The sequence below is a fragment of the Meriones unguiculatus genome, chromosome 2 (genome assembly GCF_030254825.1).
Source record: "Meriones unguiculatus strain TT.TT164.6M chromosome 2, Bangor_MerUng_6.1, whole genome shotgun sequence".
Taxonomy (NCBI): Eukaryota; Metazoa; Chordata; class Mammalia; order Rodentia; family Muridae; genus Meriones; species Meriones unguiculatus.
Genome location: NC_083350.1, coordinates 93,024,901 through 93,169,079, shown reverse-complemented (window position 1 = coordinate 93,169,079; position 144,179 = coordinate 93,024,901). Strand labels below are relative to the sequence as shown.

Sequence of the window (144,179 nt, the reverse complement as noted above, 5' to 3'; positions counted from 1 at the left end):
AGGCAAAAAAAAAAAAAGAAGAAGAAAGAAAGAAAGAAAGAAAGAAAGAAAGAAAGAAAGAAAGAAAGAAAGAAAGAAAGAAAGAAAGGAAAAAAAAGAGCTGGGATTTGAACACAGATCTGGCCAATTCCAACAGTCAGACACCTCCAGAAATCTTAACTTCTTATCTATTATTCCTTGGATTCTTGTTCTTAACCAATAAATTTTGTTTTTGTTTTTTTTAAGTTTTCATTTTATTTTTATGTATGTGTACAGTGTATATATGCATGTGTGTGTACATATGTGTGAATGTGTGTGTTGTGTGTGTGTGGGTGTGTGTATGTATAGGCCACAGGTAAATATTAGGTTCTTCCTCAGTTGCTTTCCATCTTATTTTGTGAATATATGTATATAATACATGTTCATGTACATGTTTGTGTTCGCGTGTGCAGGCATACGCATGCCGCACTGTGCATGTGGGGTCAGAGGACAGCTCACCCTCCACTTGTTCCAGACAGGATGTCTCTGTTCACAGCAGTGGTCACGAGGCTGGCAGGCCCATGTTACCGCGGGGATCCTCTCGTCTCTACCTCTTATCTCAGCACCGAGATTACAGACTGACGTGATCATGCCTGGCTTTTTATGGCTTTTGCACATTCAAACTCAGGTCTTCCTGCTTACCAGACAAGCACTGTAGCCACAGAGCCATGCCCTCAGCACCCTGGGTAAACCCACACTCCTGTTTTAACTTAGCTCTTCCACTCTGCTCCTATAAAGGCCGGAGGCTCTACCCTCAGGAAGAGTGTTAGGACAACACAAACTGCTGCCTTGGAAGGAGTGATTGTGGAGGAAGCCTGCCTCGTGCTTGTTTCTGCAGCCGCGTCTGGAAGGAGCCCACAAGGACTTGTAGAAAAGGCATTGCTGGGAGCTGCTGCTCCTCTGGAACATACTCAGCGAGCAAGGCCGTGAAGGAGGGGTGTCCTTCAGTAAGGAGAAGGATGGCTTTATCAAGCAGACTCATTTGAAATCATCAGAACAACCGTTATGCAACAGAAAGATAAGTAAACACAGGCACAGAGAGAGCAGCACAGATGCTAAACAGAGTGCCCTTTGGCGTGTAAGTTTACATCCCTGTTGGAATTATGTTACAAAACTTAGAAAAACCAGTCAGGAAATGAATAATTCAGAGATGGCTCTAGGTGTTTCCCAGAAATAATCATGTGGCACTATTATCATTAGCATCAACATTGTCAGAGTGGGGCTTACACATTACCAGAGCTAGCAAGTGCTCCAGGGGAGAATGTAAGTAATTGGGAATGATTATAATGACTCCTACCATCTGCAGGGGTTGATGCTGTGCAGTACTTTTGTTAAAAATATCTCTGCCAGGACAATGCAGCCACTTTTGATGTGAACTGATGGACTAAGATCAGAAAGGAGAGGAGAACCTCCCCTATCAGTGGACTTGGGGAGTGGCATGCAAGCAGAGGGAGGGGGGAGGGTGGGATTGGGAGGGGAGGAGGGAGGGGCTTATGGGGGGATGCAGAATGAATAAAGTGTAATTGATGAAAAATTTAAAAAAAAAGGGAAAAGATAATTTAAGAACCTTAAATGACTTTCAAAAGTGGAGGAAAACATGGAGTTAGTCAATTTACATGGAGCACGTCTCACCCCTGGGGGCAATGGTCTCCTGAACCTACTCAGACCTTGGACACCACCACTGCTAGTTCTAGAACTGATGCAGGATGTTCCAACGAGGGGGTTAAGGCTTCTCATAATATTTCCTATAAGTCCACACCTGTTTGTTTATATCCCCCATTTTTATTCATTATTAGCCAGATAGAGCCAAGTAATTGTGGTAATGATACTTGCTTTTTTGCCCAATGCTGGAATGCTAGTAAATTTACTAGCTGGTTACTCGCATGCCTCGCTGGGTGCCTGTGCCCATTGATGCCCCTCACGCTATGACTCTCTTCAGACAGAAAAGGGATCTTGGAATTACAGCCACCATTGTTACTGCCATCTCATTGGCGGCTGTTGGAGCTACCACCGCGGCATTAGCCAGGAGTCATACTGTGCAGACTGCTCAGACCCTGAATAACCTTTTAGCCAATGTAGCTCATGCCTTAGATGTACAAAAAGGAATTAATGCTCAACTAAAAGGAGGCTTGATGGTGTTCAATCAGAGGATTGACCTCGTGCAGGAGCAAATTGATAGCCTATGGCAAATCACTCAACTTGGCTGTCAATGAAAGTATGCTGGACTTTGAGTCACTAGCATACAACATGAGAATTTTCCCTGTGCTGCAAATCTGTCTAAACAATTGTCTAGCTATATTTTAGGTAATTGGACTGGAGAATTCGATACTACGATGGAGCAGCTGAGAGTGGCCATTGTCACGGTAAATTCTACCAGAGTGGACGCAGGACTAGCCACAGGATTATCATCATGGATTGCTGCAGCCATGAATCATCTGAAGGAATGGGCGGGCATGGGAGTGTTAGCAGGCCTTCTGGTGTTGGTCTCCTTGGTTTGCCTGTGGTATATATGCAAGATTAGAGTCTCACAACAGTGTAATGCAGCCATGATCATTCAGGCCTTTACAGCCATTGAAGCAGGACAGTCTCCCCAAGCATGGTTGGCTACCATAAAAAGCTAAAATGTTACGCTCAGGATGCGAGGCTAAGCACTGCACTCAGGGTCAGCCACTTTGGACCCAGAGAAGAGCATGTCTGATTGCATGCGGATTGATGCCCCAGGTCCCGCCTCTGAGAAAAAGGTATCAGACGGGTCTGATGCTCTTTGGGTGGATGACACCTAAATGAACATCAGTACAAAGTCCCAATTTATTTCTAATATCAGAGATCAGACCTCTACTCTTGCCTGATGCATCTAAAACAAAAAGGGGGAACTGTAGAGAGCTGCGTAATGTCGGCGCCTTAAAGATAGAGCTGGTTTCCGCCTTCCACCTTCCCGATGGTGAGTGCTCTCTGTCACGAACAACTCCACATTTGGCTAAGGCTGAGGATCTGGCTTGCTTCCATGTATGTGGACCTATCTGCATTGCCCACGTGGCACGCTGGGGTTGGCTACCCAGAGGCTATTTAAGCTGTGGGCTGGCTTTCCCCAGGGTCAGATGATTGTTCAAGGTTCCTGAATAAACTGCATTGAAAAAAAACAAAACAAAAAGCAAAACAAAAAAAATATCTCTGCCACAACTCACAGAGATCCACAGGATGTCCAGTTAGAGATAAGAAAAGTAACGTTCAGAGTCTAGACTCTATGAGTTCAATCTAGTGTATAACCCATTACTCTTAAATGAATGTTACAACAATAGTGGGACTCAAGGAGATGGCCTGTTCTCCCCTTCTCTATCTTGCCTAGGCTACAGCTCATGTTTTAACTACTTAAATCTTAGCAAGCACAATAGAAAAGTGGCTAGATGGTTGTGCTTCCTCTGTCTGGATGGTGAAGATGGATGATGTCACAGAACTGCCAGTTGAAAGAGCAAGCAACTTTTGATTCATCTGACACAAGGATCAGGGCTTTGCTGGCACTTAGAAATCCTTCACGCAAATTACAGAAGTGTGTCTCTTCTGAGCTGATGCAATCCCAGGCAAAGACACTGCTAAGCCAAAGATCAGCAAAACCCTGTCTGTGTTCTGGGTCTCATTCACAACCCTCAGACTAAATACCTAAAGTTCAGACTGTATGATCAGAGAGCACTTTGAGGGTGCTATCACCTGTGAGCTTTCACAGGGTGACCACGATCATGAAAGGAGTTGGAGAAAGGCACTCCAACAGAACAGCCAAGAAGGGCCACTCATTTATAATTACAATTTTTGTTAAACTTATTTTTAATGTACATGTGTGGAGTTTTGCTTGAATGTGTGTACATGTGCCACTTGCATGCCTAGTACATGTAGAATTTCAAAGAAGGCATCAGATCTTCTGACACTGGAGTTACAAAGGGTTGTGAGCCACCATTTTGTTCTGGGAACCAAACCTGGGTACCTTGGAAGAGCAGCCAATAGTGTTGACCACTGAGCCATCTCTCCAGACCCAAATTTTACTTTTATTAACACACATTGTATGTTCTTTGTGCAGTGATCGGGACCAGAGGTGATTCTGATTTTGAATTTTTTAAATTTTGGAATACATACATATATATGTGTGTGTGTATGAATATATTATATATACATACATGTGCGTATATATAATAAGATCTTGAGAGATGGAACCCAAGTGTAAACAACATAACACACCTTACACACACACCTGAAGGTTATTTTGTATGCTATTTATAGCGTGCTTGTATTTTGATGATGTCATAAGGTCATGTGTGGGATTTTCCACGTTGAGCGTCATCCTGTGGGTTTTGGAGCATTTCAGGGTTTGGGTTTTCTTCTTAGGTGTGCTCAATCTTACTTGGGTTCGAGAACACTCAGTTTGTGGTGTCTTTTCCCCTGAACCAACCAAGAGATGAAATTTGGAGAGAAGCTGATGTTGGGCAAGGTGACTTTGGATCTCTCAACATCCTAAACCAGCTGGTCAACTGCAGACAGCGTTTGACCATCACCAGCTCCACATCGGTTTACGTAGAAGCTCTGTAGAATGGGTGCTTCCAGAAAGTGGATGAAATACCAGAGAGAAAGGGGGGCGGTAATCCTTTGTTCCCAATTCTCTTCCCCAAATTCAGTCAAAAATGGACTCTCCCTCACCTGTGGGGGACAAGGAAGGAAGATGTTCGATAAGGGATCCCCTCCAACACAGAAAGAAACGCCCCCACAGGGGCGGCGACAGCCACTCCTGCCTCCTGTCGGACCACTTCCCCAGTGATGGAAACCCAGGCGGACTCTACAGGTTGCATAGATATAAACGTGGGCATGAAGGCATGTTGAAAGACTCCTTCAGGTCAGAGCCAGGAACCGGGTCGCTGGATCATACAGTGGTTCCGTATTTAGGCTCTTTGAGGAGTCTGCACCTTCATCTCCACACTGGCTGCCCAGTCTACGTTCCCAGCAGCAGTGAATGAGAGTTCCTTTCCACCTTCACTCTATCCAGAGTCAGCTATGTTGTTTTACTGTTTACTTGATGATAGACCATTCTGACTGGGCAAAGTGGATCTTTTGTGTATTTTTGCCTTTCCCTAGTGATTAAGGATTTTGAATGCTCTTTCCTGTATTTATAGGCCACTTGAACTTAATTTAATTTTTATTTTATTATGAGGTGGGCATGCATGTGGGAGTCAAAAGACAGCTGATTCTCTCCTCTCACCATTACATGGCTTCTGAGGATCAAACTTTGGTTGCTAAGTTTGCTCCACAAGCCTCTCTAACTGCTGAGACACCTCTGCTGCTCCCCCTCCCCCCGCTTTACATCATTTTAAAAGTGTCTAGTCACTTCATTTAACTATTGACTAATTGATTGAATGATAGGAATTTTCAGTGCTTTCCCTTTTAGTTTTCAATATATTCTAGATTAATACATTCTAGATCAATAGTTGGCAAGAATTTTGCCTATTCTGTAGGCTATCCCATCATTCATAATTGTCTCTTTTGCTAGACAAAGATTTTTAATTTGATGAAACCCCACTTACCTGTGGTCGTTTTAAGTTACCATAGTGTAGACTTCATTCCAATGACATGGCTGATTTTTATGGAGAACATGGTGACAAAACACCAGAATCAGACAGATGCAGACAGCAAGCAACACTTCTGTGTTTTCTGGTTTGTGTGACTTGTGCTAGTTAGCCTCTTACTAATCTACTCGCTGACTGAAGCCAGAACAAGATTTTTAAATGCAATTAGATCCCAGTAAGAGCCTGGATTGCATAGGGAGCCACTCAGTCCATGAAGTTCTTGTCACCCAAGCATGAGGGCCCAAGGTCAATCTCCAGAACTCACATTGAAAAAGTCAGATGCGGTAGTACACTTCTGCAACCCCAGTGCTAAGGAGACAGAGACAGGCAGATCCCTAGAACTCACTGGCCAGCCAGCCTAGCCTTATCAGTAAGCTCCAGGCCAGTGAGAGGCCCTGCCTCAAAAAAGAAGGTTGACTGAGAGGGGAATGACATCCAAGCTTACACTTCAGCATGCACACGCACCCGTGCACACACAGAGGGAGGGAAAAAGGAGGAGGAAAAGGAGGAGGGAGGAGGAGGAGAACCTTAACCACAATAGCCCCCTCCCAACTGTGGGTACGCTTTGAATCATTTCTGCTACCTGTCATTATCACAGTCCAGAAATACTAAGTAGGAAGCATCAGAAATAAGCAGTTCATAAGCAGTTCATACTTTTAAGTTTGTATCATTCTGAGTAATTTGATGAAATGTTGCCCTATTCCATTCATGCTGAGACATGAATTACCCTCTAACCAGTGTATTCATGCTGTATAAACTACCTGCCTTCTCATCAATTGATACCCATCTTAGTTACAGGATCTACTTTTATGGTATCATGGTGCTTAAATTCAAGTAACATTTATTTTAGTTAATAATAGTTCCCAAAGCTCAAGAGTGGCAATACTGGCAATTTAATTATAGAATATCATATTTTTCATTATACATTATCATTATTACTCTGCAGCTGCCCACGCTCCAAATCTCTACAGTCCATAGAGAGCCCAGCTCTGCCCACTCTTCCTGTACACTCAAAGACCACCCAGCCCCACTCCTCTCCAATGCTCAAACAACTGTGTTCTAGTCGTTAGACTGATACAAGGTCTATTTCTTTATGATTAAGAAGATGTTTGTAAGTGAAAAAGTCGATAAGCGGTTTCCTAGCAACTCTGTGTGTAACTTCTGTGAGACAATATTCTCTCTCTGGCTCTGCCTTTTTTCCTCTCTTTTTCAGCTCCTCTCCCTGACCCTCAAGGATCTTTTGTTTCTGTTTTAAGTAACAGAACATTCTGAAGTCTTGATCAAAGCTGAGAATTCCTCCTTCAGAAAATATATGTAAACATATACATGTTTTGTCTCAGTCCTGCTTATACAGCTCAAGGAGTTCACTGAATCCCCCCAAACCTGGTTCACAAAAGCTGTCCTAACACAAGAAATCTGTCCCTAACTTCATATCTTCATCCAGGCTGGGATGAGGGTTAGGGCATGATTTCTAATATTAGTCAAAAGTTGACTACTTTGGAGTGTAATTCTTATTATCAAAAGAAAAGTTAACTATAAAACAGGCCAAATCAAGCCCTGAAATGGGTACTCTAGGAAAAGACTGTTTTCATGGAAGGGGACAGTACCATGTCCCTGAAAGCCTTCCAATGGGATGAGACGTGGACAGAAGGCAGTGCCACTAGACCCTGTGTGTGTGAGAGAGACAGAGACAGAAACAGAGAAAGAGAGACACAGAGAAACATAGACACAGAGAGACAGAGACAGAAACAGAGAGACAGAGACACAGAGACAGAGGCAGAAAGACAAAGAGAATTGTGGGTACGCTTCTATGTGTTGTGGGCATATGTGTGCCATGGCATGCAAGCAAAAGACAGAGAACAGCCTTAGGTGTGGTCCTTATCTTCTGTCTTGCTTGAGACAGGATCCCTTGTGCTAGGCCAGCTAGCCTATGAGCTTCCTTGGATTCTCCTTCTCCCTGCAGAGCACTTCTAGGGGTTCAAATTCAGGTCCTCACACTTGAGTGGCAAGTCCTGAGTTGTCTCCCATCTCTGTCTTTGTTTTTAACAAAAACAAGATTGAAAGAAAAAAGAAAACAAATGGAGATGTAAATAGGCTTCAATCCACAGGCTTGGTTTCTAATAAACAACATCACCTCAATTTGTGTCATTTTACCCCACAATATTCACACACAGCCACAAGCCATGTATTGCAAAACAAAAACAAAAACAAAAAAAAAACTAAACAAAACAAAGTACTTGTCATTAAAGGACACATACTGTTCAAGAAAACATTGGATAAACCCAAACTGGAATCTAGCCTGAAAAAAAAACACTGTCACATATTCTGGAAAAATGTCAAGGTCATGACCACAAAGTCTGAGGACAGTTCCATATGGAAAGAAACAGGAGAGATGTCACAGTAAGTCCAACATATGATCCTGGACACAACTAGAACCCATAGGAAGCTTTCTTACTCATGTTTGTTAAACTACTGTCAATTTTTTACTTTTATCTGTGAGCTAGATAATTTATACTGGCATAAATCACCTAATTTTGATTATTATAAGAAATCGCACCATTCTTGGGGAAGTGTTCACTGAAGTATCCATTTGTGTGTATCCGTCTGTGTGTTTCTGTGTGTGTGTATGAGAGTGGGTGTGTATGTGTGTGTTTGAGTGTGTGTGTGTATATCTGTATGTGTATGTGTGTGTATGTGTGTGAGTGTGTGTGTATATCTGTGTGTATGTGTGTGTGTGTGTGTATATCTGTGTTCTTGTGTGTGAGTGTGTGTGTATATCTGTGTGTATGTGTGTGAGTGTGTGTGTATATCTGTGTGTATGTGTGTGAGTGTGTGTGTATATCTGTGTGTATGTGTGTGAGTGTGTGTGTATATCTGTGTGTATGTGTGTGTTTGAGTGTGTGTGTATATCTGTGTTCTTGTGTGTGAGTGTGTGTGTATATCTGTGTGTATGTGTGTGTGAGTGTGTGTGTATATCTGTGTTCTTGTGTGTGAGTGTGTGTGTATCTGTGTGTATGTGTGTGTGAGTGTGTGTGTATATCTGTGTTCTTGTGTGTGAGTGTGTGTGTATCTGTGTGTATGTGTGTGTGAGTGTGTGTGTATATCTGTGTGTATGTGTGTGAGTGTGTGTGTATATCTGTGTGTATGTGTGTGTGAGTGTGTGTGTATATCTGTGTGTATGTGTGTGTTTGAGTGTGTGTGTATATCTGTGTTCTTGTGTGTGAGTGTGTGTGTGAGAGAGAGTGTGCTCATTTGTGCTGCACATCCTTTTGGGGCAAGGGACCTTCAGGGAAACCTGGAGCTCACTGGTTAGGATAGGCAAGCCATCCAGCAAGCTGTGGAGAGCAAGTTGTTTCTGCCTCCCCAGGACTGGGATTACAAGCTCACACCACCACACCCAACTTTTTACCTGGATTCTGGGGGTCAAACTCAAGTCTTTAGACTTTCAAAACAAACACTTTAGCAACTGAACATGTCCTCTGCTTCTGCATTGCAGTGTTTAGTGGCAAGGGCGCAGAAAGACAGGATGCTGCAGACAGAGAAAGGGAAGGGGGTACAACCAAGGGCTGCGGAGAGGTAGCTGGAGGAGACTCCGAAAATCTTTGCGTTCTATGAGATCTTTTCTACAGATTTACAACAACTGCAAAATAAACATGTCTTGAAAAGAGGTACACAAAAGGCTCAGCCTTCTTACTGTCCAGAAATCCTCTGAGCCTGTGAGGCATAGGCCTCAGTTCCTCTCGGACAGCAGTGTCAACCTGTGGGTCATAACATAGCCTGCATATTAAATATTTACATTCTCATTCATAACAGTAGCAAAATTACAGTTATGAAGAAACAACAACAATCTCATGGCTGGGGTCACCACAGCATGAGTAACTATGTTACAGGGTCACAGCATTGGGAAGGCTGAGAGCCACTGCTCTAAGGTTTCACCTACAAGACGCTGCTTCTTTTCAGGGGCAGCTCTGGTGTTCGTGTCAACACAGTGGAACTTTCTATTCCAAGAGAGAAAATCCTCCCAGACAATCAATTATGCCTTTCATAGGAAAAGAGAAATACTCCAAAATTGGAAGACTCTTCTCTTGTCCAAGCAGACACAGCCACCCCTCACCTCTTTCCTCTCTTAAAAACAAAAGTCCATCCACGGCTACAGTCATCATCCAACATCCACTCATAGACTCTTTTTTGTCTACTGGAGTTTCACAGGCTCCTAAAGAATGTGGTGAATGTGCTGTTTCTGAATGTGGTTCATTTGCACAAAATTCTTCACCTCCTGTTTCCTTCCATGTTTCCATCATCTGTGCCCTTTTCTCTAATAGGCTGTTTAACAGCATAAATGGAGAGTGAGGGAAGGAATGGAAAGGGTTGGCAGGGTCCCGGAAAGGGAGGGGAGGGGTCCCTGCAGCCTTTCTCACCAGTAAGAATTTAGTTAGTTAACACCTACTATGTACCAGTCAACAGGACCAGAGAACCAGAAGGGAAAGAGGCAAACCCAGTCGTTCCCTCACAGTGTGCACGGAGGAAGACAGGCAGAACATGCCAACAAAGCCTGGAAATCATGACAGGGGTGGTGCAGCCATGTCCATGGGAAGCCAGTTTACTCTGTAGGGGTTAAGGAAAATCTTAACTTGGATGACGTTCTCAATGTTGGTTAGGTCAAAGGAAGTCAGAGAGGAAGAAGAAAAGAGAATTCTTTTTGCTCATTAAAACAAACATCCTTGTTTTCTTTTGAAAAACAGCAAAACAGCTCTGTCGGTGGGATTGCAAAATGGTACACCAGCTATGGAAACAGTATGAACATTCTTCAGAAAACTAAAAATAGAACTGCCATAGGATCCAGCAGGTCCACTCCTGGATAGCAGCAGAAAAATTAAGAGCAGGCTTTCGGAGGAGTTTTCATACCCATGTCTGTAGCAGCATGAATCACGGCAGCAAAAGGTAGACACTACCCAGATATCTGTGACAGATGACTAGGTGGACAAAAAGTGAAACCTGTAAGCAACAGCATACTGTCAGCCATGTAGAGTGGAACTCCACCAAATGCTGCATCATGGATAAACTCTGAGGACATCATGCTGCATGAAGTGAGGTAGTCCCCAAAAGACTAGCATTGCATAGAGTCTGCTTCCATGAGGCACCTAGGAGAATCAAATTCACAGGAAATGAAGTACAGCCATGGCTGTAGGGGCTGGAGATAGGAGGAAACTGCAAGTATGACCTAACAGATAAAGACCTTCAGTTCTGCAAGGTAGAAAAGCTCTGGGAATCTCATGGTTTGGGGGTGTAGATGATGCTCAGCGCCCCACTGTACGTAGAATGGCTGCTAGGCTGAGACTATGTCCTCTAAGTCCATGTGCTGGAACTTAACCCTGGCACAGCAGTGTTGAGAGATGGTGACTTCAAGAGAAAGGACTCTGCCTCACAGCAGTATAGATAAGCTACAACATTACTAACCCAGACCTTTAAAAGTAGGTGAGGAGGGCACACAGACAAATCCTCCCCCGACCCCACCCCACCTCCCACGAAAAGTTCTCAGGAAAAGTTCCCAGGTTCCCACAGGCGCCCAGCCACCAGTGCAGAACAACTCACCATACCAGACTGAACTGTGAACCCCAAAACAACATAGACTGGGACTCCCTGTAGGGTGGGGGAAACATCAGGTCCAACCTCAGGACACCCAGATCCAGAAAAGTTTCTGGGCTCCTGCAGGGTCCAGACTCTAGCCTCCTGCTGCATGCAGGACTGCTGTGCTCATCTCCCAGTGATTACCACTTGGGTACCAGGGCACAGAGCTCCAACCTCAGACCTACTGAAGCCTGGGATCCACAGGTTCAGCCCCAGACACTACACGAAGGCACAACCTGTCTCCCTAGCTAAACTGACCAAACCACAGGGCTCCCTGCCTCTTCAAGAGGACTGTGTCCAGCAAACACAATGTAAGAGCAGCAGCAGCAGCCCACTAAATTCAGAGCAAGTAACCCAGCAGCAGGGCAGCTGTCTCCAGGACTTCTCCTGGTGAGAGGAGAGCCACCCTGACTACCAATGACCACAGTTACCTCACAGATGCAAAGGCCTGAGGTGAGCTGTAGCAATTCCTGAGAAGCACCAGCCATTTGGTGACCATATCCAAAAAGCTGAGGAGGTTTCCTTCAGGAACAACCATCTTCTCACCAAGAGGATTCTTCCCACCCCAGGGAGAGTGGGAAGACAGTTTTCCAAGCAAATGGACTCACAAAGCAAACAGGAATAGCCTTCAAATATCTATTAAAATAGATTATCAACCAAAATTGATAAAAGAGATGGGGAAGGACACTTCATACTCATCAAAGGAAACATCCACCAAGAAGACATCACAATTCTGAACATCTATGCCCCAAATAGGAGGGCACCGACAATTGCAAAAGAAACATTAATAAAATTTAAACAACATGTAGATCCCCACACATTAACAGTGGGAGACTTCAACACCCCACTCTCAACAAAGGACAGGTCAACAAAACAGAAATTAAACAAAGAAACAATTATTCTAACAGAGGTCATGAATCAAATGGACCTAACAGAGTCTATAGAACCCAAACATAAAATAATTTACCTTCTTCTCAGCACCACATGGAACCTTCTTCAAAATAGAGCGTACTGTTGGTCACAAAGCAAGCCTCAACAGATATAAGAAGATTGAAATAATCCCTTATATCCTATCTGACCACCATGGACCAAAGCTGGATCTCAACAACAACAGAAATAGCAAAAAGCCTACACACACATGGAAACTGAACAACTCACTACTCACAGCTGGGTCAGGGAAGAAATAAAGAAAGAAATTAAAGACTTCCTGGAATTCAATGAAAATGAAGGCACAACATACCAAAACTTATGGGACACAATGAAAGCAGTGCCAAGAGGAAAGTTCATAGCATCAAGTGTCTTCAAGAAGAAATTCGAAACATCTCATACAAGTAACTTAATGGCTCACCTGAAAGCCCTAGGAAAAAAGAAGCAGACACACCCAAGAGGAGTACATGGCTGGAAATAACCACTCAGGGCTGAAATCAATAAATTAGAAACAAATACAACAATTCAAAGGATCAATGAGACCAAGAGCTGGTTCTTTGAGAAAATCAACAAAATAGACAAATCCTTAGCCAAACTAACTAAAAGGCAGAGAGAAACTATCTAAATAAGCAAAATCAGAAATGAAAAGGGGGACATAATGACAGACACTGAGGAAATCAAAACAATCATTAGGTCTTACTTCAAAAGTTTATAAACCACAAAATTTGAAAATCTAAATGAAATGGACAGTTTTCTGGATTAATTCCACTTACCAAAGCTGAAGCAAGACCAGGTAAATAGATTAAATGATCCTATATCCCCTAAGGAAATAGAAGCTGTCACCAAAAGTCTCCCATAAAAAAAAAAAAAAAAAAAAAAAAAAAAAGGCCAGGGCCAGGTAGTTTGAGCACAGAATTCTACCAGACCTTTAAAGAAGAGCTAATGCCAATACTCCTCAAACTATTCCACAAAATAGAAACAGAAGGAACATTACCAAACTCATTCTATGAAGCCATAGTCTATGAAGCCTTGGTACCTAAACCTCACAAAGACCCAACAAAGAAAGAGCATTTCAGGCCACTCTCCCTTAAATGCAAAAATACTCAATAAAATACTCACAAGCCAAATCCAAGAACACATCAAAGATATTGTCCACTATGACCAAATAGGCTTCATCCCAGGTATGCAAGGGTGGTTAAATATACAAAAATCCATCAATGTATTTCACCATACAAACAAACTGGAAGAAAAAAAAATACACGATAATCTCCTTAGATGCTGAAAAAGCATTTGACAAAATCCAACACCTATATTCATGTTTAAAGTCCTGGAGAGATCAGGGATGCAAGGCATGTACCTAAACATAGTAAAGGCAATAAACAGCAAGCCTATAGCCAACATCAAATTAAATGGAGAGAAATTTAAATCAATCCCACTTAAATCAGGGACAAGGCAAGGCTGCCTATATCTCTTCAACATAGTTCTTGAAGCCCTTGCTAGAGCAATAAGACAAATAAAGGAGATCAAGGGGATTCAGTTTGGAAAGGAAGAGGTCAAAGTATCACTATTTGCAAATGATGTGATAGTATACATGAGTGACCCCAAAAATTCTACCAGGGAACTCCTACAGCTGATAAACATCTTCAGCAAAGTGGCTGGATACAAAATTAACACACAAAAAAAATCAGTAGCCCTCCTGTATACACAAGACAAATGAGCTGAGAAAGGAATTAGGGAAACAACACCCTTCACAATAGCCACAAAGGACATAAAGTACCTTGGTGTAACTCTAACCAAGCAAGTCAAAGACTTATATGAAAAAAAGAAAAAAAAAAAAAACCTTTCAGTCTCTGAAGAAAGAAATCGAAGAAGATATCAGAAGATGGAAAGATCTCCCATGCTCATGGCAGGATTAACATATAAAAATGGCCATGCTCATGGCATGAAGAAAGAAATCGAAGAAGATATCAGAACATATAAAAATCTCCCATGCTCATGGCAGGATTAACATATAAAAATGGCCATCTTACCAAAAGCAATCCACAGAGTCAATGCAAGTCCCATCAAATTACCAACACAATTCTTTACAGACCTGGAAAGAAAAATTCCCAACTTCATATGGAATAACAAGAAACCCAGAATCACTAAAACAATCCTCTACAATGAAAGATCTTCTGGAGGTATCTCCATCCCTGATCTCAAGCTGTACTGTAGAGCAACAGTAGTAAAAACGGTACAGTACTGGCATAGAAACTGACTGGTGGATCAATGGAACCGAACAGAAGACCCAAAATTAAACCCACACACTTACGGACACCTGATTTTTGACATAGATGCCAAAACCATACAATGAAAAAAAGATGCCATCTTCAATAAATGGTGCTGGTCTAACTGGATATCTACATGTTGAAAAATGCAAATAGATCCATACTTATCACCTTGCACAAACTAAAATCCAAGTAGATCTAAGACCTCAACATAAAACTAGATACACTAAACCTGTTAGAAGAAAAAGTGGGGGAAAGCCTTGAGCTCATTGGCACAGGAGACAACTTCCTGAACAGAACACCAACAGCACAGGCTCTAAGATCAACAATCAATAAATGGGATCTCATGAAAGTGAAAAGTTTCTGTAAAGCAAAGGACACTGTCGTCCGAACAAAATGACAGCTTACAGATTGGGAAAGGATCTTCACCATCCCTATATCTGACAGAGGGCTAATATCCAGAATATATAAAGAACTCAAGAAGTTAAACAGCAATAAGTCAAGTAATCCAATTAAAATATAGGGTACAGAGCTAAACAGAGAATTCTCAATAGAGGAATATCAAACTCAAATGGCAGAGAAACACTTAAAGATTGCTCAACATCCTTACTCATTAGGGAAATGCAAATCAAAACAACCCTGAGATTTCACCTTACACCCATCAGAATGGCTAAGATCAAGAACTCAAGTGACAACACATGCTGGAGAGGATGTGGAGAAAGGGGAACCTTCCTCCATTTCTGGTGGGAATGTAAACTTGTACAACCACTTTGGAAATCTATCTGGCACTTTCTCAGACAATTAGGAATAGTGCTACCTCAAGATCCAGCTATACCACTCCCAGGCATATATCTAAAATATACTCAAGTATACAACAAGGATGTTTGCCCAACCATGTTTGTAGCAGCTTTATTCATAATAGCCAGAACCTAGAAACAACCCAGATGTCCCTCAATTGAGGAATGGGTGCAGAAATTGTGGTACATCTACACAAGAGAATACTACTAAGCAATTAAAAACAAGGAAATCATGAAATTTGCAGGCAAATGGTGGGAAATCATGAAATTTGCAGGCAAATGGTGAGAATTAGAAAAGATCATCCTGAGTGAGCTACCCCAGAAGCAGAAAGACACACATGGTATATACTCACTTATAAGTGGATATTAGACTATAATATCCACTAATCATACTAAAATCTGTTCACCTAAAGGAGCTAATGAAGAAGGAGGATGCTAGGTAAGATCCTCAATCTTCATTCAGAAAGGAAAACCAGATAGCCATTTGGAAGAATGTGAAAATAAGGAACAAGACAGGAGCCTACCACAGAGGGCCTCTGCAAGACTCTACCCAGCAGGGTATTAAAGCAGATGCTGAGACTCATAGGCAAACTTTGGGCAGAGTGCAAGGAATCTTATGAAAGAAGGGGAAGATAGAAAGACCTGGAAGGGTCTAGATCTCCACAAGGAGAACAACAGAACCAAAAAATCTGGGCCTAGGCGTCTTCTCCAGCCATGGAGATAACCTAGAACCCCTGCACAAAGGTCGCCCATGGCAGCTCAGTGTCTAAGTGGGTTCCCTAGTAAGGGGAACAGGGGCTGTCTCTGACATGAACTCAGTGGCTGGCTCTTTGATCACCTCTGCCTGAGGGAGGAGCAGCCTTACCAGGCCACTGAGGAAATCAATGCAGTGAGTCCTGTTGAGACCTGATAGGCTAGGGTCAGATGGAAGAGGAGGAGGACCTCCTCTATCAGTGGATTGGGGAAGGGGTATGGGAGGAGATGAGAGAGGGAGTTAGGGCTGGATTGGGAGGAACTGAGGGTAGGGCTACAGCTGGGATACAAAGTGAATAAATAAAAAATTATATTTAAAAAAAGTAGGTGAGAAGTGAATGGTAGGGATGGATCAATGTCTAGGAGCACTTGCTGTTCTTCTAGGCGACCTGCATTTGGATCTCAGCCCCCATGTTGGGTGGCTCATACCTGCCTCTAATTCTAGCAGCAGCAGATTAAATGCCATCTTGTCACCTCCTCAGGCACCCACACACATGGTACCCCTCCCCACACACACACAGTTTTTAAGAAGTGATTGAAATGGTAAACTTTATACTATGTAAGTTGTTTCATTTTGTTTTGTTCTATTTTTATAATAGCTTTTTTTCCCCAGTGAACATTGAGTTCCTAACCCATAGCTAAGCAATCCATGTCAGGTAAAACAGCAAGTATCTGATGGGGATGGTGCTCATTATGGTTTCATAATTAAATGGAATTTAATTATGCCCTGTGCCTGACTTGGTTCCAAGAAAAATAACTTCAGCAATAAAGAACCAAGATACATGTGTGTGAGTAGTTCACTACAAACATGCTTCGTTCATAGATATAAAGCATACCAACATGTTTGTGTGCTAAGCTCAAACCACAGTTTTTTGGATAGGGTCTTTCTATGTAGTCTTGGCTGTCCTGGAACTCACTGTGTAGACCAGGCTAGCCTTAAACTTACAGAGATCCACCTGCTAAAAATACATGTAGTCTTTCAAAATGTCCCCAACAGTTTGCTGCTTCTAAGCCCCAAACCGTGATGATAACAGACTCACCCTCTGAAGCTGTAACCCTCAATTAAATGCTTTCTTTTGTAAGAGTTGCCTTTGCTATGGCATCTCTTCACAGCAGTAGAACAGTAATGAAGACAAAGCTCGTTCCTGATTTCCAGGCCCCTCCCTGATGCCCAATTCAGCCTCACCCAGGCTAGGCAGCTCCATGTGCAGGGAACAAAGGGTATCTTTCCACCCTTTGCCCCAGCCTCTGTCACTTCCTCAGTTTGGTTTTGGTCCCTCCAGAGCAGGGGCAGAGAGAGTTTGTATTCAGCTGGCACCACTGGACCTTGCATTGATGGATGGAGCCACTCTGGTGGTTGTTAGACTCTCTGTGGTTACTATGCTGTGGCAAAGGCAATACACCAGCAGCAGACATTACTTCCCTGCTCCTCAGAGCTCATTGGCCCAATGGCTTGTTCAAGATAACCTGGCATGAGTCTTCCATCCCTCCCTTCTGCTGCAGCCCTCACTCTGCTCCTGACATGCCTTTCCAGCCAGCTGCCCATCTTTATACTTCCCCAGGCCAGAGTCTCCAACTACCCCTTGGAACTTCTAAGATATCCAGGCACCCCACAGGTCTGCTCCAAGTATGGTGAGAGACAACCCACTGAAGGCCTGAAGCCATGAGCTTGCACAGTGTGGACTGCATGGGTACTGAGAAACCCTGTGTGCCTCTTCATCTTACCCTGAGAAAAAGGACACGAGGTGGCTTGGGATTATTTACACAGAACAGTAGTCCTCAAACAAGGACAATATTGCCTCTTTCTCCCTTCTTAGGGTCACTTGGCAATGTCAGGAGACAATTTTCATTGTCACACCAGGAAATCTAGGTAGATGAAGGGCAAGGTTATTTCTAAATATCCTACAACACACAGCACAGCTGCTGTGGTTTTAATATTCATCTCCAAACCCACATTCTGGAAGATCAGTTCCTAATACAACTGAATCTTTAGAGGTGAAGGCCATGAGGGCTCCACTAATGTTCATGAGTGAGTGTGGCTCTCTGGAAGGTGAATTAATTCTCTTTAGAGTGGGATTTGCCCCAGGGTTTCTTGTCCCTCTGTCCTACTGCCCTTCCACCTTCCGCCACAGGACAGTGTACCTGAAAGACCTTTTCAAGGTACTAGTTCCTTGACATTTGACTTAACAGTCTCCAGAATAATGACAAAAACAGTTCTGTTCCTCTGAAGTTGCCAGCTTACCATATCCTGTTATAGACTAAGATGACTGTCCTTCCTGGAAAAGAACTATTGAGTCTGAAACTTCAACAGGGACAATGTGAGAAACTTGGTCTATGGATTCTGTGAATACAGAGATGTGAGGAAGGGATAGGGGCATGAGACCATCAGGCCTCAGCCAAGAACAGAAAATGGTTCATCAGAAAGTCTGCGTTACTGCACATTAAGAGGTTCTAAGAGAAGCAACCCCAAGTGGAATCACCAGCAGTTTCAGGCATCATCAGGAAGTCGTGGCTGTCCTCACTGTGCTGCCTAGCTGTGGTGGCTGGCTTCCTTCACGTCCCCAGGCTGGCTGTTCCAATACATCTGCTCCTACGCAGGACATAGGACAGAAAAGGGAAGGATTCAATTTCATCTCTCATTGTTGTTGTGTATGTACATGCATATAATACCTGTGCTTGAATGTTCTCATGTACGTAAGCACACGTGTATGTGTTGATACACATGAGTATACAGTACATGCATACGGAGACCTGAGGTTGATACTGGGTGTCTTCCTCAATTGCTCTCCATATTATAGATTGAGGCAGGTTCTCTCCCTGAACCTACAGATAGTCTTCTTGCTTAGTCTGGCTATCCAGCCTGGCCCAGAGACACCACGTCTCCCTCCAGGCTGCTAGGTTCATGCCTTCCACCAACACTGATCACTGGTCCCATCTGAACTTGCATGTGGCAAATAACATGACTGTGGTATGATAAGAAATTATATGTGTGCACATACGAACCACTATACCCAGTTCCTGGCATATTAAACTCTTGGAATTTTCTGAGTGATGACTATCTTCGTGTGCTGAGGATGGGGCTCCTGGCAGTTTCTGTCATTGTTCTATGTCTAGAGCTTGACATCAGAAAATCCACCACCTGTCAAGTAATTAGGGGGCTGGACCTTTGGTATCCTCTCCCTTGACCTGAGGACAGGACAGGGGCAGAGAGACTGGACCCAATCACAGGCTGGTGAGTCAGTCAATCATGCCTCTGCCGTGAAACCTCAGCTAAAGCTTTCAGTAGTGCAGCTGGTGGGGCTTCCTGGTTGGTGAACATATACCCTGGCTCCACAGGCCAGAGGCTTCTGAGATTAGGAGCCCTCTAGACTTTGCATTATATTATGATATAGAATATAACAATAATTAATATATAAGCTAATGTTAATATATAAAATAATAATAAAATGATCACTAAACTGCCACAGCTTCTAAGTGCTGTGACCTTCTTTGGCTAATGACTGAACCTCAAGGGAGCAGATCTGCTGGGAGCCCGTGCACGCATTTGCACCAAAGTTGCATTTGCACCACAAGTAGGCTGGCGACCCTGATTGCAGCCCAGGGCAGCCCCATTGAAGATGCTGTCCTTCATTGTGGAGTCTGAGGCCCATCCCAGATTGCTGTTACCTGACTCCAAGCATTTATAGCTGGTGTCTCTGTTATTCATGTTCATGTGTCTGTGACCAAAAATACCCAGCTGGGGGGAGAAAATCCAAACTCAAGTGAGGACAGACTTACCTGGGCTCACAGTATAGAAGGGCTGCAGTCCGCACAGAAGGAAGGTGGGGTGGTGGGGACTTGGTGGTGACTCGTGAAGCAGATGGGACACCAGACTGCACTGTCTGCCTAAGATCTCTAGGATTTACCCCTAGAGTTCCTGTCTTTAAGCCAGGCCCTACCTCCAAAAAAAGGTTCCATAGCATTCCCAAACAGAAGATAAGCATTCGAAACATGAGCCTTTGGGGAACTTTTTTTTTTTTATTAAGACCAAAACATTCCGTTCTGTAAAGGCTCATCAGTGTTTCCTAATGCAAAATGCATTCTGTCAAACTTCAAGAGTTCTCATCGTCTTAAGAGCCTAAAGTTCAAAGTGTCTCTTGAGACTCAAGGCGAATGCTTAACTGTGAGCCCCAGTAAAATCCAATGTTCAATTGGAATGTAAGGCAACGTGTAAAGGCACATTCCAAAACGGAGAAGAAAAAACAGAAGCTGGAGAATCACAAGGAAAGACTGGATCTAGAGGGGAAAACATCGACTATTGTGGCTCCTCATCCAGCGTTTGGGGCACATAGTGTCATGGCGTGAGCTCCGACAGGCTTGGCACCCCATCCTACAGCCTTGCCGCCTGTGGCCCACGTGCTCTTCCTTTGAGGCTGACCCCGCTTTCTCCTGCAGACATTCCATAAGCCTGGCATCTCCAAAAGTGTGGCGTTTCCATGGCAATTCAGGTTACACACCCAGTTGACATAGGTCCTATTCATGGGACCCTCTCCCAGCAATCCAATCCTGCTACAACATTTCCTGATCTCACGGACTCCCCCCCCCCCCCCAAATCTTGATGGTAACTTGCATGACTGCAATGCCTGAGAAACCAGCACCATATGATGGCTTCACGTTTTGCTGCCTGTTTGGAAAGTAGCTAGGCAACTTTGGAGCATGGCAGGCTCTGAAAGCCTGTGTGGCTGAACCTGGAAAGCAGTCCCCTAAGCATCCTTATTCACACAAAGCATCCCTGTCATTGTGGAAGTCTTTCTGGTAAGGCTGCATTTTCACGCTCTGGAGCCTTGCCCTCCAGACACTTTCCTATTGTCCCCGTGTACATGGGTGTGATTCCTTTTAACACAGTTCATCTCCTGAAGAGCTGAGGCTACTTTGTCTGGCCCTTGATTTGTGCCCAGGTTTCAATTCACTGGGGCTCCCTGACTGCGTATTTCTTAGATCTTTCTGTTCAGCTTTTATATCTGGATTCTCACTGTAAAGCTGGCAAGAAAGAGCCGGCAGTAACCATGCTGCAGGCTGAGCCCTATGCTGCTGTGGAGTGCCCCCATGGTTAGCCCACTGCTTCTTAATCCAGCCTCACTCAAGAGTTCAGAACACAGACAAAATACAGCAAGTTCTCTGATGGAATGTAGTATGTCCAATTCCCTGGAGAGTTCTTACTCCCTTCTGGAACCCCCTGAGCCAGACCTTCACTGTCCACATTTCTTTCAGCATTCTGATCTTCCATATGTCCACCAAAGTCACCATTAGGAAGAGATTATAGCACTCTGGCACTTTTCCACCTGAAATCTCCAAGCCCTTCCACATTTGTCCTACAATCTAGTTCCAAGAGCTTACAAACCACATGGTCAGATTTGCTCTCAGTGACCAATCCCATTTCTGCTACCAGTGTTCTACATTAACTCCTTTTGTGTCACTGTGATGAACAGAGACCACACAAGGGAGGAAAGATTTGTAGTCTAAGAAGGTTGTCATCCACCACAGTTGAGAAAGGGCATGGCAAAGTGATTTACCCCATGTGGCAGTGGGGTTAGTACCAATTATCTGCATGGTGGCGGACCAGGAAGCAGAGAGGCGGTAAGAACCAGGAGACGGGTGGTGGCCCTCAAAGGCCCTTCCTACCAGCCAGGCTTCATTTCCTGGAGGTTCCATGGCCTCCAAAAGACATGAACCTCTGGGGAGATAGACTAGATTTAAATCATTACAGTGTCAAACTTAACATCAGTCGTGGGGAAACTGGCTTTAAAATTCCACGGATTCTATCCTACTCTTGGAGTAGAATATTAATGAATTCAGCAGTATTAATCCAACTACAAATTTATAAATGGACTCCTCCTTGCCCCTGGATCCTTGTCTTGTGTCTTCCTTCTCTAGACCACTGTCCACCAAACACTCTAGCCAGGAATCTAAAACAGATCTAGTCCACTTTCTTCCTGGTTTCTCATTTACTCGTAATCATTACCTAATGAGTTGTGGTATTGTTTGTAGTTTTGGTTTGTTTTTTATATGGAGTCCAACTCTAGAACCTAGGCTAATCAGGAAATCACTATTCAGCCCAAGTTGCCTTCAAACTCTTCATCTTTCCACTTTGTCCCCACAGATACTGGGGTTGGAGGCATAAGCTGTACCAGACCCTCATCTTCACCTTCCACCTTTCACCAAGACAAACTTAGTATCAACACTTTCTGCTTTCATTCTCTACACTCTTAACCTATATAAGCTACTCGAAGATAGGAAAATCTAATACTATAAATAAATAAATAAATATAAAAAGAAATAAATGCCTACAATTACATCCCATCTTGAGTGCTTTTCAGGAATGTTGCCATGACTTCAAACAGTGGGAACATATTTCCCTTTCCTAAATATGGGTTCACATTCCTGACTGTTTCAACTATCAGAGCGTGCAAAAGTAAAACCACATAATTTCTGATAGCAGTTCCTAAAAGGTAGTTCAAGACCTACCTCATCTGCTATGATACTGACTCTACATCAGCCACCATGCAAGCATTCAGCTTCCCGAGGTCATCTTGCAGGAAGACATCTGAGGCTAGTCTCTCCACTGAGACCAACGTGAATGACCCTATGACTGCAGAGAAAAAGAGAAAGGTGTTCACCTAGCCCTCAGCAACCCTAGCTCTTCAATGTTCAGGCTATGACCACATGAAAGGTACCAAACCAGAGATCACCAATGTAGCCCTTCGCAAATTCTCCAGCCAAAGAAATGAGAAGGTAATAAACTTCATTGTTTTAAGCAGGAAATATTGCATAAATTTTAGTGCAGTAATAGGCCCTATTAGGTAGAATACATTTAGGAGGCTTTTTTTGAGCCAAGACTGATTCACGAAGTGTGAAGCACTTGGAACCAGAAAATAAAAGAGCCCTGCTTTGAAGCATAGGCAGTCAACTGACAGAAATAAAAAGTGCAGATAACTTAATTGGTTAGAGCAAGGTGTTTGTCTTTGGGGGCATGGCCTGATGGGCATGGCCTGTCACTGTCTGAGGGTCAGTTGATGGAAATTGGCTGGAATATAGCTACTCTTTAAAGATGAACTCTTAGTGAGAGAAGAGGCTTGTCCTACAGATCCAAAACTACAGGATATCCATGACACAGGGGAATAACAGGATATCCTAGAGGAGTCCCAGTGAGGATCCAGTTCTGATAGTGTAGCAGATAAGTGTGGACAAAAGGATATACAGTGTGGCACACTGTGACACGCTACAGCTTCAACATTTTCTTCTTGTTGCGGGGGAGGTTGCAAGGGTGGGAGGTGGCTACAAGGGGAAGGGGAGATGAGTGAGATTGGGACGCATGATGTGAAATTCACAAAGAACCATATAAAGTGTTTTTTTTGTTTGGTTTTGGTTTTGTTTTTTTTTTTTTTTTTTTTGTACCCTTAATCTAGTTTCTAGATTATGCTGCAGTTTGTAAGCTCAGGTTGATTTAATGGTTACCTGCTTCCTGATAGCTCAACAAGGAAGCAGAGAGCAAGTATTTAGAAGCTTTTGACTACCTGATTGAATGTTAGAATAATTTATTCACTAAAAACACAAAATAGGCTACTTGATGGTGGTCATGCCTTTAATCCCAGCACTCAGGAGGCAGAGGCAAGCAGGTCTCTGTGAATTCAAAGCTATCCTGGTCTATAGAGCAAATTCCAGGACAAAAAAGGACTACACAGAGAAGCCCTGTCTAGAAACAAAACAAAATTTTAAAACGTACCAAAACAAAAAGATAAAATAGTTTTGGTCTTGTCTGAATTTGGAGAGTCCTAGGTTCCAAGTGCAGAGGGATTGTGTTTCTGACTGGGTGGGCAGATGCTCCTCCTATCAGCAGCTGCCTTGTGCTGGCAAGAGGAAGGGGGATGTGGGAGGGAAAGGACTTGGCAAACTAGTATGACAAGAGCTCAACCTTGAAACTGCCTTAGCTGCAAATAACAGCCCTACTCCCAAGGTTTAACACAGGGTTCCTTAGCTATTTTCTACTCGTGACCCCTTGTATCCCAGAAAGGTAGGTACATAAAACAGGTATACGCTCAAACATCATAAATTAATCTTAAACCAATTACTTTATATTTACATTTACTATCTATTAATGATGAAGGCAAATTTGCATGCTAATGAGATAGATATGCTTTTTATTTTTGTATAAAATTAAATCTTTTCTGACTATCCAAAACTGTAGGATGCCCTGTATCTTCCATGTTTTTCAGAATTGATTGATACTTTGATTTTATAATCATCAATGCTGAGACTATCACTTCAAATAAATATAGAGTATGAAATGGCAGGGGAATGTTTAAGGCCATTTCAGAAACTGGGTCCTAATCCCAAGTTAAACTTCCCTTAATGACTTTTTTTTTAATAAAACTCAAAATTAAGCATTCTAGCACAACAAGGTCTAAAAGTATACCATTGTGATGTGATGGCCACACATTACCGAGTAAATGCAGAGTGTTGAAAGTCTGTGTTTGCCAAATAAGTCATTCATTTCTCCGATTGAGAAAATGATAGACCTTGCAATGCATCGCATAAAATGCCTCCAATCTGAGCAGTGGCGTTGCTGGCGGCATTTGCTGGTGCTGTGCGGTCTGATGGCCCACACAGTGTGAAGTACTCCTGCTGTACGTGCAGGTCCAAAGCTGCACTGAAGTTTCTAAATGCAACACTGTCAAGCATTGCCTGAAGTACCTGAGCTTCACTGCATGCTTTGTTTTGAATTAGCTTGTGATCAGAGTAGACTCAGAAACCTTCTGAGGTTAATCTTTTTTTTTTATGACCCCCACATCCAGATAATCAACATCATATGGAGTCATGACCCATGGTTTCCAAAGCTTTGACTTATTCTCTCACTGTATTAAAATATCACTGGGTTGTTTCCAGTTTCTGGCTATTACAAATAAAGCTGCTATGAACATAGTTGAGCAAGGGTCCTTGCTGTAGGGTGGAACATCTTTTGGCTGCATGTCCAGGAGTGGTATAACTGGGTATTGAGGTATGGCTATTTCCAGTTTCCTGAGAAAGTGCCAGATTGATTTCCAAAGTGGTTGTGCAAGTTTGCACTCCCACCAGCAATGGAGGAGGGTCCCCCTTTCTCCACATCTTCTTTAGCATGTGTTGTCACTTGAGTTTTTGATCTTGGCCATTCAGACAGATGTAAGATGGAATCTCAGGGTCATTTTGATTTCTATTGCCCTGATGACTAAGGAAGTTGAGCATTTCTTTAAGTATTTCTCCACCATTCAAGATTCCCCTGTTGTGAATTCTCTGTTTAGCTTTGTATTTTTAACTTGGATTATTTCATTTGTTGGTGTTTAATTTTGTGAGTTCTTTATATATTCTGGATATTAACCCTTTGTCAGATGTAGGATTGGTGATCTTTTCCCAATCTAGATGTCCCTCAACTGAATAATGGATAAAGAAACTGTGGTACATTTACAGAAATGACTATCACTCAGCCATTAAAAACAAGGAAATCATGAACTTTGCAGACAAACGGATGGAACTAGAAAAAATCATCCTGAGTGAGGTAATTCAGATCCAGAAAGACACACATGGTATATACTCACTTATAGGTGGATTTTAGTCATATAGTACAGGATAGACCTACTACAATGCACAGACCCCAAGAAGATAAGCCTGATGGACATCTTAGGCTTCATGTGGGCCTACTAGTTAAAGGAGTGAGGAACATCTCTGACCTAGACTTTGTTGCCTGCTTTCTGATCACTTCCCCCTGATGGGACTTCCCTACAAGGCCACAGAAGAGGAAGACAAACTCAGTCCTCATGGGAATAGATGAGCTGGGGTATTTGGGTAGGAAGGCTCTCCTATTCTGAGCAATAGGGGAGAGGAGATACAAGAGATGGTGGGACTGGGAGGAGAGAAGAGAGGGACCTATGACCTAGATGTAAATTGAATTAATTAATAAAAAAGAAAAAATATCACTGAGTGGCTTGGGTTTTTGCATAGTAGGGAGAGTGATCAAGAGGACACTGAAGTGAGTCATGGTGGGGGTGTGAAGTGAGGAGTTTATTAGGAGAGCTATTAACACTCTGGAGAGAAAGAGAGGAAGAGAGGGAGAGAGCAGCAACAGAATGATGGGGGTTCCAAGGAGAGTGCTGGCCCCAGTTCCAGAGACAGTATGGTGTGGTCTCAAAATTCTCTCTTCAGAGAACAGAGAACAGAAGTAGGAGTTTGGCCTGGGCATGGGACCATTTCACAGCAAGATCTGATGTGAACTCACTTTCCAGGTGAGAAATCCTGGCACCAAGGTGTCTGTTACTTTGGGACTAGCAGGCAGTGTCTTGGGAAGGACCTGTTGGTCTGTGTGAGAGGAAGCCTGAGCAAAGACTAGACCCAAGACTACATGCTTACAGTGACAGTCCTATGTCATCTTGGGCACCAGGCTTTCAACTTCTGGACTTAGAACCCTTTGAATGTTTCCACCGAAGTCACAGGAAGAATGTCACTCTGCCCTAGGGCAGGATAACACTAAAGGGTGGTCTGTACTGGGTCCCAAAGCCCAGAGTAGCATGAAACTCTAGTTGTCTCTGGGCGATCATTCTAATTCGCCCTTTATTGGCTTCTTTTCTCCTTGTCTCATGTTCTTTTAATTAATAAATATTTCCTTTCCCAAATAAACAGCTTGTACTCTGGGAGGCTCAGTGTAAGGAAGACAGAAGCAGCAAGCAGTGACACCATAGAACAGTCAGGATGCTGAGCAGACGGACAAGGCCTTGGCTTAGGGACACAGGTGGAGAAGTGAATGAGCAGAATTATGGCCTGTCCTCAGGAGAGCAGAGTTAGCTGCCTCAGAAAGTTGTACTGTACTCCTGAAGTTGCCAAACAGCAAACTCACTGCTGTCGCTGCTGCGATTTGAGTCTCCATAATCTGTGTCCAACCCTAGGACTACAGGATCAGAAGGCAGAGCTCAGTGGGTGATGTCCGGGTTGAGGGGCCTCTGCTGTCATGAAAGGATCAACAGCATCTCTTCAGAGAGAGTGGGCTCTCAGACTGTCTGAACTGGAACAGTTCCTAGAAGCATGAACTATAACAACACAGCCAAGCCATCCCTAGAGTTTTGTCCCTTTGGCATTTTATAACTTCCCCTTTGCTGCTATGAGTCAAAGTGACATGAGAACATTATCAGAATCTGGCAGATGCTTGCACTGTGCTTTTGAACTTCCCAGCCTTGAGATTCAAGAGTCTAAGCAAACTCCTTTCGCAAAAATACTCAGTCTCCAGTACTCTGTGATAGCAACAGAAGGTGGATTAAGACAATCAAAAATGTACTTACCTCTCCACAAAACTGTGGTAGACTTGAAGACGTATGTGTGTGGTATACAGATAGAGGTAGACAGGCAGATAGGCAGAGATAGAGACATATGTGTTTGTCTCCTATCTCTGTCTCTCTTTGTATGTATGTGTGTGTGTGAGTGTGAGTGTGTGTGTGTGATCAGTCAATGCTGAGTGTCTTTCTCTATTACCAACACCTAATTTTTTTTTGAGACAGAAAACCCAAAGTCATCAATTGCCCACTGGATGGCCAGTAAGCACCTGGACTCCACCTGTCTAAACCTTCCAATGCTGTAGTTAGGGATACACACCACTGCACTCAGCTTTTATGTGGGTCACAGGATTCAAAGTCAGGTCCTTATGCCATTAGAGCAAGCACTTTGCCAACTAAGCCATAGCCTCTCCCTACCCTAAAACACAATCTTATTATTTGAAGAAAGGATGTCTCCTGACACCTCATCTCCTAGAATTCCTCCTGTCAAACAGAGCCACTTGGGAACCATTCCTGTAGTGGAACTCCGGGATCAGAAAGAAAACAAAAAAATCCCCACAGGATCTAGAGGTGTTTGTCTAAATGCCACCCTGCCATCACTGCCCTGTGCCTCTCTAGCAGACATCACATTCATAATGTCCTCATGTGACCGAGGGCCATTCCTTTCATTTCCCTGTGACTCCTCTGGAAACATCACTGTGCTAACAATACTGCCTGTCAGATCACTTCAGAATACAGTGCCTAACCGGAGGATGCGCCTCGGTTCTGCTCATCAACAGCTCATTCCTTCACCTCTCTTCCCACCCTGTCTTTCACACCACTCTGAATGATTAGGAAAAGACACATGGGCCAGAGAACTGACTCCATCAGTGGGTTCCTCAGCCCACCTGCTTCTCATGGTTATGTCTATGAAGCTTATACCTCATTACAATAACACTGCACTCTAATAGCAGAGGGACCATAAACAGAGGCCCAACTCACATAAAACTGTTATAATCTCAGCCCAGATTTAATCACTGGCTAGTGGGCTCCCTTGTGGTTTGACCAAGAGCCAGGCAATAGTCAAATGATCGAACTGCAGAAACTGGGAGAGCCAAATTGGCCTACGTGCTAAACAGTAGCAAAGTCCCAGATTATGCTGAGGAGAAGAGAGACAAGAGGACAGAGAGAGGGAGACATTCACAATGCCAGAATTTCCCCTCCGTGGCGTCCCTGGTTAACTGGTCCATAAAATGACCTGGCTTGTTAATGGATAATAGACTCATTTCTGAGAGGCCCCCAGATCAGGCTGCCACTGTGATATGCCGGCTCTGTGTTTAGAGCCAGAACGGATCTCCAGGGAGACATGAAGGTAGAGCCAGTGCGGTCCTTGTCTTCACTCAGCTGCTTAGAAAGAGGACCTCGTCCCCGGAGGTAAAGAGGGAGGTCTGAAGCTCTCACAGTCTGGGGACCCCTCTCTGAGGAAAAGGAAAACCACACTTCATATGAAAATCACTGCTGTCACTGATGTGGTGTGAGTATGACCCCACAGTCCATGTGCAGCCCCAGTACCTCAGTGTCAGGAGGCAGAGCTCAGTAGGAGGTATCTCGTTTGCAGGGACCCTGCCGTCACATAGACATGTAGGCAGGCAAAATGCCAATGCACATAAAAATAAACAAATCTTAAAAAAAAAGTAAAGTGGGGAGGCTGCTCCAGTGAAATAAATGTCCTTCTAAGAGAGACTGGTGTTCACGTGAGCGTCGTCGTGTGAAGACACAGTGCCCAGAGGACTTTTTACTGACCTCATCTTCAGGCTCTCTGGTCCTCAGCATGTGTGCCTCTCTTCAGACCTGTGCAGTATGCTACCCATACCTACATACAGCCACGGCAGCTCTGCTGTGCGTATGGTTGATGCACTTGTCAAACTGAAAATACTTGTCAGAGGGAGCATTGGTAGGCTCTGAAGAATGGTTTCAGCAAGAGAGAATGATTAAAGACTTGGGTCATCTGATGGGCAGTCTTTTAGGCTAGTACCATCTATCTGGTGTTTGCTCCAGAGAGAGGTGTGCTTTGTCTGCCTTGGCTCCTGTCAGGAAAGGCTGAGGTGGGAGGAGCAAGAATCTACATACACAGACTCAATGAAACGATCTCTGCTTAGATCCGAAGACAAGCCCTGTGACTTGTGACCAAGGACCACAGCTCCTAGGGGAAAACACGTTCTCACATGTTATTTAAAGTCCTAGAGCAAATAAAATAAAGCCACTAAAATCTTGCCTTTGTCACCTGCCCAATTTGGAAGCAAGAAGCTGAGACTGGATGGCCTCTCCAGTTTTCATCTGTGGGGATTTCACACACCTGAACATCATAAAGTCTGAGGGCAAAGAAGGGCCCAGGGTAGGGCTGACTTTTCCAAGTTGTTTTATCTGGAGGGACTAAGACTAAGATCTTTACAAGAGTCACTTTCTCAAAACCACACTGTCAGATATGGGCCTCACTCTATCTGCTATCCCCTTTCCCAATTATATCACACCTTGGCCTTCTGTTCACATCCTCCCCAAAATCCACTGTCTCCTCTTGGTGTGATAAAACATTAGGACCAAGTCAACTTACAGAAAAAAGTGTTTAATTTGGCTTGCAGTTGCAGAGTGTTGAGTCCATGACGGCAGAGTGAAGGAACAGCTGAGAACTCACATCTTGATCTTCAACCTTGAGGCAGAAGAAAAGCACTGGGAATCTCATGACCCTGCCCCAGTGACACACCTTCTCCAATGAGGCCACATTCCTTAATCCTAAAAAGTTATGCTGTCAACTAATTATTCAAATATGTGAGCTGACAGAGGCCATTTTCAGACCACCACATTCCACTCCCTGGCCTGAGTCTAAGGGCCATATCATAATGCAAAATGCACTTAGTTCAACTTCAAAAGTTTCCACTTCTGCCAACACAACACTGTTTAAAACTCTAAAGTCTCATCTGAGATTCATGGCAACCCTCTTCACAGCAACCCCCTTTAAAATCAAAAGTCAAATTACAAACTTTCAATATGCAGTGGCCCAAACGATACCATCATGAATAGAGGGATAGAGGTACAGTGAGGAAATGCTGGACCAAACCAAGACTGAAATCCAGCAGGACAAACTCCAAATTATGCAGCTCCATGTCTGATATCAAGGGCTTAGACGGCTTCACCCCTCCAGCTTCGTGGCCTACACCATACTTTGTTCTCCTTGGACTAGTTCCACTCCTTGTAGACAGCTCCCTGTCTACAAACCCAGAGCGCTGGCACCTGTGGTCTCCAAACAACTCAGGCTTCACTTCCACAGCTTCATGTAATGGCCTTTCAGGGACTCTTGCTCTCTCAGGGCCTGTTCCACCACACATGCTTGGTTTCATTGTAGATCTGAATAAGAGTGCTTACTAATAACTATATGACAGTGTCAATAATAGGCTGTCTTGAAATTTTCTCTGCCAAGGAAATTAGTCCATTGCTCTTCAATTTAGCCTCAGGCAGATTCCTAGGACAAGGCAGAAAGCAGCCACATTCTTTACCAAAATATCACGAGAATGGTCTCTAGTCCAGTTGTTAACATTGTTTGCCTCTGAAGCCACTTGAGCTGGCCCTGCATAGCCCCCACTGCTCTCAGCACTGTCTTCCAGATTTCTACTAGATGGCCCAGTAAGCACTACTTATAGCATTCAATCAACTTTCCTAGTGCAGAGTTCCAAAGTTTCCCATATTCCTCAGTGGTTCTCAACCTACGAGTCATGATGCCTTTGTGTGTATAGGTGGGAGGCAACTGACCCTTTCACAGGCATCATTTAAGACCATAGGAAAACACAGATATTTACATTACAATTTATAACAGTAGCAAAATTACAGTTATGATGTAGAAGTGAAAATAATTTTATGGTTGGGGGTCAACACAACATGAGGCATTATGTTAAAATATCACAGCATTAGGAAAGTCGAAAACCACTGATATTCTTCTAAAAACAGCATGATCAGCTCTGCTAATAGGAACAGCCCTCTCCCTGGTATCAACTTCTGTCTTAGTTACTTTTCTGCTGCTGTAATAAAACACTGTGACCCAGGTAACTTATTTTTAAGACGCATTTCATTTGGCTTATGGTTTCAGAGGAGTAGAGTCCATGAAGGAAGAGTGAAGGAACAGCTGAGAGATCACATCTTGATCCAAAACCATGAGATAGAGGAGGGGGTGAAAACTAAAAATTACAGGAGTGTTGAAACTTCAAAGCCTCCCCAAGTGACACACCTCCTCCAACAAAGTCATGGCTCCTAGTCCTTCCAAACAGTTCCACCAAATGGGGACCAAGTATTCAAATATATGAGGACCATTCTCTTCTCATTCAAACCACCACACCCAGGAAGGCTGAAGTGATCCCTACAGTGTCCTGACCAGCTCTGTAATGAAGCAGAAATGTCCTTGGTACACACACAGCAACACCTCACCCAACACACACAGATTCATACATATATACATAAACTCATATTTTATATGCATGTACATACAAACTACACTCTCAGGAATTCACATGTAGATGCCCCATGTAAAGACACATACCTGCATTCATGTGCTGTGGACTTCAGTTCTAGATACACTCAGCTGCACAACACTGGCACAATTGCCTATAGGCCTCCATTGAGCTGTGTCTTCCAACTGTCAACTCCTGATTCCTTTAACCCTCAGATACTAGAAATTTCTTCCATGATCCAGATCTAATTTTTTTCCTTTTTAGTTTATAACCTTTTGTTGGTGCCCTGAGATTACCAGCTGGAATAAAATGTCGCTAATATCTCTATACATTCCCTCGAACAGACACATGATCTGGTGGAAAGACATTGGGACTTGCTCAGTGTTCCCACAGGTGAACAAGGAAAGAACACAAAGAAAATGTCCTCCTCCACTTTCACTGTGCTAAATGCAAAACCCCAAGAAAATAGGAATAGATCAAATTTAGCAGTATACTTAAAGAAATACCAGAATCATGAAGTAAGGCATGCATTGCTGTAATGTGCTTCATTAACTCATTTGGAAGTCTTTATTGTGTTGTGAGCACTCACTCTTTGCCAGTATGGAGCTGGCTCAAGTAAAGAGCCATAGAACAGAGAGGTATATGGTGCAATTAAGCCTGCAAATATATGCATGGAAGGGGATTTCAGAAACAGGCCTGGAAAGAGGGGTGGGCGCCACGATGCAGGTGCCATTCCCATTAGAAGGGAAGAAAGGGCTAAAGAGATGACTTGGCCATCAAAAGCTAAAGCTTGCAGCAAGAAGGAAGAAAAGATCCACCAATACATGGTGTTGATAAAACTGCTTATTTGTAATGGCGGAACTAACCAACTCCTACTTCCTGCCACTTGAAATACTAACCCTGGAACATTAAAGTTCATTATAAAAGCCAAAACTCTACACTGCATACAGGCACGTTCAGCAGCAGCATGACAGGTGGTGACATGGCTCTTCCACTTAGCAGCGGGTAACACCACCCACTACCTGCACTGGGCCTCAGATCTAGCAGAACGGTAAGATTTTATGGTGCTAGGTAAAACTTGCCTTGAGAAAGAAGGCTTTCCACAGCAAGCCACAAAACCCAGGAGCCAGAGACGGAAGACTGACAAACAACTGCTTCCCCATTTAAATCCCGTCAAATTAAAACCAACTCAAGTGGTGAAGCAGCGGAGCCCTGCAGGTATCCCACATGTTTTCCAGAAGGAAAGTCATGAATAATGGTCATTACAAAGCTTATCGTGATCAGACAGTTGGGCTACAAAGTCTTAAGTAGGATGGTAGGAATGGGGAGATGACTCAGTTGGCAAACTACTTGCCTTGCAATGGTAAGGACTTGAGTTCAAGCCCCAGAACATACACTTTTTAAAAAGCTCTACAAGATGGTGCAGTTCTGAATCCCCAGCACGGAGAAAGATGTAGTCCTGAATCCCCAGCATGGAGAAGGATGTAGGCAGACCTCCAAGGCAGTAATACCTGCCTTAGTCATAATAACAGGACTGAGTCAAGTAACTTGTAACTACTGTTAAGCACCCACAGTATAACCAGGCCTTGAAAACACATGATTACCTTTAACTATATCATCACACATTCACAACAGCCTAACAAAACTCACTGTCTTTCATAAGGTCATGTTTTGAATACAAAAAAGCCAGGAGCCAGAAAGATGAAGTAACTAACGCGGGGTCACAGAGCTGATGCCCACAGAGATGGCCTGCAACCTGAATTTCTTCTACCCTCATAATAGCGCCATGCTGGCCATGGAGTGTCCTTTGTTTTGCAAGAGTGGTGAGGCTTACCCCAGGCCTACAGAACAATCTAGAATAAACCTGATTTCAACTCCAACCCAGCCACAGCCTCTTGCAGAACAGGAGCCCGGTCTTACTGGTACAGGAGCCAACTGCCCACATGCACTGTCTACAAGCCTCCATCTCCTATCGCTTGTGAAATGGATAGCAGCAGCTGTTTTCATAGGAGCCATAAATCTAGAATGATTTAAACAAAGAAAACCTGTGAGCTAGCAGTGAGGGACTCAGACTGTAAAGCCCTGCACCCCACCCTAGCCAGCTAGAGCCCCATTTCAGAGACTCTAGACAAGGAATGGTCTAGAGTAGGGCTCATTGAAACTTGGTGCCAGAAGCTGAGCAGACAAACTGGGAATTTTGACTTGTCTGTAGCAGTGTGTGCAGTCTGATTTCTCTCTAAGAACTCAAATTTTCAGCCAAATCTTAAACACACACACATTAGCCATCCAGACTAGGAGATGTTCTAGGAATTTCCACAATTGAGCCCATTTGATCCTTACAATAAATTCATAACAGTCCTAATTTTCCAACTGAGGAAACTAAGGCTCAGAGAGGTTAGCTAAGTGGCTGGGTCTCACAGCTAGTAGGCGGCAGACATAGGCATGTGACCTCAAAGGCCCTGCCACTGTCCGCTCTGCATTGCCTCCCCAACAGGGCCAAGGGGAAGGAACACACATTCAGATCAGAGAAGGGACTGAACACCAGGTCTAGGATTCTAACCTCAAATCAATGATTTTAACTGGGGTTTTAAGATAAACCCCCTTGATCCCCTTGCTTACAGAGACAAGGAAAGCTCCAACATCCACCCCAGTATGCCAGTTAAAGAGACAAACAGGGGTGGAGAAGAGAATCAAATAAAAGGACCCAGTTCATCTTTGAGGTGCTGACACAAGCTTCAGGTTTAGGTTAAGGAAGAATGGGACAAAAAAGAGTCTACATAAACAGTCCTGGCCACAACATGGTCTGGCTGATCTGTCTCTGTTCTGGTTCTGAGAGATAGCCTGAGGAAGAAGTCCTTATCTCTGTCATGGCTGGAGGGCATCACTCTGGTTCCTTAAAAATATGATTTCTGTGCTCCAGCATGCAGTCCCCCTCAGCACTGATAATTGCAGTACTGCAGAGGCAGGGGTGGGGGAGGGGGAGGATGGGTCCTCTCCTGTGAGGCTTAGTTAGCTGTTAATCCACAAGGACTACAGGTTTCAGACAATAACTTATCTTTGGTACTTTTAGCTTTGCAGGGGGTGAGTCGAGTTAGGTGGTAGGACCCTTCTTGGTTGGTTAACATATCTATGCAGGGGTAAGCAAGAGTCTGACCCAAATCAAGAAGGCAGACACAAAAGGCAGGCGGAGAGGCCAGGCTGAAAGCCTGGCCTAGTTACCTTATGGGCCCAACAAGTGAGAAGTCAATGGTTTGGGGGTTTTGTTTTTGTTTTTCAAGCAAAAGCAGTCTCTAAGTGGCTGTTAGAAAATGACCTTGGAACTATCAAGAACACTCAGAGAAACCTAAACTTGTGGTGGTGAGTTCAGTAGTAGATTGTTTGCTTACCATGCTCTTGATTCCCAGCACCATAAAATAATAGCAATAAAAAATGTCTCAAGAGGAGCACCCAAGTCTACCAGACTAGGGCTGCTTGGGAGATGGAATGAGTTACATCCAGTCTTATCTGGATCTCAGTGCTTGGGAGCTGTGTTTCCGGCTGTGATTCGGATAGGCTCCTCTGCTTCCTGTCCAGAGCCCTTAGAGCACTGCTTCTCAATCTGTGGGTAGTGACTCCTTTGGCGAATCTCCAGCTCCAAAAATATTTGCATTACAATTCATAACAGTAGCAAAATCACAGTTATGAAGGCGAAACAAAAATAATTTTATGGTTGGGGGTCAGCACAACATGAGGAACAGTATTAAAGGGCCACCACATTAGGAAGGTTTAGCACTGTCTTAGAGGGATCTTCCTAATGTGGTCTGGGCTTTCAAGGTCTGATTTTGCAACGTTCTTGTCCTTTCTTGGCAATGGCACCTCAGGGATTGATCTCACTTCTGTTTCACTAGCTTCAGGGAGAAAAACACAGGGAGAACTGAAAATACAGAAGTCAGATGGGGGGTCAGCTGTCAGCCATCATGCTGGCTTTGCCTGATTGGAGAAGAGGGTAAGTGGTCCTGCCCAAGCAGACTCCCCAGATTTCACCCCTCCCCACCCCCCAGCAATGTCTAATAGAATGTGTTGTGTAAGAGTTGGTATTTTGTTGCTGTCACAAAATATGTGATATAAACAACTTAAAAGAGGAAAGGTGTATTTGGGCTCATGGTTTTAGAGGCTTCCAGTCATGGTACAGAGAACAGCTGGGAACCTGAGCCCTGCTCAGCTCTAGAACACAAAAACATACAACATGAGGGACTCTGTAATGGGGGTTCTGAGAAAGCTGCATCCTATAGCAGAGACAAGGGCGGATGAGCACACATACTCAGGTCCTTCTCCTAATTTAACCAATCTAGTCAGGCTTTCCTCATTTCTTGGGAAATAACTCAATGAACAAAATATGTGAAGTATATTACTCCCAAATACCTCTGTCTCCTGAAAAGTGGGACAAAACCTCTGCCATTTTCTTCATGAAAACAGGAAAACCACAGGGGAAGTTTCTCCTAAAGACCTGGAGTCAAAGCTTCCAACTACTACTAAGTAGAGATTCCTACCTTCATCACCACACACTGAGGAGAACAAATGTCCCTTACCAGCTAACCTCTCCTATCAGAATGGCTCACCAAAAAACATCCTGTGGGGCTGGCACTGTGTGGAGTCAGCATTCTTTATGTGTCTTTCTGTCTTTGTCCAGTTAACCACACCTACCTCCTTTAAGGAGAAAAGTTTGTAATTTTAGCTACCATTTTCCACACTATCCAGTACAATATCAAAAAGAATCTGGCTACTCCACGCCACGCCACGCCACACCACACCACATACGTGGTCAGGAAGCTCAGCTGCATCCAGAGTCCTCTCAATAAGATCTAGGAGCCCTGGAGAATTAGAGTAGCCTCAACAATGAGCCCTGCCAGCATCCAGACTCACCCTCCTCTTTCCCCTCTCTCTTCCTCCTCTGCACCTCCTCTTCCTTCTCCCCCTCTTCCTCCTCCTTCCCCTCTTCTTTTCCTCCTCCTCTTAACCTCTTCTCTTCCTTTTCTTCTTCCTTTCCTGCTCCAAGTAAGATATATATGTTACCTTTCTTACTTCTTAAATAGCCTCAGAAAAATAGTGTAATGATGGGATTATCTTGGCTCACAATTTGAGGTACAATTTATCATGGAAGATGTGGCGTGGTGGTGGTAGCTTGAGGCAGCTGGTCATGTTGTGTGCGCATTCAGGTACAAGCAAAGAAAGATTAGCGTTAGCGTGGAGAAAGGTCATGAGATAAAGTCAAAAGTTTATCCAAGGAGGCAGTGGAGCCTGGCTGTCAGCATGTTTGATGGATCATTTGTTTGGGAAGCAGTTGAAGCTCACCGATGCACTGATGAATGAAATTCTCATTGATTTCTTTCATCCCATCCCTCTCCCCTAGTCCACTAACAAACTATACTACAGGAATTAAAAAAACACAACTTAAATCAGATGGCCATATGCTTGTGCTGAAAAGTCTATTAATGGCTTCCTTCCCATTGCACTTTAAAAAATTCCCTTATCTTGGTAAGGGGACACCTGCAGCCATATCAAGCACACCTACAATTCCAAAGCTTGCTTCTTGCATGGCTCAAGTCCAAACAGGTTTCTCTGGTCAAAGGTCAGCTCAAATAAAGACAGAGATTTAGGCTTCTTCTGTCTGTGGCTCCATCAAATCAAACACACAGATTCTAGTGGAACCACATTGAATACCTTGGAGTGCTAAGATGGAGTTACCATTGGCTAGAAGTCAGTCACATAGCCATATGTGGACGTAGGGAATGACAGGAAATACAGCTTTGTATCCAGGAGGATGAGGACAATACCTCCGTGGTGATGGTATCCCTCACATTGTGGTTCTTGTTCATATCACCAACCTCATCTAACCCCCACCCCGACTTTACAAGCCTCAGGCTTGTTTCTTGATACCTAAACTTGGCCCTCTGCACGTTTGTCTGCCCTGGAAATTGTGTACTTGTTACTTATCCTGGGAGGCCGTTATGATTGACTGAGCAAGGCAACCACCATTTTGGGTAGTTCAGCTGAGCCCTCTTTGCAAAAGGATTGCCCTGCTGGGCTTGTGGATTTTTTGTGTTTCTTCCTGGAGGGTTTGGGGTGTTATCTGAGTATGTAGCTGCTTCCACCCTTATTGTGTCCAACTCTGTTTTCAACAAGTGTGGCCTTGGGGGCGGGACTACAGTGTATCGGTAGAGTACAGAGCTCAACATGTTCATCCATCTGTGCAGCTCGATAAATCCACCCCTTTGTAAGTGACCCTCATCTAAGGGGCCCCAGTAAGCCTGATTCTCCAGAGTGAATACTGTGGTGGAACTGACCTTAGGAGAAGGGCTTGGAGTTGTTTATGTCTCCCCCTGGGAAGGAATGCTAGCAACAGGATCTCCCTGAAACCCAGCAAGGGCTGACTTCCTCTCATAAGTGTGGCCCACCCGGACCTCAGCTTTTTTCTTTCTTTCTTTCTTTCTTTCTTTCTTTCTTTCTTTCTTTCTTTCTTTCTTTCTTTCTTATTTCCTTCCTTCCTTCCTTTTGTACTTTTAATTCTTTCATATATTATATCCAGAGTGCAGTTTCCCACCCTTCCCCTCCCCCATCTTCTCTCCCCCAAACCTTCCCTTTCCCCAGATCCACACCTCCCTCTGCCTCTTCCCAGAGAAGAGCAAGCCTCCCTGGGACATCAGCCAAATGCAGCATAACAATAAAATAAGACCAGGCACATGTCATCCCTCACACAAAGGCTGGGCAAGGCAACCCAGTCAGAAGAGAAAGGGCCCTAAAGCACCAGACCTCAGCTTTCCATCCTTTCCTCTCCCCTGACTTTGTTCTCCATTGAAACAGTTGGTAGTATACACAGTTATATTACTTGTTCAGTTATTGTCTATCCTGCCTATCAAAACCTATCCTGCAAACATCAAAACCATAGAAAGTTGCTATCGTTCTATAACAGGGCACACAGTAGGAATTCCAAAAAGAAGTGATAAATGACAATGACAAAAAAAAAAAGAAAAGAAAAGAAAAAAAAAACCTAACCCCAGGGTTTCGCCCAGCTCAGCACTCTCCCAAGTGTGCAGAGCAGCCTAGACCAGGAATCAGGAACCAAGCAGCCCAGAGTCCCAGCTCACTTCCACACGATCTACAATAGTAAGTTACCTCTCAATAAACTTAGCTATAAACTGAGATTTCTTTTTAACCAGCATCCTTGGTTATAGAAGTTAGGAATGATGTCAGTGTGCTACCAGAGACTGTAGGGAGAAGCAGAATTAAAGGGATGTTTAGGTTTCCTTGAGGAAATACTCACTCCATACCAAGTCTACAGCTAGTGACAGTCCCAGGTGACTGTAGTAATTGCACTGGAGCCATTCTTATAGCACAAATACATCTTTATTTCCTGCTGTGTAAATAAAAACACATGGGATGCTCACCTAAATTTGAATTTCAAACAAACAAACAAAGAGATTTTTTTCAATTTAAGTATATCCCATGCACTGTTTTACACATTAACTTATGCTTTTTTAAAATGAAGTAAAATGAGATCATGTATTTTACACTGAAATAAATATGTATTGTTCCCTTAATAGGAGCCAGCTACATTATAATAAGAAAAAATGATAAAATGTAATCCCAGCCTTGAAAAATACTGACTCCCTGACTGAAAACTTAGCTCAGCCTTCCTGAAGAAAACTTGGTGATATATTAGCAACTGTCCTGGCATCTTACTCCACTGACCTGCTCAGCCACACGCACTGCTCCTCTGCTCACAATAGCTGAGAAATGGGAGCTACATACATGTCCTCCTGTTGAAGTATGGATAATGAACTCTAATGAAATCATGAAATGTGCAGGTAAATAGATGGAACTAGAAAATAATACGTGGAGTGAGATAATCCAGACCCAGCAAGACAGATGTCACATTTTCTCTCTCACTAATCTTCAAATGTGAATGTATAACCATCAAAAAAGAAAGAAAGAAAGGAAAAAGGAACCACCCTGGGGGCATGAGACTGAAGGGCAAGGCACCACAGCAGAGAATAGAGGGATGTATGTGATACAAAGGGGGAAAAAGGAAAAATGGGGGACTTCAGCTGGGGAGAAGAGCGGGACGTCAGTATAGAAGAAGAGAAAAGGAGGAGAAAATAACACCAAAGATGTTTGGAATAGTGTTATTTTCAATACTCTTTGAACACAAGGAATATTGTTTTTTATTTACTCCAATTACATGGAAATATACATACATATATACATATATAATATATGTATATATATGTACATATGTATATATAATTTAAATGAAGTCAAGTCCCTTGGGCTGACAATGCTTCCCGCAAGAGCCACAGACTACTTAATGAAAAACTCAATACCAGGTGTAAGAAACTCCCTTTTGAATTATTGGTCTGGCATCTAAGAGACTCCAAAAAAAAGCATAGGCTATCACCACTACCCTTGATTGGCTTTCAGAGGTTGAAGCTATCATACTGCTGAAGACATCAGCACTTTGGACACAGAACTCAAAGGATCCAAGCTGGATATGGCCTGAAAGTGAACACGAGTTTTCATAGTCTTGGAAGGCACTATGTAAGCTGCCAAAGAAGGGAAGCAACCAATAGTTTTACCCAGTTATAAAGCCTATGAACAGCAACAACCAGATGGCAACATGTTCCTAGAGATGCAATAGTGGCGCTCATATCTTGGGAGAAACCAACAGCTCTCATTCTCTCTCTTTCTCTCTCTCTTTTATTTTGGATTTAATGCCCACTCAAAAAGAGGGAAAACATACATGCTGTTGGAAAGCTAGTCAACCACCTGGGGCTAGGGAAGTCTCGGATCTTCTCGGAGAACCCCCTCTACTGAAGCAGCATGATTCCTAACTGCATTCTAAATACTTACTGTTGTTACACTCACAGATAAGTATAGCTCTCACCCAAGAAACTTGTCTTTGCAACAGAGACAATTATAGAAACCCATAATCAGTCAAAACGCATAGAAGAGTTGATCACGGGGTACCCAACCCCAACTAATACATCTTCAACACAACTCCTACACCTAAGGCTCAGAGAACATTGCAGGGAGATAGGACAGAAAGATTGTAAAACAAAAAGCACCAGTAATTCTGCTGTGAAGGTGTCTCCTAAAAATGACAGGGAAGCCTCCCACCACAATACCTCAACAATATGGCTACCTAAAGAAGACCTGAACAAGAATATCAGTAAACATGTTAACAAGGAAGGAGAAAATCTCATGGGGCTCCACCCCTAGACAGAAAAAACTTTAGGCAATTAAGGGATTCTGAGAGTAGAAGACATAGTCTTTTTCCATAAAGAAACCCCTTATTTGGTTGTACAATACCAAGTCATCAGCCCTGAAATCATGGGCATGCAAGCAGCACTGAGCAGATTGACCAGCTGTATTTATACATGTTTGCTTGTGTGTGTGTGTGTGTGTGTGTGTGTGTGTGTGTGTGTGTAAAACAATAACAAAAAAGAGGTCAGGAATTTAAATGAGGGAACATGGGGAGAATTGGAAGAAGAAATGAGAATGCAGGGAAATGGTGAAAGTATATATATTTTCAATTTTATTTCAGTTTATTTATCTTACATCCCAAGGGTGCCCATCCCTCTTCTCCTCCCAGTACCTCCCCTTCCCCCCAGAGATAACCATACTACAATTTATAGACCCAAAGAAGCTAAGTAACAAGGAGGGCCCAAGGGAAAGCATATTTTAATAAAAAGAACATCCTTATTTCACTGGATGTATCTTTCTGATATAGTAACCAATTTTGGAAGACCTTAATACATGTCATTTGTTTTGTTTTTCACAGAAGGCTACAATCACAAAAATAGAAATACCACTACCACTGTTAAGACATATAAAAATAAATCGTATGGGCAAATGTCATCACAACATTGATTATGAATGGTTGTGAATTGAATTTTATCTTTTCTACCCTAAGAACGTCTATTGAAAGCCAGACACCCAGGACCTCAGAGTTTGAAGACAGTCTTTACACGATAATCAAGTTAAGTGCAGTGGCTGTGGTAAGCACCAATCCGGCGTGACGCTTTGTCTATGGTTAACTACATGTGATTGGAACTCTGAAAACCGTCTTGGCTTAACTGCACGTGGTCCAATGGAAACCTGGTGCCTACCACTATAGAAAAAGAAAACAGATCATCCTGTCTGTTGTTTACTTAGGTGAACTGCAGCACATTTACCAGCCACATGCACGAGGAAGGCCTGTAAATGTTGCAGTTACCGGTGCTAGCTCGATGCCATGGTTGTCAATATATATCCATGTGTATTGTATATATATATGTGTGCCTATGCACAGCCTGTGTGTGCGTGTGCGTGTGTGTGCGTGTGTGTGTGTGTGTGTGTGTGTGTGCGTGTGTGTGTGTGTACAAAAATCCTAGGGTCCATTCTGGGTAGTAGGATCACAAATGATCTTCTATCTTTTTCCTTTTGTTTATATTCATGAGGTACTACATGAGGACCCTTTGTTACTTGTCTACTAGGTTTGTAAATGTTGTTGGTATGTTAGAAACATTACATTTTTGACATCCTTATTACTGTCTTGCAACACAGTGGTCTATAAAGAACATTCTCACCCCAGGGCTTGGGTTCAGATTTACAGATTATGACACGTGTAGGTTTGCATTTGCAGGATTTGGGTAGAGAAAGGAGTCCTGTCGGTGGCTGAGCTGCGCGGTGACTATCGCTGCTCATGTGATCTGTGTAGAAGCAAGGTTTCAGTGATTCGTTTGCTTATAACCTTTGCACTTACATCTTCATTTTTTAAAAATGTGTTAAATACAGTATTTGTAGGCAGATGGGTTCATTATACTGGTAGCCAGGCAGGAATATACTTTCATCAAAAAATAAGGGGTGAATATGTTCAAGATATATTGTAGGGAGTGGGGAATGACTCTGCAGTTGAGAACATTTGCCACTATTCCAGAGGACCCAAATTCAGTTCTCAACATCCCACGGGGCAGCTTGTGACTGCCTGTACCTCCAGCTACGAGGTCTAGGAAGTCTGCTTCTATCCACTGGGACCATTCAGACACTCAGAGCATTAATTTGCACAGATACATACGTAAGCATAAATAAAATATTTTAAAAGCTACATTATATACACATATAAAATGAGTCAAAGAATAAATATAAATAAAAGAAAAAAGCAGAAGAATGCCTTCATTTGTGAGACTGAATATATTTGTTCCCAGATGTCTTGCTTCCTCTCCTCTTCAGGATATCATAAATACCAAAGAACAAAATGCCAGTTCAAGCTTCACACCTCTGTGTCAAGCCCCTCACATAACAGTCCAGTGTTTTCACATAACTTCCAACACTACATGGCTTGTAACAGTATAATGTTGCAAAATCTTATCAAGAAGCTTCTAGAACATGCTAAATTACTTGATTCACCTGTGTCATGTCCAGTGATGTTACCAGCTGTTTAAGCAAGAACACTCTCAGGAAAGCTATAGCCAGCACCTCTCCTCAAGAACTCACAGCGTGCTGGGTTGATCTGGAGACCATATGCCCCTCATCTAACCCTGTCCTCTCCCAGCCCTCAGGAAAGGCCAAGGTTGCGCTGACATTTTGTTCTGTTTATACACCCAGAAAAGTACATGGAGATTGCAAAGCATTTTCGGCCCCACAAATCGCTAATGTTTCCCTTTTCTGACGCAGGTGTATTCCTGCCAGTTTACTGATGAGTGGCTAATGAGCAAGAATTTGTGAAGCTCTTGGCAAACTTGATAAAAGAGATTATAAAAGATCCTGGCTGCACAGCATTCCATAACCCTGCCTGCAGTCTTGGGCCTTGGGCCAAAGCAACTTCCCTGCTGCACGTCATCTTCTCCCACAGGCCCTCTCTTCCAGAAGACTGAGCAGGCTCCCTACAAGATTGACCAAAGGATGGCTCCTTTGTGACCTGCCCAGCATGTTATTTCTTGAACTCATGCAAAGCCTGGGGGAGGGGAGAACCCTGGAACTGAGGAAAGTGAGAAAAGAAAATAATTATGAAGCCTGAGAAGAAGACAGTCAGTGAGTTCTTGTCACCTCCAATACCATAGGCACCAGAGCCACCATCACACTCCTTTGGGAAACACCAAACATCTGTAGCCACCAGGCACTGGGAACACAGCATGAGCCACACTGACAAGGTTTCTGTAGTCCTAATGAGACTTGGTAGGCTGGGGTCAGGTGGTAGGGAAGAGGGCTCACCCTTTCTGAGGAATAGAAGAGAGGGATAGGGAGGAGTAGGAGGGAAAAAGAGGGGGTGAGGGAGAGAGGGTGGGACCAGGAGGAGACAAGGGAGGGGGACTACATTGGGATATTAAGTGAATAAATAATAAAAAACAAAGTTAAATAAAAAAAAAGGTTTCTGCCCATTCCAGGAGAAGACTGATAAAAAAATTCAAGTCATAGTGCTGTGATCCCAGCATTCAGAAGGTAAAGGTAGGGAGATTGGGAATTTGTAGCCTGGGCCACATAGTCAGATCTTATTGTAGTTGAAACAAAAGAGATAAAATGAGGTAGGACTCTGGGTAAACTTAACTAGTGAGAAATGAAGGGAGATGTCCTCAGAGGTGGGAGTCAAGCAACAAGAAGCTCAGAAGTCAACTACTGAGGAGGATGATTTTCCCTGGAAGAGGGAGTAGCATGCACAAAGCTCTGGATGGGGAGCAGTGGGGAAATGGAGTGGTGAAGAGCTCCAGCCAGCCCTCTGTGCTGGGTGCAGGGAGAGCAAGAGAGACAAGAGAGGAGGTCAGGATAAGCCAGCCCACATAGGACTTGTGTACCACGTGGAGGAGATTGGATTTTGCTCAAAGCTATCATTTGTTGAGCATTTATCATGTTCTAAGCATTTTATGAACACTATTTTTGTTGCATATGGAAAGGGACTGTGTTCCAAGACTTTGTACCTTTATCAAGTGAAGCTTTACTGGGTAATACTCAAAGAGTATAGTATAGAGATTTCGGGGGAAAAGTTAGTTTGTGGAGAAAATGTTCAAAAAGAAAAAAGACTGTGTTCAAACTGAGGAAGTTCTGGCCTCTTTCTTGTCCTTGCTACAAAAAATAAAAAATAAAAATAAATAAAACATTAAAATTTGACTATTTGCATGGTATTTACATCAAGAGTATTATAAATAATCTTATGATGATTCACATAAGGTGCATGGAAGAATGAGTCACAAATGCAATTACTATGTCATGTCTTTTTTTTAATGGTTGTCCATTTATTTTTTAAAATTGCTACATCTTTTATGTTTTGAGATTATAATATCAAGTCTCACTAATGCGACTGAACGTAAGCTGAACAAGGACAGCAATAAACATGCTAAACAAACAAAGTAAGTCTACGAGGCCTCAACCCTGCACAAAGAACCACAGGCAAGTAAGGGCGCTGAGAGCGAAAGAGCCCTCCAGCTGCTTCCTCAATACCAAATGGTCAGTCCTGAAAATATACATGCAGGCAACTGAGCAGGTTGTCTTTAGAAAGATAAATGTATTTGCACTTTCTGTGTGTGTGTGCATTCATGCGGGTACGTGTGTGCAGATGTAAATGAACGTGCTTGCGTGTGCCTGTAGAGGCCAGAGCACAACATCTGGTGTTGTTCCCTGGGTGCCACACACATTGCTTTTAAGGCAAGGTCTTTCTCTGGCCTGGTATTCAATATAAGTAAGTAGGCTAGAGCAGCTGGCCAGTCAACTCCAAAGGAGGAGTTTCCACCTCCCCTCCCTAGCACTGAATTATACAAGTGCGTGCTATTACACCTACAATTTTTTTAAAAGACTTATTTATTTAATGTGTGAGTGCTCTACCTGCATGTGCACCTACATGCCAGAAGAGGGCATCATATCACATTCTAGATGGCTGTGAGCCACCATGGGGCTGCTGGGAATTGAGCTCAGGGCCTCTGGAAGAGCAGACAGTGTTTTGAACCTCTGCGCCATCTCTCCAGCCTTCCTCACCTGTCAGTTTTGACTTGTGTTCTGGGGAACTAACTCAGATTCTTATGCTGTGTAAAAAGCAATTTACCAACTAGACTATATTCCCAGCCCACACCAAGCCAGCTTGTAAATGTGAGTCCTGAGGACCCACAGATCTGGATATAGCCAGAGGGTCTTGGCCCCAATTAGGAATATATACAGAGAATCAGAAATGTGAGTCCTGAGAAGGTTTTCAATACTGCTAATGTCTATCGGTTCTGATCCTGAGTACCAACCATCCCACCTTGCTTAGAGCAGTTGCTGACTAGAATCTCTAACTGGCTATCAGAGCTATCATAAAAGTCCCTAAAAATACAACTTTCTTATGCAACAAAATTTCTACATATCTGAATCACACTTAACATGAGACGAAAGTTATTACGTAATGAATACTTTGCTCAGAAGACAATGTGTGAAAATATGGACAGAAAAGAATAGACTGAGAAGTGTGTGGCCTTGCTCCACTCAACCTAGTTGCTTTCAATAAAGGCAGACGAGTGTGGGAGACAACTTGGCCAATGCTATAAAAAGAACCACTCTGCTTCCCTCAATACTCATCAGAAATAGCTCCGAGGAGGGCAGCATCTGAGGAAGATGTGTTGATTTTCACTGACTCTACGTGGACTCAGCTCTGCAGAGAGCAACCTGGAAGAGCAGACAGTTGCCTAACATCTTCAGATTTAGAAATGCTTCCATGAGACTCATAAAAGGGAGCTTGTTGACCAGTAGAGGAACAGCTAAAGAGCAAGCCACCCTCTCACTTCATCCTGCTCAGAGCTGGGTAGAGCGGGAAGGGCAGGCTTGGCCTATGTGACCTGTGTGTGCATGCAGTGAAAGCATACGGAGGACGTGTACAAGTACTAACACTCTCAGCGTCACACTTCAATACCCTGACCCTTCTATTGCTCCTCAGGGCCCACAACCACCCACCTACAGTGAGCACACCACAGTGTAAAGACTGACTTGGTACATTTTATACATTACTCAACAATGACTAGCAGGATTAAAATGGACTTGAACAACCAGGGTTCAAATCCTGGGTCTCACTGCCTTATTGTGTGATATCCATCAAAGTCCTCATCCCCTTATCTGTAAAATAGGTAAACTCAAAGCAAGAAATCTTCTACCATGTTAGTGGATAGACAATTGTAGACATCTCAAGAAATCTGCCAGTGATTTAAATGAGCACAGCCCCTGCTGGATGTGCGTGCCAAAGAAATTCTCTCTCCTGGTGACTTATGATGATGGGAAATGCTAGAGAAGCAGCAAAGTTAAAGGGAACAGATGCAGGGAAGGGACAGCATCACAGCATGAGTGAGGAGTGAACCAGACAGACACGGAGCCCTGAGAACAGAGTATAAAGGCACAGCCCTCACATGCAAAGCAAATAAGCATTCCTAATAAGATCACCAGTTAAACCTATGCCAAAATACCTAGTCTTGCCTGTTAGAGTGCTAAAAATATGACAGTTCCACTTCCCTTGGTTGGCAGGCATGCATAAACATACGTCTCATCCATCAGTGAGAGGGTGCGAAAGGCCCAACCCCTCAGGGCGTGTTTGCTACTTTTCTGGCTCTGACAGGAAAAAAGATACAGGAAGGAGGATTAGCTTTGTCTCCCAGTTTGAGAAAGAAATCATATGGAGAAGAATAAAATAAATAGATGCAAATAATTGCTAAGGTTTCACCTAAGTCTTCAGTTTGAAGTAAAATTTGAGAAGACCACAGGCTGAGCTTTTTTTATTTCCAGAGCACACATAATACAACCTCTGTTTCTATAATTGATGCTCACTGAATATTGACTAAATGGATGTGTATCAGCTATAAATTGCATTGGATTATTACTAACAGGGCCAAACTGATTTTCTCTCATCAAGAAAAATAAAACAACAAACAAAATTGTCTAGTGGTGGGGCATGGTGATGCATGCCTGTAATCCTACCACTTGGGGGCCATGGCAGGAAGACTGTGAGTCCTCATCTAGCCTAAGCTACATACAGAGTGAGACGTGAAAAACCTAAAGGGAGAAAAGACGCATTCATGCCTCTCCCTTTACAAGCAGTTCCCCAAGCTTTAAGACACAGAAAGGAGGGCATGCAAATTCCCAGCCATATGACTGTGGACTTGCTTGGTCTCTGGTTATGTATCAGTTTCTCCTGTGTAACAGGAAGAAAACAATGGTGTCCATCTCTTCGGGCCGCTGTATGTCTTGCAGTGTACTAGTCAGTTTTCTCACCCTTGCAAACAAGTAACTTGAGAAAGACCCTTATGGGGGGGCAGTATTTATTTGGCTCATTATTTAAGATAATTCAGTCTGTGGTCACCTGGCTCCACAGTGAGTCAGATCAGCATGGTGGTGAAAGCTCATGGCCGAGGTGTTCACCTCATGACAGTCAAAAAGAACAGGACAGGGAGGAAGGGAGGGAAGAAGGGAAGGAAGAAGAGAGAGAAAGAGAGAGAGATACAGCAAAGGATACGCACCCTCAATAACCTTATCTGTTTAACTAGCTCTCATCTCCTGCTGTCCATCACCTTGCAAGAATGATGGATTCATCGAGGGATATTAATTTGGATTACATCAGAATCCTTAGCGTCTAACCACTACCCAGAAGCCTATCAGCTTACAACCAAGCCCTAACCTGAGCCTGTAGAGATGTCCACATTCAAATCCTAACATATAGGAACTGGGTTTGGATCAAGGTGTGGTCCCAATGATATGTGTTACCATTCACTCATTCTACTCCAGTCATTAGTAATACTAATTTATGACTCATAGGGGCAGAAATGGTGATCTCCCACCTCTGTACCTTATATTGTATAAAAAGAGTCTATCTTACAGTCTCTGCATTCAGCCCCCATTTGTCTTCTCTAAAATGTCAGAGGTATTCCCAACAATACCCACCTCAGAAGCTAAAGAAAGCCAGGTAGATGCCTCAGGGGGTAAACCATTGGCCACACAAGCATGAGGACTCACCTTCAGATCCCTGAAGTCCACCCAAAGTTGCTGTAGTAGCATGCATCAATAATCCTGGCACTCTTATGGTGAGATGAGGGACCAAGTCAGGAGTCTCCCAAGGTTCACAGGCCAAGGAGCCGGGGGTACGTAGCAGAGAGAAAGAACGGGTCATGTCACAAAGGAAGCAGAAGGCAAGAACCAACATCTAAGGTTGTTCTCTGCCTTCCTCCATACACATGCCAATGCATGCACTCACACATGAACACACAAACATACACCATGTGTGTCAGATGCCCACCAGATACAGCAGTGATCTATATGTACTCTACTGCCTAGACTTAGCTGTGTCCAGCAAATGCCCAATATTTACATGATGAACATTTTCTGGGATTGGATAGTAAATGTCTGTGCAGAACCTGTATTCTGCATATCATCACATATAACACATGCTTCTAGCTCGCACTCACAGCTGTCTTCGGTTGAGGCTCATTCCACAGATACTTTGTACTTGGGCTCCCTTACTACAGCATAACGTTCACTCTCTTGGTGCCTCCTTCTCCTTTCCTTACTGGCCTGGATCAGATCATCCCTGAAAGTCTGATTCAGGAATAAGCTCCAAACTGGGGCTTATTTTGTTCTTTCTCTCTTGCCTGGCTCAAATCTGGGAAGAGACATGATGTGAGAAAGGAGGTGAGTCAAGGATGCTAAATCAGCCGAGAACGAAGTGTGCCGGGCAGGTGCCCTGACTCACCCACGCAGCAAACGTACTTAGTTGCTGCACCAACTCACTGGCTCAAAAGTGTGTTATTATAAAGCCAGTGAATTTGTGACATTTAGTTCTGACAGTCCCATGGCTTTTTAATACAAATAGAAGGCTGACTGGGAGGGACATTACCTTGCACTCTCAATGGTTGCTGCTTGGACAGTAAAAGCCTATCAAACTGCTCTACCCAGCATGCCCTCAAGTGCAAGCAACTTTTGGTTACCTATGCAGGAAAGAAATGCAGCAGAAATTAGAAGTGGACTAAAGTCAATTCCCAGAGCCCACAGTGAAAGGAGAATTGTGTCCATGAACGAATGCACGTATGCACAGGCACATTTGACACGTCACAGCTCTGTAGTTCACAGTCATAACCAAATATGACTAAATCCTCTGTTGAGCATCTCTAAAGGCCAAAGTCAAGACACTAATTTGCTTATTCTAATTTGCTTTCTATTGCTATGATAAGCACCATGACATAAAGCAACTCCAGAACAAAAGGATTCATTTCATCTTACAGCTTATATTCCATCGAGAAGGACCACAGAGGGAAGGAGCTCAAGCTGAGTACCTGGAGACAGGACCAGAAGCAGAGGCCACAGAGTGGTGCTGCTTCCTGGTTTGCACCTCGTGGCTTGTTTGGCTGCCTTTCTCATACATTCCAGGACTCACCTGGCCTTATCACATCTCAATCAAGAAAATGCCCCACAGACTTGCTCAATCTGATGGAGGCAAGTCATTGCCCAATTGACATTCCTTCTTCCCAGCTGACTCTGGCTACATCAAGTTGACAAAAACAAACAAACAAGCAAACAAAAATACCAACTAAAACCAGCACACAGCTTCTAGGGGCTCTGGGGAAGAGCCCACTCCTAAGCTCACCGAGTTATTGGCAGAATCCATTTCATTGAGGCTCCAAATTCCTTGACTTTTGGAAGCCCCATGAGAGTTGGTGTGAGTTCCTTCTCAAAGGTCAACCTGACTGCATTAATAGATACTTAGGACTGGTGAACCACACATGCATGAGTTTAGGGCGGTGTTTCCAGAGGAGGCTGATGTATGCCAGTGTCTGGGGAGTAGACAAGACCAGTCCTAAAGAGGACAAAAAGTAACCTAACGATGGAAGAGCTTATCCTGAGTCATGGTTTGAGGGCACAGTTCATCATAATGAGGAAAGCAAGGTGGTACGAATAAGGGAGCTAGTCAAATTCTAACCACAGTCAGGAAGCAGGGAGAGAGGAACGCTGGTGCCCTGAGCCTTTTCTTTTCTCATTTTTATTCAGGCCAGAATCCCCCCATGGGATGGTGCCACCCACACCTAGGGCATGTTTTCCCTCCTTGGTTGAACCTTTCTGGAGCATCCTCACTCACATACTCAGAGGTTCATCTCCCAGGTGATTCCTAATAAAGTCAAATTGACAATGAAAATAACCATGCCAGGCTGAACAGGCTGGTAACTTTGACGGGCTGTAAATCAGTCACTACTTTCCTTCTCAAAGGTGCTCCAAGATGATTTGAATTTTCTCCTGTTGCTAAGTCTGATGGTGTTGACTAGTAGATGCTCTTAAAGTCCAGAGGAAGAGAGGAGAGGCACTGCACAGAGGAAACGCAACCTGGAAAGTCTTCGATCATAAATGACAGGTACTGTGGGAAGCAAAGGAGGTGCTGAGACCTATGGGAAAGATGGCTGGAGATGGAGGGAAGGAATGGAAGTGAGGCCAGAAGCAAGCTGGCTCCTTCTAGTTGTCCATCCCTGCATCTGGTACAAGTAGAATGAGAAAATGAGGAAGAGAGATAGGTTTGCCGGGTAGGACGTGAGTGATGTTGACGTCAATACACTGAACTTGGGACACTTGAAGACCATCAGAATATAGATCCATCCACACACCCAGCAAAGAGGCAGGGGAAATTTGAGAAAATGAAAGCTTAAGTTAAAAGGGAAGGCAAAGGAGAGAGGAGGAAGCCAGAGAGTGGAAAGTACGGACAGGAGGGGCATCCCTGCTGACAGCCTGCGATGGGAGTCGGAGTCTGGCCACCTCTGTGCCAAGCACATGACTCTGAGTTCCCATCTGCTGTGTAATCATGCACCCCAGCTTTAGCTTCCAAGGCACCCTTATGAATCTGCAGCCCCACACGGGCCTGCTGTCCTCATTTTGCAGCGATAAAGCATCTCAGTGACGTTATGAGACTCCAGATGGTACTCTGGGCTTTTTGCCCACATGCCTTATGCTTCCCCAGCCCAAGAAGAGCACTGCCACCTGGGGTATTCTCTGTTTTTTTTTTTTCAAACACAGCCCACCACAGCCTCTTTCTTCTTCTTCATCAGGACACACTTCTGCTCCCTCCTCAGGCCTCTGCCCTAAAATATCTTGGAAAGATCGTAGAATCCTATAGACTCAGGTGAGTTGCTTGGCTTTTCTGAAGTTCTGACTACTTCCTTACATGCAGAATGCAATAGGTAATGGTATACCAGTAGTCCTGTTGTGAGTAAAAGGCCTAAATCAGGGCTTGGCATGAAGTAAAAGCCACATTGACATTAGTCTGAGCACACAGACCTGCAGACATCTTTTCAGAATCTAAAAAATCTGGCCAAATTTGGGGGAGACGGGTAGAGTGCCAGGCAAAGCTGCTGCCTGGCTTTGCCACTTATTTGTGTGATTTTAGGCTAGTTAATCATGTGACCTCTTTGAGCCCTGGAATTCTCATCTACAAAAATGAGGCTACAACCTTCGACCAAACTTTGTCCTGCCTTTAAGAAATGTAGGTATAAAGATGGAGCAGAGATTGAGGAAATAACAAACCAATAACTGGCCCAACTTGAGACTCACCACATGAGAGAAAGTCAACCCTTGATAATATTAATGACACTCTGCTATGCTTGCAGACAGGAGCCTAGCATAACTGTCTTCAAGAGGTTTCATCTAGCAGCTGATGGAAACAGATGCAGAGACCCACAGCCAAACAATAGGCGGAGCTTGGGGAATTTTGTGGAAGAGTGGGAGGAAGGATTGAGGGATTCAGAGGAGTCAAGGACGCCACAAGAAGACCTAAAGAGTAAACTAACGTGGGCCCATGGGGGCTCACAGAGACTGAACCACCAACCAAAGAGGTTACATGGGCCAGACCTAGACCCCTACACACATGTAGCAGATATGCAGTATGGTCATCATGTGGTCCCCTAATAGTGGGAGTAGGGGTTGTCTCTGACTCTGTTGCCTGCCTTTGGATCCATTTCCTCTAGCTGGGCTGCCTTGTCTGGCCTGAGTGGGAGAGGATACGCTTATTCTTGCTGTGACTTGAGGAACCAGAATGGGTTGGTACCCATGGGGGGATCCCTTTCTCTGAGAAGAAGAAAAAGAAGGGGTGTGGGGAAGGGGGCATGAGGACAGGACTGGGTGGAGAGTGGGGGAGAAGATAAAAAAGAAAAACATTACAATTTCCATGTTCCTTATTCAAAATGCTTGAGACCAGAAGAATTTTAAATCGTAGACTTTTAGAGACTGTGCAGTATTTACATAAACATAGTGAGTTATCTTTGAAGAGAGATCCAAGTCTGAATATAGGTTCATTATACCATTATACCTAGCCTGAAAGTAAGCTTATACTTGGTTTCCTGACCTCCTGGGGAAGCATGCCACATCAGCCTTCTTGACAAACCCTTCCCAAGTTGTCTTCAACTGTCATGTCCTTGTTCATGTTTGAAGGTTCTGGTCTTAAACACGGCGTCCCCTGATATGCTCAACATAGTGACTTTCATACTATGTAAATCTTTTGGATGCATTTCCTATGTCTAAAGAAGTCCCCATCTTAGAATGTTCTACAAGGTGGAGTCTACAATGCAAACCTTGTCTTAGGAGTACAGACATGTGCCCAAACCTACTCCATAGATAAACGCTTGCCTGACTTTGACAGGCAAGTCATACATGAAGTCCGCTGTGGGAAGGTCATTCTTCATCAGCCCTGACGAGCATGCACTGTTGACATCTGGTCCTCCACGCCACCCACCACATGTTGACAATGTGTGGGACAAAGTCTATGACCACTAGTGCTGGCCCTGGGGTCACTATACAATCAGTTCTATAGCTGAGTTTTTGTTCTATGCATGTAGTCTCAATGCCTTGTCCTCCTGCATGGTTCTGTGTTTATGATGAGCCTTGATCATTTTGGTCTCTGTTGAAAGGACTCAACATTTTCTCCTAATACTTGAGGCTGAGAGTTTGACTAGTACAGACAGTGAAGTGATGTTCTCTTGGACCATGAATGGGATGAGAGCAAAAGCCGAGCTTACCTTAATCACCACTGAGTTTCCTTGTCTTAACCTCATGTTGTGTTCAGAAACTATGACAGTCAAGAATTCTTTGGTTGTAAGGTGATAGACAATCAAATCCAACAAATTCGAATCCAAATACGGGAATGTCCTCTGCACCAGGAAGCCTCCATGCTTGCTTTAGAGACAGATGGACCCAGAGATACAATGATGCTTCACTACATGCTGTCCTCTGGCCTCTCTCTCTGCTCACTCTTTGACTCATATTCGGTGATATCCCCATACCCTTTCCAGCCCTCCCCACCCAGACCCCAGGCATCACATTGCAATGGGAAGAACAATACAGCTATGGACATGACACATAACTGAGAAGAAAAGAAAAGAAAAGAAAAAAAAGAAAAGAAAAGAAAAGACAAGACAAGACAAGACAAGACAAGACAAGACAAGAAAAGAAAAGAAAAGAAAAGAAAAGAAAAGAAAAGAAAAGAAAAGAAAAGAAAAGAAAAGCGAGCACATTTCCATCGCCACAGAGCTAACTGAGGATATAATGTAGAGATCTACTGGTAGGAAGCCTACTTCCCGGCCTGTTTCATGTATCCACATTCAGATAAACCAGGAAGAGGTTTCAAATAGGCCCTCACCAAGAGGCCATCAGCATTCATTCCAGCAATACTCAAAGGAAAGAGATACAGTTTGTTATTACATTCAAAGGAAAAAAGACACTATTAACTCCCTCATTGCATTATGCAGACCTCAGTAAACCTTATAATTCTCAAACAGAACCTACATGTTAGGAAGCTGTCATTAAGTCCTCTGACAGTGACGGTAAAGGTGAGAGGGGCAGGCTGTGCTGAGTAGTAGGTTCCGCAAGAGGAAAGATGTATACTGCTGCTGACCTTTCCTCCTCACGCGGTCCCAGGCCTGGAACCGAACCACCCTACTGAGCCAAGAATACTACTCCAAAAATCAAAAAAGAAGATCTGCCAGACATTCTTGCCATTTCAGCTTTATCAAATTATTATCTAGTTATAACCTTAGAAATAAACTCACGGAAAGGCAGGAAATGTGGTGATTTCATTAACCCATTTAGCATTAATGCCAGGCCTGCTCATTCCAGACCACAGACCATCATTTGAATGTTGTTTCTCCTTCAAAGCTCTTTTCTTTGCAGTTTGGTTGCACAGATGTTGTGCAGAGCTTTAAGAGAACATTTCTACATCTTTATGTTAGTCATTTCTTGGTCTTCCAGGCAGTAGCTGGCCTGACTTCCTTGTTGACTCCCATTCCAATCAACCAACCACAATGGGGAAGAGATCATTCCCAAAGTTGGCAGCAAACATCTGGATGACATACAAAGAGTTCAAATGGCCTTGGACACAAACACTGGTGCTCTGTGGAGGGGTTGCACATGCAGAATGCTTAATTGATGGCAGCAGTAATGAAGACAAAAAACATTTGGTCACAGCAAGCAACTTTGCATGCTTGGAAGACAGAATAGAATTAGGACCAGAAACTCTGAAGTTGGGAGGCCCAAATTCAAATTCGGACTGTGTACTTACCAGCTAAGTACTTGAAGTCATGACTTTTCTTGTCTCAGCATCGTTTTCATCACCATTTCCTAAGAAGCTGACGATGCTTTCCATTCTTTATCTCTGATGACATTTGCAGGGATGCAGATGGCCCTGCCTAATGCCATCTTGCTAATCTCAATTGTCAACTTGGTGAGATCAAAAATTTAATAATTCATTTTTTCTGGGGGAAGCATTGTCTGTCCATGCAGGGGAACTGTGCTTAAACTCCTCTTTTATTATATATTTTAATTAGTTTACAAAGTAGAGGGCTTCCATGAGGGTTTTTCAGGCATTCTTAGTTTTGTTTAACCTACCCCACTCTCTCCTCTCCTCTCCTTTAATTTCCAGTATCACCTTCTCTATTTCCAAATCATATGACCAAATTTTAAGATGGATTAAAAGCAATGCCAATACCCAAGTAGATACCGTCTATAGAGGCCTCTTCTAAATATAAAAACTCAGATCAAATATAAGCAAAAGAATAAAAAAGTAATTGCCACACTACTAGGTGCTAGAATGCTGTATTATAACACTGATGTTCTTATTTCAAGAAGGCAACGTGAACATGACAATGATGCACTAACAAATGAGCTTCAGGATACTTTAAACAATCTGATTAAACAAAGTAGGAGTATGCAAGTCTACAGGAACAGGTGCTTCAAAAAGTTTTCCTTGTGTTGATAGAATTGGACAAATTTTATAAAGATATAATATACCTGAACAAAGTTATCAGCCACCTTGACTTCATCAACAATCAACAATCAATTGAGTAGAACAATCAATACAAAACCATGTGACAATTTTCTGTTGTAATAGAACATTCACCAAGCTGGACCAGGCAGTAAGCATTAAACCAGTTTCCATGAAGCTAGAAGGATTGAAAATGCGTGTGTGTTCTCTGACTATAGTCAAATTGAGTTTAAAATTAGAAACAAAGTTGTCTGAAGAGGAATAAGGACCTTGCCTCCAATTTTGCTGAGCAGCCTTCTATCCTTTCTTTGGTGACAAAAATAAACAATGTGATTGACAACTTGATGGTGGCTCCAGGGACATATGAAGTGCAAATTGAAGAATTCTGACAGGTAGGATCCTATAACAGAGGTCCAAGGACTACAGGACACAATGTGGCTGATTTGGTGGTAATAATAAAGATTCTGCCAGCACTGGAAGCTGCCGCTGCCTGGGGAACAGAGTCATGGAAAGCCTGAGAGCACAGAATCCCTCCAAAGTTTTGACTGTGCTGACTAATGAAATTGGCTTTGAAATTAGCTCTTCTGATGCTACGGTGAAAATTCTCATTACAACAGTTATCTGAAAAATATAACACTAAATACCTTTAAATTAGGCTATATATAACCAAAAAGGGAGCTCATTAATAAGTTTAGCCAATTGAAAATAAAAACATAGCATACCAAAATTTCTGAGATGTATTGTTAGCAGTTATTATATCAAAATACCCAGCTTTCATTCTTAATATGTGAAAAGAATAAATAATCAAGAGTCATGGCTTAAGATTCTGAAAATATGAGACAAAAAAGGCGAATTAAACCTAAAGTGGGGAAAATGACCAATCAGAGATCACTTCCACCCCGACCAAAAAAAAAAAAAAAAAAACACAAAACAGAATTTAAAGAAAGATATATCCAAAATTTTATTCTTTGAAAAAAATAAAATAAAATTGATGAACTATTATGAAAACAGATAGGAGAGGGAAAAAGGGAGAAAATAAGAACATACAAAAATTAAGACTAGAAGAAGAACCATTGCTATAATTCACATAAAACTTAAAAAGAAAAACTATGAGCTTTTAGGAACCAACAGCACACCAAAAAAAAAAAAAAAAAAAAAAAAGCTAACCTAGATGCTATGAACTCATTCCTTGACAGAGATAACTTTTCTAAAGTGACTCAAGAAAAAGCTGAAATCTAAATAACCCTGTTTTGAGTGAAGAAATTAAACTCCTAATTTGAAACTCTTCTCTATAAAGGAAACGCCAAGTTCAAGTAGCTTCACAGTATTAGTATTAGTTATTTATCTCATTCCTGTGACAAACAAAACAAAACAAAACAAAACAAAACAAACAAAAATTGGCAGAAGTAACCTAAGGAAGGAGGGGTTTTCTGGCTCACAGTTAAGGGGCTGTACCTTCTCATGGAAAGGAGCCGTGGTGGCTGGATGTGGGCAGCATACTGTGGTCACAGCTGGAAACAAAGGGCACAGGTGCTCAGCTTCTTCTCATTGTTCAGACCAGTTACAGGTGGGCCTTCCCGCATCACTAAGTTTAATGCAAGGTTGACCTAACAGTTAAACTCAAACAAGGCAGTCACCATATTAAGATAGTAAAGGAGAAAAATCATAATTGCCTTAATAGATTTTAAAAAGTACTCACCAAATTTGCAAACCAATTATGACAACAAAAACAAAACACTGCTCAAAAGTCTAGGGATGTGGGATGGTAGTGGCCCAGGATGGATGAGGAAGGGTCTAGGAAGAGCTGCAACCCCTGATACCTCAGGTGAAGGTGGCAAGAGTTGCCTTCCTCCCCTCTCCCAACCTGTAAAGTAGCTGGCCCACCATTAACCCTAGTAGTAATTTATTACCAGACAGTTATGAGACCTCACTCCTTGTTTGATTTGACAAGGCCCCCCTCACCCCCCGGCTCCTGAGGATGCAGATGAAGTATCTTCCAATACCCCTGTCCTGGAAAATTATACAGGTCACAGAAACCATGTCCCTGAGACCCTGGCCACCTCCCCAGGGGCATAAATTCCTCTCCCCTCTCAATATTGAACCAGTTTTCCAAAGCCATTCCAAGATCACTCTTGCACCCACCCACCCCAGGCAAGCTTCCCTCCCTCCAGTCCTGTTTGCAACGGCCTGGCTCTTCCCCCGGGGGTGGGTGGGAGGGAAGAGTCAGTCAGAGCAGCAGAGGGAGATAAGGGAGCATGCTCAGTCTAAGAAGGCACACAGAGCTAACAGGCTTAATAACTAAAGTCTAAATACTATCCCTTTAGTTCAGAAATGGTCAAAGAGTTTTGTCTCATCTCCACATCATACCACAGCTTTAGAATTCTATTTGCTGCTGCATCTCCTGCACCCAGAACAGTGCATGCAATGAATGCTCATTAAAAGAATGCATTAACAAAGAGGGGCAAGGTGCGTTTCCTATCAGGAGTGTCTCTGATGCTGGAAGCAGTAGGGAGCAGTGCTTCTGAACATATCTGATACACCTAGGCAATGGAAACCCAAACAGTCTAGTGCAGCTATTTCTGTGTGTTTGCATCACTTGGAAAACTAACTCTATTTTTGAGGTGCTAAGAGTTAAACCCAGGGCTCCACACATGCTAGACAAGCACTGTGCTACTGCTCTACTGTACCCATAACCAGTGTGTGTGGCATTTGTGGAGACCAATGCAATAGCATTAGAGGCTCAAATGCAACAGTTCATTTGTAGATTTCCAGAACCTTTTGTACCTGTTTTGTTGTCATATTGAAATTGGCTATGATGGGAAGATTTACACCACAGAAACTGGTGAACTCCAATTTTCTTCAAAGATTTCTTCTTGACTCATGTTAAGAAGATATAATTTAAACATCATTGTTACAGCATAGCCCCTTTCTGTGCACATAAGAACTAGAGTCCATAAAGGGTAAACAAAAGATTAAGGTCACAAAGAGTAGACTTCTGAGTACTTGGTTCTTATTTCTGCAAAAGCATCTATGTTGGATCACATGCCATGAGTTTGAAAGCATAATTCTCAAACGAGGCATTGGGTCAGACCATGTAGTCCAGTACCACGAGAGGACGCACACTGTTCCTTCAAGGTTCATGCTAACAACGTCACATAGTGAGGACATCCCAGGAGTGGGCATGAGGCTAAATACAAAGGCAAGGCCAAGAAAACAAAGTTCAGGGCCAAGAAAAGGCAAAAGTGGTTTGGCATGTGGGGAGTGGGAAGGAACAGAGCACGAGAGCTGGTGTCATTTCTGAGCATTAAGATTGGCAATAAGTATGAAGGAGGATCCTGGGAAATCAGCCAGAATGGAAAGTTAAGGCCAAGAAGCCCTCCGGTGGAACCCCAGTGATTTGTAACTGCTCTGAACCTTCAGATCTGCTCACTCTGGAATCCTCTTTTGTACAGAACCAACTCAGCCTCGTGGGTGACATGATCCACCATTCTGAATACCCAAAGTCTTGAGTCTGGTTGGTTGTTTCTCTAGAAAATGGGAAATTTCCACCTTTTCTGTACTTCACAGACATTGAACCCACAGCCAGCTGCCTTGCTGTGACTGCATCTGGCTTCCAGCTTTGCACACATGCTTTGTCTGGGCTCCAAGGCCCCATGGCTGAAGCTTCTGGAATGCCCTAGGCATTGCTGAATCAGATGCTTTTCAGCTTCAGTGATTCACAGATTCCAATGTGCATAACATGCTTGGGGTAGCTATTTTTTGAAGTCCCCTTTCTTTAGCTGCCTCTAGAAGTCAGTGTCCTCCAGGCCTGGTGTCATCTGACAGTGGGATCTGGCTTGAGAGAATGCCCATTCTGACCCCAGCTCTACCCCAGAGCTTTGAAGACATTACCCTGATGTCAGGATGACAGCAGTTACTTTTGTAGTGCTTGGCCCCAGGCGGATCTGTGGAGCACAGCCAGACATTCTGGGTTCCTACATGACCCCAGGCAGCTTTACTGTGAGCTCTGGAGCCTCTAGAATGACTCCAGGAAGCTCCTGAGGCCCAGAAACACTGGAAACAGCAATGGAACCCTGTTAGCCTGTGTGTGCCCACAGCTGTGAGTTGCACCTGGCCACTGAAGGCCTCCTGTCCCCACTCTGGAGTTCTGAGCAACTCAGAGAAGAGAAAAGTGAATCCCTCTACCCCACTCCACATTAGAAGAGTTAGGGTATGTGAATCGCCCTGTGTTTCCCATATGTTGACACTGAATATTCTAGAACTTGACATCAATGGGGAACTGGGCAGGGTTGCTCTTTGCCATATTTTAAAAATACACTGAATTTGGACTGTGTCTTCCTTTCTAATGACATCTACTGGGCTCCTGCAGGGAAATACTGGCTATGTGAATAAAGTGGTAAGGAGTCTGAGTTTCAGAAGGATCATTGTATATGATCAACATCTCAGAAACTAGGCAGCCAGGCTAGTTTGAATCCAGCTTCATATTTAACAGTTGGGTGAGTTAGGCAAGTCAATGCCTTGTTTTTCCAAGACAGTGTTCTTCTCTGTGGTAATGGAGATAAGGAGCATGAAAAGCATTAAAAGATGACAGATATGAAGGATGAGAACATAGACTACTTCATAATTTCTTGGTTAATGTTAGTTATAATTCATTTTTTTCTTTCTGGGGCTCCTCATAGAAAGCAGAAATAAGTTGGAATAAATGGAAATGTTGCCAAGAATTCATCTGAACCCATTTAACTTTTTGCTTTTAAACTATTAGATACTCAAAGACTATTCATGATGGCATGTTGGAGTCAGGTGACTGAGTTCTGACCAATAAGATGTAGGCTCAAAACATATACGCTATATCCAAGGCCTGATATTTACAGATTCTCACCTCTGCTCTCTCCCTCATCTTTATAGTCAGGAACGGAGATGTCAAAGCCACAGGATGCAAGGATCTTTGCTTGGAGATTTTTTTTTTTCCATCAAGAGGAAAGTAATTGTTGGAATCATAACAAAACTAATTGCTAACTTCTTGCATCAGTTTTCTGTTGGAATCAGATGGCTGTGCTGCCATGGGGCAGGTCTAGTAACAGGAAAACCTGAGTGTGTAGACCATAGTCTTCAGACGTAGCATCATAGCTGTTTCATTTTTGAACCCAGAGCATTGCATGATCCTGTGAATTAAAAACATCTTTTCCATAAATTTCAATAAGCAGCAGTCAATTTCTGCATCAGAAACATATTCTCATTTTAAATTGCACATCACAGCACATGTCAAGTCTGGGGACCACCTGCTGAAGGATACAGTCATTTGTAATTAAGGAAATACAAAGTCATAAATGATCACAGCCAGTCCTTGTTAGAATGTGTACACACATGTTTAAACAAACACTACACATCATAGCCCATGATCGTCCTATGTCAATGGGCCAGAAATCAACCCTTTGTTGCTTTTGCAGACTCCAGGGCCTTTGCATCATCTACAGTCCAACTGTCTGGAATAAATATGAATGCTCACACTTCTGATAGACAACTCTTTTTGTTTTTGTTTCCTCTACAAGGTTTTATGCAACACAGGATAGTTGATATCTCACTGCGGTCACCCTGAATTTCCTCACTAGCTTGTTCATGTCACTTTTGCTCAGCCATGCACATGCCATTCCTTCTATGTGGGTACAGACTTACACAGTTCCCAAAGGTTCCACCTTGAAGTCATTTTCAGCCTGTAAGCCAGGCACATGCCATTCTTTCTATGTGGGTACAAACTTATATTTTTCCAAAGGTTCCACCTTGAAGTAAATTTCAGCTTAGCTCCTTCCTCTTCAATGTCTGCCTTTTGTTAATAGAGTCAGTGAGAATCAAGAATCAGCAGGGCAAATACGCTGCCTTAAAAATGTCCTATTTTAAAACTCACTGAAGGCCTGGGGTACAGAAAAGTAAATATTAACCCAGAGCTTATGAAACAGGAGTCTGCATTCCCATCCTTCATTCTCATCAGACCCTAGGTATTGCTAAAATGTCTCCAGTATTACTAAAACAAAATCACAAATGAAGAAGAGAAAGATAAAAGCCAATGAATATTACTCCATGAAGAAGGGTCTGCTGTTTCCCATGGAGTTTCATATTCAATATAACATCATAAGAATTATCTTACTCTTCTTTTACAGCTGTCAGAGATATGCAAGAGTGCTGGGCACAATGTGTGAAGGCGTCTCTGCCCTTCCTCACCTACCTTAGACATTCTCTGACTGGCTTTAACATAAATCTGATACAAGTGTATATATATATAAATGCACGAAGTGAAATACCAGACTTCCTGGCAGGGAGAAAGGGACTCTGAGAAAAAGAAAGAGGAGGGTCTTTCTGCCAGGAGACAAATGTGACTATGGGCTGGGAAGGTATAGCTAGCCACTTGGTGGGACAGGGTTAGGTAGTAGGGTTAACTTAGATGGGCTAGTTGGGAGTCTGACTAGCTAAGGCCTAAGCCTTAAAATATTAAAAGTCTTGGTATCTCTATTTCTATGGCTGGTGGGTTACCAGGGTCTTACAACACAAGAATGCCGTCAATAAAGTCGTTAGAGAGCAGAGAGACAGCTCTGTTGGTATAATGCTTATTCTGCAAGAAGACCTACATTCAAGGTTCGGAATTCTTATTAGAAAAAGCTAGGTGTTGATGACATATTTGTAATCCCAGAACTGGAGAGGTCAAAAAGATCCCTGGGACTTGCTAGTCAAGCGGCTTAGTGTAACTTGCTTGAAGAATGACATCCAAGATTATCCTCTGGCTTTCCTACATACATACAAACATGTTTGTATATACAAGCACACAAAAAAAAAATTAAAGAAAAAGGAAGACAAGAAAGAAGGAAGAAAGAAAGAAAGAAAGAAAGAAAGAAAGAAAGAAAGCCATAAGACAGTTGAGAAAACTGAGGCCCAAAGAGTGGTTTGACTCAATATGAAGTCCAGACTGAATCTGGAATTTTTCCACAGCTGCCTGACTTGAGAGGCATGGTGGTTTAGGTCCTCAGTTTGTAGAACTGTTTGGGAAGGATTAGATGTATGGCCTTTTTGGAGGAGGTGTGTCACTAGAGAGGGGCTTTAAAGCTTCAAAAGCCCACCTCAGGCCCAGTCTCAAGCTCTACTTAAAGTTTCCAGATGAGATGTCAACTCTCAGCATCTGCTCCATCACTATGCCTGCCTTCCTGCTACCACACCCTACCATGATGATCATGGACTGACCCTCTGAAGCTGCCAGCAAGCCCTCAATCAAATGCTTCTTTCTCTAAGCTGCCTTGATCATGCTCTTTCATCACAGCAATAGAAGAGTGAGGAAGACAAGAGGCAACAGGCCATTCTAATCTGATAGGCTAGAAGTATAAATTCACCCACCTTTCTGATTACCCAGTCAGTTTAGCCAATGATGTTCTAGCCATAAAAATACAGGATGCTCAGCTAAAGTCAAATTTCAGGCAATGTGTTTTTAAAGATAGAACTGTGCCCCCAAATGTCACATGGGATCCACACTATTATTTATCTTGGTGTTTATCTGCAGTTCAAATTTAACTGGGCATTCTGTTCTGTTTGCCAATTGTGATACTGCTCTGGCTGAGGTACTTCCTGCTCAGAAATAAGTATTTGTTCTCATTTCTCTGGAAAGTCAGACTTTTCTTGTACAAACCTGTAACACTGCTCTTGAACTCTCTAATTCATATATGGCCAGGATCCAGGAACTCCTGTCTTACCCTATTATTCATCTCTCCTTCCAAGAGCTGTCAGGTAGGGGTACAGGGCAGGGGTGATGTCTGTTCATGGAAGATGCCATGACAAAATAGAAATCACCCGATGCCACAGGCAAGGGAGTGACCCATTGACCTTGCCCTGGAGCACCCAGATTAGCAGTTTGTGTGAGATTGGGTAGGGGAGGGGTATCTATGGGAAGCTGAAGAACAGAGAGGGAGTAGCATGGCTGTTAGCCCTTGGTGACATCTCCATCCTGGGCAGAAGTAACTTGGTCATCAGTCTCCTTTATAAACTACTGTGAAAGTGGGGATTTGGAGCCTGTGGCCCTGGTAAAGGGGGTCGCACAATCAGGGGAACTGTAAAGGCTACAGCTACACTCAAATTCCTCTGGTGCTTTAGAAAAGGCTGCAACAGCAGTCTCTCCGCAAAGCCACTTTTCTTGATCGAATCTCATGACAACTGTGAAGTGCAGAGCCTGGAGGCTCACTGGCCAGTCAGTTTTAGCTGCCTGACAATTTCCAGGCCAGTGAGAGTCCCTGCTTCAATAGAGCAGAGCAAGGTAGAGGGCTCTTAAGGAATAGTGGCCCAGGCGGACCTCTGGCCTTCACACACCCACACTAACAGGGTCACACGCACGTGAGAATTCGAGCAAGGTGACACAAGAACACAAGTACAGTTATCTAAGATCCCACTCATAGACCAGGTCTAAAGCAGGGAAACCCACCCCTCAGGTGCTTAGACCAGCACAGGTGGAGCTTCTGGTACCTGAACCCATTGTGTTACTCACCTGACTAAGGAAAAACAGAAACAAGGCCCCAGTTCAGTTCATTGCAATTTATTTAATTTAAAAATAAAAACAGAAACAAAAATGACAAAAATCAGTATCCAATGAAAAATGAACACTTTGGGTAATTAGCCAGCTTTTCCCCCCTTTTCCATGTAGGCTGTTCTTAAACTAATCAAATAAGTGAAAACCAATTTTGACCCGAGCCGTAAAGCATGCTGCACCAATTAAGTTACACCAATATATTATTATAATCCCTTTGACATGCCTTTCAGACCAATAAATAAAAAGACAATTCAAATTAAAAAGTCAACTTTTTATTACCAAAAAAATATAGAAATTAAATAAAAGTCACAACATGGATAAAAAAAAATGTGCAGTCAAGTTTCTCTCACTCTCCTTTCCTTTCCTTTTTTCTTTTCTTTTTCCCCCTTCCTAGGAATGATACCATGCCAGTTAATCCCTACAAAATATTTCCAGTTTGGCAACAAGCAGTCCGTCTGTCCTTCACATTTGTACTCAAGACAGCATGCCTGGGCAAAACATGCTCGAACTTCACCCTGCAGAGCGATCATAGAGCACACGGTAACAGAGGCCAAAACTCAGAGGAAACTGAGCATTGTCATGCCACCTTGAGTCTTGAAGTACTTTCCTAAAAACGGATTGTGCCTTGAAATTTACCTGTAAAACAATGTACAATTCCACCCCCTTTGGCAGGTGTGTAAACGAAGACAATGAAAGGGCCCCAGAAGTGAAGGAAGGACCAGGAGAGCTGACAGCGACTCCCCTTCTGCCCATCAGGTCATCAGTGTCTCTCACTGGTGACTCCATGGAAATGAGGCAAGCATGCCTCTTTTGGCTGCAGATTAGCTGGTTGGGATAACAGGACTTCACCGGGAAGCTGCTCTTTAGGGCTTTCTTCTTTATTCTAACTTTTCCTTGCAGGGACATTCAGCAAGCACCTTAGCTAGAAGCAGAAGATGTCGGAACCCAGCAGGGCCTTGAGCAACCTCTCAGGTACTTCCCCAGCCTCCACTGTAGTGCTTGCAGCACTGCAGGTGCCTGGGACCTAACCAGGTAGACCTGGACTGGACTCACTGTCTGCCTTGGAACACAGGACACACCAGAGCCTCTGTTCTGGGTGAGAGACATCTGGTTTTCCCTTCACAATCCACTGTCTTTGAGTGTTCTGACAAAAGAGAACACGCTGGTGATAGGGAAGGAGAGGGGGCTGAGGGGGTTGGTTTTCTTCATGGAGTCATCAGAATGTGTCATCAGAAATACTAAACAGACATAATCAGCTGGCAAAAGGGAAAAGTCCCAACCACCAGGAATGGCTGGTATACCGGAGACCAGCTGCCTGCTGGCGGGGAGGGGGGACAGTGTAGCAGCAGGGGCTATTCATGAAAAGAAGCAAAGATATGGGGGATCAGAGGTTGCATGCTGCCATGTATGCACCTCCAAACCCTCAAACCCAATTCTCTACCTATAGATTTTTTTTCCCCTTTTTGCCCCTATCAGAGTTCAAGAAGGAGTTGAAACTGAAAAGGATTGAAGCAGCTTCCCACCATATCCTGTTCAGCTCAGCCCAAGGGAAGGCATGGGCCTAAACGCTGGAGTGGGTGGCACACAGAGATGCCATGAGCAGTCTCCTGCCAACTAGAGCAACATCTCCGTGACAACTGTCCTCAGTGTTGTGACAGGTTCCATGTTTTCCCAGGATGCACCCTCCCCCATGCCTCTCTGAGAGGTTCTCAGAAGGCAGCCACCTTAGAATAAGGATTTTAATTTACCTAAGCCAGTTGATTCCTAGGTCAGCCCAGAAAAACCATTTCAGCTTCCAGTATCCCTAAGATGCCCTCGGTGGGGATGACGTCACCTGTCATCTTAGTGTTCAGAGATTAGATAAGATTAGATAACCAGCTTGAACATTTTTAAGCACCCTGTCACACACCTCTCTTCTGCCTCCTCCATAGCCATCTGTATGGCTCCCGAGGAAACGTCGTAAGCCTCCCCAAAACACTCTGCTCTTGCAACATCTTGTTCCCTAGATGGATGGAACTTGTTTTCTCCCCCAAACTGAAGGAGATCAAAACAGAATACTTAGGTCTGAGGAGACATGAATCTTCCATCAAACTGGACTTTTCCTCATCCACATACTACAACTATGCACTAGCTCCCTAGAAGCATTATATCTACTGTTAAGGTTCTGCACTTGTGGGTGGAGGGGGCCAAAGGCTGAGCCAGTGAACCTGGTATCACACCCAATTAAAGCCTTTATGCAGGTGAGAAGCCAGAGGCAGGGTTCCAGTTAATACTGAGACATTTAAGAAAAAGTAAGTTGCCCCATGCTGGCATGCCTTCCATCCAACAGTGCGAAGACCACAGCTCTTTGCCTGGTCACACACAAAGCCCTGGCCTCTCACACTGCCATCTCTCTCCTTGCTCACCTTCAGGAGGTCAGAACAACAAACAAGGCAAGAAAGAGAAGGCATATCCCAGGAAACCAAAAATTTACCACCACTTGACTATTTCCTTAGCAGAATTCAACTCATTCGCTCTCTAAGCAAGTCCTTCTGTCTTCCACTCAAGGTCCAGGAGCAAATTAACAAATGTCGTTAAGAAAGAAAGAGAGAGAGAGAGAAAGAGAGAGAGAGAGAGGGAGGGGAAGGAGGGAGGGAGGGAGGGAAGGAAGGAAGGAAGGAAGGAAGGAAGGAAGGAAGGAAGGAAGGAAGGAAGGAAGGAAGAGAAAAGCTGGGCGCTTCCACCTACTTCCCAGGGCCATGTCAGGTATGTTGCTGCTTCCATTCCTGATTCCAGGGCAGTTATTGATACCTAATCACAGCACCCTCTGGTGTGCCTAGGCTACTCAACTGAGCACACAGTACAGACATTATCAATCAATTGCCAATTCACACTCAGGTTGCTGAAATCTTGCTAGCCCCCATGTAATCAGACCAGGCTTGCTACGGTATTCATTCAAAGCAGATTTGTCTCAGTCTCTCTGCCCCTCCTCCGGAAATGTCTAGATGACTTGTAGAAAATCCCCCTTCCCTATAACGCCCCCTCTCCCACTTCATGGTGGCCAACACCACCCTCCCTGGAGAGCCAATCCTATGTGAGATGCTGTATGGGAATGCCAGTTCCTACTGGCAGCCAGCAGAAACAGTAAAGAATGGTTTCCATCCCTTTTAGATGCTGACTCAAGGCTTTGAAAACTGGCCAGGCCAGAAATTGCTGGTCCTTTTCCAGTCGGTTGCCATGGCCAGCAAAGAGGTAACCAGCCTGCTAGCTGAGTTCTGTTCCCCTCCTCCCTTAGACCCACCCACCATCCCATCCCACCCTCTGTGCCTGAAGGGCTAGTTGAGCTTGCTGCAGATCTCCAGCGCTTTTTTATACACCTGAGTCACATCGTCCATATCAGCAAGAAGAGAGAAGCTACTGTCTGCCAACCGGTTCCGGTACCGCTTCAGGTACTGCGGCCTGGGCCGGTTGTGGGGTGTCTCAAAGTCCTGAAGCTGGAGGAAGTTTTCAGCAGAGACGCAGCTGCGGATGCGCTGGCGGGCTGGGCAATTCTCTTGCAAATCTAGCAAGTCAAAGGAGTCGCTGGACAGGACACTGTCATCGCTGACAACACTAGATGGCCGGCTATAGCTCCTCGAGAGGCCATCCGAGGGGACACCCGTAGCTGACAGGGATTCCAGTGTGGGCATTTCAGGGCCGGAGAGGGCGGGGTCTGCGGCACCATCCGAGTACCTGCTGCTGTGTTTCAGGATGCCTTTCCTCCGGCAGGACAGGCTGTGGGAAGCTCCCCTGGCTGGGTCTGGGGAAGGGGAAGAGAGGCCACTGCTGATGATCACATCATTACTGTCCAGCAGCTCTGAGGACTCGCTGCGCTCTGGGGATGAATAGTACCCAGATTCTCTCTGCTGCGTCTTCTTCAAGATGCCTTTCTTGGGCATCGTGGCTGACTGTGTGAGGCTGATCTTCCCCGACATATCTGCCTCCGGGGAACTGGGGAGGGGGATACCAGTCCGGCATAAATCTTGCTCCATTTTGAAAGGAGATGGTAAGGCAGGGCCCACAATGCCTTCGATGAAGCCAGTGCTGTGGGAGCGATGCTCACTATTGCTCCTCTTCTTTAGGATACCCTTGGGCCTCTTGGAGCTCAGCTTGGATGGGCTTTCAGGTACGGAGTCCTGCCCAGACTGGGGAAAGTCATTCTCTTTCTTGGACTTCTTCAGTGACCGCTGCCTCTCCAATACAACCTCAGAGGCTCCTGGCTTGGCCAGACCCTTCATCTTGGCTTCAGCCTCAGTCTGTAGCCCCGTGGAACGGTGGTGCCAATCAATGATCCGTGCCAAGAGTGGAGACTCAGAGTCAGGAAGGGTATCACAGTCACAGACACTGCTCTTGTAGCCCCAGTTCACCCACCAGTGGTTGGCAATGTCCTCGATGGTGGCCCGGCGATCAGGGTTCACCATCAGCATCCACCGAATGAGTCCTCGCGCATCTAAGGGTGAAAGACAAAAAGAATCAGGCTACACATGGGAGCTTTTGGCAGGGCGACTTTCCATGAACAGCTAAAGAGACATGCTCGCTTCAGGCAAAAAAAGAAAAAAGAAAGAGAAAGAAGAGAAGAAGAAGAGAGCACAAGAGCCAGAGCCATGCAGTGGTGGTGCATACCTTTAGTCCTAGCACTCAGGGAGGCAGAGGTAGATGGTAGATCTCTGTGAGTTCGAGGCCAGCCTGGTCTACAGAGTAAGTTCTAGGACAGCCAAGACTATTCAGAGAAACCCTGTCTCCAAAAACAACATCAAAGAAAGAAGAAAGAGAGAGGAGAGAAAGAGAGAGAGAGAGAAAGAGAGAGAGAGAGAGAAAGAAAGAAAGAAAGAAAGAAAGAAAGAAAGAAAGAAAGAAAGAAAGGAAAGAAAAAAAAAACAGATTTAATGTTCCAGCTTCATGTTAAAAGAGGAAGCCAAAGTCTTTAGAATATACAACAAAAACCTAACCAAGACTCAGAACCACAAGCCACAGAGTGCCCCATCCTGGCTGGCTTTCCTTTCCTTTTTGTGGTGCATCTTCATATTGCACAAGTGCATGTGTGTGTGTGCTGGTGCATATGTATATCTGTGTGTATGTGGAGGCCACAGGACAAGCTCCAGGGACCCTTCCTCAAGCCTCTCAACTTTTTAAGGCAGGGTCTTCCACATTTGGCCTCTCTGAGTTCACCTGGCTGGCCGGCCAGCAAATCCCAAGGCTCCAGCCATTTATAACTCACCAGCTGTGGATCATAATTGTGCATTGTCATGCTAGGTGTTTGGGGATGAGTGCTTAGGATCAAGCCCATGTTTTCACACCCACAGACAAGCATTTGTCATCTGTGCCATCTCCCCAGGCATGACCTGCTTTTCCCCAAATAAAGAGATGTCCTGGAAATACTGACCACCCTGTCATCCCAGATCTGCATCAAGTACAAAAGGCCAGGTAATGGGGAAAGAATTCAAACTCAGTCTCACTACTGTTTTGGTCAATAGCATTCTTACCAAAACAAAATAGCAGGTGTTCATCAGTAGCCTTCCAGAGGCAGCTACATGTAAGCACACAGGCCTCTGTCACCTGGAGAAGGTGCTGGAGGTTCAACTGTGCCAGGTGTGACTCTCACCCGACACACCTGGGCAGAAAGAAAGGCCATGCTGGCCCCACTGCCAAGGTCTTAGCCAGGATCCTAGAGACACACCCAGCGAGAGCCAAGCTCTGTGAGTGAGCTCACCTCCTGTGGCGGTCTGACATAAGCCCTATTGGCATCTGAGAGCTGATCTTTATCTACCTCCAGGTGGCCACAGCCTCTAAAAAAAAAAAGAAAAAAAAAAGTTCCCTTGTAAATTCTGCTGCCAGAGATGTAGGGGAAAGGCCAGAGCATGCTGAGGAAGCCACAGGAGCCAACCTCACAGCTGATAAACTGACTTAAAAGATCAAGCTGTGCACTGTACCCTGGGAGGCTGCCTCCTTCCCTCAGTCACTGACAAGGCTGATAAGAGGCTGGAGAAGCCTAGCAATGGGGACAGAGTGATGTCACTCCTGGGAAGGGACAGGACAATCAATCACGCAGTAAGGATTTCCTGAACTCTTACAATGTGCCAGGAATTTTACTGGTACCGGTTAGTGAGTAAAAGACCACCACCACAGAAGTCATTCATTCGTTCATTCTATCTGTCTATCTATCTATCTATCTATCTATCTATCTATCTATCTATCTATCTATCTATCATCACCTACCTACATGTTCATGTTCGTCCTCAGCTTTCTACACTGGCAAGTTTACCTAAACTCGTTTGCATGTCTCAAGTGACTCCCCACAGCTCTTTTGCAAGCATCCTGGAGTCCTCAGACTTTAATGTGGGCGTGTCTAGTGCTCAGGCTGGGCTCTCAGGCTGGAAGTAAACAGCTCTTTCTCTGCCTGCTCATTTTTGTTCTTCCTGCTAGGAATCTGCCATTTAAAATGGCCCCACACACAAGTCGGAAGTTCTGTCTATTGTCCTCAAGTGCAAGAAGACCATGCTGGGCCTCAGGAGAAAATGTGGTAGATGAACTTTATTCAGACATGAGTAGTAATGCTGTTACTACTCATGGCATTACTCCTGAGTTTGAGGCTAATAGATCAAAAATGCATACTAGATAAGTAGTCCTTAAACATTAATATACAAAAAAGTTCAAGTGATAACAGACAAAAATACCAGGTTCTGAGCTTCAATGCTAAGCCTGCATGTCCCCAAGAAACAATGAATGATTCATAGGCACTCATTTTGTGTTTACAACAATTTTAGAAAACAACTGTTAATAGTGAAAAAACAAATGCCAACACCATGTATATTTAATGCACACATTAAGTGGGATGTAAACAAATGTGATTCTGTGCCAGCCACCTAGTCACACTCCTGTGCACATCTGGTGCTTTTCCACGAAGAGACAGAACTTTTGACCTTGGTTGCTCGGACCAAGAACACATCCCAGTAGTAAGAAAGTCCATTTGCTAAGCACAGTCGACAGGACCGTCTGACATACCTTAGCTGCCAAGTAAGAGAGGCAGGTTCTGTTCTAGAATGGCCAGGCACAGAGGCACCTCAAAGAATCAGAGCCCACACAGACAGGCACAGAGTTATGGGACACAACACCTCAGCAGCAAACCCAACTCCTAGATGACTGAAGGCAAACACAAAAGAGACCCCAAGTAAGGCCAGAAGCATACTACCCCACCAAAGGACTGACATTGAAGAGCCCATGGTGGTTGGATAAGCCTACAGGTTTGTTTCAGGGTATACATAGCATGGTTGCTTTGCAAGAAGAAATGATCCAGAGCCCGGCAAAGGACACAGTGGTAAAAATATCAGAGCCGTGGCCACCACTGTGGCCCTTACTGTTTCAGGAGGGGCATGTATGTCTGCATGGAATGTGAGGGACTTCGGGGAATAGAAAGCCTTTCCAAAGCTTTAATTTGTAGTGGAGAACTGCCTTGCCACATTTTATACCAAATGTAAAAGCAAGAGGGGCTTCTGGGCTGTCCTGGAGAGCATCTGCTCTAAATATCTCATCTAAAGAGCCTTTTCCAACAACTGTTATGAAAGAAGAATAGGGACTAGCAGGAGATGCCTTATAAATCTAGAAAGTGTGTGAGCTGGGGCAGATAAACCAAACACTCTCTCATCAACCCCCGCCCCCCGGCCTCCACGGGACACAAACCTGAGGGCTGTGTGGGCTCCCGGTACTCTCCACTGCTGATTTGTCGGATGAGGTTTTTGTGATCAAAGCCATCGAAGGGCATCGTTCCATAAATGAGAGTGTAAAGCAAGACACCCAGAGCCCAGCTGTCCACCTGGAACAGAGAGACAGAACACAGGAGCTAGGATGCAGACCTCAGATGCTGTCCAGGCCATTGGCATCGCTCTGTGCGAGCAGCCTCCCCCAGCACCCCCAGCACCGCCAGCAACTAAATTTAGTGCCTGGAAGACAGGTCCCCAACACAGCCTGGCAATGGACAACGCAAGCCCACCCTGTTTGACGCACTCTGAAGCAGGTTACCATCACTGGTTCTCATAGTGGCTCTATGAGGAAGTAGAATACAGATTACTTTCAGCCTAATTTTAATTCTAATGAGAATAGAAAAAAGAGGCACAGGACCACTTAATTGCTTCCCCAGAAAAGCCCTTTCCGGTAACAACAATAGAGCTGGGGTCCTTTGAGCCTAACATAAAAATCCTCCCTTCACCTCCTCAGAGAACTCAAGACTTCCAAAGTCATGTCCTACCAGATCTGGGCAGATAATAAATACAAAATTAAAGCAAGAAAGAACCTGGGACATAAATGAGAAAAAAGACAAACTGTAGAGTGCGTTCACCCATCTCAGGCATGCAGTTTCGTCGTGGCTTGTACCACTGTATACAAACTTAGGTCCAGTGCTGCCAGAGTTTGGGTTTTTACAGAGAGGCCAGAAATATGACTTTTCTGTGGAATCTTTCAGCTATTAAATGTTTCTTCAATTTTTTTTTTTAACGGAGATGAATGTAGCCAAATAAAGCATCTTTGCTGACCAGACCTAAATGTCAGCTTGCAACCTCAGAGGCTCACCGCCAAAGACTAAAGGAGCATTCAATGATAAATTTACAGGCCAGGTTTTAACATTTTTCCAAATTTAACCCTATGTTCATCCCTTGTATTTTATTTTGAAGACCTCTGTCAGTGACTCTTGGCATTTTTCCCTTACCCCAACCCTCCACCAAAACACTCAGACGGATAAATATTTGGAAGAAAACATTTCTACACACCAAGCTTTGCTATTTAAGGGATAAGGGATAGATGAACCCCTGTAAGGAGAGGTGTTTCTTATAAGAGAACAATTGCTAACTCATAGTTCACAGATGCTGCTCTGGATAGTTTAGTCAGTTTGACACAAGCTAGGGTCACCTGGGAAGAGGGAACCTCAGTTCAGATAGAGGCTTCCATCAAATTGGCCTATAGACCACTCTGTGGGCATTTTCTTGGTTAGTCATTGATGGAGGGGAGGGGTCTGACCACTGGAGACAGTGCCAACCCAGGAAGGTAGTCCTGGGTTATGTAAGGATGCATGCTAAGTAAGCCAGGAGGAGTAATCCAGTAAACAGCTCTTCCGTGGTCTCAGTCCCTGCCTCTGGGCTCCTGCCCTGAGTTCCTGCTCTGACCCCCCCTCATGATATACTGTAAGTTGTAAGATGGAAAAAAAACTCTTTCCTTCTGCCATCTGCTTTTGGTCATGTTTATTACAGCAATAGAAAACAAACTAGGACAGATGTCTATCTTACAATGACCATGAAAGCTCTGTAAAGCATATAATGAAATACATTTCTCATAAGAGAAGATGCCATACAATTTTAATTTTTATACTGATAATTGTCTTTGTTCTGTTTATTTTGATATAATAGGGGAATATTAAGTGTCTAAAGCCAGGAAAATTATTAAAAATATAGTATAATATACATAAAAACAAGATGCTATGTGGTCATTACAAATCATATGTTAATAATGAACTTGAGAGGTATCACAAAATAATTATAAATTGACAAAAAGCAAGTGTGTGTGTCTGTGTGTGAGTCAGTCACAGAACACATAGTATTACCTTTGAAAACTCTAAATATCAAAGAAACCCTAAGCAGCTGCCTTGCAGTAGGTACAGGCCTCTATAAGATTCCCCACATCTCCTCCCAGGCCTACACATTAATGCTCCTATAGATCAAATGAGGGCAAGCTTTTTGGTTTGGTCTTTGGGGTTTTAAGAACTTTGCCTGCATGCCCCATGTCCCTTCAGCTCTCAGATCTCCTGCAGAGCAGTCTGCTTACCTCTGGCCCTCGGTAAGGCCTGCCGTTGACAATCTCAGGAGATGCATAGAGAGGGCTCCCACAAAACGTTTGCAAGAACTTGTCCTTCTGGTACAGGTTGGAGAGCCCAAAGTCAGCGAGCTGCAAAGAGAAGCAAGACCCCAGAGACCTGTTAGGGTGAAGTTGCTCGTGTCTGCAAACTGACTCCAACTGCCCAAGGCAGATGAGGACGCTTGGGCCACCATTGTCTCTCTAGTCCCCAAACAAGTGCCTCCTGCTATGTCAACAGCACCCTATACAGGTGTGGCTGAACTACAAAACTTCAAGGTCCCTAATGACCCACATCCTCCCCAAAAAAAACTACCAGCTGGGGACCAAGTGTTCAAACACAGGAGCCTTTGGGAGGCATTTCACATGTAAACCAAAACATCCCAATAATAGCAGCTTCCACAAAAGTCACCACGTGGTGTTCCCAGTAAGCATTAAAGTTCAGAGTAGGCCTTATTTATGGAGTATGCACCAAAGTTGCAAAAAAATAAAAATAAATAAAAATAAATGCTTAAAACTCTCAAGTACTATCCTCTATATCTGCTATGGTTTTTCTCTGAACATGCATGTCTAGGATAATTTATAAATCAAAACAGTAAGAGGTTAGCAATGACATACAATAACAAAATGGAATGATTATAACAATACACTGCAATAATATTAACAGGTAGCATCATCATCCCCGCACTCTGTGCCAAGATGAAGTAAAATAAGGTCAATAGAACCTAGGCATTACAGTCAATTTGAGAAATGGGAAAACTCATGACAGTTGGGTGGGTAGCATAGACAATGTGGATACTCCGGACAAACCGATGATTCACTTCCCGTCAAGACAGATGATACAAGACTATGTCACACCAACTCAGAATGGCACATAATTTAAAACGTGTAAGTTGCTTCTAGAATGTCTCACATACTATTTCAGTTCATGGTTGTAATTTGGTGTAGTCTCTTTCCTGTAGCTCTAGGGACTAAACATGCCCTTTCATTGTTAATTGGAGACAGAATTTCAGTGAGTTTCTCAGGGAGGTCTTGAATTAACTGTGAATCAGGTGGATCTAGTGGCCCTGCATCAGCCTCTGGACTTGCTGGAGCTACAAGTGTGCCACCAGTCTTTAGAGAGGCGAGCCAGGGGGTGACGTCTCGTTTCACTGCACCCACAGTGGTGCACGTGTCACACTGGCTTATGCACCGACACCGACACCTTCTCTGCATGTTATGTGCATTTGACTCCAGATGAAATGAGCACACTCATTACAGTTCAGCCTAAACTCTCCCGCTCGCCATCTGTGAGACACAGATGGCTGAAATAGCTGTGAGCCCAGCATACCACCAGACCAGGAACCCAGGCTCTCTGCCTGTCCCATCTCCTAGGCTCGTCCTAAGGAGAAAGCCATCAATTGAGATAAGCACGCAGAAGCCCTTCCCTGGAGTGCCCGTGCAGTGTAAACGGCTCATCAGTTTCGGTGCTGCACTCACCATCTTTAGTTTTATAAAGCATTTTATGTAGCATATGTCCTTTAGAGCACTGCTGTTATGTCCGTTTGCATATGGTATATGTACACACACATAAACACACACACCATACATACTACACATAAGTGTATGTCTGCCTTCTCTACCACACACTGAGTCCCCTGTGTCAGGTTCCACATTTTTATACTACCTTCTCTTTAGCAGCTGGCCCTGGGTAGGAAATACTCATCACTATAACAGGCATTACATTTTGAAAAAGCATAAGGAATTGATAGTTATATAAAAAAATCCCCAATTACCACTTATCAAAAACTCCCAATTATCCAGCACGATAGAATTCCCTAATCCAATTCTATCATCAAAAGCCATATTTATTTATTTAAAAAATATGAATATATTTTATGCCAAATGTCATAAGGACACCTAATTAAAAATAGATTTAATTTTTTTTCATTTAAGTCCCTCAAAGTGGTCAATTTTATGTAATAGCAATTTCACCACAGCTTTAAGAACTCCACTCACCAAACAAGAAAAGGGGTTTAGGAGGTCAGAGTCAGTCATCTGAAGAAACGTGAGCCCTGGGCAGCGCACATGTAAGCCTCTCAAGCCCCGGAACCATCCTGCCTGGGGCAGCCTGTGGCGGTACCAGCCTTGCAAGTTGAACCCCCTTCATATTTCACCACCCCAGCCTGGCTTCCACTTGAGTGTTAGCAGGAAGCTGGGCAATCCACATGCCCAGGGAGCCTCCAGGGCTGAATGCCACAGAAGCTGTTTTGAATGAAGCCCCTCAAATAAGCCTATTTTTGTTTTTAAAAAAAAAGTCATCCTTGGATGAATGGAATGTCATTCAAAGCAGCTGTGCACAACCACCCTCAGAAAGGCATTCTTGGGGCTCAGATTGCACTTAACTGCTCTGAATTCCACTTGCTTATCAAGGCCCCTGACTGGCTTTGCAGGAAGTTGGTGGGAAGCCTTTACAAAGCGCACCCTGTCAATCAAAAGAATGGGCCAGCTTCAGTTCTCCGCTTCAGCCTCCTGCTCAGCCACAGCACAGGCGAACACACTCAGCAGTGCCAATGCCATCCGTGGCATGGTGGAGCTTTCAGACACGTGCGTAAGCACACCCATTGCACAAGCACACGGTCGCCCGTCCCAGGAGCTTTCACACAGGCTGGGTAATTCTGCTTTCTACACAGGCTCTCTGCAGAAGTGTGTTTATGTTTCAGCCCACTCCCATCCTCACAGACTGATGCTTATCAGCCTCCCAGTAAAACTGTCATTGCTGCGGACACAAGATTAATAGAAACCCAGATTAGCCCGTGTTCTTGGCACTTGAGCGGAAAAGCAGTATTAATCAACACACAGCAGTCTCAGACTCTGAGCCACTGAGCTCTAGGATTTTTAATGCCTCATGGAGCTTATAGCAACTACTGCTAAGTGGAGAGCCACCACACTGGGTGTATCCACTCAGAAACCTCGTTCACTCATCTGTAAAACAAAGGTAACAGTCACCCCTGACCCTGTGGTGTCATGACACTTAACTGGCATAAGGCATACATAAATTATGTACAGCAGCAATGGCACATTTGTCTCTAAACCCCAATAGGTAATTGACTTCAGGTCGCGTGAGGCAACATGTACCGTGACAACAGGAGCCGTCCATGAAGAAAGAGCAGAAGTTCATGCAAGTAAGTTAGTTTCAATCACAAAATGAAGAAGTCAATCTCTTCTTTGACATGAGTCAGGAAGGTGGTAAGCCACATGGGTCTAATTCAAGTATCTCCACATTTACTGGGGAGAACCAACCAGCTTTGGGCGCACAGCCTGGGGCAGCAACCAACATCAAACAAAAATGTAATGTTGCTATTTGGTTTCTATTATCTTCACTCTTGAGCTTTTCTTCAGTTCATGGTACTAGTTTTCCACCAAATGCCATTATTTAAGGCCTCTTTTCTAAATGAATACCACTCAATGAAGAGACTCAAATCAAATACAAATACGAGCAGCCTAGGAAAAAGCAAAATGCACAGAAGTGGGGAGGTGGGGAGGATGAAATACGTGTGGGTTAAATTTAAACATAACTATGCAAAAATCACTGCATCTGAGAACTGATGTCCATGTGGAAGAGACCTGACTGGTAGGAAATGAAGTTGCTGAAGGTTCAGGGTCCTAAGAAGATTTGCTGACCATCACAAAGAAAAGAACACGATACATGTGGCCTCCTCAGCTGCCCAATCCTGCAAAGTGGCTCTTCCAGACATCAGCTCCATTTCTAACCATGTCAAGCCAGTCCACCTAGCCCTACCTCTATCTGGTCCTAGAGGCAGCAGCATCAATCTCATTTCACAGCATTTTAGAGGACAGCCTTGCTGCAAGTCCTTTAGAGTAGCTCTTTGCTGACACACTGTTAAGCTTTGGAGAAAGAGACCTCTCTGGTTTGGGGAGATTTGGTTGGTTGGTTGGCTGGTTGGCTTTTATGGTTGTTTGTTTGGGTTTTTTATTGTTGTTGTTGTTGTTGCAAAATTGTTGCCCTGCCCCAAACTGGATCAGAACTTCCCTCTGATCTCACACCTGCAGCTCAGCCTACACCTGAAAAGCAGAGAAGGATAATCTCATGAGTTTAGTTTGGACTGTCTTTGTGACTATCCATCCTCTCTAGAGGTGTGCCCTGCTAAGTGAAAATTAGAGTGAAAAAAGACAAATTCAGTGGGACGGGGGCAGGGGCAGAATATCATTCACATGTCACTGGGATTCACTTCAACAAAGGCGAACCCTGAATACAAGCGTAGTGTGAAATAAGCCAGGCACAAAAAGACACTCAATGTCTGAGTCTATTTATACACAGTCCCTAGAGTAGCCAAATCATAGAAACAGAAAGTAGACCGGTAGTGATTGCTGGGGGCTGGGAGAAAGGTAAGCAAGGAACCAGAGTGTAATGGGCGTAGAGAATCAGGTGCAGAATAGGGCTTCGGGCTGCAGCAGGATGCCAGGATGGTTCCAGAATACTAAAGATACTTCTGGCCTCTGTGCTAGACACTGAAGTACAGTAGGTTTTAAGTTACATTATGCATATTTTGCCACCATCAAAAAAGAATTAACTCCAAGGTCACTATGAGTAACAAGCTCACTTGATGGAAAAGGAGGTACCAGCTTGTTGACATTAACTGCTAATGAAGGAAGCTTATGACAAGGATAATTAGGAATGTCCGCCAGGCCCTTTCCTCTAGGAGGAAGTTTCCTGCACCCAAAGATTGAAAGCGTCAGAGTCATAAGTATTGGGATTGAACTTGACCTTATCTAACTGCAAAATGGACTCAGAACTCTTGTCTGTAAAGCTGTTATAAGGACTATAGACTATAAATTATAGCCATTCCCATTAACCATTAACTAGAGGCCAACTCAGAACAGAAAGCCCTACCAGCCACTTCTCACTCACCTCAGAGTCAAGACGCATGATCTTCACCCACATTTGAAAAGTCAGGTCTGGTGTGAAGGCAACATCACAGGCAGGAAAACAACAACAACACAAGGCGCGTAGAGCTGTGTACTCTACTTCCGATCCCCGCTCCATCTCTATCCGGCTCTGAGGCATGCCAGTCAGTCGAGTGCTACTCCCACCTGGTCCTTGAACCAGATCATCATCACCTCAGAGCCCCTTCACCTCAGAGCATCTTAGAAAGCAGACTCTCAGGCCCTGCCCCAGGCCTACTGAATGGAAAGCTGCTTTAGAACAAGAACCCTGGGGGCTTTGCTTATACTTTAGTCCTCCTGAGCCTGAGACCCTTTATCTGTAAAATGTGGGGTGCTGAGAAGCCAAATTAACAGGCATACGGCAAGTGCAAAACCCATGCCTTGCATGAAGCAGCCCCTCAATAACAACTGTGACACTTCTACATCTGAGTGTTGGTGATGTGAAAATCAAACTCAGTGGGTAAGAACTGATCACAGCAGCACAGCTCTGAGCCAGGCATTGCTTACAAGTCCTACGTAAACCTCTGTGGTTGTCTCAACAACCCTTGGAGAAAGGTCCTACTATTGTTGTTTGGTATTTCCTCTTGGCAGATGAAGAAACTGAGGCAAGTGGCTTGCCTGAGGAGTCTTTGCAGAGCCATCCTGGTTGTTAAACTCCACATCAAGGAGAGTTAGTGTTCACAGGAAATGGGCTTTCTGTGACTCCAGGAAGATATCAATTCCTTGCAGAAAGACACACTCCATCGCTCCTTTCCGGCCTCAGAGTTAATTACTGGCTTTTACCCTGACAGCCACTGTCCTGTGTAGTTGGAAGGAAGGCGGCAATTGGAACATTGGGCAGGAGGGAGTCAACTGGCTTTATCTTCAGAAGAATTATTTCTTGAGACCAGAAATAAACAACCAGGAGCAACCTGGGAAACTCTTGATGGAGGGCATGACAAAGGCCACCTTGCAAAGGATGCTAATGCTCTGCCAGCGTCACTTAGCCGCACACGCATGTCTGCTATGAGGCTGCTCTGCCCACAGTGGCTCCCTCAGCCTGATCATTGGCCACTAGCAGCACTTGGAGATTCTATCCCAGGGACAGCTGTCGGCAAGTCAACAGCACTCAAGAGAAGATGAAAGGACCCTCAGGCAGCCTTCCTTCCGGCAGAGGACAAATCTCGGGGTTGGCAGCAAAGAGGGGACTACAGTAGAGTGGGAAGAGTTTGTAGCCAGTGTCAGTCCTGATTGGCTCTAGGAATCTCCTGTTCTGAAAAAGTGAAGTGACCACATGAGATGACCAAATGGAAAGTCTGGCCCAGGACTCTGGCTTCCAGCAGGAGTTCAGCAAATGTACTTTCCTCTTGTAGTTTTCTTTCCTCTGAAAGCTCATCATCGTAGCCCTCTCTATCAGACCCTTCCCCAGACTTCAGAACTCAGCTGTCACCACTTCCTCCTCAAAGGCTTTCTGCTCCATTTGGCTAGACAGACCCACCCCTTCCTCTTTGGCATGTCCAGATGGCAAGGGGGCATTTGGCCTGCCAAGGAATAAAAAAAACTCTCTGGAGGAAGATCCGAAAAGGACAGACAAGGAGCAGTGAAAAGGGCATTCCAGACAGATCAGGAAGCCAGAGAAAGCCCTGTGGATTTGAGGAGTCCAAGTGTAATGCAAAGGAGCCTTCCTGGACCACTGAACAGCACCGACAGGCTCCATCACCACCCTGACCTGCTTTCTTTCACTGGACAACTGGATCACACATTCCTTTGTTTATTGCTCTCAACCCCAGCTGAAACCCCAAGACCACTGGAGGAGGGGAGGCACCTTATCTTCTTTGCCTCCTTAACATCTGGTGGTTCATTATCATTACTAATTCAATGATGACCAGACTATGAGCTCCAGGACAACAGGAACCTGGCCATCTGACTCAACATTAAATTTCCTAACACCCAGCACAGGACCAAAGACTAGTATTTGACACTTGGTAAGTATATGATGATCAAAGAAATATTGCCTATAGTAGGTATTCAGCTCCCAAAAAAGGAATGGCTGGAGGCACCTCAAGTAAGCCATGGCATAAACAGCCTGGATAGACACCTGAGCACACACGATGGGTGAATGAACTAGTTAATGCCAAACACAGAGTTCTCACACTCCAAAGCCCAGAGGTCCATGATCCCAAGCCTCGCCTGGCTAAGCTGCCAAGATTTCTATCTCATCTTGCCCCTGCCACTCAAAGCTTCTTTCTTATCCACAGCAGCCATGCTTCCATTGTCACAGGGGCAGCAGACCAACTCCCCTCTGCTCCTCTACCCTGAGCTCCCAGAGCTCAGCAGATTCCCAGCCCTCTTAGAGGAGGTCAGCTGACCCGGTGCCTGGCCCTCTTCCGGGGAGGCACTCTTATGGAGCCTTCTATGGGAATTGTCAGCATTCCATTCTCCCAGAGAGTGGGATGTGAATCTGGCCTGTTTTTATTAATTGCAAATTAATGCTAGGCTGGGTGCTATTTTAGTCCATGCTTCCACAGAGGACGGAATGCAATCCGAAGCAGCACATCGCACTCATTCCTTCTGGCGTTGGACTGCATGAATATTTTTAGAAACCGCACCCTCTTGCCATAGCCAGATAAATAATTTCCAAAACCAGATGTGCTCTTTGCAAATCAACGTCAGGCAGAGAAGGGCAGAGAAACCAGCTATGGGCTCCCACCAAAACTGCAGGACCATCTAATGAGTTTAAGCCAGAGCATCCTTCAAGCCTTTCTGGGCCACCGTGCTGCTTCCTTTACACACAGGAGATGGGGACCCAAAACGTGACAGCAGCTCCCTCTGCTCTTATGAAGACGCTTGCCGCTCACATCCAGTTGGTTGGTAGCACATTTGTACTCATGGTCCCCCTAGGCCCAGGCAGTGATGGCCTCTCATTCACACAGAGGCCAGCTTGTGGCCATGTGTCTGACTGCTCCTGTCAGCAACTGTCCTTTCTAAATATGCTTCTACGAAATGCTGAGTCAGGAAGAGCAGAGCCCATACAGCCGGAAGACAGATCAACGCCAGCTGCAACACATTTTTAAAAAACCTTGGAAGTGGGTGTGAGATGATGAAAAGGGTTTGCCTGGAAGTCAAACATGTGAGTTCCAATCCCGGTTCAACACTCCTCTGCCCCCAAATCAAACGGTTCTAAATGCCTGCATGTGCCAGGCAGCACAGGATGTTCTGGGAAACAAAGACACCACAAACTGTGATCTCAGGCACATCCCTTAGACTTTCTGGGTTGGAAAACGACCTTCAACAAGTTCTTTCAAATCAAGTATCAGGTCTTAGTTGAATTCTTTGAAACAATGGAGAAAATAGTAAATAATGCCTTTTTTTTTAAGAACTGATTTGATTTGTTTGGTGTGTGTGTATGTGTGTGTGTTTCCACCCTAGGAAATGCCAGGAGCAGGAGCAGAGATTCCTAAGGAAAAGACAAAGGGAAACAGAGGACCAAACTTGAATTTTGTAAAGCCCTACGTGTACTAGTTGACTACAGAAGCAGAGACTCTGAGGTGGAAAAGCTGGTCCCGGAGGAGCAGTCCACAGAAAGTCACCGCTCCATTCCGTCTGCAGATGAGCTGTTCTTCCGACTGCTGCCCCATTGTCCCCTACACAATTGCTTTCTGAATTGTAGCCATTCTTCCCCTCCACTAGGGAATTATATGACTCCACAGGAAGCTATGCACCTTATCACTTCTGGGACTGCACCATGAGACCAAGAGGTCACACTGTACCACAGAACCCAATCCCCAGGCCAGAGGCTCACATTCCAGACCTTGTAAAGACTGCATTTAGTTCTGAGGGCCCTGGGCGACAGGTGGCAGAAAGAACCTGGACAGAGTCCCTGAGATCAATGTCTGGTATAAGGCCTCAGAAGGCAAGGGTCCAATTCTGCAGCAGGGCCTGACCACCACCCCAGAACCCACTTTCCCAGCAGCTTTCTGTGCCCTTCATGCGCCAGCCACTTGGGCAAGCTCTTGGGATGCAAGCAGCTAAGTGCCAACTTCTTTGACTGTATTTTAGCTGCCATTTTCACATTTGTTACTGATGTCTACAATTGGGGATTACCCACAGAAACCCTCAGAACAAAATTTACTGGAGAAGAACTAGTGAACCGCTACAAAGCTAGTGTCCCTCCTTTACAGGGGAAACTAAGTTCATTGGGTGAAAAATGTATCCAAAATCCTGCCATCAATAAGAAACAGAGTTTCAGCACAAACCTGGAGAATCCAGCTCCAGAGCCTCTACTCCTCGGCTGGACTCACTTGTACACTGTTTAAGGCTGAGCACAGGGAATAGCTTGTACAGGCCCCAGAACAAGTCTGTGGTCATTACTATCACCTATTTGGTAACTGAAGAAACTGGGTTTGTGGTTATTTTCTGATGGCAAGGAGCTAGGAACCCCACAAATTGGTTTCCCCACCCCGACACTTTTAGTATGTGGGGCTGAACCCAGGGCTTCTCACATTAGGCAAGTGTTCTGCCACCCACATACATATCCCAATCCATAATTTTTTTTAACTTGATAGTTTGTGCTCCTTTAAGAATAGTCAGAAAGAAAGAGAGCCTGAGCTTTCACTTCCTGTTCCTTGGGAGAACTGCTTCACACCGATTCTTTTCACCAGACTCTACCGACTGCTCAGGCACGTGTAACTGAGGTCAGCTACTCTGTGAGCGGGTCATGAGGGGATGTGTTTTTCAGGAACTGCTCAAAGGACCCTCTCGTGACTCATGGTTGACTGCCATGTTCTGCAAACCCGAAACAAGCTCCACACTCTGAAACAGCTGCATCCTTCCACGCAAGGATGTGGCTCCATCACACTGCCATGGACTGACAGCGGCAAGTAAAGAGGAAGCTGTGAGACTGTTCCTGTGCCTTCTCTGGGAACCAGATAAGCTACTCACATCACAGGTGTCCAGTCGAGGGCTCCTGCAGTGTTGGGAGCACTGAAGCACTTCATAATGAAACCCATACAGGGAGAGCTCCATTTATTTTGAACGGTGTTTGCTTATTTTGCAGTCCTGATCTAAAGGACCTTCAGAGTGCTCCCCAGGGGGCCTTGAGCCCTGTAGCACCTTCTCCACTTCCAGCAGCAGTCAGAAATATATGTGAACTCCCTCACCCACCTTTTCTTTCAGGGTGATTTTTATTTCTAACAATGTGTACATTGTTTGTGTGTCTGGTGTGCAGACCTGTGTATATGCGAGTGCAGGTGTCCTGGGAGGACAGAAGAGGGTGCAGGATCCCCTGGAGCGTGAGTTACAGGCGTTTGTGAGCAGCCCAACGCGGGTACTATGAACTAAACTCGGGTTCTCTGGAAGAGCAGCAAGTAAGTGTTCTTAATGTCTGGGTCATCTCTCCAGACCCCAGCTCACCCTTTCGAACTACCATCATTTTGCCCAGCTCTCAATTCCATAACTGGCTCACCCATGTGAGAACAGAAGAAGGAGCAGGGACCTGGGGTGGGCAGCCACAGGCTGGTGGCCAGGGAAAGGCAGCTGCGCTGACTGTGAATTGTTTGCTTATCGTCTCAGCACTTGGGAAGCAGAGGGAGGAGGATGTCAGTTCAACGTCTTCCTCAGCCTGGGCCACGTGAGACCCTACCTCAAAGACAAGAAAAAGGGCTGGGGAGAGGCTTCTAGGTTGATTTGTCTGTGCCTCAGTTTCCCTATGTATATGTGAGTCATAAAAATAAACAGTGCCCATCTCATAGTGGTCTGAAAGAGTGCTTTGTGAGAGTATTAAGCAAATAGAAACTAAAATACATAATGAAATATGTATGTTACTTTTGTGGTGAGAATTCCAGATTATGAGCTTCCTGAGTGCAGGGACTGTGTGTCAGTCATTGTCAAATCAGGGAGAGGAAGAGAGTCTGGCAGGCTGTAGGGACCCCTTCATGCTGTTTGAATGAACTGAATGCTAGGACTCTTTCCCAGAGCATGGCTGCCAGCAGAGGGAGTGGCTTTCTCGGATCTGGAGCCACGCCCACCTGCCACACCCATCCGAAGTACCCAGGCTCTGCCTGAGCTTTACCTTAATATTGCAGTTGTCGTCAAGGAGTATATTCTCCAGCTTCAAGTCCCGGTGGACCACGCCGTTCTGCAATGAGAAAACAGGAGCGGGTGAGATGACAGACAGCAAGAGAGCTCAGGGGAGGCCGGGCACAGGAACAGTCTGACAGATGAAAGAAATGCACCAGCCCCGGTGGTCCTCACCTCCATCCTTCAGGCCTGCTCTCGCTGTCAGGATGCTCCCCAGACAGCAACCAGCGACAGGAGAGCATTAGTCACTCGCTGTGTGGTTAAAGGAAAAATGACTGGAATCCGTCCCCCATTTCCCCCCTCCCCCAGCTGTAAACCAGCAGGGGGATTCTTTGTGGGAATGTAATTCCACTGGCTGTGTGAGAGCAATATAATCCCAGGCAGCGGAGACTCTGTCTGAGATGGGGTTCTAGGGAGGCAGCAGACATCTCAGCTGGGGACTCCAGAGCCTAGAGCTCCAGGGACAGCCTGCCTGCCATGTCTGTCTGCCTGTCTGTCTGTCTGCATCCCTCATGCTGAAAGAGGCCTGACCTCGTCTCCTAAGCTTTGTCTTGGATAGTTCTTAGCAGCCAGCTGGAAAGACTTGAAAAGCCCCTCTCCACTCTGCAGGACACGGGGCTGATGAAAATGGAGAAGACATGGTTGCAGGCCAATGAGACCAGAGCCACCTGGGACTGTTACACCTTATGACCTTTTCATTCAGGCAAATCCTGGCCAATCTGGAGGCTGAACTCCAGAGCAGCCAGCCAGCTTAAGAGAAAAGGACACCAATGGGCTGAGAGCTGGGGGCGACAGTTCTGTCTAGCTGTAACACCTGACCTGCTCAAGTCTCTTAGGAGTGGGTGGACAGAGACAATGAAGGAAGTGCTGGGGGTCGGGGGGCTGTGTGGATGCGCATCCCAACATCATGCTGCCATAAACAGCTTCTGTGGAGAAAAGCTGCTGTGTTGTGCAAACTGATGAGAGTGTCTACTGCTGGTTCCTTGGAGCTTGTTTTTCTTTCTGTTTGACGCCTTTAATATCTCCATGATCACTGACTGGAGAGAGATGGCAAGTACTCGTACTACTGTTCTTTCTAATCGGAGCTCTCAGGAGGTGTCCCGATTCAGAAATGCATAAAAATGTGTCTCCTGGAGAAGAGCTCTGGAGAACAGGGAAGCTGATTCTGTCTGATTTTAAATTAAATACCAGGAGAGGTTTGGTTCACATGGTCACATTCCTGGCTGACATAAGATGGAATGAGTCTAAGTTCCATTCACACACAATCCACAGTCGCACACTTCAAATGACGGAAGTAGTCTGTGGCGCTCTCCAGCCTGACTTGAGGATAAGTTGCTGTATACTGCATGATCTGATCACAGGTGTCTCTCGTGTCCACAAAGAGGTCAACCGAAGGCTGTGGTGCACATGTATGACCCTAGCACGGATATACAGAGAAAGGCAGATCCTGAGGGATCACTGGCAAGCCAGTCTAGTGGAACTGGCAAGCTCCGGGTTCAATGGGAAACCGTGTCTCTAAAACTAAGGTGGGAAGTGACTGAGTACACTTGGCACTGACCTACGGCCTCTAGGGCATGCATGTACACACACACACACACACACACACACACACACAAGTGTGGGATTTGAATAGGAAAGTTTTTCTCTTCCTAGTCCGTACATTTCCACATGTGTCAATAATGAACTAACAAAGGCTTTCATAATATTAAAAGTATCACACGGTGCCAGAAACCATCTACAGCCAAAGCTGCAGGCCCACCCATACCTTGTGACAATGGTGCACAGCAGACACGATCTGCCGGAAGAAGTGTCTGGTCTCCCTTTCACTGAGGCGTCTCCGTTCACTGATGTAATCATACAGCTCTCCTTTGCTGGCGTATTCCATGATGATTACAATCTTATCTTTGTTCTCAAACACTGTGGGGGGCAGGGAGAGAAATAAACAAATACTTTGTTGTCCAGGATTCATTAGGACCGCAGAGACGGAGCAAGACCATGGAGATGTCACTGAGCCAGATGGGGGCTAGGGAGCTGACACTAGCAGGACTTGGGACAATGGTGGCTTCCCTCTGTCCCTGGGCCTGCCTTGTACAGTGGTGAGAAACATATGCAGGTCTTTTCTATAGACCCCGCTCCCCTTAGCAAGCTCATTTCTCCCCAGTCCCCTCCCATCCTGCTTAGTTCTATGATAGCATGATGTGTCTGTGATCCCTGAGCTCCAGTGTGGAGACCGAAGCGCCATGAGCCAGGCTGGCTTACACAGCACCAAAGATTGTTGGAAACAAGGTGGAGCGTGAGTGCTGACAGCAGAGGTTGTTCACTGACCTCTACATCCACCATACCTCATATGTGCGCGCGCGCACTCACACACACACACACAATCACTCATCCACCATCTGATACAGACCAGGTACCACATCACTGAAAAAGCTTCTCTAGCCTCCATCCTGTTACCTTTTTGCTCAAAACTGTTCGGACTTCCCATTTCTCATATAAACATTAATGTGCTTCCCCACATCCTACACAATCCTATGGGCCCTTCTTAGTCCTGTTTCACTCTTTTCAATCTTACAACCTTACACCACCAGAGACTATCTGAAATTTTACTATTTGAAAAAGGAAGAAACTGATGAGTCCTCTGGAGGGTGTGAGATTTGGGGAGCCTGCAGCCTCAGCTTCCAAGATCAAGCGCAGATCCACTCACGGAGGAGGCTTCCTAAACAGCTGACCAGAAGCAACTCAGCTCTGGTTCCAGGCATGACTGGGGGTTCCCAGAGACCAACCTGGAGTGAAGTCACGGCCGATGCAGCCCTGTGGAGCCGGGTGTCCCTGCCTCCAGCCCCAGTCCCTTCTCTCCCATGATCCAAACATCTTTCATGATGTTTGTCAAGGCTCTCCCCGGAACTCTGATGGTCTGCAGCTATTACGATCAAACTCAGGGTTCCAGACAGCCAGGGCCTACACAGCAGCAGAAGAGAAAAGGGCTCTAGGGCCTCAGTAACACTTCAGCCAGTCACTCCGCTGTCCCCAGAGCCTGACTTCAGGCTGTCATGTAAATGTCTTTAGAGTGAAGACATGACTAAGTAGTAACTGTCTTGAAGGACATCTTTCCTAGAAGATACAGAGGGAACCCCAGGCCCTCCGTCTGCCCACTTCTATCCTATCAGCTTCAACTGTTCCCAGCCCAACTCAATGTCCAACAACACAGAGTTGTCAGTCATTTACATCCTTACATTTACACCTAGGCTGCTGCTTCTGCCTGCCTGCTCTCCCCCTGCCCTCACCCCTACCTATCCTGGCCAGGGACTCATCAACAGAGCCTTCATTCATATTTATCTGCAGATGATATGCCTCCAGCCTCCTAAATCCTGGCCCGTACTTGCTTCATTGTAACTTATTTCCTGGTTACATATCCATTCTCCTCTGCCTGGACTCTGAGCTTGAGCTAAGAGAGCTAAAACCTAGGCCTCTCTTCTTGCTGGCTGTGTGACTCTAGGGAATTGTTTATCTTCTCTGTGCTTCTGTTACGTCAAATGTAAAATGTGAATGAAATTAGAAAGCATGTCTTAGAACTGTTGGGAGAATGTATTCATTAATAGGATGGTAACAAAGCTTGTATAACATTGGCTGTTATTGTTTAATATTATTGGATACTTCACGGCTTGATACCAAGATAAACACACACATTCAATGAGCAACTGCGTTGAATTGGAACCTGCCTGAATCCTGGGTTCCCTGTCCTCCCACACCTTGTCACTAGCTGCTAGGTCACCCTCCCCCCAGTTCCTTTTCGGCTCCTTCCAGTCCAGCCAACATGCTCTGATAAAATGAAGGGGATGGAGGTAGGAAGGTAGGAGGAGGAAGGGAGACAGCCAGATAAAGCTGGCTGCTAGGGTGTCTGCTGGCCTCTCTGTACCCAGCCACTTTGGCTCCTACCAGGATTTCATCTCAGATTGTACTTTTCATTAACTATAAACTCTGGGAAGTGGGAAGGCAGCCTTGGGATATATGGCTCAGGCTGCAAAAATGAAGGCATGATGCACCCTGAGGAAGCAGCGGGCTTTCATTTTTTTTTTTAAGGTAGAGGGAAGGGGGGGAAGGAAGTGCATTCACACACACACACACACACACACACACACACACACTAATAAAATAAACAAGGATCTCACATCCCGGATTCTGGAGCAACCTTAGGGAGATTGAGACTCATCTGAACAGCAGAGGCACATCTCCCACAGACAGGGACTGCCAGAGGCTGGCTCCTCCCTTTTCAACTGTGCACTTCCACTCAGCTCTGCGTGACTTCTGCACAGCCTGATGCTCTAACTTCTGAAGCACACAGTCTGGGTCCATCCACCTGGGTCAGCTCACCACATCCTCACTGGCTGCCAGCCCTTCTCGGTCACCCACCTGCCGAATGCCAGGGAAGAACGCTGCCTGGCACTGCTCTGGGAGCACAGATCCTGAAAGGTGCTCGGAAAAAGACCTGGTGACTAAACACATGAGCTATCTGGAAAATGCGCCTACCTGGGCTTGGCTGCCCTTGCACAGTAGGATCTTATCTCAGGTTCTGGAGGTGAGCCAGGGCACTTCCACGTTTCTACTCCCACCCAGAGGACACGGGATGGTACCCGAATAAAACCACCCCCTTGTTGTCATGGGCAGTCAGCATGTCAGCGGGGCCACAGAACTGTCTGCGTGGCTGGGCCATGCTTTGGGATACCATCTGCACCCTCTCTAGGAGGCAGCCCAAGTTCACAGCCAGTGCTTGAATAGCACATTAGATGAGCTAAATACCAAAGAGAATTCTGCGTTTGGAGGCTGCTGAAGCCTGGAGTTCTTTCTTAAACTTAACAATAGCACCCCCGATCACTGAAGGCCTACTAAGTGGCAGCCTTCTGCTAAGAGGCATTTGTGTAAATGATAGCATAGGGATGTGGTCCTTTAAGGAGTCATATTTTACAGGGTGGGATGGGGGACACCTGGTATAGCATAGCTCAGAACAGTCACCATGATTACACACAGCCCAAGCACAGCTCAGACAGGACTACACAATCAGCCCGCAGGCTCAAAGCTCAGCCTCTGTTACCTTCACATAAACCAGTCCCTCTGGCCTGGCTCTCACCAAAGCAGTGAGACTGACAGAGTTTGGGGGACAGGATCAGTGAGCTGACCTCAGCACTGTACTTCAGTCCCACTTGGAGAATTTTTCCTATCTCTTGCAAGATAAAAATAAAAAATAAAAAAAAAAACCCTGAGATTCTCCTTGCTGATGTGGTGCTTTGTAACATACCACAGCTGCCCTGGACTCTCAGGTTCTTCCAACAGGAGGGAACCAGACATCACCCATTACTTTTCCAGAATAGCCTGATGTTCATAATGGCTAAGGTTAAGGTCTTGGGAATCATCATTGCGGAACGACCGGCTTCTGCACTCTAGCCCGAAGGCTCCTTACCCTCAATTAAGGTCACTGTCGGAGAGGTGGTGGGCATGCCCGTAACCATTCTTCTCACAAAAACGGGCTGTGCCCCTCGGGCACTTTTACAACTGGTTATTTATAAGCCCAGAAATCTTGTCTGTGTTTATGTTATTAGTCACTAAGCAAAAGCTTATTTTCCACCAGTTGGGAAGGGTTTCCTTTCTGAAAAAAATGAAAGCCTGTGTCTCTTGGCCAGACAGTTTTACCCAGAAGCCCAGTGGCTCCACGATGGTGAGGAAAACTGTGGCCCCTGACATGCCAGGCCTACCAGGAAACTGCAGGCCCTGAATAGAAACTTAGCTCAGCTTGAGTCAGCCCACAGCACTCTGCCAGAACCCATGGTGCCCAGCCTGGGTTTCAGTAAAGCAACAGAGCAGCAGAAGGCACCTACTATGTGGACGCATTGGGAAATGATTAAAGATGTTACCAACTCAAGAGACAGATGACAGGCTGGGTAGAAAAAACAACACGAGAAAAGTAACAAACAGGACTGCTGTCAGCCTCTGGCAGGTCTCAAGAGGAAGAAGAGGAGAAAGAGGAGGGAAGAAAAAAAGAGGAGGGGAGAAGAAAGAAGGAAGGAAGGAAGAGAGAGAGAGGAAGGAAGGAAGGAAGGAAGGAAGGAAGGAAGGAAGGAAGGAAGGAAGGGAAAGAAAAGTGCTATGAATTAGATATTTAGGCAGCAAATATCCATTAGAAGCCCCTGGGCAGCCAGGCAGGCGAGTAAATGTTGCCAAGACAACAGGAAAGAGGGAAATGAAGGCCAGAGTAACATCTGGAATCCTGGATTTTGAAACAGCTCAGGATTCACTTCCTCCCAGACAGAGACCTCTCCTTCCCTCATAAACGGGTTCATTTCTCTTCACCAGCAACTGCATGCCACACACTCAGCACTGACCTAGCACAGTCATCCTGTGAAACCAGTCCAGTGACCAGGAGCTTACTTAGGACCAAGGGTATGGCTTCCATGGATTTTAGAATGTCTGCCTCTCTATCTATCTATCTATCTATCCATCTAATGACATACCTCGGGGGACCTCAGTCAAAGCACAAAATTCACTTACATTTCATACATATCTAAAACAGTAGGTTGAAGGTATTTGTGCTGTTGACACAAAGTCAAGAGACAACAGAGAAGGACACTTAGTTGAGCAAATGCCTCCATCATATTGGTCTGTGGGAATGTCTGTGGAGCATTTTCTTGTTAATTGAGAGAGAAGGGCATGGCCCACTGTGAGTGCTGCCACCCTGGGAAGACAGTCTTGGGATGTATAAGGAAAGGAGCTGAGAGAGAGAGCCTGAAGGCAAGCCAGTGGGCAGCATTCCTCTATCACCTCTGCTTCTGCGCTGAGCTCCTGTCCTGGCTTCCCTCCATGGTAGACTGTAACAAGGGAGCTGAAATAAACTTTCTTCCCAAGTTGTTGGTTTAGTCATGGTGTCCATCACCCCAAATTAAAACAATAATCCTATACTTTTAATAACTGTGGGCATGAAACAAAGTTTCATGGTATGGGATTCTCCATGTGTGGTCTATCACCTCGATGCTCAAAACATTTAGCAGACTGGAGCATCTCAGACTTCAGGTTTTTGGATGAGAGACACTCAACCAGTGTCAACATTATCCCACTTCGTAATTGGAAACCCATCACTCCCTTCAGGGAGCAACACTGCCAGCGTCAATCACCCACTCAGTGTTCTCTGCCACCAAACAGCACCCTGGGCTTATAACTAAAATAATACCATAATAATATATTGATTAAACACCAATCAGGTGGGCGAGTTTCACTTCTTTTGAAGTTCTTAAACAATAGCCCACATAGGGTACACCACGCCTTTTTTGCTGTGTATCTATATGCATTGTAGTTGGACAGGCACCCTATAAGATATCTTTGAATCCAAATTTGAGTGACTCAAAGAAATGCATCATCTTACTAGGACTCTCACCCCATGAATCACTGTCCCTACAGTGTGCTCAGCGAAGTTTCTCCTTGACGGAGTATAACTCACAGCTTTTCCTGCGCAGCCTTTATCAGCCCATGAAGTCTCTGAGCATTTTGCTATGTATTAGAGCTAATAAAAACAATATAAGGTGCAGTCTTTGCCTTCAAGAAGTCGTGTGCTGCTTAGAAACAAATAGAGCCAACCAACTAATCCATGAGTCAAGCTGTATGGCTCAGAGCCTTAGCACCTAGAGGACAAGGGAGAAGGTCCAGTGATGCAAATATGAGTTAAAAAAGATTCCTAGAGAAAACAGCATGGAATCCAACCGGCCAGATGACTGGTTCTTTAGTTAGGTACTGCTGCTGTTACTCCGGTCAACCACAGGGTACACAGGCATTTCCCCTCTGTTCCTGCAGAGACTTGCTTCTTCCCAGAAACTAGCTTAGATTGTTTTTCTTGTTTTCTGTTTTTTTCTTATTTCAAGGGAGAGAGTAGGGACTGGTTGCTATAGCAACAGCCGCTTCTCCACATTAAACCTGAATTTTATCGGACCTTCACCTGACAGTTCGCTTGTGACTTCTGATTGTCTGGCTTTCACAAGTGCACTCGTTACAAGGCTCCTAATGATCCCTTCTGCTGCCGCCAAGGTCACTAACACAACTTGTGCAGCTTGGGAGAGTGCGAAACACAGAAGCAACCCTCTGGCCCAGGGGGACGCTGGGGCACCCCAGGAGTTTAAACATCCGCTAGCCATTCTTGAGCCAAATGCATTAGGCCTTTTAGCAGGAAAGTAGAGTGGGGATCAATTTACAGGACGCTCAATGTGGGAGCAGATGGTTCTGGAAAATGGAAAATTTCTTCCTGTGGAAATGGAAGATAGATTTCTGATTCACGTGGACTCTCAAGGGAGGAAGAATAGTTTGTTGGTTTTAGGCACAGGAACAGGGCTTAGGAGGGACTGGCCAGTACCCCTGTATGGTTGGACTCTGTCTGCCCAGGGTGCTTCACGCTCACCAGACAGCAAGCAACACTGTTTTATTGATGTCTTCAAACTGCCAGAAGTACCTTTCCACTCCCGGGGGACTCACTCTTATTGAAGACAGGGAAGATTCTCACAGAAACCCCTAGCCTGCTTTTTATTTCAGAAACACAAGAATCTTTTCTGGAAAGAGTCAACTGCTACCTAATTAGTCATTGAGTCATTACAGAATTAATTCTTCAGAAGTCTATTCCCAAGAACTAAATTGCAAATACCTCAGGGGCTCCTGGCTTCACAAAACAGTCCTCTGATGTCTGGAAGCCCCCTGCAGTGAGGGTGAGAAAATTCAGCTAGGCTAATAGCTCCCATTGTCACTGGGGTGGTCAGAGCTGAATCTCGGGCAGGCACTTCCCAGTTTGGACAATGGAAGGCTTTTTGGTTCACACATGTCTTACAATACACCAACACTCCTTCTGGATATTGGTAGAATGCTTGAGGAGAACCATACCCGGCCTGGCCACCCACCCACTGCCAGAGGTAGACTTCAGCGAAGTCAGAAAAAGGATGAGAGTGTGGTGGTCTATGCTTGTAATCCTGACTCTGACGATATGGGAAGGAGGCCAGAAAGGGTTACAGAGACTTAGTTTCAAAAATCAAACTAGAAAAAGAGCAAGATATGGGTACTGTCTGGGGATGCTGAGGGCCCACTGAATTTTGGCCTTTTGTCAGTCATAAATGCTGTGGGCAGCCCAATACCAAATTCTAGAAAGGTAGAGGTCAAGGCTAAAATAGAGAGAAGGGTCTCAGCCACTGGACTCAGCGACCACACCTTGGGGGGTGTGTGCATCTCCATGGCAACTTAGCAGGGCTGGAAGGTGAAATGGGCTCCATTGGTACTAGCACAACTCACACCAGTCATTTCCTCTAGTGCTCTGTAACAGCCTTGCACACACACACACCAGAGAAAGACAGGTCAAGGGATGGGGAGCACATACCAGTCACTATGAAAGAATGAGTGCCTGTCAGTCTTCATCCCTGGTAAGTGATCTGAACTCTTACAACCACCCCAAGTAGAAGCAAGGGCTCCAGACTGACAGTGGTCTCCTTATACAAGCATGTGGATTCCAGCAGGGATGTGCGAACAGCCTTGGTCCTCTCCCCAAACCTCCTCAGGAGGCTTTGTTGCGGGGCCTTGGCTCATCCCCAGGCACCTGGCCAAGGAAGCCATGAGAGTACCTATCATGCACCCTCCAGTGTAGCTAATGAGGGACCCACTGTGCCCTGCTGAGCCAGCCTGCAGAGCTTGTCACTCTCCATTGTGGCCTCACTGTAAAGATTATGACAGCACACAAGGGCCAGAGCATGAACAGGTACCAGCTGCTACAATGGGCAGCAAGTTCCAAGGTATAAGAAGAAATGAAGAAGAGCCTTGGTGAAAGCCAGGGTTACAGACCCTAACAGGCAGAATCCACCCACAAGAGCACATTTCTGCACACTGTACACACACACACACACACACACACTGTGTGTGTGTGTGTGTGTGTGTGTGTGTGTGTTAGAGAGAGAGAGAGAGAGAGAGAGAGATGGAAGTGAGAGGACAATGGTGAAGGCAGTGAATTTGCTTGCACAGACATCAGCCTCCTGTGGCCTCCTGCAAAGCTCAGTTCTGTCGTCTCTCTCCCTCACCCTCCTTGTTCTTATTAAAGATTCTTATAAAATACATGTATGGATGTGTGTCTATGCCTGGCTATGAACTTTTGAGGGTGGGTACTTGCTGACAATGAATGAGGGTGTCAGAGCCCCTGGAGCTGGAGTTATAGAAGGTTCTGAACTACTGGACATAGGTGTTGGGAATCAAGCTCAGGTTCTTGGCAAGAGTAGGAAATGCTCTTAACCCCTGAGCCAACACTCTACCCCAAGCCCAGCTCTCTTAAGTCCCTGGTTGGAACTTGACCATCAATGTTACTGTACAGTGAGGTCAATATTACAAATAACAAGTTCTAAGACAAGCCCTCTGCCAGAATTCACAGAGCTGGTGGAGAGAAGCACAGATCCCCTGATCAAAAAGGATCAGACTTCTGCAGGGCACCCAGTCTCCCCTCGGGCAGTCACATAAGGCCACTCTTGGCCTTCCTTCCTAAATGTATGTTGGTGGTGGCCTAAGCAAACAATTAAGTGACCCCGCTCATCTCAAAAGGCCCCTATTAAACACAATATAGTTTCATTTATTCTTTAAAAAAATTAGCTTCAAGTACAAGTGGCATTATTTAAAGCACTAGAAAATATTGAATTCCAGGAAATTCAGGAGGGCGAGGCAAGACAATCAAAAAGAAACAGGTTTTTGTTTGTTTTATTTCTAATCTTTGGCCTCCAGAAAAAAAAAAAAAGGACTTGGGTGTAATCAAGTGAAAATAATATAACTTGAAGGTCAAAGAGCTAATTTAACAGGAACCTCATTTTGAAAAGTGGTTGCACCGACACACACTGAGGAGCTCACTGCTAGAGTTAGAAGTGAGGCGAGCCCTTGGGGACTTGTGAATGGAGGCGGGCCACTCACGTGGGTCCAGTCTGCAAGGAATTGACTGGCTGCCTGTGAGGCTGGCAACAGAGGGGTACATGAAATCAATACTCAGAAACTCGCCACGGGTTCAAGAGTAAACAAAAGCGTAACACCACTTTGCCAAGTTCAACAAAGGCTTCATGGGATCTGAGGTCCCTGAGGATGGCATGCAAATGGCATATTTAGTCAACCCAAGGCCAACCCACTGCTCTTTGGTGACTGTGACCAGAATATGTTCTCGGAATCTGATGACAGATAATTCGACCAACTCATTGACGAGTTTCAAGAGCAACCTTTCGAGTCCTCTTGGTCACAGAAGTTATTCCACATTCATCACCCTGACCAACCAGAAGCCTTGGGGCTGAGGTGCAGACTTTAGGGTCACAGAGGTCACCCAAGTGTCCACACGCAGCTAATACGCAAAATCACGGACCTGGGTAGTGTGGCCTCGGCCACCACTGCAATAAGTTTCTATCCAACCAGAGGGGCCTGTCACTTAGCCCTAGATATCACAGCCACAATCATCAGTATGAAGAGACAACCCAGTGGGTAAAGTGATGGCCGAATGAGCATGAACGGAACTGTGATTCCCCAGAACTCGGGTAAAAGCCAAGTGGGCATGGGTCCTGCCTGGAACCCCAGCACTCCGGAGATAGAAACAGGGTCTCCACAGCTGGCTGGCTAGAGACTCGACCAGTCACGGAGCTGAGTTCAAGTGAGAGACCTCACCTCAGAGTATAAGGTGGAGAGCAATACACACATGCATGCACGCATACACTCATACATGCATGTACGCACACTTTCACACACATGTGTGTACACATGCATGCACACACTCCTACACATATGTAATCACATACACACATGCATACGTAAGCAACAAAATAGAAAGTAATTACTTTTTATCATGCTAAGCATGTCTCCACATGGGCCTAGCGTTTCATTCCTTTCCAAATGCAATCCTATGGCCATGCAGAATAGCAAGGCAATGCCCCACTATAAAGAGATGGAGCCTAAGCTTCCTAGGGATTAGTCAAACCTAACATTGACCACTTCTACACTGCTCCTACTAGGACAGTACTTGGAACATAAAAGCTCAATGCAGACTCTAACCAGCAGGGGCTTGAAGCAGAAGCACAGTCAAACTTTGGACGAAGAAGAAGAAAGAAGAAGAAGAAAGAAGAAGAAGAAGAAGAAAGAAGAAGAAGAAGAAGAAGAAGAAGAAGAAGAAGAAGAAGAAGAAGAAGAAGGAAGAAGAAGAAGAAGAAGAAAGAGAGAGAAAGAAAGAAAGAAAGAAAGAAAGAAAGAAAGAAAGAAAGAAAGAAAGAAAGAAAGAAAGAAAGAAAGAAAGCAAGCAGGGCCCAGGGTGGACTGCAGAGACTGATGCATCGACCAAAGACCATGCATAGAGAGGACCTAGACCCCCAGCTCACAGCTCAATCTCTATGTGGGCTCCCTAATAAGGGGAGAAAAGACAGTCTCTGACATGAACTTGTTTGTCTCTTCCTTGATCACTTCTCTCTGGTGGGGCGACCTAGCCAGTTCATAGAGAAAGAGGATCCAGGCAGTCCTGATGGGACCTGATAGACTAGGGTCAGACAGGAGGGGAGGAGGACCTCCCATACCAGTGGACTAAGGAAGAGGGATATGGAGGGTGGGGCTAGGAGATGAGGGAGGGGTGTGAACTAGTACACAAAGTGAATAAATTGTAAATAATAATAATAATAAAAGCCCTTTTAAAAAAAGGCTTAATGCATTTAATGAGCAAAGAATGACTATACAAATAAACAAATGGTAAAGGATCAACTCAAGCATCCCCCGCCTCTGTGAAAGCCCAAATCAAGACCCATCCTAACGAGGACCTCCTCGCATGCCTAGCCTCTCAAGCCCTGGATAAGCACACTAGAGTCTGCATAATACAAGGTGATTCCACTGTTAGTATTCTCAAATAACTGATAAAGAAACTCAGTCCCATTTCTGCTTTGGACTGGCTATGGAGGGGTTTTCTTCCCAACAGTGGTTCTCATACTCGACGGAACATCAGATGCCTGGCAGCCTGCTCTTAAACAGCTGAGCAGGCCACAGGTTCTGACTCAGGGGCCTGGGTGAGGCCCAGCTGATGCTGATTTCGATGGTTCTGGACCACCCTTTGAGATTACCGTTCAAATGTCTCAGCATGCAGTTTACCAGGGTCTTCTCATACTCCAAGGAACTACCTTCACTTGTTGGGGACTCTCACAGCAACATTCTCTGACCCGCTAGACCTCTGCTGAATTCTGTGGAATATCTTTCACAACCCCCCTGACCCTACCGCAGTTGGGGGGAATCTGTGGTGAACAATATGGGCTCTGGCCTTCTCCACAGACCTGTCTCTTCATTTCTCTTCTGCTGCTTTGAATTTCCAGATTTTTCAACAAGAAGCAAAAGAGATATCCCATTCTGGAAAATCTCGTGTGGCACAGACAGGTTTACTTAGGATTGGGAGATAGCTCACTTGGCAGAGTGCTTACCAAGCAAGCCTGAGGACCTGAGTTCAGATCCTTGGGATTCAACAAAAGAGCCAGCTGTGGCCCTGCAGGTCTGTACTCCCTAAAATCCCAGTATGAAAGCGTGCTAGTCAAGAGTGGATCTGAAGTTTATGGCCAGCTGTCTAACCAAATCAGTGACCTCAAGGTTGAATGAGGAGATGCTGTCTCAAACCATGAGTGATTGAGAAAGAAACTATAGACTAGCATACACCCAATGGGCATACACGCATGCGTGTAATCACACACACACTCACTCACTCACACAAAGTGGGTGGGAGATAAATGGTTCTGCTCTCACCCTGGCACAATGTAGAATCACCTGGGAAGAGAATCTCAGTGGTGATTTTCAGGGCCAGGCTGGACTGTGGCTTCGTCCATGGGAGATCATCTTCATTGCATTAATCAGTGGACACAATCGCCCACTGTGAGTAGCACCACTCCTTATGCTCTGGGTCCTGGACCGCATAAGTGAAGCACAAGGCTGAGCATAAGCAACTGTTCATGCATTCATCCTCTTGTGACTGTGGGACCAGCTGCTTCAAGTGTCTACCTTAACTTCCTGGCAATGATGGAGGAGGTCAGGTAATAAATACTAGAGAAAGAATTTTCTAGAAAGATGGGAAGAAGTTTTCACAGAGAGTGACTTCATCCAAAGGATCTTGTGGTGGAAATGCAGAGATTATTTGAGAACAGAGGCTCCTGTATCTTCTCAAGGGCGGCAGGTGTAGAGCTTATAAGGCAGGCAGGAGACTATCATGCTTATCAAAAGAGGAGTTTGTCTATTTCATTTCAAGTTTAAAGAGCAGTTTTGTTTTGTTTTGTTTGTTTTGTTTTGTTTTGTTTTGTTTTGTTTTGTTTTGTTTTGTTTTGTTTCAGAGACAGGGTTTCTCTGAGTATCAAGCCCTGGCTTTCCTGCACTCACTTTGTAGACCAGGCTGGCTGTAGATCCACCTGCCTCTGCCTCCCAAGTGCTGGGATCAAAGGCATGCACCACCATGTCTGGCTTGTTTTAAGCATTCTTAATAAAGAGAACAATCGTAAGTAATGAATATCAAAATAAGTCTTTCTGTGTGTTGCTGGAAGCCAGAATTCCCTTCACCTAAGAGAAAAGGAATGAAAGGATCATCCCTCCCCCACCACATCACAATACAAAGAGACAATAAAGAGATGCAATCAGACATAGCCAGGAAGAGGGATTTCCAGAACCCCAAACAGAGGGCACTCACGTGAAGGCCCAGGCTGCCTCGCCTCCTTGGCCCCCCTTTTTGCTTTCAAATGTGGTACTACTACCAGATGGGAGGCTGGAATTCCCAGGCCTTGTGCTGTGCAGTAAAAACGTTGAGTCTCCAGAGGGTTTTCGGAGGTTTCCAAGGCCTTCAAAGGGGGAGTGGGGGTGAGGCAACCTGCCTTTGATGTCTGTCTGAACTCCGTTCTGAAATCAGAGCCGCAGACAAAAATCCCTTTTTATCTCTTCCATTCTAGCAACCAAGTTGAAAGTTCCGGTACTTCCCCTTTCTGCTGTTTTTTCATATTGTCAATTGCCTCCCTGCTGAGAGAATGGAATTCCTTTGAGTGGGAACCAGGGGTCCACCCTGAGGTGCTGCCTGAGATTTTGCGATGAGATCAGGTTACCCAGCATCACAGACTGGAAAGCGCATGCCTCTTCTGTATCAACTTAGCAACAGAAGCCTGTGATGGCTCATGTCTGCACACAGTTGATAAATTTGAGGGTAAATCACCCCCACCAGAGGGTCATCAGGACATTTCACTCCACAGGCTGCCTCTGAAGTCAGCACTTCATGGGCATGAGGGCAAACAGCTTAGAAAACTCTTACCCACAGGTATGGGCCACAAGCCTGGCCTCAAGATTTGTAGGAGCAGAAATGTCTAATATACCCACATGTGTTCTGCTGGCTTGGAAAGCTCACCCGGGGGCTTCCACCCTGCCAGGCCCATCTGAAAAACTGGGTGGTCAAAATTCACTCAGCTCCAAGTCAGCCAGACAGGCCATCAGGTCACCTTGCATGTTTTACCATCCCTTCTTGCACGTCGGCTCTAAGCAAGACTGGAGTTGGTTTCCTTTGCTCTTGTATTTTAAGGATCTGATGGGGCTTAGACACAGTGGGTACTTAATCATGCCATTTTCCTCTGGACTATAACACTCTAACAGAACTATTAGTGCCAAACAAGATGCTCCTTCCCTCGGGAGAACTCGAAGTCACTAAACATGCAGGGCTAGGCACAGTATTGTTTTATCATGCTGAAGCCAGTGGCGTTGATGTGTCTCTATGTGTGTGTTTGTATGCATACGCACACACATACAAATGTGTACATGCACACACATGCAAATGTGCACATGGGGTGATCCTAAAGGTCCTTACTGGAGAAGAAATGCTAACATGCTTTTCTAGCGCCTACTCATTTGGCTAATGTCCAAATGGCAACTTAGGCAAGCGATCCACTCAGTAAATGAACACAGGTCCACTCAGCACAGGCTCCTGATATCATCCTTCAGCTTCAAGAGAAGAGTCCCTCTTCTCTGTGTGTGGCAGGAGATCAGCACACAATCTCCCAGATATACAATCTCTCCCCTCTGCCCCCTGCTGCAGCTACCCATCCTCAGCCAAAGTTCAGGCCTGAATGGACAGGTCAGGAGAAAAAAGGCCAGGTGAAATGGTCACAGAGACAGCAAGACAAGGCACAAGGTTGGAAAGCAAGGGGGAGGCACTGCAGAGGGGAAAAATGCAGTCAAGTGTTAGAGCCAACAGCCAGCTGTGTGACCCCTGTGTCTCCTTCTCAGACAGGCTGAGGCCCTAATGTACTCTGTGTATCAAGATCTAAATGTCCTCACAGAGATGATGAAGTTAAACGAGGCCATTAGCATGGCCCCTAATCCAATCTGGCCAGGAAGAGAGCATGTGAGTGTGGCTACAAGGAAGATGCTTTGAGACATGGTGAGAAGATGGCCTTTTACGCCCCAGGGAGAAGCCTGAGAGAGCTCCTCTCCTCACAGCCCTCAGAAGGAACCTCACTGCAGTCCATCACCTTGGTCTTGGACTTCCAGCCATAAGAATGAAAAGAAGCAGGTTTCTGTTTTCGAGGCCGCCAACCTGTGGTGCTCCATTTTGACGGCACACAGTGTACCCAGCAAGGCATTATTTTTCTTCCAGGTCTCAGTGTCCACAACTACAAAATGGGAACGCCCAACATGCCCACGGGACTTGGAGTGGGGACTTGGAGTGGGGACTTGGAGTGGGGACTTGGAGTGGGGATTTGGAGTGGGGACTTGGAGTGGGGACTTGGAGTGGGGACTTGGAGTGGGGACTTGGAGTGGGTACTTGGAGTGGGGATTTGGAGTGGGGACTTGGAGTGGGGATTTGGAGTGGGGACTTGGAGTGGGGACTTGGAGTGGGGACTTGGAGTGGGGATTTGGAGTGGGGACTTGGAGTGGGGATTTGGAGTGGGGACTTGGAGTGGGGACTTGGAGTGGGGACTTGGAGTGGGGACTTGGAGTGGGGACTTGGAGTGGGGATTCAGCAGACCTCTGCAAGCCATAAAGGGCAATGTCTTCACAGAGGACGATGGGAAGCTCAACTCTACCCACAGCTTTAGACCCTGGGCTGCTAGGCAGGAAGACAGACAGTGATGGAACCAGCGGCAGTGGGGTCATGGTCAGAGGTGTGAGGACCAGAACAGTAAGCAGGGAATGGCCCTCATCCCCAGCAGATGTAGGAGAAACAGAGCAGAGCCAGTGTGGGAGAGCACACCTCAAAGCTGCGAGCTCTAAAAGTAAAAATAAAGCACCACATTGGTGCCTGAGAATTTCATCTGCATAGCATTCACAGGTCCTAAACACTCAAAGACAGTGTTTTTGTTTGTTCGTTTGTTTGTTTTAGTTTTTTTTTTTAACCCATGTAACTTATTCACAGGCAGGAATCCCTCAGCGAGGCATTTATTTTATTTTCAGAAATAAAATAAAAAGGAACCCAGGCATAAGGTGCCTAAACAATATATACCAGCACTGTCCAGAAGAACCTTCCGGATGAGAATATTCAGTGCTGCTCACTATAGCAGCCACTAGCTGTATGCAGTCACTAATAGAATGGAATGATTATTTTCCTGTTATAATTATCTGTTCTGAGTTCCTGAGTATGCCTTGCTATTTAATCCTAACAGCCCTGTGAGACAAACAGTGGTCATAGTCCTTTATACGGTTCTGTAGAGCCTCATGCATACTAGGCAGGTGCTCTACCCCTGAGCTGCATGCCCACCCTTGCCTCCCCATTTGATACATATAGTACCATGTCTCATTTCTAGGGCATGGTGGAGGATTTAGGACTGAACCCCAAGTCTGTCTGACCTGCAAGCTCAAGCTGTTCTCTGACCATCTAAAACCTGCTCTCAAGGGACAAACGGGCCTCAAGCTCCTTCCCGAGGCCTTGGTAGAACTTTCATTCACCTTGGTAGCCATCTTTAAAGTTATAACGCTGGGGTTATAACTTCATCCAGAACCCTCCAGGAGGGGATAGACCATGACGACCAACACAACCTTGGCAGGAGAATATTCTTCAGCGGGGGTTCACCTCTGACCTGGCCCACTGGTCCTGTCTGGTTCCCAGCAAGGGCCCTAATGCTGGTCTGAAAATCAGTTTCTCCACCAGATATCAGTTACTGCGGGTGGCCTCCTGGATAACAAGCCTGAGAACTGCATGCTGGGTGCACACGTGACCCAGAAACACAGCAGTGTTCACATATCACAGGGCTAATCCTAGTCCACACTGCACAGGCCATCTTTCACCCTGGTCTTCAGGTTTCTACAGTAACAGGCCCAGGTGGAGCAAATCCCTCAAAACTTACCAAATTTTCTCCTGGATTTGTATATCTACTCATTTCTAACATTCAGGAAGCCCTCCCTCACCAGGCAAGTTTAGATTTGTGTTTGAAAGTATATTTCTGTTTTTCCTAACTTTCCCCTCCAAAAAATCTTTATGGATGTTCCACATTTGCATGAAAATTTCAAACACCAATCTTTTAATACTTTTTTGTTTGTTTGGTTAGTTTTTTGAGACAGGGTTTCTCTGTGAAACAGCCCTTGGCTGTCCTGGATCTGTAGACAAGGCTAGCCTTGAACTAGAGAACTGCCTGCCTCTGCCTCCTAATGGATGGAATTAAAGTGTGCACCACCACTGCCAAAATCGAACCCAGGGTCCACACCTCAGCTGAGCTGTACTGCAGTTATGAGGTATCCATTGCTACATATGCAGCCCGCCTAACACAGCAAGCTTCAAGAAGCAATGGTCCCCACGCTGGCCGAGCTGCAGACTGCCTGGCCCTACCCGTAGAGCTCCCCATTCTGTGGTCCCAGAGGAGGCCCCGAGACACATATTTACCTATCTCTAAGTGATGCTGAAGCTGATGACCCAGCCACGGCACTTCAAAAGCCACTGCAAGAAAGAGGTGTATGTGACTGAGTGAATGAAAATATCGTCCTCGGGCAGTAGAGGTGGCTCAGTGGTTAAGAAAGCATCTTGTCCTTGCAGAGGACCCAAGTCTGACCCTCAGCACCCACGTCAGGTGGCTTGTAGTCACCTGTAACTCCAGCTCCAAGGCCTCTGACACCTTCTTTGGCCTCCTTTGGCACTGCTTTCACATACATATACCCACACAAGTAATAGTCACATAATCAAAAATTAAAATAAAATATTTTAAACCAAATACTGGAGATCAAACAGACAAACAAACAACAGTAAAAACCTGAGAATGAAAAGAAAAGGTATTACCAATGTTGGCTTTTAGATGAGAGTGACAGGGAGAAAAGACGAAGGAGACAGACGAAAGGGAACTAAGAATCTAGGGCTACCATCTTTTAAGGGCCAGAAATGAAAAGGAGGCTCATTTTCTTAAAGAAGTTCATTTTTCTGACTGAACTACATATTTTAAAATATTCTGGGGAGACCAAAATGATGGCGCACACCTTTATGTCAGTCCTCAGGAGGCAGAGGCAGGAGTGTTTCTATGAGTTCCAGACAAGCCAAGGCTACATCAATCCTGTCTCAATCCCCCAAAAAGCCAATAATTTATTTAAAATATATTTCAAAATAAATGTTTGTATTTATTTATTCAAAATAAATTTTTTATTTTCCACTATATATATATATTGTGGAAACATTTGGACTCAATAGTTTAAAAGCAGTAATTTTGTTTTGTTTTGTTTTGTTTTGTTTTGTTTTTTGAGACAGGGTTTCTCTGTGTAGCTCTGGTTGTCGTGAACTCACTTTGTAGACCAGACTGGCCTCAAGCTCAGGGCTCTGCCTGCCTCTGCCTCCCCAAGTACTACCACTGCACTCAGCGCAGTAATTTTTCATAAGAAAATAATCAGAAATGAATATACAAGCGGAGGTCAATAAAGCCTTCTTTATAACAACCAGAAATCTGGATTGGCAGTAAAAAAAAAAAAAAAAGTTAGACTCAATAAATTGTGGTATGCCCCTAGCTGAAAATATTATAAAGCCTTGTAAAATGTCTTTATGGGAAGGTTTTATTGACACCGAGATATATGTGGTATAAAATGAGAAAAGCAAACAAAAGAGCAACCCTCAACAGTGTAATTTAACCCTGAATAAAAACTACATATATAGAAAGAGAAAAATGAGTTAAAAAATAGGTAAGGCTTAGTTGTCAAACTGTGAGGAGAAAACTGTTCATTGACTTTGATGTTGAATTTCAACCTCTGCTGTAACAGACAGTCTCAGATTATGTAACGTCTTTCCAAGTATGAAGGAGAATTACTGCTGTGGGAGGATTAAACATTCTACTTCTTCCTATAAAGAACCAAAGCTAAGCTGGAGCTTCGGTGTTTTGATGAGCTTTCCCCTGCCCTGTGTTTCATGAACACCAGCTGCAGGCTGGACTCCATTTGGGAAGCCTCATGGCCTTCTTAGTGCCCCTCGAGCCGTTTGCGTTCATTTCCAGTTCAAAGAGAATCACCTGGAGGCTCATGCCAGCGTGGCCATGAGGTGGAGGAATGACACTGACAATGTGTCCACCATTACAGCCACCCAGCGAGCAAGTTACTTAGCAACAGCCAAAGCCAAGGAACTGGGAAAAGCGAAGATGGTGGTGGCCAGGGATGTTTTATGACTCAGATGAGCTGCCCTGTGTGTATCGGGTTGCGTTCAAGGTAACCAGATAGGAGATAACGCTTGGCTATTTTTATATCATGAAGCAAAATATCTGGCTTCTGCCCAGAAGGGCAATTACCTCAAAGTCTTGGCAAGGCCCCTGTGGTATGTGAAATGGTAACTAGGACAGAAGTGGGGGAAAAGAGAGTCACTGACCTTCGTAAATACTGATGATATGAGGATGGTTGAGGGATGACATGATCTCAATTTCTCGTCTGATGTGAACCATGTCTAGCTCGTCCTTAATTTTGTCCTTACGGATGGATTTTATAGCAACCTATAAAGTCAGGAAATGAAATGTTACTCAGAGAACTAAACAGACGCAAATAAGCCATTGTTGGCAGGGGGTGGGGTGGGGGCAGGGGGGTGGATAAATACAGATGTTCTTGTTGGCCAAATTGACAACCACCTCAGCAATTCCAGAGAAACCCCTGCCATGCCCTTCATAAAAACAGCCCAGGGTTTGCGTTTTCTTCTCCTTCATGAAGCAGTGGCTGCTTAACCAGGCATGATTCATTTATTCTAGGAATCCTGATGCATTAGGGACAAAGAGGGGGCAAAGGTGATTATGGGAGGTAAAATTCGAAGCATTTAGTTCACTGTGAAGCTAAGGCAATGACTGAAAGAGGGGAAGAGAGAGAGAGAGAAATCACTGTGTGGCCAATCTCAAAGCCAGTTCAGCCTTCAGACCCTCATTCTCAAAACTCAGTCCTGGGCTGCACTTACACTTTCAAATCCTTCCTGCATCCTCCTCCCTTCCAAGGAAGGCCCCACTACAAAGGGTATGACAGACAGACTCTTGCAGAGACAAAGCAGGACAAAGAAAGAGCGTGATGCTTCTTCTTTGCGCCAGCCCTGCCAATCCCAGATGCTCCCTGTCAGTGCCTGTGAACGGCCAGCCCCAGTACGCAGACTCCTCAAACATCTGAAAAGACATCAGACGGCAACAGGAGTCCATCTGTCTCTGTTCACAAACAAGTTGGCAAGAGAGCAAAATGGGGAGCCTACCAACCCATCCGCTGCCACACTGTAAGCCTGCTCAGTTCCCCAAATGTGCCCTGCCCTGGCCTACTTTCTCACATGCACATCCTTTCCTACGTGAAAGGCAACTGACCTATCCTTCTAGGTCATAAGGGGTTGTTTGGAAAAGAACAAGTCCACATGAGAAGCAGTCTACAACTGGCTATACCTTGACAGGTGAGAGCACACGGTAGCCCACGGCCCACCACAGCAGAAATGGCCCCACATCCCTGAGCATCTTCCTGCCCACCTCCCAGCAAGCACAACTAGAAACACATGTTTAATAAAGAGTGCTTCTACCTGAGACTCAGTCAAGAGTCAGGAGCTGCTGTTAGTGGCCTCACTGGTGCGACTGCACAGCAGCCCCTGTAGTGCCCTTGCACTCTAGCACTCTCCAAGATACACACCTTTACAGCCCTCTACCTCACACCCGTGGATCCTGACCACCGCTGGGTCTCCAGTCTTTAACCTCCCCCCATGCTTGGTGCATGATAGACCTGAACAGACATTCGGCACAGGCAGGCATCAGGAAGAAAGAAAACATAAGAGAGGGGAGAAAAGGAAAGAAGAGCATGGAAGGGGCACTATGAGACCCCAGACCAAAGAAGTGGTGGTAAAATTGGGGCAAAAGAGAAGAAATCAGGGCCTGGGAGAGATGCATCAGCAGTTAAAAGCGCTTACAGCAAGGCCTGACCATGGGAGTTCCATTCCTGTAACCCAAGTTTCCCAAGGAAGGAAGGAGCAATGCCAACTGCAGGGGCTCAAGTCTGTCAGCCCAGCACTCCTGCGGTGACATGGGGTGAATGCAAGAGAATCACCTGCCAGGAAGGCCCAAGGGCCATGGCAGAAACAAGAAGCTGCCTCAATAAACAAGGTGGATGGCGAAACTCAATTATTAAATAGTTGTCTCTAGCCATCATACATGCACTATGATCTCACACACGTGCACACACACACCATATCACACACTCACACACATTACAGAAACACCCCACACATGCACACACATGAATACACATCACACACATCGACTCGCACATGCATGTACACACAAGTGCACACACACATGCACACCACACATCACACACACTCATACATGCACTCACCCACATATCACATACATACTCATCACATACATACATACATGTATGCACATACACACATGTGCAGTCACATCACACACACACACACACACAAATAAACACAAATAAATGACTAATACTATTTAAAAGGGAAGAGGAGCTACTGAGGCTGCTCATACAAGTACATGATGAAGACGATCTCTGATCTCTCTGACATCCTGTCCCCATGGGTAATCAAAAGTCATGCAGGTGTAATACATGGGAAGCCCAGCTTGAGACCCAGTGGAGGCACCACTCTCCCTTAGATCCTGGGTGACCCCTGGTTGGGGCTAGAAAACAGTACAGAGAAGAATGATCCTTCTAGCTTCAGTGCCAGGCTCAGAGCTACCCAGGCCCTCATGACAGCCCCATTCAGTATGCAGAGGAAAAGAAATCCATCTGCATATACCAGATGGAAAACCATGACTGAAAAGTTTTATCTTGGCTGAGTGAGGCCTATATCCTGGGAGCTGATTTCTGTATGAAGCAGACAGTAAACACACACAGGCCATGGAGGATATAGGTGGGTGCTGGACCAACTTTTACATTCCTTCAAAAACTAAAGATGGGCCCAGGACAGAAACCAGCCCTCTGGTCATGCAGTGAGCAGAGCTTGGCCCTGGGGAAGCCCATTGTCAAATCACAACACTACATTCCCTCATCATGCAGGGCCAGAGGTAAAGACATTCTAACAAGAGCCCAGTGACAAGATAAGGGCCTCGTGGTGGCACTACCAAGGCAATGCTTCCAGCTGGGCATAAAAGGAGAGTGTTCACACCCTGACCAAGCCCCACTCAGCACTGCAGAAACTCGGAGGCCTCCACAGTTGTTAAAAGCCAGGGTGACCTTCCCTCCAACAAAGGCTTCTTTGGGACCGCAATGCACCTTCCACTGAAAATGCCAAGTCAGGGGGAAACAAAAGCTAGAAACCACTGAATGCTCTGTAACTGCCAAAGCAGATTCTGGCCCCACTGTGGAAATGACTCTTCCAAGGTCAGCCAGCCAGTAAGAGCACCTAATGCGCAGGACAGACACGAGAAGGGCTGTGTGTGCTCTTGGCATCCTTCTCATCTCAGCTTCTGCTGCATGCCTTCCTCTCTAGCTGGCACAGCCACATCACTTACTTGCTCTGTACCCTTCCCACTCCATCTCCTTCAGGTCGTTAGACAACAATGGATGTCCTCTCCCTTCTCCTTTGCTGCATAGTAGGCCTGCCTGTGTAGGACCCAGACAGCCAAAGAGGACTCTTTAAAGGGTTGCTCAGAGTGGAGACCCATAACGGCAGCACCTACACGGGTATCTGCTTCTAGAAGCTGAAGGAGAAACTGAGCTGCTGCACAGATACTCTGGGTAAAGGTGAGAAAGCCAGCTCAGTGCCCTGGCTGAAGCCATTCTCGAGCTCTGGGGCCTGAAGCAGGTTACATAGAACCCTCTGTGCCCTGGTTTCTTCATCCATTAGTAAGGAACTTACAAAATCTGCTTCCTGGGCCCTGCAAACATTGCATGCCAGATGCTTAAGACCATGCTCAGACCAGGTAAGGGCTCAGTAAACATCAGCCACTTTTCCTCAAGGTCATTGTCCCCTAAGTAGAACCTTTCTTTCTTCCTCAAAGCAAACTTGAAGGCCTCCTGGTTCCTCAAGACACAGCAAGTGAAGGTCTTACCTGTGCAGATCACAGTGGTTTTCCTCAAAAGTATGGGCAGGGCTAGACAGCACCACGCTGTGCTTGTAATATAAGGTCGCCCAAAACGGTAAGCTCAAAATAGCTGAAGCCACTGTTTAGTATAGTTGGTACTTGCATCCTTAGAGTCAGATCAGGCAGGAAGGGAAACAACCTGGAACCAGAAAGCAACCCCAGGGTCACCCCCAGTTTCCTTCTTCCACGTGCTAAACACAGGAATGCAATGTCCGTGCTCATGACCTCAGCCTTCATGACATCATTCTTTTTTTTTTTTTCTTTTGGAGCACATGCCACTGAGTAGGCTACACAAGCAGGAGGACATGTCCACCATGTCCTCAAGGCAAGGGGTGGGAGAGACACACAGGCAATGAGAAAAAATGACAACCAAAAATGATGCCACTCCTCTTGTGGACAAGCCATCTGAGAAGTTTGCAGCTGTGTGTGACATTACAGAGGAAAGCCTCCTCTCCAGTTTTTCAACTCCTATCTCTACAAAGGCTCATAGAAAGAAGAAAAGGGCTTAGGACTAATGATCAGATGTCTTAAATCACCCATCTTCCCCTACCCCAGCTCCACCCCTTTCCAGCACAAGCCAGAGGGCGAGCTTGGGGCAGGAGGCTCAGGTGTGTGTGCGTCTGTCTGTCTGACATACTGCAGCCACATTCATAAATGTTCCCCAGTCTAGACAGCACTATGCAACTTATAAAACAGTCTGCTTTTAAATAAGGCCACCCTATAGTTTAATGTAGAAACCGTATGCAGTAGCACCAGGCTTGGCCATGGAGCTGTGAATTCTGCCCTGTGCCGACTGCTGTCAAAAGCACACTCTGTCCAGCCAATTCCCATCACTTGTTAAACATAACGGGCTCAGTCTCCCCTTTGGGTTGGCAGGTTTTCTTTCATTGACTAAGCACCACACAGCACCTGCTTGCTCTGCAGCCTTCGGGGCCTCCTTTTCCAAGGTGGCTGCTCGATGGATGAGGAGAGCCTGGTGACAAGCGAGGCCAAGGCAGGAGAAAGAAAGACAGACTGGTTTGCTCAGGCCTTCTTTTCTCCTGGTGGGGTGGCTGTGGGTAATCCCAGACCTCACAGCTGTTTCCTCACCTGTAAATGGGGCCAAAAAGCCTGAACATCTGTTCACTGAATGGCAGTGTTTACAAACCTGGGCTGGCTGAAGGCTGCAGTGACGCGGGTCCTGAGCCATGCTCAAGGAGTCATTAGTCACAGCAAGTTATAACACTGGCTATTCCCCACATGGCCCCATCCTCCTCCATCCTTACGCAGTGGCAAACACAGGTTGAGTTTTAAATACATTTGCACAGAGACCTTGGAAAGGATGTCAGTGTACAATAGACACTGCTCTGCGGCATGAGGGAGTCTCTGTACTTTAACCAAGGTAGTGACGGTCCTCTTCGGGCCTCTGTCTCCTCATAGGAATGGGTGCTCATGCACTGCCCTGTATCAGCCTGCAGAGAATATTCTAAAACAGCACCTCTTAAATAAGGCATGTCTGAGCATCTTGTTAAAATATAAATTCTGAATCTAGAAGTACAGCGTAGGGCCTGGGACTCTGCATTTGTAACGAGCTTCTCAGTGATACAGTAATGCTATTCAAGGGACCACATGTTTCAGGAGCCAGATCTTACTGCTTGCCTTTGGTCCTGACATAGCAACATCCGTAATACCTAACAGTATTTTCCTTGTTTGCTGTATTGGAGATTGAAACTCTACTTGAGCTGCGTAACCCAACCATGACATTTATTCACTGGCAAGTCTCCCTGACTTGCCAAGACTGGCCTGGAAATAGGTCTGTAGTTCAAACAGGCCTTAAACTTGTGATCTGACAGCCTCAGCCTCCTGGGTGGCTGATACCAGTAGGTGGCCAAACTCCTAATGGTGTTCCTAGTGAGAGCAATAATGGACACTTAGCACATGTTAACTGAGAGTTCACAGACCTTACTTCATTTGGCCCTAACTACAACATTATTTTATAGCCAGACTTGGAGACTGTTGGCTCCAAGGCTACGGAACACTGCTAAGGAGCAGGTATGGTGGTGCATCCCAGCTCTCCACAGGCAGAGACAGGAGGATCTCAAGGCCAGCCTGATCTACATAGTGAGTTAGTGAGTTCCAGGCCAGCCAGGGCTACACAGTGAGACCCTTTCTCAAAATGTAGAAACAAAAATTAAACTAACAACAATGAAAAAGACAACACTGACATGGCAAGTGGCTTATGTTGAAGAATTCCGAAGTCTCTGAAGGTCAGTAAGATGGGTCTCCTTGGAAATGAAGGTGAAGTGCTGTGGAGGACAGTCTTTATGAAGGAAGGTGAGGCCTGGAGGAATGAGCCTCACAGGAAGAGGCCAGTCATAAACATGGCATAAGCACAATTTAGAGCAAGAGTATATCTAGTCTCAGCAACACCAGCTGGCAACCCCCTGCCACACATGAGGGGCGATCTCACACATGCCATGTCCAGCTCCAAGTGCCCCCGAAGGAGCTACAGAATACTTAAGCAGAGGCAGCCCATCGAGCCTGGCAATCCCTTCTTACCAAGCAGCCCAGGCTCCATAGCAGGGGAGCAGGCAGCCCTGAGGCTCAGCCAGTGTCTGGGACTCTCACCCTGGAGCTCAGCAGACTTTAGGACAAAGCCCTGCTCCATATGGGCCACACACACCCAGGATTCCCCAGCTCACCAGAGGCCCTTTCTTCAGAAAGCTTCTGCCTGGATTATGATAATGCCACCCAGAAGCCTCTGTTGCAACCCAAACCCTAATCAATTCAGTGACCCTCCACTCTTGGGGAGCAGCAAGCTGCCAGGATTCAACAGACCACAAAGCGCCTGCCCCAGCTCTGCCTCAGGGCAGGTGGCTCTTCCGCCTTCCTCCCTAGCCTGTTTCTTAAGGTTCCTAAATGGATGTTTTTAGAGACAAGGGGTGGGAGAAAGCCAGGAGTTGTATGTGTTTGTGTGTGTGTACCCTTAAGGCAGCCTACCACAGCAAGAAGTTCTAAAAAATCCTCAATAACCTGTTCTCAACCTTGTATTTCCTAAAACTCCCATTAGAAATGAAACAATTCCTTGTTTCAATTTTTCTTCTGCTATAAAAAACAAAACAAAACAAAACAAAACAAAAAAAAAAAAAAAAAAAAAAAAAAAACCAATGTGGTTTAGCTCCAGTTCTTAAACAGTGAAGGTTTGGTCTGTCTGGCCTGGGCCAGCTCAGAGCATTGGGGACATCATCATCTACCCAGTCATTCTTCAGTCTTCTGTGCCCACCCCACCACCTTTCCCCCTTCAAAGACTGTGCCAAAAATGTCCACATTGTGCTATCAGTGCTGCAAGAAAGGAAATCTCAGGGCCGATTCACACTCCCTGGATTGTGAACACAAGCTAGTGACCATGGCTGACCCAACAAGGACCCAGAGGGCTAAAAAGAAAGCATGAGGAAAGGTAGTGTTGGGTGATCATGCCAACAGTGAGTAATGAGTTGGCCATGAGGGGCAGGCAGGTTCTCTGAACCAGTGATGAGTCAAGGGTTGGGCAGCGGATACCTCGGGCAGAGTTAAAATGCCGTGAGTGCAGGTGGGGCAGGGAGACCTAGCGTCTCGCAGTTCTGTTTCTTAGAGGGATTGGGGACAGGGAAGCTTGTTTGTTTTGAAAACAGATCTATGTTTCCTTGGCTGGCCTGGAACCCACTATATCAAGAATTATCATCTAGCTGAGCATTGGTAGCTCATCCTTTAATCCCAGCACTCCGGAGGCAGAGGCAGGTGCATCTCTGTGAGTTCAAAGCCAGCCAAGGCTACACAGAGAAACCCTGTCTTGGAAAAAAAAAAAAAAACAATGAAAACAAACAAAAGGATTGCCATCTTAAACCAGAGTCACTGACCCTGTTGGCTTTTATTATCCTGTAACTTACATGTGACACAGTCATATTACACACTAAATGACTGGCAGAGGTAAAGAGATGCCCACGTATACAGAGAGCGATTAAGAGTGAGCTGCTTTCTGCATGAAGCCAGCGGCCTGGATAATTTAGCCCTGGCACATGGAAACGTTGCTGCCAGGAAACATTTCACTTGTCCTGGCTCAAGGTGAGCTTGTGGCTGACACAAGGCCACAGAAGCTGAAGCGGATGGCTGACTTCACAGTCTGCACACAGCCTGGGGCATTAAAGACCTGCTGGTACCGTCAGAGATGCTAACTCGGACACTGTCAGATACACAAAAGCACTCAAAATGCAAGGCTGGGAGCTGCGCCTAGAATCACCAACGTGCTGTTTATTTTTAGTTGTGCACATTTCTGGAAGCCAAGCACATCACAAGCCCAATGCTGCAGTGTAATTGATTTATCTTAGTGAACGTGTGTCTGGGGCGGGAGGAAGTATCTGTATATGTGTGTGCACATGCCTGTGGAGGTCAGAGGTTGCCATTGTCTTTCAATGGATATGATGTGTCCAAGTGAGGCAGCATCTCTCACTTGAACGCAGAACCAAGGCATTGGCTAATCTAGGTTGCTCTTCTCAAGCTCCATCTCTGCCTGCTGTGTGTTGAGATTACAGGTGGACCAACACACCCACCCAGCCCTTTATACCAGGGCTAGGGATCCAAACTCAGTTTCTCAGGCTTGCACAGCAGACACATCCATACCCATGAATCCATGTCCCCCGCCCATGAAGTAGCTGGTTTTCTCCCAGGTGAAAACAGTCCTGAGAGTAGGGTGGAAGGGATGAGGCCAAGCCTGCGTGACCCGATAAGCTGGAAGACCTCCACTCCTCTCTGATTCCCCTGCCACTCTTTATAGCAGCGCTGTAGTAAGACTGGACAACTTGTATTTATGGACTCATGAACCCAAGAAAGTTCGAGCCAGAACCACTAGAGAAAAACAATGAGCAATGAACACAAAAGACCTCAGAGGCCAAGTTCCATTTCCAAAGAGAAAGGAGATGACTCTACTGAGCTGACCTTGGCTGGGGATCTGAACCAAGTCCTCAGATGTTTATGACGGTGAAACGCAACGGGCAGAGGCAGGGCACTGCCAGCGGGAGAGGTGTGCCCTGGAGCTACCGCACAGCATGGGCCATGCCTTGGTATGATGCAGAGGAGTTGGCCAGTTGAGCAAGTTAAGTTGCAGATGCTACACTGATGGGGAACATGGCAGGTGAAGGTTTCCGGGGACACGAGGCCACTCCTCCCAGCAAAGCTTATTCTCTCTTTATCATAAATGACCTTAATGGTAAGTAAAGGAAAGATTTGACACAAGGTTTTTTGTTTGTTTGTTTGTTTGTTTGTTTAATCCTGACAGAATCCCTGCTATTAGGAAAAGTTATGAATAATAGCTATGGTTGCGAGGCATAGTGGGAGTGAAGATGTCTCCCTGGGGTCTTCGCCTGCCACATTCTCTGCCAGGATCCACATTCTATCATCTGCAAGTAACTCTGTATCTTGTCAGGTTCTCTGCAAATCCAGAGCCATGGCTTTGTACTGGACACCTGCGTGTGCTTCCATCACCTCCCTCACGAATATGCGTAAACTCTCCACACTGAAGCCACCTACCTCTACACTATCCAAACCAAACCACAGCACATCTGGGGTGGCTGCACATGCCCAAGGCACAGCGCATACAAAGAGTTACTATTAAGATGCACTCTAAGAACTAAGACTCTAAGACAGGTTAAAACGTAAAAAAGGCACAGTGGGGGCTGGAGAGATGGCTCAGCGGTTAAGAGCACTGGATGTTCTTCCAAAGGTCCTGAGTTCAATTCCCAGCAACCACATGGTGGCTCATAACCATCTATAGTGAGATCTGGTGCCCTCTTCTGGTGTATAGGTGTACATGCAGACTGAATACTGTATAAATAATTAATAAATAAACCTTTAAAAAATAAATAAACCTACAAAAATTAAATTAAATTAAAAAAGGCACAGTGGGTCACCTCATTCCATCAACCTGAAACACAGCCACCTGCCACTGAGTCTTCTATTAGGAGTATTCCCCAGTTGCTCCCAAATCACTTGACTATGAGCTTCCCATCTTTCCATTGGAAATGAGAGGAGAGAAAGCACACTCAGGGAAAGCTCAGGGTGACTCACAGCAATTGCTAACAGTGATCATGATAATTGCCAGTTATGGAGATCTCAGTATATGCCTGGCCCCAGGTTCCACTCTGTTAAATCTCTCAGCCCCACACCCATTAGTCTCACAGCATGATTATGCTTTCTCGGAGAGTGTAAATGCAGCCTGAGGGAGGGTAGGGAACTGATGGTACAGTTAGGGACAATGGGTAAAAGGCAGAAATGTATCTCACTGAGCCCAGGGACCATATTCTTAAACCCTGACCACAGTGGCCCTGTGATTAGCACAATTCCTGGCAACAAGTAGGTGGTTGGTAAATGAGCTTCAGCCAGAATTTTCTGAATATAAAGACAGACCTACCTGAAGCCTTTTCCCCCACACTTAAGCCACTTCCATCTTAAAATATGCACCCACTGTCTATCTGGCCGGTGAAGGCAGGTGGGCAGGCACAGACAGTCAGAAACAGAGGTCTGGGAGGCATGTCTCTACAGTATTGTGTCAATGACTCCAGTCCCTCAGCAAGAAACTGTGGGAAAAGTGCTCTAGACACAGCATTGATTCACTTCTGCACAGTGACCTAGACCTTTGCTTCGGGGGTCTTATAATCCTTACCCTCTCTAGCATGCCAGGCTAGCCTCAGCTAGAATGGACTGTGATGGTTTCACTTGCCCAGTACTGGTCAAAATGCCGCCTTTGGAACTCTTCTGGATTCTTCCAACTTCCTCTCTTACACTCTCAAGAACACACTTATTCCATGGTAAACTACTGTGGGATTTCCTTGGGGAACGAAGATCAGAGAGGACCACTTTGGCATGCTTTGAACGAAGGTAGCAAGTTCCCACATTTTCTGCCAAATCCTGTTCATGCCTACAAATATCTACCAATCTTTAGGCTACCCATATCACAGTGAAGATACAGTCTAACAAAGAGAGAGAAGATGTTCAGGCACAGCAAGCAAAGTACAAGACTGGAATCATCATTGTCTTGACTCCTGCATCCCCAAAAGCTGTGAAAGAATCTGAAACTTTCTACCAATGAAGGACTTGGGATGAACGAGTCAGGATGGCTATCCTAAGCCTTCATTCTTACAAGAATCAATCCTTTCCTACTCAACTCTGCTGTCACCAGCCTGGTCCAATAACTAACTAAAGCTGATGGAGTCGGTCTTCCCAGATCCCACCACAGCCTCCATCAGTTGCTTTTGTGGTTAAGGCCATAAACCTGTACAGGGCCATGTTGCATAAAGGACCCTCTCAGTGCACATCATCCTACTGTACTTTTCAGCCCCCTTCTTGAGATAGGCTATCTTCAGGAGGGCAGACAGTCTAAAGGAGATCGCCTCATGTCCCCACAGGTCATAAGTCAACACTAGCCCCAGCCCACACCCTTGGACTCCACAGCCCCTGCCGCTCCCGCTGGAACATGTGTTTCTCTCTGCAGTTTGCCGATTCTACAGAGCCACCTGCTAACGGGGTATTGGCATTATAGAACACTTCTTTTCTCTGGAGACTAGGGTATAGGGGAGGGGCTCAGGCTATCAAACTGTTCCTGAGTTGTGGTGATCTGGTCAGGGAGCTAACCAGAACACTTCAGAGTGTGGAGCTACACAGAGACGCTCCTCCCAGAGCACTGCCTTCATGGCAGCACTTCAGAGGAGCCAGGCCCTCTGTGGAACCCAGCCTCCAGGGGCCAGAGACATCACAGCGGAAGGAGCCAGGCACAACTGTGGAACCCAGCCTCCAGGGGCCAGAGACATCACAGCGGAACCCCACCAAGCTGCTCTCCGATGCACCATACACACAAATACCGATGTTCCCCAGATGCTCTCCATGTAAAACATTTGGTTTGAGACACAGCTCTCTTCTCCCCTCAAACGCTTACATTTGTTTAATGGACTCATACAGCTCAGCTAAAACCTCCTGGAGCAGACATCTGAAGCCAGCCTGATGTGAGCGGCCCATCTGCAGAGAAGACGAAGAAGTAAATAAGACAGTTCTTCCCAAAAGCTAAGGCTCTAAGCAGGTCATAAAATGTAAGCTATGTACAGATAATAATGCAAGTTGCTTTCAAGTGTGTTTCTGAGTCCATCTCAGAATTAATCTAAGACTGATGTTCCAACAGAGACTGGTCGGGCTTGCTGAAGAGGCCAGCATGCGTCTTACTCCCTCAAAACGACAGCAATTCAGAATTCTGTCACTTGAGCAACCTAGATGATTCAAGTAGGGGAAGGAAGGACTATTTTTTTCAGGTTTCAATTTTCCAAACAACCATGGCTCCTTTATTCCCAAACCACTTATCCCTTAACCCACAATCTAAGACCCAAGTAACAGGTAGAAAACAGGAAATGCACGTGACCTTGAGTCATGACACCTAGCTCAGCCACATGCTGCCCAGGTGATGACCTCAGGAGCCCTGGATTCACTCTCAGGACCAACACAGCTCTGAAGACTAAACAAGAATGGAAGGAACATAATCCCCAGAAACGCCACCCAAAGAAATGCCCCAGAATCCATGCACGGGGCCCCTGCAGACTGCCACTCAGAGCTTTCTTGTTAATGTAATTCCAAAATGTTTAGTCACAGCCAACATGCAGAGAATGAACAAACAGAATCAGAAACAGCCTCTCTGACAGAATCAGGACGTGGCAACCACAGGAACGGAGAGGTGCTCGGTAAGAAAACTCCTTGCCCCACACAAGCATGGCGACCTGAGCTGACATCCCCAGCACCCTGGTGAGAAGCTGGGCACGGTGGCTTGGCTCTGCAACCCCAGGACTGGCAGGTGGAGGCAGGAAGATCCCAGGGCTTGCCGGTGAGGCAGCCTAGCCTATTCTGTGAGTTCTAAGTTCAGCAAGAGACACTGTCAAAAATCAATGAGGATGGGGCGGGTAAGAGTACATGCTGCTTTTTGCAGAGGACCCGGATTCTGATCCTAGTATCTATGTCCGGCAGCGCACAACCACCTGCATCTCCAGCTCCAGGGGACTGGATGCCTCTGGCCTTCTGGGGTGCCTGAACTTAATGCACATACTCACAGACACTTTGGAAGGCATCTGACATCAACTTTTGCCTCCACCTGTACACACACACACACACGTGCACACACACGTACTAGCACCTGTATATGTACACATACACAGAGAAGAGCACTCACATAAAACTTTCTGCGACATGTCAACCAACTTTACTTTTAATCTTTAACTTCTCTGTATCATGAATGTTCAGGATTTGAGCAAGCGTTTCTTTTGATACAGGAAAAGGAGAATTTCATCCTTCAAATGAGTCACAAAAGCAAGAAAAAAAGTTGATGGAAAAGGCAGACAATCTGTAAATAACAGACGTGAAGATTCCTGAACACTGCCGAAGTGAGTGAAGTGAGTGAAGCCCACTTAGAAGTGAGCCAGAGGCCCCGAGAAAAAGGTTCTGGGTGGTTTTCCTGACAAAGATCTCCTCCATAAATGCCTACAGTTTTTAAGAGAACTGGTTCACCTACAAGTGGGCTTCATCCACCTGGAAAAACACACAAGCATCCAGAACTCGCTATTATAACTCATTACTATTTCTACATTAAACACCCAACTCGTCAGGTCCTACACTTCCCTGCCTGCAGCTCAGAGCGGCCCAAATGTTCAAGGGCTATAGGCAGCTCTGCTTTCCTCATTCACTTCGGCCTGGTAGCCATCCAGCCAGGTCAACTGCCTCCATCACCACAGTCTCTCTGTCAAGAAACACAGCACCACCTAAGCCATGCGCAATCACAACTTCCCCCTTGTAAGGCTAAGAAACTGATCTTACACTTAATGTTCACTGCCTTCACTGCTAAGAACAAGCAAAGTGCAGTGAGCTAAGCTGTAGAAAATGCCCAGGCCTACATACATACAGCGTGGCACACGGGCCAAGCATACTTCCGGTTATTCTTATCAAGGTTGCTAACAAACGAGCTATGCAGACATGTGTCTAAGAACGTCACCACGAGCTTCAAACACTCAGACTCAGAGGAGGATGTCAGGGGGTAAAGTGAGAACGGGCTGAGAGAAAGGAAGCAGCTGCCACCTCCTTTTGAGAGGCCATTTCAGGCCACCCCACTGAAAGAAGTCCCTCCAGGCGCGCTTCTGCAGCCCCCAGGGAATCGATACTTGCCGGATGGAATTATTTCCCTGAAATAAACAGACAGGCAAAGGTCACTTCAACTGGGGCCTAGAAAGAAAACAAGCCAGCTGCCGAGTTACAGGCAGCCTATGATGCAACAGGGCAAAGAGGTCCCTACAGAGAGAACGTGCCAGAGACAAAGATATGGGAGGATCATGCTGCTAGGAGCAAGGCCCCAGTGTGACCAGACCTTGATGGGGACATCTTCAGGGGTGCAGACCCCACCTCTGTGACCCCATGCTACAACCCCAGTGGGTGGGGGGGCACAATGACCTGAGGTCACATTTGCTCAAGCAGCCTTTATCAGGCTTCAGGCTGCAGATACGTGCCCTGTGCACTAAACAGGGCTGCCATATAGCACACCTATAGGCATATTCTCTGAATGAATTAATTATGCACTTTAGTTACAGGGGCAGACAGGTGGGGCAGACACAGATCCAGAGAAGGACCCTGTAGATCATACTGTCCACCTGCTTTTTTTGCTAAACAAGCCCTTCCTAAACACACCTGAACTTGTCTCTTAGCAACTAGAAGAAAGCGCATCTGGCATTCTGGAGAGCTTGCATAAGTACAGAGGCCGGGAGTGGCGGTATCATCGTGGTTCAGGATTTGCAATATAAGTGTGGACAAGAGCATCATTCTTCTCCACCTCAGCTTGTCAAACAGGAGTAACCATGATGTGCGTCTCTTAAGGTACCCACGAGCGAGTCTGGAACATCACTGGAAGCAATCGCTCCAATGCAGCTGGCTGCGATCACCGCATCATGTCAAGATAACAGGAAAGGAGATCACAAGCTTCTATTCCCAAGGTAGGAACCAGGAAAGAACTCACTCAGCTCGTGAGAAAACCCAGGCAGAAGAGACCATGTGCTACGTCACGGACATCCTGGTAGCACTGTCCCTTGAAGTGCTAGCTGTAGTCGTCTCCCTCTGCCTTCATCCACTTGAGACCCTGGCTAACGTGCAAATGCTAAGTGTCCCAGAGACTACCCCGAGCCAGCTAATCAGACATATGTCAGCCAGGGTGTGGGCGGGGCTTGCCAATGGCAGTCTGTGAGCAGTCACAGCTGCGTCCTGTAGGCTGGCTTGTCCCTCCAAATTTGAAATCATTGGATCAGATAAGCATCTTAACTAGAGCACCCTCATCGCTGTATGCCCAGAAGCTTGCACAGCACCTGGCACACTGGTCATAGTAAAAGATATCAGATAATTCTAGCCAATGGTAACCCTGGAACTATTTACTTAGGTTTTTTTTTTTGTTTGTTTGTTTGTTTGTTTCGGAGGTGTCATGCACACACCAAACAATGCTGATACATTTTCTCGTTCATTTTTTTTTATGTATATGAGAGCTTTATCTGCATGTACATGTGCATGACAGAACAGAGCATCAGATCCTCTTGTAGATAGTTGTAAGCAACTGTGTGAGTGCTGGGAAGTGAACTCAGGACCTCTGGAAGAGCAGCTCATAACCGCTGAGCCACCTCTCCAGCCCTGTCTCCTTCATCTTAAAGCTCACTTAGTATATCCTGTTTCCCAGGCTCCCATCTACAAGGTGGAGGGGTGAGGAAGAGATTCAACAAGACAACAGAAGAGGTGCTTAAGCGGTACTGGGCGCTGCGGGGAGCCTTGCAGCCTGCCCCTGTCTCGCTAAACTCAGCATCTGCACACACAGAACTACCCCAGTTGGTGGAATTGAGCTGTCTTTGCACAATCAAGTGGTAGACCCCAGGGCTCCATGCAGGGCCACTAGCCACTTAAAATGTGTCTTGTACAACCAAGAAGCTGACGCTTTCATTTGATTTTATGCTGATTAATCTTAATAACCACAGGTGTCCCTGCTGGTCTGGGGCAGAGAGAGAAAACCTCTCTCCTCTTGGTGGTGGGTGGGGTGGGGAGGCAGGCATCAGGGCCATACAGCACGTGTGTTATCAAATGCCTCACACCCAGTTACTGATGCCCTAGTGTTCCCTGGCAAAGCCAGGTGCGAGGCTTTGTGCTAGGGCTGGAGTTTTTAGAGCCCACGATCAGCTAGAAGCAGTGTGCAGCCCAGCCACGCCCCAGGGACTGAAGCTGAGAACACGCTACTGTCAGCCAAAGCTGACGAGATCTCTTTCACCAGTCTGCTGGTGGTCATTTTGTCCTTGGTGAGGACATCCCACTCGGTTCAGGATACTGGGCAGATTTTATGAGATTTCTTCGCATTAAGCATAAGCACAGATACAAGCCTCTTAAATTCCTCCAGAAAATTGGTGGCCGATCCAAACATTTCATAAAATTAGAACTCATTGTGGGGCTGGAAGGAATGTCAGACTGCTGCCACCAGAGAAATGCTAAATATTTGTTATATTTTTTTTCCTTCGTGCTGTTTTAAGAAGCAGTTGCTTTTTCTACTTGAAGCAAAGGGAGGGGAGGGATTTTTTTAATTGTGTTTTTGGTTTGTTTTGTTTGTGGTTTGCAAATGGCATCACCAGATGAAGCAGTAGAAAGTCCTGCCTGACCCCTCCTCCTTCAGCTAGCAGCAGCAACAAACCTGAGTTCCTTCATTTATAAAAACAGTGGTTCTCAAAGTAAATAATAAAAGTAATTTTTAAAAACTTTTGAAAACAGCGTTTTCCTGGAAAATGGGGTTTGCACAGCTTAATTCCTTTCTTTTTAGGTTTCACTTAATTCCAGAACATTTACTAGAGCCTGGGATTTTTTTTTTTTTTCCAGTGCTGGGGATTGAACTCTGGGCTTTGCACATGCTGGCAAGCGACCTACCACCAAGCTACAACCCTTGCCCTTTCTTGTAGTTTTTATTTTGAGTCAAGCGTCTCACTGAATTGCCCATGTAGGCCTTGAATTTACATCCTCCTGTCTTAGTCTCCCAAACAGCTGGGATTATAGGCCAGCTCCACCAGGCCTGGCTTTGACGTTTCATTAGCAAAATAGATACTGCAATCACTCATATACTCAAGTTGCCCATATTTCTCAGCCATATGGAATGCATAAAAAAATAAGACAGGTGAAGGCCCTGTGCAGTGAAGGGTGTCCTACAGCGGAAGAGGATGAGCAGAAGGCACACTGGCTCCTGCTGTTGTGATATAATTGTTAACAAAACCCACAACATGCAGCCTGTGAAAAAGGCTAGCGTGTAAGCTGCATGGAAGCAGAGGCCCGTCTGTCACCCCTGCGCCACTGTAGCCGAGGCAGTGTCTGACACTGCAGCCAGCACCCTCTCACTCACAACAGCTCCGCCTACAATTCCAGCTTTGACTTGGGGAGAGCTACTGGTCACTCCTTCTAAGCCTCTACGTCCTTGTCTGCAAGATGACTATGATAATCACACAGGTTCAAAGACAAGAAAGCAAGGCCAAAATTAGTCAAGGGCTGGGGATGTTACTCAGGGGTAGATAACTAGCCTTGTCTGGAGAGAAGATGGGACACCCCCATCCTATTTGCCACTAGCGACCAAGGAGTCCAGCTGTCCCCGAACACTGGATGTCCCCCACCCCAAATCACTTGATAAAGCCTAAGGGGAACACAGTGTCTATGTATCCAAAGGCAGAGCCAAGGGCTGAGCAGCCACCAGCCTCCACTCTCACTTGGCCCAAACCAATGACGCCTTGAATTCTAAGAATATAAACAGGAGTTACATTCTTTCCAAGCACCTGAGCAGACTGTGAGCATGCCCTGTGGACCCCAAATAATCATAGCCCATGCTTAGGAGCGAGGCGCTATTTTCAGCAAATGTTCTGTCATGAATTTTTTTTTTCCTGAGACAGGGTTTCTCTGTGCAGCCTTGGCTGTCCTGGACTCGATCAGGACCAGGGTGGCCTCAAACTCACAGCAATCCATCTGTCTCTGTCTCACTGAGTGCTGGGACTAAAGGCATGTGCCACCACACCCGGCTCCATCATGAATTTTTATGTCACTGGAGGAAGTGAGTCCCACCACTGCTGTCTCTTACACTGAGGAGAGTGAAGGGCACACTTTCTCCAGACCTCAGTGTGGACCTCCTGAAAAAGGTGGGGCTGCTGGGAGGCAGAACCAGAGTACAGGGCAGTGAGAAACAGTTGGAGGTCGGGTGGGCCATCTCTCTGGAAGAGAAGCCCTGAGCACTGAAGCGCCTGCTCCTTCCTCCATCACGGAGGGCTCCTGGCAGCAGTCCCGCCACAGGGCATGAAGTCTGGCCTTCACCAGTCATATTCATGGAATCCTAGAGCTGGTTCTCCTCCCAAGAGCACAGTGGTTCTCAACCTTCCTAATGTGGTGAGCCCCAACCATAATATTAGTTACTTGCTACTTTATAACTCTGATTTTGTACTGTTGTGAATCATATCATAAATATCTGATATGTAAACCCAAAGGGGTTGAAACCCACAGGTTGAGAAACGCCACCAGAGAAGCTGATACCTTTGGGGTCATTCTGTCCCTGTACCTCCATTTACAGGTGAAGCAAAGACGCTGAGCACTAGAGCACCTACTATCTGCACTAAATTGTGTAATGGCTGTGGAGGCCACAGGGACCTTACCTGGTATTCCCGGGGAACATCCTAACCCAAGAAAAACACCAGCCACTCTATAAGGGCCACAGATTTCCCTCAGAAGCCCACACTCATGTCCTTGACTTGCACAGCTATTTCCACTTCACAGTTCATCCCAGCTCTGCAGGTTACAAAGAGCAGCTCCCATTCACAATGAGGTCATGTGTGCCCCACTCCCACTCATGTCACCATCCCAAGAAGACTGGGATGTGAGTGTCCTCTGCTTCATCAAACTGGTCCCAAGGCATAACACAATGGCAAGAGTAAAGATACATTCTGGCTTCTGTGGTCAAAGGCCTCTGTGGGAGCTGGAGTAGGGGCTCAGCACTTAAGAGCACTAGCCACCCTTCCAGAAGATCTGGGTTTAGCTCCCATCACCCACACGGAGGCTCGCGACCAGTTGTAACTCTAGTTCCGGGGGATTTGACACCCTCTTCTGGCCTCTGCTAGCACTGCACACAGTAGTACACAAACACTCTCATATGAAACACTCACACACACATAAAATTAAAAATAAATAAATAAATCTTAAAAAAAAAAACATTTTTAAAGTCTCCTGTGGTCCTTGAGCCACACTGTTGGTCAGAGATTGGGAAAGAGGACCACTGAAGGACCAACAAATCCTTTTCTAACCTGCCATCCAAAGGATGGAAGTTGAGTCACTCCAGCCCCTTCAGGAAAGGAGCTAATAAAACCTTCCACAGCCTCATCTCAGGCCCTTCCCAATAGAAGTCTCTATGTCACTAATGAAAGTAAATGACGCGGAATTCTTTTCTCGAACTGAAAAGGTCATGATGGTATTTTTTCCAGACATACACTAACTCTGCTGTCCAGCAGGCTTACAGTTCCTCAAGCACTTGATTTACAACTGGGGAGAGTGTTTTTGAAACCTCAAAAATGATTTCTGCAACTAGAGCCTGCACATTCTACAGAGCTAATCAGCAGGGCTCCTCAGATGGGGGGTGGGCAGAGGGCTGGGACCTCCAGAGGAAGCCTGGAAGCTCAGATCGCCCCAGGCACGGAGTGCACAAAGCTCCAAGAAGTGAACAGCAGATGCCAAGGAAGCAGGCCACGGACAATTCAGCACCCTCCTCTCTCCAGCCAACAGACCCATAATGGAGAATCATGCTGCAGTCCTGGCCGGTCCACCCTGTGCACGGTGGTGAGGAGATGGGTGACAAGGACTGCAGGAGAACTTCCTGCTGCCTCTGGCCTTCTTACACCTTCCCTTCTCAGGACTGTTGGCATACTATTCCTGTTCATTCATCATTTATTCTCACTGAGTGCCTACCGCGCATGGCAGTTACACAGCTGCTTTTCCCCTAATGGATGATAAACAGGGGGCTGTACTCCACAAAATCCAACGCTGAGCTGAGACAGAAGAACAAGGAAGGAATCTTGATAGCCACAGCAAATGCAAATGCAGAACTGAGTGAGTCCCCACGAGCCCAAGGAAGGATTTTGACAGAGACAGGGGCCAACCCAAGGCCCTCAGGTTTCCCACAACTCTCCCAAGTAATAACGCTTTCAAGATCCTACTGTCACAAGCCACAGGATCAGGGGTGTGCACCACCACACCCAGTCCAACCTATTTTTTTTTAATATTTTATGTTCATTACTGTTTTGCCTGCATGTATGTCTATGTCAGGGTGTCTGATTCCTTCAAACTGGAATTATAGACAGTTGTGAACTGCCATGTGGGTGTTGGCAATTGAACCCGGTCCTCTATAAGAGCTGCCAGAGCTCTTAACTGCTGAGCCATCGCTCCAGCCCCCTCAACCCATTTTTTATGTAAAGCCTCAATCCAGGCCTTATCAGTAATAAAACTTGTTAGCTAAGGTGTCTAAGGTCCTGCTGTGAGGCAGGTTCTGCACTGGAAGCTTCCACGTCCTCCTAGAGCTGATTCTGAGCAATGAGATACCGGGAGGTACTTCTGCCAACAAGAAACCACTTTAGCTCTCCAGGAGCCTGCAGCTACTGAGAAGCAGCTGGGATGTGGCCCTGCTGGGCTCTTACTCAACTCCTGGGTGGCATACTCTGGTTCTTTCAATGAACTACATGCTGCACTCTAAATTCTAGGTATCTCAATGCCATGAGATAACCACAGTCTCCTCTGAAATGTGCCCCCAGTGGTGGTTGGGCCCATTTTCGGCACACTTGCAACACTCTAGGTGATGGCTAAGCGGGAAGGAAGAAAGGTACGTAAGTCAGCCGGGGCAGGGATGCATGCCAGCTGGAAAGAGGGAAACAGCTACAGCCACCATGTGGGTTTGCAAGCAGGGATGTGCATACCCTGCAGGCACAGGACACCAGGCAAGTGGCCAGAAGGTGTCTTTTAGTCTAGCACTACCAGCTGCATGGAAGGCACCACTACTATCCCAGGCAGCAGGCTTAGCTGCATTGTCTCATTGAGTCCCCTCAATAAGCCATCAGATAAGATACCTGATGAGAAAGAGGGAAGCAGAAGCTAAAATATAGTCACCTACCCAAGGTCACCTTGCTATCAAAGACTGGGCTAAGATTTGGATACAGAGAGTTATCGCCAACGGGTGTGTGTGTCCCAAGGTAAGCAGGACACCACATCCCACTTCTTACATAAAATGCAAGTCTTGTGGGACTGCAGGTTTGACAACTTCTGGTTCTGACAAACATGACCTTCCCCAGCCATCACTATTCCCTGCCCCAAAGCCCCACAATTTTCAAGTAATGGTTTTCTTGAAATATGATCCACATTTCCTTCAATTCACTCATTTTAAAGTCCACAGTCTGTGCGAGGGGAGGATTAGTCTATTCTCAAAGTTGTGCAATCATCATTTCAATTGTAAAATATTTTCATGACCCCCAAAATAAACATAGCACTTAATAGCTCCTTTCCTTTTACTGTCTCTATGGACTGGCTCACTTTGGACATTTCACAGATGTGGAATCATGTGTTGCATGGTGGTCTTTCGTAACTGGCTTCTTTCACTTAGCATACTGTCTTCAAGGTTGCTCCATGTTGCGGCATGTATGAAGCCCTCCACTTGTTTTCCTTGCTGAATAACATTCCACAAATACTCAGTAAGTAAAATTACGCAAGAGAGCCTAAGAATATTCTAAGTAGAGTGAACACACCATATTTCATGTATCCATTCACAGAGAGGTGAACATCTGTGTGCCTTCCACTTAGGGAAGCTTATGGATAATGCCGTTCCAACCCTTTGTGAACACGTCTCTACTCGGACATGTGTTTATATTTCTCCTGGGTAGACCTGGGAGGGAAATTGCCCAGCCTCAGTTTTTTTACATACAGTTAAAAGTTTACTGAAGAATTTCGCCATGAAGCCAACATCTGGCTGCTCCTGGGCTGTTTCCAGGAAATTTTATCAATTCCGCCAGACTCCACTCATGGGTGGGTCATCTGGCCCAGCCCCTCCTCTCCCGGGGCCTGGGATCCTCTCACTGTTGCACTTGCCAGTGTCGTCTGGACCCGCGCAATGATAGATGTATTCTGCTTTAAAGCAGATACTTCACAAATCATAACTCACAGATGCTCCAAGTCTTTCATGTGGGAAAGACGAATGAGAATTCTGCAGTCTGACTCTGAAGCCACTGAGGACAGGAAGCCGCAGCCAGGAACCCGACAAGGCCTGGATATATACGTCTCCCCCTGACGAATGCATGAGCAAATGTAACAGCAAAGGAATTTGTGCAGGGAAGGGTCTGCCTGTCTTTGCAGACTTCGCTCGGCTCGTCCATTCATCTCTAGTCTGGTGCTTCCCTGCCAACTAATGCAAATGTTCCCGGGGTCAGGGAGTTAAGCTCAGTTGCTACACCTCTCCGCAGTTCCCCTGGTAGATTTATACAACTCGGTTCCTTCCTTCAAGCCCTGGTTAGGGTCCCACTTCATGCTTGGCACTCAGCAAGGCATTTCTGGTGGGCAGCAGTGTGAGATGGGTTCAAGACAGTTAGATGGGGGGAACACAGACAAGAAACCTTCCCTGAGCTGATTATCTCTTGCCACATCCGAAGAGGAAGGAGATCAAGAAATCCTGGCACAGGCTTTTCTAAGAAAATGAACTTGTCCACACATGGAAGCCTCTGCCCCCAGGCATTCTGGATCAGGCTATTTGGGGAATGATGAACACAGTTGTGTGTCGAGGTGAAGCGCTCCTTGGTCTGGGTCACTAAACCGTCCAAGAAGCAACACCTCACACCCATCTCTCCCTAGACACTTCCATTTCTTGTCTCCTCTCACCTCAACTCTTGTGAAACCATCTCTGCCCCAAGCCTGTACCCCGCAAGTCCCCAGAACTCCTCTGTGACCTGCATCTAGCTGAGCTCCATTCCAAGAGTGTTATGGTCCAGGTCTCTGGGTGCAAACACTGGCCTTGCTGATGAAGCTGGCTAACCTCACGAGGAAGATGGGATGATAAGATGTGTACCTGGCACACCCCAACTTGAGAAGTATTAACTGCTGCTGTTATCGGTTCTCATTGCCCTCCCCGTCTACCTGAGCAGCCTCACATCCCACTACCTCACAGCATAGATCTCACATTCCACAAAACCTGGCCCGCTCACCTGCCCCCTTGTGATGCTGCCAGGTTCCAGGCTTCTGAAGCCCAAATCCAGGGCCAGCTTCAGCAGTACCTGGCCTCCCCTCTCTTTAGCTAGTAGAAAAGAAAAGAAAAGAAAAGAAAAGGAGTGTGTAGAGCAAGTCTGCCTGCTTCAGACTCTGCTTCCATTCTCTTCCATTACCAGCCATGCTTTCTGTTGCCAACAAACTTCAGTGCCTTCTTAGGTAATGGCCAGTGACCTGTAATCCCTATCCCTCCCTAATAGTCCTTTGCTCTGTGCCATCCTGGAAGACTTACTTGTCACGGACCTGCCTCTATATTCATTTCTTGAACTACAGCAAGAACCCACCTCAGCCCACAGCCACTCTAGCACACTGGCAAAGCAGAATATCCCATCATCAGCTGTGTGACAGAAGGAAGGCTCCCGAGTTCTCCAGTAGCCATGGGTTTCCTGACTTAGGAAACACTGCCCAGCTATGACCCTCCACTCTTTGCCCACTGGCATGTTATTTTCTCCACCTGTAAAGTGGATCTGACTATAGTGAGCACAGAGGTAAGGGTTAAATGAGGGAGCATGTCTGTAAAGCCCTAGGCTCAGCATGACATGCCTCATGATTTCAAAACCATCAGCTGGTGGCAGCTGGGACACGGTTTAGCTGATACATGACTTGTGCGTTACATTACCTGCGTTTGATCCCCAGGACCCACATAAAAAGGCTGGGTGTGGCAGCACACTCTTGTAATCCCAGCACAGGGAAGGCAGTCAGGTAAGGCCCAGGGGCTGGCCAGCCAACCCACTAATCTGCCAGCACCATGCCAGTAAGCACTGTCATCCCTGAATGATGGCTGCCTCCATGGGCTGCGATGCCTGGCCTAGGAACCATTTCCTCCATGTCTTCTAGCAGACAGTAAGCTCCTTATTCACACCTGGCTCCACATTTTATGGTGAGTGTGCATGGCAGACAGTATAAAATCTTAGTCACCCCCTCTACCAGAATTCAGTCACTATTTGCAGGCACTTACTGCTTGACGGTAAGTCCTGAAGGAATGAGGACTGCAGACAAAGAACAGACATCCCTGCATCAGGCTTCTTCACCCAAGCTCAGTCACTTCAGATGTGCAAAAGTCACTTAACATGTCTAGGACAGGTTGGGATGACACACTGGTCAAGAGCTCTGACACTCTGGAGACTGAACCTTCCGTCGCTCTCACACCTCGGCCACTGTGCACACGATGCCCACACATAACCTAGCCAGGCAGGCCGACTTGTTCATACGGCTCTCAGATGTACCATTTGCCAACGCTGGGCAGAGGGAACCACTTTTGGCAAAAGCATTTATGCTCTCAACATTCACTTTGGCCAAATGCTCCCTCAAAAGTTGTGTGTGTTTGGGTTCGATTTTTTTGTTGTTGGTGGTGGTGGTGGTGTTTGTTTAGCAATACTTTGTGTGCCCTAAAGGTCTAAGGAATTGGCTCCCAAAAAGTACATGCCCTATGATGAACCAGAAGTTCATCCCACAGCCTGCCCCAAACTTCATCCAAACAAAGGTTATGCAATAAATGGGGCCCAAATTCAACCCTGAAGAAATACACTCAGATCCTATCTGAATCTGGTCGACTGTCTTGGCCTCCTATGCCCGCGCCTCCCTAATTAATCTAATTATGCTAGCAAAGTGAGTAGCTAGCTCCCTTGCCTCTCCCTCTTTCTCTGCAAGATCCAAGGCTAATTGCCCAATGCAACCTGTCTCTCCAATGGCCTTAAAATGGAGTAAGAAATGAGAATAAGAACGGCAACCCACCAGGAAGGAACACCAGAATGTTTCATTTCCCCTTTTCAGACTTTAATCACTTGTCTCCTGCAACTCTCACAAACCCACGAAGTTGGTGCTGTTGGCACCCTATTTTCCAGCTGAGGAAACTGGCATTTCAGTTAAGTAGCTTCCCTAAAGCTGCAATGCCAGTAAGGCATCAGTCAAGGTTCTGAACAGCAACCAGGGCGCTGAGCCTTTCTGTAAGACTGTCCCAATGTTACGCTCATTGTCTCAAGCCACTGTGAGCTTCTTCCTTACAGCCATGCTTAAGCTATGGCTGTGAGACCACTTTGGGGGATGAGGAAAAGGAGAGGCCCAGACCTTGCAAAGGGGTGAACCAGCCGCCTGCAAGCTCCTGACTGCATTCTCTGCAGGACATTGAAGGGAATGTGTGCCTTCCTGTGTCTCATTCCAAAGGCCCCTCCAGGAATGAAGTTCTACACTGCAAAAAATGACTCTCCTCTGTTAGCAGCACCCCTACTCCAGGCAGGAATGCTGGTTTCCCAAGCACCTCTGACTGGCTGATTCACATTGATACCCAGCACCTGAGGCACACTCAGCACAGGGGAGCGCCAGGGCACCTGAGGCACACTCACAGCACAGGGGAGCGCCAGGGCTCCTCCCGGGAGCCGCTCTCAAAGGGACTCAATGAACGCATCAATCAGAATTCTACCCGCAGATGGAGCCCTCCTCAGCGGAGGCTCGGAGGCCAGCTGAGGATGTCAACTAATGTCATAAAACGTTTTGCTGCTCTCAACACTGAGTCACCAGGCACTGAATGGGCATACACAATGCTGACCAATATTTTCTGGTTTTGCTTGCATTATTTTCTATTCAGCCAGACGTGGGGAATTTTCCACCTGACAACTCCCATTTCTCACTTGAGCTCGCCTGCCCTCTGTAAAGAGCGTTCTCGGGGGGGAGGCTGCAGGGCCCAGGAGGCCTTCTCTCCCGAGACCTCAGTTTCCTATCTGTTAACCGCAAGGTGTGTTCGCCAGCAAGGGTCTTGCCAACATTCTCAACTCAGCTATCAAGTGGAAAACAATCCAAAGAAGAAGTGAAGCAGTTTGGGAGCTGTCAGTTCCTGGGCCTGTATCTACTGCCAGCTTCAAAATCTCTACATAATTTTTGAATAAAACAAGAGATTTCGCTGAAATTAATAGCACAATGGGAGGGTGAACTACACAATAACAGCTGGCTGGTCTCGCAGAGGAGAAATGAGCCTCCCTCGTTCTCTCAGCGCCCCCTAGTGGCCACGAGGCTAATTCCTGGCAGAATATTCAGTTTTGTGCAAATAAAGAGCCAGACACCCAGCAAAAGAGGAAGGCAGGCGCCTGCCTACCAATGCCAGGTTAACCCATCCTGTAGATCAGACAGCTAGAAGAACGCCTGACTGGAAGCCAGAGTGGAGCTCAGCAGGCAAGAGTGTGCCAGAGACTCAAAGCAGCTGGGCTGACTCCTGAGCACTTGGGTGTGAGGGTCCGCACTGCAGATCCCAGACTCTCCCTTCCCTCTCAGCCCTTCCTTCTCACATCTTCAACCTGCACATCAGCTACGTCTGCTTTTCATTTTCCTTCCTTGCCACTTGCCAGCTAGCGATTCTTTAAGACAAGGGAAAGGAGCTACACTGAGTTTTTGCTTACTCAACACCCAGCCTGTGGAATGTCACCTAGAGGAAAAGCATGAATGAAGCGCAGTCCCAGGCTTCCTCAGAGAGCAACTTTGCTGACATCTCGTCTACAGAGTTCTCAGCCTGTAAAGCAAAGGGCACCTGGGCAATCGCTTCACAACTTGCCATAGAATTCACGAATAGCAGGGCAGTTTATTGTAAGAACACAAATTGCTATCTCCAATTCATTGATAACAGATTTTTTTTCTTTTTTTTTTTACTGATTAAGTTATACCAGCCCGGACAGTGAATCTGAGGAGGGGGGAACATGCAGCTGGTTACATATTTGAGAATTATGAGGGTAAACCTTGCCGACCATAATCATTTTCCCCAGAACTGTCTCTATACAAATATAAAAGGAATAAGACAACATGCTGATAGGTCACTTTGCCCTTCCCTATAGCCACTGGTTAGGTTTATCAACAACAGTGCCCCTAGGCCCCCAAAATTGCACACAAGAAGCCTCATAGTTTCTGACTTTGGCACTAAATCGATTAAGATACATCTGATATGCTTTAAATCAAAGAACCATGTTCATTTCTGCCATACACCACACAAACTCTGCAACAGTCAGTCACTTTGAACCCAGCTCTAGCCACAAGCAGTGTGGATTTCAAGGGCCTGTTCTGCAAAGGGGAAAATGACAACAAACCAAAGTTGGGACAGGACTGAGCCCCCCAGGCACCCTGGCAGAGCTTCAGCTGTCACGGGGGCATCTGGCCAGACCCTTTGGACAATCTAGTAGCCTTGCAGCCAGGACCTGGACCACAAGCGAACCTGCTGCAAGTCAGCTCTGGGTCTGAATGGCCACCCATGCCCTGGACATGTTAATCTTGCCAAAGGCCAGAACGCAAACTGTCAAAACCCTCAGACATTCAAGGGTATGTCTTTTAGGTTTTACAGACAGGATTCTCAGTCTCCTACAGCCACAGCAGCACGGTGCGGGGATGGGGGTGGAACAACATCCCAGTAAAAAGATGCAGAGAGGTGGGACTGTGGGCGGAGGGCTCGCGGAGCAGCTACCAGACCCAAGACTTGAGAGGCCAGCCTCGCGACTAAGGACGTGAACTCCCCGGCAAGGTCTGAAGGTGTGTCTGAGGGGGAGACTCCGGGTTCCCAAAGAAACAAAATGTTTGTGAATGCTAAACACTACTTTGCTAGCTGGGATTAAAAAATGGGGGGAAGCCCCAAAAATACGTGCAGACAGGATGTAACAAGTGTTTCCAAAGATAACGGGGATGTGGGATCTTCTGCGGAGCCCCCTCTTGGTGGAGGAAGCCCGGTGGTGTGCCCAGATCCCCCCTTGGTCCGCCGCAGAACTAGCCGGGACACCCCCCCCCCCGGGATTTTCCTTACTCACCACTCGGCCTGAAAACCTCTCGATGGCTCTCTTGACTTTGCCGTAGGTACCTTTGCCCAGGGTCTCTTGCAGCTCATAACGATGCTTCAAGTTGTGCTTGTGGTGATGTCGTTTCACCCCGTGAGGCTTCCTGGGCTCCGCTGGGGCGGCAGTCGCCTCAGCCACCGCCTCCCGCAGAGAACCGGGCAACCCGGTCTCCACCGCAGGGCCATCCCCTGCCGCGAGCACGGTCGCCCCTTCCATGACCAAGCGCGGAGCAAGCCGGGCTGGAGAAGGCAGGACTGGGCACGGGGACTCGGGGTGGTCCCCACCGAGGGAAACCAGGGTGCGTTCAAGGTCGCCCCCGCAGCATTGCCGAGACGACCCGACCTGGCTCTGGCTGCCGCTGGGGCACTAGCGGCGGCGGAGACCGCACATCTGGCGTCCCGGGCGCGCACGCTCGGCGCACCGCCCCCCGGCCTGCCGCGGCAATCTGCGGAGCGTCCGGCTAGGTGGCGGCGGTGTCAGGGGAGGCGGCGGTGTTCGCGAGGAGGAGGGGAGAGGGTGGCTCGGCGCGCAGGAGGGGAGTGTTATGTGGGGCGCCGCGCCCCCCGCCCCCGCGCCGGGAGGACGCGCAGACGGGGCGGGGCTGGAGGGGAGCGCGGGGCGGGCGCCCGGGTGTCCCCACCTCCGCGCCGGGCCACCGCGCAGGGAGGGGGCGGGGTGCGTGTCGTCGTTCACCCTTTGTGCGGCGCGGCGCAGGCCCGGGCGGCGGCCGGGCGCTTTGTCCTCGCCGGGCGGGGACGGACGGTCTCGGTTGGGGTGTGGGAGGGGGATTGGACTCCTCAGTGCGCCGGTCCCCTCCCTGCGCGTCCCGCACTCACCCTCCGCAGTTACTGCGGGCGGTCCGCCACTAGCTTGGGCCGATCCGCCTCGGGTGAAGCTCGCGGGGCCCGGAGGCCGCAGAGGCGACCGCGCACACAGCCCGGTGGCCCAGGCGCGCGCGTTGGGGCCGGGGGCTGCACCCTCCGGGGCCACCCTTCATGTTTGTTATGGTGTCGCGGCGGCCGCGAGGCCCGCCGGAGCTGGGGGAGGCCGGGGAAAGGAGGCCCGGCGGTGTTGGGTTACCGGCGGTGAGTCACGGCCCCCTCCCGCCACCGGGGCCCTGCAGGTCCGCCGCTCCGGCTGGGCTAGGGCAGCGCCCTCTTTGGGGAACCGCAGAGCCTGGAAAGTCCCCGGGAGGGATGCCTCGGGACCCCGGTTCTCTCGGGGAGAAAGGCGGAGTCAGAAGGGAGGCTCGAAGGAGGAACCCTGCCCACTCCAGGGCGTGTGGTCCCGGAGTCCGACAGGGACTGCTACTGAAGAGGCACTGGATGGAGCTGGAACCCCTTGCCCATTTCAGAAATGGGTGGAACCTCCACCCTTTCTGAGGTGGGCAAACCATGGCTCAAGGATGGGCCAGGGCCATAGCCTCCTGAGCAATTCCTTGTCCAAGCCAGAGGCAACTTGCAGGCCTCCTGACCCCCTCAGGCGATGGGAATTTTCCTTTGACTAAAAAGGCCAGATCTCACCCCACCGGGTGAAGGTCGGGCAGGAAGGCCTCCTAACTACTCTGCCCTGGTTCTTCTAGGATGAAGAGAGGAAAAATAAGAAGTTATAAGGGGAAAAATTTTAAAGTAATTTCGTGTAAATTACGTTGGGGGAAGAGCGAACAGGAGCACCGGAACATCTGGTGTGTTCTGCAAGTCGACCCGCGCTGGCACTTCCTTTGCAGCTCTCAGGTTCCTCCCGCACTCCGCATTCCTTCTGTCTTCACTCCTGTCTACTTATCACCTTACACTGGACTCTGCAACAGCCAGCCTGCGCGAGACCCCCACCCCCGCCCCGCTGCCAGAGTCACAGCCAGAAATGCACTGCGGTGCTCATACCGCCCTCACCTTCTGCTCTGCAGATAGGTCTTATCTCCAAACTTTATTTACTTATTTTACTGATGCTTGGAAACCCCCCACACACACCGGACTCTGCCTACCTTAAAAGCACTCACGTGAGACAAACGCAAAGGCAGTGATTATCCGGATCTGTTCATTCCACCAGCCTTTTCAGGGACTCCCTGCCCCCGCCCTGAAACTGCGCTCTGCTTTTAAATGGTCCGTGGACATTGTACACGGAGATTGAGAGACAAGCTAGGCGTGCAGGTAAAGCCCTGGGTTGGCTGGGTGACTTTGGCCAGATGACTTAACCTCTTAGAGTTTCAGTTTGCTCTTCTTAAAATATGCATTCCTAGGTCTAGCTGGTTTTAATTTTGGTTTGGGTAAACAGATTGTGTCTGTAGTGGTAACTAAAATGCCAGGTGTTCCGGTCCTTTCTCTCCCTCAGGATGTGGTAGCACAGTCTCACTCCACTCCCTCAAGGTGGTGTCTGGCTATATAGCTTGCATAGCCTGCTAGAATCCACGCAAAATGACGATGGATGTTAGCATCTGCCTTACTGTGCTTCTTTCAAGGCTCCTTCCAGAGTTCTGAGGCGGTATCAGCAGTTTGTTCTGGACAGATGTTATAACATCTATACTCAGAAACATTCATACCTCCTCACAAGTTATAGAAGCATAAGGTTCATCACTGGGCCTTTATTACATTGCTGTTTTCAAGGAAATTTAAAAGAAAGTATGTATGTTTGCTTTCTTGAGAGAGCTTCCTTCAGAAAAGACAGTAATACCAACTATCATTTATCGTGTGTGCATGTCTGTGTGTGTGTCTTTGGAATCCCATTTCACTGTTGAGAAAAAGGAATATCAACAAAGGCCTACTACATTGTTTTTTATTAAGTTAACAGTCTAAGTCAGGATTTGAACCCACCATCTAATGAAGGCTCCGAGCTGCCTCAAGGACAACTGGCAGGAGTTAATGTTATTGGTCTGTACTGACAGGTGAAGTTTGGCAGGTTGTCTGAGATTATGCCATTTCTAACTCCATCTGGGAACTAATGGACAGCTGACTTGGAAATAACCACTTGAGAACACACTTATTCTTTACTATGGCAGAAGAAATCTGTCACCTGCAGGCCCCTACTTCCCAGCTGTGGTACTGTTTCGGGAGGCTGTGGAATCCTTTCGCGGTTAGGCCCAGCGGGAGGAAGTAGGTCGCTGCAGGGAAGATCTGACGGATTAGTACAGTCCTGTTCCAACTGATCTCTGCTTCCTGCTCCCAGAGATACAAGGAGTCCCAGCCACATACTCACACTGCCGTGAATTCTGCCACACCCTCCCCACAATGGGCTGAAGCCCCCCGAACTGTGAGCCAAGAGAAATCATATTTCCTTTAAGTCGCTTCGATAGTAGAGATTTTACCTATTTATTTAGCATTGCTTAGATGAGATATCAGAGAAGTGTTCAACAGTTTTATTGAAATGTTACAAAAATTCATTCAGTAATACAGTTTCCCAACCCTTTGCTCAGCTTTGGGACTAACAATGAGTAGAACAGTACAGGTCTGGTCCCCCCTCTTCCAGCTACCACACTAGACCAGTAAGCACAGCCACAGCATCTGGCTGACCTCCAGCCACCAAACTCTGTTATTTGAATACAGGATCGGTAAAAGCAAAAGTTTACTCATGAATTGATACCAAAAGCTCCATTTCTTTCCCCCCTGCTAAATGGCTATGGAGCCCATAACCGTGACTACTGAGGGCACAGGCGTCAGAATGCGAGTTCAAGTCCTAGCTGTGTGGTCCTGGGCTGCATTTTCTTTATTTCTGTTTTCTCGTCTTGAAAGTAGAGACGTTTTAAAAGTTTTGGTTGGTGATTCTTATAGATTGGCAAGTGCCCCCTAAAGTAGGTGTAGAAGTGCCTCGTCCCCAGTGTGGGACTACTGGTTAGTCATCTTTAAGATGTGTGGCCTAGTGGGAGGCTTCCAACCAAGGGGTGAGTGCCTCCTCTTCCTCTCCCTTGCCTCTGTCAGTCATGGAGTAAGCATCCTCCTGTTCCACTGCGTTTCCCAACAGATGGTGTGTTACCATGACACAGGCTCAAAGCAGTCACCTGTCAATCACCTAATGAAACCTCCAAAATCGTGAGCCTGAATAAATTTCCTAGATTTGTTACAATAACAGAAAGCAGATTACAAGAACTATGAGTTAAGGCAGATAAACCAAAAGCAGTAAGAACAGTAAGACCCAGGCAATAGCTGTAATAAATGTCAGATGTTGATAGTTTCTGTTCTCTTCCCACTGGGATTATGTTCTGTACATGCAAACAAATGACAAGGTCTGTTCCTGAGACTGATAGGTGGGGGTGGGGAAGGATGTAGCTAGAACTTCCGTAATCCAAAATCAGAAACTTTATGGACACTAGCACAATGGCACAGGTGGAGAATACATCTTCTGTGCCTTGTATTACATTATCTACGTGTTTACACAACCAGGTTGTACATACAAAGTAACATAAAATAAATGAATGTCATGTCTACACTCCGGTACAATCATCAAGATTTCTTGTGTTTATGCAAATATTCCAAAATCTAAAAAATAAAGAAATAAAAATCTGCAACACTACTGGTACCAAGCATCTCTGATAAAGGATACAAAGTCTGCAAAACAAAATTAGTGTAATACAGGGATTCTAACAAAATCACTAAAATTTGTATATTCCTTCCCACTTCTGTACTTGGCAGTTGAGAGGCAGGTGATTCCACTGGAAAGAGCAAACAGGTATTCATCTTAGTTTATGGACTATCAGTGGGACAGGCCTACAGGGCTGACAGTCTTCATTCCTTACATGGTCATTTTCCTCAGTTCCTTGTGCGTGTGGGAAGAGGGTGGGGCAAGGGGTTGAATGTCTTCCGTCTTTCCCTTTCTTCAACTTTATACTGAAAAATAAGAGCACTCTTCTCAAGAAAAAGGAAACGGACATGTGTTGGGTCCCCTGCACTGAGACACCAGACCAGACAATGCCTATGTCACCCCAGGAAGAGCAACAGCCAGAAAGCGGAGAGATGAAATAGACATTCGAGGATGCACTGCACTGCACTGCGTGGGAGGAAAACTGCAGATATCTGCAATGAAAGAGGCCTGGGGTTTTGCTGAGGCTGAAGGGGCCTGGGAAGGCTGGGTACGGGGGAGACGATAAGGATGATGTGGAACAGGGAGGGCTTTCTGATTAGGTGACGTTTGAGCACAAGCCTCAAAAACATGAGCAAGTGGATAGCCTCAACTTAGAGGAAGAACCTTAAAGGCCGATGGACCAGTGTGAGCAAAGTCCCTAAGGCACAAATATCTTTGGCATGATCTAGGAAGGAATGAAACGGGAGGAAAGTGGTCGGAGCTGAGTCCAGAGAGGGGACAGTGGACAGCATCCTCGTGGCTTTGTGGAATGATGTTAGCACTTTGGATTTCATTCTCTCAGGCAGACAGCCACTGACAGTTCTGAGTTGAGCCACACTGCCTCCTCCCTCCAGAGCACCTCTCATTCCAGCGCCCTTCTCCACGGCCCATGCCTTGCGGCCTTTGCACATGCTGCGTTTAGTTCTCGGCAATGCCCCCGTCCTCTCAATGACAAGCTCAGAAACTCGCGGAAGACATCACCTCTCTGATCCTGCACTGGGCAGAAGTAAGGCTCAGGTCTCTGACCCAGAGCACTCTGTTCCTCGGTCGATTATAGCCCTTAGCTCATGACATTCCTGCCTGGCTGCCCCAGCTGCCTGTTGCTCTGCAATGGGAAGGTTTAATGAAGCCCAATAGAAATTCAGTGTGAGCTAGATAGAAGAACCCAGCCTTTCCAGATGTCACAGCAAAGGCAAAAGAAACATCTCAACAACGGGTCTGATATTAGCAGATATGTTGAAACATTACTTCAATATTTAATTTATAAAAATGGCTCATTGCAGGGGGAGGACTAGGAGGAGAAGGAGAGGCTGCAATCAGGATGTAAAGTGAATAAATAAAATGTTAAAAATGGCTCACTGATGAAATAGTCTACATTCTTCTTAATGCTGTCTTCTGAAAGTGATTGTGTACACCAAGGTTATTTCAAGCCTAATGTTCAATGGTTATGTTAGGATATGACCCTCTCAAGATATTGAAATTACATTTAACAGAAAAACATTGGGTTGCTTCTGGTTTGTTTGTTTCACTTAAATTTTAGCTTATATGTCATGTTATATAAAATGTTAGCTCATTACATAAAATGTTAAGTCTTTGTGTTGTGTAGTCACAGTTTGAGGACTCACAGAACATGTGCTAGTGGTCACTAGACCTCAAAATAGGCTTATGTCTTATCCATTTCCAACGGAAGCATAGACCCGAGTAGTACTAATTGGTTACCTTACAAACATTGATTGATGAATAAAAGACAGACTAACACACAGATGAATGGATGGACAGACCAATGGATGGATGGATGGGTAGATGGAACAATAGACAAATGGACAGACAGATGGGTAAGTGAATGGAAGGAAGTGATTTATACATTCATAGATGGAAGGAGTTAATGAATGGATAAAAAGAGCAGATGAATTTATTTTATTTCCTCCCTAAATTATCATTCTATTGCCTATCCTGAAAATGCATAACCCAAGAAAAGAGATGAAGATGAACTCTGGGAAAGATGGATCCGTAGGAATCTTCGCTGGTTGTGAATTGGCCATCTGGCCCAGTTTCTCAGGGGCTGCTTCTGTCCTCTGACCTACCTGGATCAGTGATCCCGCCTTCCCCAGATGCTGCCTTGCGCTCCTTCTTGCCCCTCTCCTTCTCCCCACTATCCCGGTGTCCTTCCTCTCTTCAGTGCTCTGTTCTTCACTTTTGCACTTTCTTTCGTTTACTGCATCATGACCTTGGCTTATTTCCCTTCCCTTCCTTTCCTTTCCCGTCCGCACAGAGCAGGGGTTTTGGCTTTGTTACTCTCCATGAAGCCCTGGTGGCTGGTACACAGTACAAACCCAATAATAACTTGTGGAATGGATAAAGGAACAAATGCACAGTTTGCGTTTCCATCACGAGCTCTATGACCCAGGCACTGGCTGAACTTCAAATTTCCTATCCATAAAATAGCTCTAGTAGTAGCATACCCTTGGGGTGGCCTGAAAGAATCCTATAGGGTCCATAAGCACTTTATGAGACTAGTTAAGATAATGCCTATAAAGTGTACAGTAACTGCATGGTAAGCATTGATAAAATAGTAGATGCTGGGGCTGGAGAGATGGCTCAGCAGTTAAGAGCACTGGCTGCTCTTCCAGAGGTCCTGAGTTCACTTCCCAGCAACCACATGGTGGCCCACAACCATCTATAGTGAGATCTGATGCCCTCTGCTGGTGAGCAGGTGTACATGAAGACATAAAACACCCAAATAAATAAATGTTAAAAAAAATAGAAGTTGCTGTTATGACTATTTGCATAATAAATTAACCATTAGATTTCTTTTTTTCTCCCAGATCCATGATTACCACGTGAAGCAGTAACAATTTCCCAAGTAATTCTATCCCAAACAAACAAAAAACTAGGTCAGGAAAAATAGACTCAGACGTGGCTTTCCTCCATGCTTGCCTGTATTTATTTACCTGTGCTGTTTTGTTTATATTTGTTAACCATGGGAGACAGCTCTCTCAGCACCAACCGACCAAGATCCATGGCGTCTCAGTGTCAGGCCTGCATCCAGTATGTTTACAGTCACCAGGGACTAAGGCCTTCAAAGTGGGCATGAGAGGGAGGACATTCCAAGCCGGTCATCAGAGTGCCCATGATGAATGGCAAAACTCTCAGTCCACCTGTTCTGAGACGGGTCACTGAGATCTGAGATGGCTTGAGCCTGGCAGCTGCGCTTGGACAGAGCCAGGCTACCCAGGGCCAGCTGGCTGCAAATGTGCTAGAAGCTTCTCCAGAGGATGAGGCACAAGCCCCAGATTCCCCTCAAGGCCCGCTTCCCTGGCTCCCTCTCCCAACCTCACCGTTTGGAGCCCTTTATTTCTCAGGCGCGTACCCAGTCTGCCCCGGGCTGCCTAGGGCTGCAGACACACCTGCTCATTCACTCATCTAACATAGAGTAAGAGTGTAGGAGGTGATATTCATGGTGTCAGGCCTGGAAATAAGAAGACAGAATAGATCTCTGCCCGCCAGGGCTTTCTGACACCTCCATTAGAGTTGTATTTTACAGTTTACGGGACACTTTCTACTAGTGATCTTTTAATCGTAACGGTATATAACTAAGGATTTGAGAGTTTTATCTTCCCTACATGTACAAAGAGATTGAGGGGCCACACTGAGATCTTGCAGCTTACAAATGAGGAGACAGGATGCAGTAATTTCTCCATCACATGACATTTAGACATGACATCTCTCTCATAGTCATAGAAAAGTGTTCAAAAGTCAGCTCACAGGAAGATATGGACTATTGAATTGTGTAATAGTGACCCCCCCCAAGAAACTGCTGGTTATACATAGTGAGAACAAAAGTTCCCTTCAAGACAGATGAGAACAACTGAAAAACTTCCAGAAATGTGATGGATGGAGATCTTTGCCCCACCCACCTGCCTTCAATACAAGCGCTCTCCTTAAAATTATGAAACACCTGACCTTAGAGAACAGACTACCCAAATTAGCAGGATCAACACAAAAAAATACAGAAAAAAACCTAATCAAACAAACAAAAAGCAATCTATCTGCCCTGAACCAATTTTGATGTCTCCCCCTCATCAAGGCCAAATTCCCTCAGAGAAGTATTCAGAGGCCTTTACCAGGACAAATGTCTTCCCACAGCGCCACCCAGTGGCTGAGCCTTTTTACGCCGTACATTCCCAACAGGGAAGGAGAGAGCTGGTTCACCTGAGAACAGGCACAAAACTGACAACAGTCAGAAAGCAGTTTGCAGAATAGAAATGAGTAGAAATCCATGGAAAACCCAGAGGTGTGATGACCTCAAGGTGAGGCTAAGTAAGATTAGATTTCCAGTCTTACACTTGTTAAGAGGATTCATTGCCTAACTGTGCTAAAAAATATGGTGTTCTCTTTGCAAGCAAATCAAATGAGAACAATCTTTGATGATTTTAATACAGATTTCAGAGGCAGAAACAAAAGTATTCAGGAGTCCAGCCATGTCCACTTATATATGCACATGTCTGTGCCTGCTTCTGCCTTCTCGTGGTTAGGAGCACTTGTCTTGGCAGACGACTTGGGTACCATCCCGGCACCCACATGGCGTTCACAGCCATCCATAACTCCATCTTCAAAGGATCTGAAGCCCTTTTCTGACCTCTGTGCAGGCATGCACACAGTGCACATACATGTGTGGTCCACATACATTCAGACAAACACTCATACACATAGAAACTAAATTGTATTTTGTTTAAACAAAATGTGGTACATAGTTACAATGAGGGTTTTTTTCAGCCTTAAAGAAAAATGAAATAATGTTCTTTTATTTGTTTGTTTGTTTGTTTGGTTGGTTGGTTGGTTTTCTAAGACAGGGTTTCTCTGTGTAGCTTTGGCTGTCCCGGACTTGCTTTGTAGACCAGGCTGGCCTCAAACTCACAGCGGTCCACCTACCTCTGCCTCTCCAAGTGCTGGGATTACAGGCATACGCCACCACACCCAGCTAAATTATGTTCTTTGAGAGGAAATAGATGCAAATAGAGACAATCATATTGAGCCAGTCTCAGAAAGACAAATTAATATTTTCTGTCATTGGTGGTTTCTAGACTTTAGGTAGTCACATAAAGTCATGTGTGTGTATATTCAGAATAAAACCAAAGTTGTCTAGAGGAACAAAGAGGATGAATGGAAGGGGGAGAAGGTGAGAAAAGGAAGTGTAGAAAGAATAGAGCAGGGATAAAAATATGTTCAACATACAATATATTCTTATAAAAATTAATATTTAAAACTTTTGAGTAGCAGAGTTATTGGTCTAGCTGTCATCAAACCATCACATGACTGTAGCACCTGTGCCTGCAGCCGTAGCTCTCTAAAGTTGAAAAGATATCAGGAATTTCAGTGAGAAAGAGACTGCAGAATACTGCAAATGAAAGCTGAGTCAAAACCCAAGCTGTCCGTGTTGACTTGTGTGACCGTGGATGAATCGATGGACTCCTTTGGGCCTCAGTTTCTGCATGTACAAAATGGGAATGATGGGCTG

The 144,179-nt window shown here is 45.8% G+C and overlaps 1 protein-coding gene across 4 annotated transcripts; it reads right to left on the bottom strand.

Annotated features, from left to right (window-relative positions):
- Positions 1-64,586: 64,586 nt before the first annotated feature.
- On the bottom strand, positions 64,587-135,824 carry Nuak1 (NUAK family kinase 1). 4 transcript variants are annotated; one of them, XM_021660520.2, is made up of 8 exons: positions 134,087-134,200; positions 117,898-117,977; positions 106,274-106,394; positions 87,218-87,369; positions 85,445-85,510; positions 74,422-74,541; positions 72,292-72,424; positions 64,587-69,064 (listed from the first exon to the last, which is right to left on the bottom strand). In XM_021660520.2, the coding sequence occupies exons 3-8, from the start codon at positions 106,344-106,346 to the stop codon at positions 67,911-67,913; spliced, it is 1,698 nt and encodes a 565-aa protein (XP_021516195.1). In that variant the 5' UTR covers positions 106,347-106,394; positions 117,898-117,977; positions 134,087-134,200; the 3' UTR covers positions 64,587-67,910. The 4 variants fall into 4 exon arrangements, with proteins under 4 accessions (XP_021516195.1, XP_021516194.1, XP_021516193.1 ...); XM_021660519.2 differs by lacking the exon at positions 117,898-117,977 and adding an exon at positions 109,923-110,094 and having other exon boundaries at positions 134,087-134,182; XM_021660518.2 differs by lacking the exon at positions 117,898-117,977 and having other exon boundaries at positions 134,087-135,824.
- Between the last annotated feature and the right edge of the window lie 8,355 nt (positions 135,825-144,179).

Bases quoted from the DNA above. Each gene is read 5' to 3' on its own strand.
- Nuak1 (XM_021660518.2), bottom strand. From the start codon at position 134,329: ATGGAAGGGGCGACCGTGCTCGCGGCAGGGGATGGCCCTGCGGTGGAG. The intron at 106,395-134,086 runs GTGAGTAAGGAA...CTGACTTTATAG, and splicing joins AGAGGTTTTCAGGCCGAGTG to GTTGCTATAAAATCCATCCG. The intron at 69,065-72,291 runs GTTTGTGTCCCG...TTTCACCCTTAG, and splicing joins GGAGCCCACACAGCCCTCAG to ATGCGCGAGGACTCATTCGG.